This window comes from Centroberyx affinis, unplaced genomic scaffold, assembly GCF_046629955.1.
Source record: "Centroberyx affinis isolate AG114_WGS23_722 - 3 ecotype Tasmania unplaced genomic scaffold, CSIRO-AGI_Caff_v1 ptg001029l_1, whole genome shotgun sequence".
NCBI classification, from domain to species: domain Eukaryota; kingdom Metazoa; phylum Chordata; class Actinopteri; order Beryciformes; family Berycidae; genus Centroberyx; species Centroberyx affinis.
The window spans coordinates 180,385-324,563 of NW_027279589.1; the positions used below are offsets into that span (position 1 = coordinate 180,385).

Below are 144,179 nucleotides of genomic sequence, written 5' to 3' on the forward strand. Positions count from 1 at the left end.
TTAACATGGAGTGCCGGAGCCAATGATCTACCGGGGACACATGAATGATTTTGGTGTCTATGTTCTCATCACAAATCAAGTAAGTTGACCAAATGGGAAAACTTCCCTAAAGCTTGTGTAGCCTGTTCCTTTAAGTTTCAAACTGTTCGTAAGCTCTACTTAAATGTCTAAATAGCCCATGGGCTTTCTGATGTGCAGTTGTGAACTTGTAGCCCTGGTCACCTTTCAGACAGAAGGCCAAGCACGATCACAAGGCTGGAAGTGAGAAGTCTGCTACAAACTGACAAATCATATTCATTAGGTTACCTGAGACAGTGACAGAGAGGGCCTCGCTCTCAGAGGAGAAGTTACGGTTAAAAACATAGTTGTGATAAACACAGCTGTAGTTCCCTTGGTGGGCGTCGTCTGCAGCGGGAAAGAGGAAGTGGGCAGAGTGATTGACAGCCTGCTGGGTCTGAGTGACGGTTTGGTTGAACATCAGGCTGAATTGACCTCCTGGGTATTGAGGCTGGACGGAGCAGCTGATGGTGAAGTTGTGGCCCCTGAAAAGCTGCTGATCCTGCTGCTGGCCCGCAGAGAGCCCGGTCACGAGGTACGAGATGGTGATATTAGGTTGAAACAACAGATCTGAAAACAAAGATAAGAACGAGAAAAATGATGACGCTATCAGCAAATATATGCAAAATATATAAATATAAGCAAATTTACAATATAAAAGGCCAAAGGGGCGTAATCAGAAAGGAAGCATTCATAAAGGAAGCTCTTTCACATTAGAAGTATATATGTCTACTAACCTGGTGGTTCACTGTCTTGAGCCTGGAGAACTGAGGAGAAAATAATAAATTGTAAAGCATTACATATTTATGGTTTTATTAGAATACCAGAAAATGTCTCTTTAAACTTAACTCCACTTCAAGCATGGCAGTTACTTGTAATTCACTCACCTAATTTGCTTATATTTTCTTTACAGATGCTCATGAAGAACACGCATCATGCATGCATATGTTCCAGTAGTTTGAAATATTTAGAACAAAATCTCCATGCATTTTTTGTGTCAATTACAGAGGAATTATTTACACAAATGCCAATCATATATTTATATACTCATATATCATGAAGGCACTAGCAAAAACCTACTTCTTCTAACATCAAAGTTAAAAATAATGTTTATTTTACACTGTAAAAAACATAGTTAGTTCACTTCTTGTAAGTATACTTTAAAAAATACACTTCAAGTTTACTACGTTTTTGCAAGGGGAAGTGTCCACATAGGTGCTCTAATGCGCTCCCAAAATAGCACAAGGGTTAGTTACTTAAGATTAAACATTTAACGTCTCTAAAAACATGACTAACGTTATTTTTTCAGCTTGATACTTGACTTTTACTTATTTCATGGGGGAAAAAAAAGAAAAATCAGAAATGACATTATCCTACCTGTGCTCCAGTGCAGGATCAGCATCATTATTGCTGCTGTTGGAACCATATCCATCTCTTGCTGCGGAGGCCCACTGTCGCATCTGACTGACACATGACTTAAAACCTCCATATCAGCCTCATCTTGCTTGACGTGTTTTAACGCATTTTGCATCTTTATCTTTTATCGCAGGATGCGTCTCTCTTATGATGCTGTAAAAGTCTTTACTTCTTTCTTTTTTTTAAACAGAATTTGATTGGTTTTCAACAGAAACAAGAGAAATACATTCCGCCATCATAAAAATAAAAATAAAAATAAAATAGTGCCATCCATCCACCCTAAACAGAGAAATCTCCCAGCTGACCACCCCCCCTCCCCCACCCCGGCACCACACACAAAAGGCCCCCCCCCCCCACACCGTCCTGCACACAGACACACCACCGATCAGTGCAGCCATACACAACAGTCACATCAACTCCAACATTTCACAGCAGTACACAGTGATACAAGAAGTACAATCAAGTTGAGCCAAAACTCCAAAACACAGCAGTACCCAAGCAACGAGAAGAGAAAGACACTTATGAGTCCACCCTGGATGGGTGTGAAGTCTTTACTTCTGCATTGTGGAGATGTTTAATCCTGCTCATTTTATGCAAATTGTAGCCATGTGAACTGTCCTGGAATTAAAATTTGACTCGACTGATTTATTTGATGTACACTGAATGTACAAAATGTTAGGGGCATCTTCCTGATATTGAGTTGCAGCCCCTTTTCACAAATTCACATCTCAACTGTCTCAAATCTTAGAAATCCTTCTGTAACTCGTCTGCTTCTCTTCCTCTACATCTCCTCCTTTGTGACTGGTATAGATTTAATAAGGGAAATCAATAAGGGATAATGGCTTTTACCTGAATTCACCTCATCAGTCTATTTCATGAAAATGAAAAATGTTGTCCATTCAGTGTATATTTACATGTGAAATCTACATGTAAAGTGAAATCTAGTCAGTTTTCCAGACAAATGTGATGAAATCTCATTAGAAAGTAGAGTCAATAAAGGCTGATGATATTTAGAGCCTACAAGAAATGTAAAGTGTTAATTATATTTTTTTCCCAGGCTTGCTTTTTCTTCCCACCTTATGCCTTGCTGCTCTATAAAATGTTTTATTGTGTAAATCATTTGATTATTTTGCATGGTTAGGCAATTTTCTGGGACTTTTCTTGACTCTTTCTTGTTGTTTGGTGTCATCTTTTGTGAATTGAAATCCCAGTGCAGATAGAACAAGCATTTGGATCATGCCTAACCTGAATGAATGCACAAATGTAAATTCAGTGAAGGGTTGAAGATTGATTTTCTGGAAAACTTCCAGTGTGATACTGTAAACAGTCAGTCATTCTCCCTCAATAGCATGTCATGGATGGAACCCACCAAATGAATGTGCAATACACACTTAGTGTGTATGTATGTGTGTGTGTGTGTGTGTGTGTGTTTGTGCTTTCTGTGCACTTTATGCATTTGTGGTTACATTTCCCACCTGGTGGTGTAACCCTGTAATGTTTTTCTTCCAACACACATTGTTGAGAGGAAGGCCTCAGGTAGCATGCAAATGTATGTAACTACAATGAACTTTGGGCAATTGGTTAAAATATAGGCTAGTTGTTGCTTTTCTTGCACTGTTTTTCATCATTGTAATTAACAACTACAAATTCTGGTGCTCCACGCTAAAACTTTAGCATACAGTACACTATGTTGAGTGATAGTAGACTCCATGCTAACACATTAGTGTACACCATGTTGAGTGACAGTAGACTCCATGCTAACACTTTAGCATACAATGTTGGGTGTGTTATAGTTATCTTCAACTCAATTTACCCACTTTTTTATTTGCGGGACATAGTTTAAAATCTTTTCTTTATTTCTTTGGGAATCCTTGTAATGTTTTGGCATGAAAATGGTCAAATTTAACTATCAGTGACTGCAGTATCAGTATGGGTACTTTCAAAAACTCATGGAGCCCTAATTGAGATTGTATAAGCAATAACATATCCTATTTCCTAATTGGATAGGTGAATTGTGCATGTGTCATTTTCCTGAGTCTCAAACTCTCGGGTACTTACGGTAATATTTCCACAACCGGAAATGAGGCTAAATGTTTGCGGAGCCGAGCTGGACAGAGAAGAAGGCAGCTACCTGGCTACCTAGCTAGCATTGCCGATGTCTCTGTAGCTCGTCAACTTTCCCACCAATTACAGCCGCTAAATTCCCACTGTTGCTGTAATGGTTTGACCAAATTCCTCCAATACTCACTGAGCCTGCACGAGAAGATAAACTGTATCTATCAAAACGACGGACCAGCTAGTACCGAGCTAACTAGGCGAGTACAGTTAAGATGTCCAACCGTCTGGCCTTCCAGACCCAGCTGGCCTCCATTATGGAGGTCTTGGCTAACGCAGCGGTGGCAGAGATTTGTAAACTGGTGGACGACGATTATGCGGTGGTGAGCTTACACATGTCTCAGTGCCAGAGGGAGAATAAAGCCCTGAAGAGGAAGCTACATTTGCTGGAATTGAAGATGGCCCGTGGATACGCCGAGAGGAGACTCCGGGAGAGCGCCCTGAACAACAGACCCAGGGTGCAGATAAGGACTAACGACAGACTCCGAGAGTCCTCGCCTTCCACTGGTAAGATAATAATATTTCAGGGGAGTCAATTCACTAAACCATAAGCCATGGCAAATCCTCGCATCTAACATAATTTGTCAGCAAAACTTCCAAATTCGCCAATATCCACTAAATTCGTCATGACCCACAAGATATGTATTAACGTTAGGTCACCAAACTATCAGCTTAGAGGTTAACATTGGTCCGAGATGCTTCATCTTTGTTATCCATTACAATGAGTTAAACTTTAACATCAAGTTTGGGCTCACTTAAGCCCACTATATTCTCTTCAGTGGAAAGACTGCCACTGTACGCCAATTGTGTTTAGAATTATATTTAAAAAAGAAAGGACTGTTTTGCTGATCGCGAAACGTACAAACCGGTAAAACCTGACGGCAGACCTTAAATATCTAGGGGCTAATGCTAAATTCGGCATACATATGATCCACCAAACAACACCCGTTACAGTTTTAACTCTTAAAACGATTCACACTGTGTTGATACAACACACCACGGTGTAAGTGCTGTCTAATTTGGTGGAAGACGATGGCGTGAATAACAGGCGAACCAGCTCTAAAAGTTGAAATTTGATTGAAATAAAGAGCTGCTTTTATGCCGAATTGAAGAGTGTATCATCCCGAATCGTAAAAACTCGAGTCATATTTTATGAAGTATATCTAGGCTACATTTGCCGAAAAGGGAAATGGCCACGTTAAATTGCCAGTTTTTTGAACGGACTTTGGCCAGACTCTGTCCCTATACAAAAGATAACAACATACCTGTATTTGGCTAACTGATTCCCATGTAATAACAAAGCAACTTTTAAAAAAAGAGTAAAACCAAAATGGCACAGATTTAGCAAGCCTTAGATCCACACAGAACCCAGAATATAAAACAAAAACAATGTATCACCCATCTTCATCACAAATCATGGATTATGCCCAGGGTGTCTACAGGTCAAATATATGAAACTGAGTTAGCTCATTTCAAAGTCTTCAGTTCATTGTGGCCGTTCAGTCTTAAATACAGTTCCAGAAGTTTTAGAAGTGTCTGTGTTCTCAGAGTGTCGCTTCTTTAGTGAGATATAGGGCTGGGCGATATGGACCAAAAATCATATCTCGGTATTTTTAGGCTGAATGGCGATACACGATATATATCTCGGTATTTTCTACGAAGTGGGCTAAATGTTCAGTTGTAAGTCAAAGCCACATGTGAGATGTCTCAAGCACTTTTATTAAAACAAGACTGATCAAAATAGACAAAGACAGGGTTTCCTTCCCTGTGTTAGAACAGTCTGGTAAGTTCAGAAAATTACATCACTTTATTGTAATGCAGCCTTTAAAACCAGGAAAAGACAACACTTATGCCATATCACCATATTACGATATCCAAAATCTAAGACGATATCTAGTCTCATATCACGATATCGATATAATATTGATATATCGCCCAGACCTAGTGAGATATGAAGGTTTTAATTTCAAAACACTAACACATCCATTTTGCAAACAATGTTGCTACCTGAACATGTGTCTGCCAATGCCTCAAAAAGTCACACTGAATCATATTTTCATAGGTCTACTTGTCTTTTCCACATTTCATGTTTAATTTGTGTGGCAACAGAGATCTTAAATTGATTCTAACTTACATCGGAAAGGGTTTAAAAAGCCTTAAGTTTAACTTGCTAAAGCATGTATGTGTTGTAGCTTGTGCTTCAGTACACTGGTGCAATGCTAGGAATTTACAACCCAGTTACAGCCACACCCAGGTACACCTACAGTATACAAAAATGGTAGCGGGTATTAGAAATCCATGGGGTTACTGGTTTTGGGATTGGGAATTTCTGTATTGTTGATATTTGTCTATTGGAAATTACCTGGTCCATTTGTAATGGGAAATCAGTAGGTCCTATTGGTATCTTTTGGAAACCATTAGCAAAGCTGATGGTTCATAATGGTATCTGTGGTGGAAGTCATTAGCATCCCTCCCTCTAATGGTTCCTGTGATTAATATTTGAAGCAGAGACAGCCTTGCCTCTGATGGTAGGATAATCATTCATAATTTGAAGGTGTGGACAAATTTGGATCTCCATTATGCATCTACTCCTTGAGTCTCTCCAATACATTTATTTGAAATAGACACATGGTAACTGTTGGGTATTTTGTAACTTTTATTTTGCAAAAGAAAATAAACAAACAAAACACATCTGAGAACAGTGTTTTTGTATTCCACAACTCAAAAATGTTTTTAAGAGAAAAATACTAGGGATGGGACGATATGCTTATCTAACCATACAAGATTCTATACACGATATGGGGTTCACGATTCACTACAACCAAGATATGATGTAATAAATAAAAGTTCAATGACAAAGCAGGACTGTGCAGAATTGTGTTTATTTCTGAGACACAAATCTTTAATGGCATTGGCTTGCTAGAATGTAAACAACAATTTAACAATGTCATTACAAAGTAACAGTAATATAATTTGGATGGAGACCGTGTGAAATTGTGACATATTGTGGGATCCCACGGTCACAGCAAACCTGGAAAAGTCAGGAAATTTGGTTTTCAACTGCTGGATAAGTTCATGAAAATCATCTATATGCAACAAGTATTGTAAATGTTATGGAAATTTGTTAAACCTTATTTGCAACTTGTCAGGTGTGTTAATGTCAGCCATAGCTGTTAGTAGGTGTAGTTGTCTTTGTAGGAATAATAACCCAAATAATTCCCACACTGGATCATTCCCAATTGGTAGTTGCAGCGAGCCAAAACAATACATGTGACATTTGAATCCGCCACTCAACATAAAAAAATGTAACATTTGAACAGGTACATGGGAGATTGGCCATGGAAAGTTAAAAAATGAAAAATTAGGTTAAATAGCATTTCCCCTACAAATGGATACAAACCCCTAATTGGCCTACTTACCATGGCTTCTTTTTTGTTAATCGCTTTTTTTTTTTATTTGCATGAAACTATGAGTAGGATTGTTTTTTGTTCGTGGTTTTTAGAAATCACTGTTTCAAAGTTGTTTCAAAGAGAACTGCAATTTGATTGAATGCACTCCTTTCCAACAATATTGTTTTATTTTTCTTATGTTGATACTGTTTTTGGAAGACAACTATTTGTGGTTTGTAACAATATCAATTTGGTGTATATTTTCCCATCTCTGCTTCCACTGTATTGACATTGAAAATGCCTGTCCTTTGTAAGTGCTGACCTTGGAAATGTGCAGTGTCAATGTTTATACATAGTCGGTTGTATTTGTTTCTATAGGTGGCGTGTTTGCAAGAGAGATGGATGTGGGTTTGTGGCCTGGCGGAGCTGCCACAGGGACCAGCGAGCCAATCCATTCTGACACCATCCAGGATAAGGTAAGTCTACAACAAAAGAGTCGGGGCAGTAGTTGAGGGTTGGGCCGGTGGTTGGCTGAAGACGGGATGGGATGAAACTTGCCAAGCATCCTCCTGCATGTGGAGCTTGTCAGCATAGGAGCCCAAATCCAAATCTTTTGGTGCGCATTTACACCAGGGCTGAACAATTAACCGAAATTTTATCGAAATCGCAATATGGCCTACTGCAATTTTCAAATCACAGGAGGCGCAATATTTGTTAAAGGTGAAATGTGTGTGAAAATAGCATTTTAAATGAAATATTGTGGTGCTGCAGAGATGTCCTGGCCTACACATCATATTCTACAGACTTAAGAAAACATCTTTGTTTGGTACAGATCCCCGCAAAAATCACACCATAATCATTTTAATACGTTTTTCAGTGAAAATGAGAATAATGATGTAAAAAAGATCATTCCCTCTAATATCGCAAATCATATCGCAATTGCAATATCAGTCAAAATAATCGCAATTAGATATTTTTTCAAAATCGCTCAGCCCTAATTTACACTAGCGTTGAGTAGTGTTGATGTTACCATATCCCAAGATATTTTAAAATTGTCACGGTATATAGTTTTCACTTTTCAGTACCATTCTAACATTTAAAGAGTAACCAAACCCCAGACCCAAATCTGTGTAAAGCCTGTCATCTAATGGTAAAAAGCCTGCTACTGAAATTGCCATCTGCTATTGGCTGATCTTTGGTGCCTGTCAGGTTTGGGGTTTAGTTACTCTTTAAGTTTCATTCATCTGTTGAAATATCACATCATGTAGCCACTTCAGACAGACTTTAAGTAGAAACCCCTGGCTTGACTGTAAAACCCTAAAAGAATCCAAAACGGCATTATCTATGCGTCTGTTTTCATTGAGGCCAAAGCCATGTTGAGCACAGGGTTTAACCAGGACACCTGCTAGCCAAAGGCCACATTACGACCAGCGAGGAACACATTCTTTTGAGAGCGTCACATCATTTGAGTAAAGTTAATAGTTCCAACTTTAGCTTACATTAAAGCCATAATATCTGCACACCCTGTACTGCATTCATTCTCGATTCATCCTGATTATCTACAGTACGCGACTCCATACATGGATTCTAAATTGCCATTTTGAAATGTTTGCCCACTTGACTACAGTAGACAATGGAATACATCCAGATAAAAAAATACATATTACATGTTATAAAAAAAAAATCAAACCTTGAGTATACTGAATTTACTTAATAATAAATAATAATATCAACATATACCAGCAAAGCAGTTCATAGCACCACTTAAATCGACATTGAGGCCAATATATATGGAAGCGTATCGCATGCATAATTCAAATGGAAATGTAATATGTAAAATAGCCATGTAATCCTACATTTGAATTTAAATTTGCCACTTGTAGGCTATGTGCAGTTTTTGGCTCAAAATGAAAATTCAATAATGTCACTTGCATTTGTCATTTCCTATACTAGTATTGACATTTCATTTAAACAGAGGTTTGCATGCTTTATTTTTTAGCTTTATTCAAATGATGATGCAAATTGGAAAATTGAAACGTATTTCCCGAACTGCATAGATATGTTTCATGTGATTATGCAATAATGGTGTCAAAAATATAATTGATATGTCATTTACCTTATATGGTTTTGCACTCTCTAATAGGGCGTTTTACATTTCATTATCAAAGACAATATTATGCTGTAAAGGTGGCAAAATGTAAATGGTAGGCTACTATCTTGGGAAAATGAAATTTGCACGTTCACCTTGCAGATTATGATTATGTGACTAAAAATGTAACAGGCTATCACAGGAATAGGTAAATATGAGGCTGGTGGTGCCATGTCAGACAGGAAGAATGCATAGTGCAGATGTAAACATGAACACAATGACATTCCTGTAGCAATTTAACAAATCACATTATTGATATTCATTCAGTGCAAATAAGTGGTTACACATACACCGTTGCAGTTCAGCAGGCCTGCTGCTTGTACCGTTGGATAGAGTAAGAGATGAACATGACACCGTCTGCTTGTTTTTTTTTTTTTTCCCCAGTGCGCTCCTCCTCGGCCTCAATAAAGAGCGGTATTTAACAGTGGACCCGATGTTAAAGGAAATGCTTGCGATACTATAACTGTTATTGTTTTTAATGACGGTACACCTCAAAACTGGTACATTGTTGCATCTCTAATAGGGCTGGGCGATAATTCAATATTATCGTTTATCGTCTTTCAGTGGAATCATATCGTGATGATATGAAGATATTTTAATATCGTGACACACATTTCTGCTGTCTGAATTGATGACGACAAGCAAATTTTACTTAAAAACTCTCATAAAATGAGGTATGGTAGGAATATTATTTGAATATTTCTGTTTTGTTTGACATCACACCTAACATTACCATTAGGTTCAATGAGATGAACATTCATTTGATTATTTAACGTGATTTTGCATACATGAACCATATCGTGATATATATTGATATCGAGAAAAATCCTTATTATTATCATGATATTGATTTCAACCATATCGCCCAGCCCTAATCTCTAATGTGATGAATTATCCTTTTAAATGCAGGTGATTTCTCTTGACTCTGATAACCATATACTGAGACTTGCTCGTCTCTCCTGCATGTTCCACTGAATCTGTCAGTGTGTGTGACATTGACCAGTTGTTTTCTCGGACCGCAGCTCTGTATGCAAACCTGCTGACTTGTAAAACAACTTTATGGACAGTGCCTTTTACTTTTCGTCTCTCTGAAGCTAGGAGAACGCCAGAAGACCTGATTTGACCAAACGAAAATGAAAACAAAACATATCCTGCGTTTTTGTGTTGTTCTTGAACCGTTCCAGGATCTGAGAAGCAAGCTTTGGAGAGTTAGAAGCTTTGGTTAGTTGGGTTTCTTTCCTCTCTAAATGTCCCATCTCCGTGCAACTCTGAGATCCAGCTGGTGCCAAATGAAACTCTTATCTTTTACCCTTGTGAAGGAACTTAACCCCCAAACGCTCCAGTGCGGCGAACAGCAGAAGGTTGTATTTGTAGCAGGGCATTGCTGACTAAGCAAAAAAAAAAAAAAAAAAAAAAACCTGCCTTGTTTTCCTGCAGTCGCCAGATGTGCAGCTGGTGGAGCCGGAGCCGATGCTGGTGAAGGAAGAGAAGATGGAGGGAGACATGCCACGAGACGAAGATATAGAGGAAGACGTGCCGCTCATAGGAGAGGATGGTGAGTGAGATACTGCTTTGAGACGCACATGGGCCGATTCCCGTTTGGTGTGTGTGAATCTAACCCCACACGCAAACAAGACCACTAGTTCCATGTGTGAATGCACTGTATGCGAAGCCGAGAGGCATTAAAGGGATAGTTCACCCAAAAGTTAAAATTCGTCATTATCTACTCATCCCCATGCCAGTACAAAATCGGATGAGTGTTTTTTTCTTCATACGTCTTACCAGGAGTTCGCCAAGCTCACTGCCGGAGAAGCTGTCTTCCAAATGATTGCAGCAAATGGGGGCCAGTCTTTTAGGCTTCAAAAAGGGCAAAAAATGTCCATAAAGTTAATCCATACAGCTCATGCAGCTTAATCCAAGTCTTCTGAGAGTGGAAAAAATTGAAATTTTACCATTTATGGCAATTGTTTGGAGGACAGCTTCACCGGCAGTGAGCCCGGCGAACTCCTGGTAAGTTGTATGAAGAAAAAAAACACTCGTCCGATTTTGACTTGGCATGATAAATGATGACTGAATTAAAATTTTTGGGTGAACTATCCCTTTAACATATCATGTCAATGTGAATTTTACTTCATGTCATTGTGTATAAGTGAGAGACTCAGATTATATCGGTGTCAAGTTGTGCATTTATTCACCAACCCTACCCCATGTCCCCTCTCTGCAGGAGTGGTAGAGTGCGGCCCTCGTGGAGGCGGAGGACCGAGACCCAGCCTCCAGCAGCAGGTCACCCAGTCGGCTTCGGCCCCCCTCCCCCAGCCCCAGGCCACCAGGACCCGGCATCCCGGCGGCGGCGGCGGCGGCAGCAACAGAGGAGCGGAGGTCAGTGGCTCCTCTCCTCTCCTTAAGTCTGAGCTCAGTGCCTCTGTCGAGGGCAGAGACTCCCTGCTTCACACCCCCCCTCCTCTAGAACAACAGGAAACGATCGACCTTATCGGCGGCGGCGGCGGCGGCGGCGGCTCGCAGTTCGACGTGTTTTGCGACGACGACGAAAGCGCGAACTCGTTGGTCGAGGAGTTCTTCGAAGAGGCCCTGGGGGACGAGGCCGAAGGGAAGAGGCCGTCTTGCTCGTACTCGATGGCGGCGGCCGATTTCCCGTCGACCTCCTCCAGCGTCAACGGGTGGACCCCCGCCGGCCTAAGTGACAGCTTCCCCTCGTCCCAGCCGGCCGGCAGAGGCGGCCACCGGAGCAGCCCCAAGGAGAGGCTGTTCGTCTGCAGCTACTGCGGCAAAGCTTTCAACCGGCCCAAGAAGGTGGAGATCCACCAACGCATCCACACGGGGGAGAGGCCTTTCCGCTGCTCCACGTGCGGGAAGATGTTCTCGGAGGCCGGGAACCTGAAGAAGCACCAGAGGGTTCACACCGGGGAGAAACCGTACAGCTGCGAGCTGTGCGGGAAGGGATTCGCCTGGATAAGGAACCTCAAAATGCACCAGCAGAAAAGCCACCCGGACATTTATATGGAAGAGGAGACCTGGGCACAGAACTGAACTGTGTTGTTGTTAATTTAGGGCGTAGTAATCGAGTTGTGTCATGATTTGTGGACGCTAAAAACTCTCTTTACTGTCACTGTCTAGACCCAAGTACTTCATAGACTTGCATTCACTCTAAAGGTAACGACAAATGAGAAACTTTTGAAGCAGCGGATAGGGATGCACTCATACTTGTATCGGATATCAGGCTGATGTCAGGGCAAAACAAGGTATCAGTATCTGAGAATTTCCCCAATACTAAATTCAAATACTAACTGACTTTCTGCCTTTTTCATGCATAGTATTTCATATCTATCTGAACCATGATTGAAACTGACGGTTGAAGCCTACGTTCAGTAAAATGGGTCATATTGCTCCTTTGGGATTGGCCAAAGTTTGATACTTTTGCCTCGGTATCAGCAGTGGAAAAATGGCTTTCTGCTGAACAGAAATATTAGGAAAAAACACTGTTGGTCTTAATTAATAAAAATGAATTTCCCCATTTACATTACTTTTATAAAGTCGCTCATATATTCAGTATTTAAATGGAGAAACTGTTGTAGCTGTTTGGAGGCAAGTACTGGTAATACACTGCAGTGACTTAAGCTGTCTTTCATTCTGAATACTTCTGAGCATGCACCTTGTTGTGGTTGCTTGCCATGGCACCCTAATGTGTTCTTTTATTTTACTCTCTGTCTGCAATCTCTTATATGGATTTTCAGTTCTGTTGCAACTTTTGGTTAAATTCTGAAGTTGAACCACTTCTTTACCACCACTTTTTACGGTATTACAAGTCACAGAATTTACAACCTAATCATCTAAAGTGACCCCAGAGACTGCAGGTTTTTCATTTCAACCAACCACTACAGGAGCTGCTTTCACTGATTAGCACACCTTCAACCTAATGAGTGAAATTAGCTTTTGCAGTGTGTTGTTGGAACAAAAACCTGCATATTCTTGGTGAGAATAGTCTAGTAGAGATACAAGCACAGTTAATGTTAAAGTACAGTGACCTGCGGTACTTTATTGGGGCAGTGTGACTGTAACCTGACAAACAGGCCTCTTACCCAAGTCTTATTTGTTTAGAAAGCATGCTACATAGCCCTACTAACTTGTTTTTGAGGCAACTGTATTCAGTAGTCCTGCAGAAATTGAAGCACAAAGAGCAAGTTCAGTTTTTAAGGCCATCTGATTCATCATGTCCTGAGAGTCCTTCCTGTTAAGTTGCCCATGAAAGTTGCTAGCTTTTATAAGCGGTTTGCAATTTTACTCCATGTAAGGGCTAAAAACCACTTCTCAGAAAAATTAAGTTCAAGTCACATATCAAGAGCCAGAAGTCTTCTCAGACATGCTAAAAAAGCATATTGCTCCAGTATTTTGGTCACTGAGAGATTGTTGTTCATATTTATTAGCATTTTGTTAGTAGTTGGTCAGTCAACTAGTCAAGTGGTCAGTCAAGTGGGACTGAAAGCAAGCTCTTTGGAAAATTACCAACAAGGCCTTCCAAACAGGTTTCTAAATGTTTCGCACTACAGTTCACTATGCAGAGGGATTTAAACATGATTTTTCAAATAAATGGTTTTGAGGCACTTTGACATGGCAAGAATTTATGCCTCCAGTACCCAAACAACCAAAATGCTGAGGTGAAGTGGCTCTTTGAAGGATTATATGGACTGGGTTGATGATAAGACTTCTTACAAACTTAAACTTTCCCCTTAGTGTGACAAGATCTACATAGGGTTAGGGTCAAGTGAAGGTTTCAGAGGAACAGCTTGAGGAATGGGGGCTTAGGAAAAACATAATTGAACAATATTTTTAGATCACAAAAGGGCTATTCCAGCATTACGGATGTGACATTTGGACATGAATTGACAAACAAAATGCATCAGAGAATGTATTATTTGAGGAGAAATTAATCAATTTCTGTATGTTTTCACAGAACCACACAGGGATAGTGCAGACAGTACCTTAAAATTCAGAACTATATTTACATGTTGCTGAGACATAGGAAATTATTTGCGTTATGGATGTGACATGAAATGGACAGGTTTCTTTGGGAGACGGCATATTATTTGCAAACTTCAAGTTCAACACTGATTGGTATTGACAATATGAAGGAGGCTTGCATGAATATGAAATATTTTTGCAAATATTTGCAACCATTTATTGTGGAAAAGCTACCCTTAAGGATGTGACGCGTCCGAAATAGTCATCTACAAACTATAGCCTACAACTCCCATAACAGACACTTGTTAATGTGTAATTGTCATTAAGTAATCGAAAATTGAGTCAGAAGTACTTGACTAACAACCACTCCCCCACCCCAACCACCTCAGCCTTTACCCCCGTAGCAACAAAGTTGTTATTGTGAAACTTATGCCACAAGTATGGAAGCATCCATATTTTGTAGCCTCTGTAATGTAACATCCATAATGTCAATCAGGCGACCTTTAAAAGCAGCAAAGAGAGACCATAGTAGATCACATAAGGCTTTCATTCAAGTTAGCTTTGAGCAGCAAAGTTGGACTCGCAGTTAGTATGTTAGAGTATCATTAGCCTAACTTTTCTGTAAAAACGGTTGTGAAATGCAGTGACTTGTTTTTTGTCACGGTTATAAATTATACTTGTACTATGCACATGAAAAAATTGATTTACAGTATAGGCCTTTCCTTCAAGACAGTGCTTAAGAATAACGCTAAGTATGAGGAAAAAGGGTCCATGAGCCAATGAACAATGGAACACAGCTGTTTGAAAAGCAAGTTTTGTACTTGGTGCAGTCTTTATTGCTTAAGGTTAAAATATACAGTATCTTATAAACTAAAATGCATGCATCACAATACTGGCTTCAATGGTCATTTTTAAATTTGACCTTGTCTTTGTAATTTCATTTGAGTATTGTGGTATATGAGCATGTTCATTATTGATTACGGATTAGGGTTCAAATTGAGGCTAATATTAATATTCCCATTACCATTCCTCTTTATTGGGCAAATTAAATGTAAACACTGCACACTTATGTATGTTGTAGTACACTAAAATTACACAACTCTTTGAATTGAACATAACCACACACACTAGTAAGCAGGCTCAGTTCGATCAGACTTCACTACGGAAAACATCTGCCTTGACATTTGCTGGCACAGCTTAATTGTGCATGCCATTACTGTTGAATAGATGCAGTTTGGTCAAGTGGGACCTCCGTACTTCTCAAAGTTGCAGTCAGATGATGGCTAGAGCGCCACTTACAGAAGCAGAGTCTTTTAGAAAAGTTAAAAACAAAACTTGATCTCCTGTAGAATAACGGAAGTTACAAGTATCAATATCAGGATTTGCAGAATAAAAACAAATTGCGATGTATAAGTGTATCTTTTTTCCCCTGGCCTTCTTCTACAAGCCACAAAAGTAAAAATGGCTGTTGAATGTTGGAATTGTATTACCATAGGAAGAAATTATCCCATTATTTTATGGTAAAAAAATGTAAGGACATTTTTTAAGAGTGCATTGTGATACGTAACTTAAGCATTTAGTTGATGACCTTTCCCCTTGAGTGTGTACTGGGTTATTTAATATTATGCTCAAATGTTTCACATTTTATGTGCACAATGTTTTCATTTATGGGAATAAAATATGTTCCTTAAACCATTAAAAAGTCTTATTTCATGACCATCTTCTGAATTGAAGGTTTTGTTATTTTGAAACTCAAATTGATTTAATTCCAGTCTCATTGCTGCTGTACGGAAGAGGATTAGGGCCACGTGTGAAACTTTTTTGAGTTCAAAGTCAGAATTCTGAGAATAAAATCAGAAGTCTGCAAAAAGTCTGAGTTCTGACATTTTTCTTAGTATTCTGACTTTAATCTCAGAATTCTGACTTTGAACTCAGAACTCAAACTTTTCACGTGGCCCTAATCCTCTTCCGTACTGCCATGAGGGAAGATTGATCATATTCAGATTAAAGAGCAGTAAGGAGAGCAGAGTAGACACAACAACAAGAAATACTTATTTTCAAACTAAAGGCATCCAAAAGTCATGGGCCTGAATCTCCCCCAGACCGAAGAGTGTCGACCACCAACATGACAAGCAATCACCCATTTGAGTCCTTGTCTAAAAAGGAAGTACCATTCTACAGAATGAAATCTACACTCAGTGTCTGTTTACTCACTCTTCTAGACAGTGAGTCACGTATAAATAAAGCATAATAGTGTTATAACTCATGCAGACAGGATCAAGAGGGTCAGTTGCTGTTGACTAGATGTAAAATAGGCAAGATGTATGATACATACAATGTCCCAGATGTGCCGGTTCCAGCATCTCAGACACTGCCGACCTCCCAGGATTTTCTACATTGTATTGTCTAGAGTTTACAGAGAATGGTGTAATACACAAAACACATCCAGGCAGCTGCAGTCCTGAGGGGGGGAAGTATGCAATTAACGGCTCAGTACAACAGTGATGTGCAGAAGGACATCTCAGAACCCAACGTTGGAAGCGGACGGGCTACAACGGCAGAAAACCACGGCTTCCACTCCTGTCCCCTAGGAACAAGATGATGAGGCTACAAGTGGGCACATGATCGCCAAAGCTGGATGATTGAATAGTGGAAGAACAGCTGCTGGCTCAACGAATCCTGGTTTCTGTTGTGACATGCTGATGGCCGGGACAGAATTTGGTGTAAACACCATGAAGCCATGGGTCCATCCTGCCTGGTGTCAACAGTACAGGCTGCTGGTGGTGGTGTAATGGGCTGGGGAATGGTTTCTTGGCTCGCATTAGGTCAAGTTGTACCAAATTGTTGGAACACCACAGCGTACCTAGACATCGTTGCCGACCTCGTGCATCCCTCATGGCCACGGTCCACCTTTTTTGAAATGGATACGTCCCAGCGAGGTAATGCTCCATGTCACGAAGACGACATCGTCTCAAGATGGTTCCAGAAACATGACAGTGACTTTAGTTTACTCCAGTGGCTTTCGCAGTTTCCGGATCTTCCTCCCAACAGAGACTTTTGGATGAGGTGGAATGTGTAAAAATATAAAAATGCTGGAAGAAGAGAAAAAAAATTGCAGATCTTTTGAGTTGAGATGTTTTTAAATTCAAGTCAACAAGGAGCCAATCTCGGAACCCATCGCCTATCGGTCTGACGACGATTAGACTCTGGGGGCGATGGCCAATATTTCGGGGTTTCCGGTGTAGCCAGCGGACATCCGGTCCAAGACTTCCTCTTCCGTGCGCCGGTCATTGTTTACAGTCTGATTAGCAACTTGAGATGCGAGAATGGAACATTTCTCCACACAATACACAAACATACTTTTTGTAGGTGTTTTAGGTCCAGACGACATCTCGGCTAATCTCTATAAACAGATATCTGCATATGATACGTCGTCTATCAACTCCAACTCCATTCTCGTGTCTCAAGTTGCTAAACGATGACCAGCGCACGGAAGAGGAAGTCTTGGCCTGGATGTCCACTGGCTCCACCGGAAACCTCAAAATATTGGTCATCGCCCCCAGAGTCTAATCGTCGCCAGACCGATAGACGATGGGTTCCAAAATTGACAAGGAGCAAATGGTACAACAAAAACAGTGAGGACAAGTGGCCCGGAAGGCAAATCTGATTATAGATCAGCTCTTCTACTTAAAACCAAATGTTTCTCTCTGACAAAAAGTACAAGTTACAAATTTTTTTTAAAAACACAAAATTACAGCAGTGTTTCCCCTACAATTTAATGGACAGGATGGGATACACCACTCAAAAGCAGCTTACCATTCGCCTTGAATTGTATGTGCATTGGTATCAGTGGATCCGTTCAGAGGGCTTCACACCCCGACAAGAAATATTTCTTCTTCTTTCTTACATTTTCCCTCGCAGCTTTTCCTCAACCGCACTCAGTGACTTTTGGAGTCAGTGAAAAGTCAATGAGTGACTTTGTACATTCTGCGTTGTCATATCCCGTTGCGTGTGTCTGCGGTGCAGTAACATCCACCGTCTTGTCTGGTCTGTTTGTGTCTGCAGTGTGCAGCCGTGCATAAGGAGGAGGAGCCAGATGTGGTGCTGGTGAAGGTGGAAGAGGTGGAGTCAGTGACAGGAACCCGGAGCCAGACAGGCCTAAGCATACAGGAGGGTGAGTGAGCGGCAGGAAACCGCTATTTTTATGCACCTGCTTAATTACAGTATTCTTCTACTACCACTGACTTTTCTATCACTACTTTCTCCAGTTTCATTGTGGTGTTTGTTCTTAAACTGTCAGCTTCCCATGTAAGATAAGATGAAACTTAAAAGATCCCTGTGGGGGAAATTGGGATGTTTAAATTTCATCGTATCTTACACCGTACCGTGAAACTCAACTGTAGAGCGCACTCTGCCTAAAGAATTGAGCCAAAAGAAGCGAGGCAGTGAGTTTTCCAAAGCCGCCATCTTCCATTTACTTTCATGCCAAAACAGCACTGACAGTTTGATAAAATCAGCAGCGTCAACACGGCCATGCTCGGCTGTTAGAATAACGTCAACACATTCCGTTGGCTGTGTTTCAGTTAGTGATCCACAAATATTGGAATATGTAAAAAATGAGATGTCCCTGTGCTGTACGTGTGTGCAAATATACGTATGTGTGCGCACATGTATGTATGTTTTAACATTGTGTTTTGGTGAATTTGTGCGTGTATTCTTGCCATGGATTTTACGTAAACGGACTAAATAGAGCAGTTATATGACCACAATGAGCTAAAACTGTAAAGATGTAGTAGACTAGGGCTGCAACTGACGATTATTTTCATTGTCGATTAATCTGTCGATTATTTTCTCGATTAATCGATTAGTTGTTTGGTCTATAAAATGTCAGAAAATGGTGAACAATGTGGATCAGTGTTTCCCAAAGCCCAAGATGACGTCCTCAAATGTCTTGTTTTGTCCACAACCCAAAGATATTCAGTTTACTGTCATAGAGGAGGAAAGAAACCAGAAAATATTCACATTTAAGAAGCTGGAATCAGAGAATTTTGACTTATTTTTTAATTACTCAAACTGATTAATCGATTATCAAAATAGTTGGCGATTAATTTAATAGTTGACAACTAATCGATTAATCATTGCAGCTCTATAGTAGACATCAGTGTATAAGAATAACTAGAAAACTTATGTGACTTTGAAAGTACATGTAAATAGGCAAAATGAGAGAATGACTCAGTTGCTTTATGTCCTCTTGCAGGATTAGTGGAGTCCAGCACAGACGACTACAGAGGAGTGCTGCCATTTGATGAAACCACGCAAAACTCGACCCACCAGCTCTCGGACCTGCAGGAGTCCGGGCGGGGCTTCTCAGAGGTCAGCTATGGCCGTTCTTCGCTGTGGACTAACGGGGGGGATAGTTATTGTCACGACGACAGCCTCCCGGGGCCGTCCTCGCACTGCGCCCCCCTCTCGTGGGGCGAAACCGGCAGCTCCGGGAGGGGATTGACCGTCGAGAATTCAGTGTCGTTCGAACAGGCTCCAGTTATCGATCTGTCAGACGAGCCTCGTCCCATTCAGGTCCCGGGTCGCATGCAGCTTTCTGGTCAGAGGCCCGAACAGGTGCCGGGTCACAGTCAGGGTCAGGGGAGCTATGCTGGCGTTAGTAAGCTGAAAAATCCCAGGAAGAAGGTTTGCATCTGTTGGTTCTGCGGGAAAGGGTTCAGCTCCCCGGCGAATTTAGAATCCCACCTCAGGACTCACACGGGCGAGAGGCCCTACGGCTGTAATATCTGCGGGAAGAAATTCTCCCAGTTCTGGAACCTGAAGATCCATCGGAACATCCACACCGGGGAGAGGCCGTACCAGTGCTCGCTTTGCCCCGAGAGGTTCTCCGATCCCAGCAACCTGAAGAAACACCAAAACAGACATCACCCTCAAACGTAGAGATGTAGTCAGTAGAGTTGGCACAGTGAGATAAACTTGGTCTGTTTTGCTGTCGTCATTTATTGTCATGGTTTGACACAGAGGCAAATAAGCACCCATAATCAAAATCTGATAATCTGATTTATCAGCTTTTGCCTAATCTTTTAATGTTAAATCCTTATTAAAATGTTCAAGAGGCAACAGCAAAAAATGACTAACTCCAGCTCACTGACACGTGATGTGAAGAACAGTGGCCAATTTCTTTGGTATAGTGGCCAAAATGTGACATGGGCAGTAGGCTGCAGCCTACAGGACATGTATTAGAAGATAATACGTTCATATCTTCTTGGGTTTTAAATCATCAAAGTGATTGTTAACATGCCATCTAATGAACTAGCTCAAAGTAATAGTTCACCCCAAAATGAAAATTCAGTCATTATCCACTCACTCCTGGGGCAGTTGAAACTCCATTGAAGTTGGTTGGACCACCAAACACACAGCAAGCTAGCCCCGTAGTTCTATCCCAGACATTTTTTTTTTACTATTGAAGTTCTTTCTACAGCTCCAAAAAAACCTAAAATGTCAAACATCAAATTTCACCAAACAGCTCATGCCAAGTGTTTTGTAGCGTAACGTTTGCACTGTGTCCCCAAAAGTCCAATATTTACCTCATTATCTCCTAGATTTTCCTCACTGACAATGCTCTGGTAGCATGCCCACCCTGCAGTCGGAAGCAAAGTTCTCCACCAGAACACAATTTTTTGGCTACAAAACATTTGGATTATGTAGCTGTGGGGAGAAATTTGATGGACATTTAGTTCTTTTTTTTGGAGCTATAAAAAGATGGCTCTATTAACTTCAATAGTGTGAGAGAAGGCTGAGATGGAACTACGGGGGCAAACTCGCTGTGTGTTTGGTGGTCCAACCACCTTCAATGGAATTTCTGCTGACATGGGGGTGAGTGGATAACGACTGAATTTTCATTTTGGAGTGAACTATTCCTTTAACTCATAATTATTTCTCAGAAGGTAACTAAATTGCACCAAAATACAACAAATTCAGAATATCTTGGTACTTTCTAAAAGCATTTGAGATCCCAAAATATTGTTCTTGTAATTTTTGCAATTTTAGTGATGAGAAATTGGACAGGTGAAATGGAATCAGGTTTCAGTACCCAACCAAGCCCTAGATTAGAATTAAATATATATATACATATATATAATTAATATGAAATTATTTAAAAATGGTTTCACATATGGGAACCAGCAGATTATTTATTCTACCAGCTATTTGAATCGCCTGAAAAGTGTAAACATGCATTGCAACGGCAGTAAATGAAGAGCTCTTTGGCTCTTTTAAATTATTTGAAGGTTGCCATAGATGGATACAAAGAAAGGAAGACATAGGGACAGATTGATAGACAGTGAGATATTGACATCGGGAGTGAGTAAAAATTGCTCCAACTCTTAAGAAAAATGCGCATGGGAACCAGCGCTGGGAACGGAAGGGGAACTGTTCAAATCCTAAAGGGAACACTATATGATAGCCTTTCACTTTCACTTAGGCACAGTTCGGGGAAATTTCCGGTCAATAATATTGTGTGCATTTTAAAATTTGTAATCATGTGCTTCCAGTGAGGATTAGAACTAAAATGCAATGAGTTTGTTTTAACGGTACAGGACCTATTTCACATATTTATCCTTTATGGACAAGAATAATTCTCTTTTAGAATAAAGTGTATTTTTAAAGTGTGAACTGATGTGAAATGTAAGCCACTGTGGTATTTGCGATTGACAGGACCAGACATATGTAACACTAGATGAGCTTTTTCTATTGTGTCACAATTTTGTAAAATTTTGCTTGATGTCCAAGGGTTGCATTGTCAATAATTAAAATGGTGTCTTTTAAAAAACTGAATTTGTGAATTTGTGTTTTTTTTTTTAGTAGAGGTCATATATTACTAAAGTATAGAGGACAGTGAAATGACAAAATTGTGACACAATATTATCATTGAATCTGTAATGCACATATAGGCCTAATTCATTCCTTTATTTAACCAGGAATTCCCTTGAGATTGAAATCTCTTATCCGAGGGAGACCTGGCCAAGACAGCACACCACTTACAGTTTAAAAAGAAATAAAACACAACAGACAGGGAATACAAACATCATATTGTATTTAAAATAGGCCAATTCAATTCAACATGCTTTATTGGCAGAGTAAATAGTGAATACATTACTAAATAAAACAAAATCAATTCAAGCAGGAGCATTCAGATAATCAAATAAACAGATGAATATTACAAATTGGGGGGAAAAAAGAATACTGGCCAAGCAGGAGCAGTATTGAAATAAAATAATACAACCATAAACATTAACAATTGTAATTGATGGTTAGATTAGGTAGATTAGATTAGACAAACAGCATACTTCTCCAGATAATGAGATGATAAAGCGAAAGTATAAAGATACACCATCTCAGAAATGGCCGCCCTCCTGGGATTTTCATGCACCGCAGTATCTATAGATCTGTCTGCAGGACATCTGTATTATACCCTTCAACATCCAACTAATCAATGCATAGCAACTGACTAATCAATGCCATATATTCCATTTGAGTGCAGTCCTTTAAAATGAAAGATCCAAAAGTCCTCTCATTTGTATGTCATTGAATATATGTATTGTTGACTATGAATACAACACTGCAACCCTGACGAAGGCTTTTGCAGCCGAAAGTTACGGCAATCGTTCTCCAAGAGTAGCAGGACTTCACCAGCTTCTGGTCTTCATCTATCTCTCTCTCAAGCTCCTCTCTGTTCTTCCCCCTCTCTCCCCTCTCTCTTCCCCCTATCCCCCCCCTCGTCTTCCTCTTTACAGTCTGCAGCGCCACAGTCCGCCCCGTTGATAACAGAAGACCCCTGCAGTATTGTGTCGGTCCAGTTGAGGGTACCGGACACCAACACGCCGGCCAACCCCAGCTCACATCAACAACAACAGAGATCCAGCAACGGCAACCCGCTCAGCTCTGAGTACTCGCTGTTCGAACTCGAGACCTTTTTCACTCGCTGGGCCCCCGATAGCGACTCGGTGTCGCCCCCCGGTGGCCCTTCGTGTTCCTTCGCCGCCGACGACTCGGCAGAGCGCGAGCAGGACGGAGTCATTATTGTAGAGGCCGAGCCGCAGCCTCCGCTCATTCTTCAACCCCCGCAAGGGTCCACTTCTACAACAGCCAGGATGAGTGGAGGAGAGAGCAGCCAGAGTTTCTCCTCTCTGCCTGGGCGGCCCAGAGTTCACACTCAGCCAACTGTTTCACAAGGTAATTCATCGGAAAGTAACTGGAACTGTAAAGTAACTCAATAATTGCTATGTATCCCACACATCTTTGTATTTAAATGAACTTGAACTTGTTTTCATCTCCTAGTATTATGATACAGTTTGACCTCTCCTTGTTTTTAACTCCTAGTATTATGACACGGTTGGACCCTCCTTGTTTTTAACTCCTAGTATTATGACACAGTTTGACCCCTCCTTGTTTTTAACTCCTAGTATTATGACAGTTTGACCCCTCCTTGTTTTTAACTCCTAGTATTATGACACAGTTTGACCCCTCCTTGTTTTTAACTCCTTGTATTATGACATAGTTTGACCCCTCCTTGTTTTCCTCTCCTAGTATTATGACACAGTTTGACCCCTCCTTGTTTTTAACTCCAAGTATTATGACACAGTTTGACCCCTCCTTGTTTTCCTCTCCTAATATTATGATACAGTTTGACCCCTCCTTTTTTAACTCTTAGTATTATGGCACAGTTTGACCCCTCCTTGTTTTTAACTCCTAGTATTATGACATAGTTTGACCCCTCCTTGTTTTCCTCTCCTAGTATTATGACGCAGTTTGACCCCTCCTTGTTTTCCTCTCCTAGTATTATGATACAGTATGACCCCTTCTTTTTTTTAACTTCTATGATACAGCTTGACCCCTCCTTGTTTTAACTCCTAGTATTATGAGAGTTTGACCCCTCCTTGTTTTCAACTCCTTGTATTATGACACAGTTTGACCCCTCCTTGTTTTCCTCTCCTATTTTTTTGACATAACTTGACCCCTCCTTGTTTTCTGCTCCCAGTATTATTACATGCCTTGACCCCTCCTTGTTTTCTCCTCCTAGCCTTGTCACCAGGCACATCCACCTCTGTACCTTTGCGGATGCAGGCTCCGTCTTCTCAGATTCCCTGGAGCAGAACGTCAGCCATGATGAGAACTGTGCAGACTCAGTCGCTGCTACAGCAACGTCGTTACGGCAACAGGACATCCCAGCAACATGGCATTCATTCCCCACAAAACACACAATCCACTACTACAGCTGGTGTTAGTAATACTAATAGTGTTGACAGGACTAGTATTTCTAGTATCAGTTCAACCTGTAGGACGATGGGCTCCACTGTGGTTCCCCAGTTGGCTTTGCCGGTGAGGGGAACGACGACGGCGGTTAAGGGCTTGGCCAGCATCGAAGTGGCCATCGCCGCCCAGCAGCGAGCCAGCCTATTGGCTCACCACAACAAAAACCAAGCCGCCGGCCTCGTGTCCGGCGAGCGCCGCAGGAAGAGCTACGTGTGCCGAGCCTGCGGCAAAGCTTTCTCCGGACTGTCCAACCTGGAGGCCCATCAGCGCGTCCACACGGGGGAGAAGCCCTTCCGCTGCGCCACCTGTGGGAAGCGCTTCTCAGAGGCCGGCAACCTGAAGAAGCACCAGAGGGTTCACACCGGGGAGAAGCCGTACAGCTGCGACCACTGCGGCAAGCGCTTCGCCTGGATCTGCAACCTGAGGACGCACCAGCAGTCCGCCACGGGCTGCGGTCTGCAGCCGAGGGGAGGGCTGGGGGTGTCGGGGCTGGATCAATGAATTTGGCATTCAGTTGGGGGCGGACAGAGCTGTTAATGCAGTTCCATTTTGTTGAAGCAAACTATTGCATACACATATGGATTTGCTCTCACTCTGTACCCATTTAGCTTACCATGCTAGACCATCAAGAGTGCTAGGTGGGGGGTGGAGGAGGAGGGGCAGAGGAAAGAAAATGAGAAGGGCTGGAGTGAATTCATTGGGTAAAGGTTGATTTATCGGTCTATGGAGGTGCAAGCATATATAGTTCTGCGTTGGTGTTTCTGCGCACACTTCAAGAGTAACTAAACCCCACTCAGATTTGTGGTGAAGCCTACTGGTGAAAAGTAGGGTACTGAACTGGCAATCTGCTATTTGCTGGTCTTTGGTGCCACGGGATATCACCTTCTATATAGTACAACAGGTGACAATGTCGGAACCCATCATGTATCCATCTGACGACGATTAGACTCTGGGAGCGACGGCCAATATTTCGGGGTTTCCGGTGGAGCCAGCGGACATCTGGGCCAAGACTTCCTCTTCCATGCACCGGTCATTGTTTACAGTCCGATTAGCAACTTGAGACGCGAGAGTCGAATGTTTCTCCACACAATACAGACATCGTCTCTCAACTCCAACTCCATTCTCACGTCTCAAGTTGCTAAACGGACTGTAAACAATGACCGGCACACGGAAGAGGAAGTCTTGTCCCGGATGTCCACTGGCTACACCGGAAACCCTGAAATATTGGCCGTCGCCCCCAGAGTCTAATCGTCCGACGGATAGACGATGGGTTCCGAGATTGAACAGGTGGTGACATCACCTGGCACAAAGACCAGCCAATAGCAGATTGCCAGTGCAGTACCCTACTTCTCACCATTAGATGTCAGGCTTCACTGGAGATTTGGGTTTGGGGTTTAGTTCTGACCATGAATTCAGTGACATCTGGCAATCTTAATAATTTGGGGATGAGGCGTGATACAAATGAACATATTTGCGAACCTGCTCTTCGATCTGCTCCATGTTGTCTTCACTATCGGCGGACATCAACTGGGTACAGGTAGGAGGACATACGAAGCGGGCCAATCACAGTTCTTGTGGTCTTGCGTCGCCCTACGCACAGTTCCGTAAGTTCGACGCAGAACCATAAATCAGCCTTAAGGTCTCAGGTGTGAAGGGAAGAGGAGAGGGCAAACCATGACTTAATTTTAATAGTATTTAATTGGAAGGAAAACACCTCAGAGACAAATGTTATTTCTCAAATAATGTTACGGCAGCAATACCAGGTATAAAGCAGTGTTTGACCATTCATGACTTTCCTCCAGAGGTATGAGTGAGAGTGATAAAAAGTCCAAATGCTCTACTTATATTGCCAATTCATAGAGATTATAAATTTAGCGTGATGTAGAGTTTTAGATGCACATTCTACATGGAACCAAAGTATCAGATTGAGAACATATAACATCTATGTTGAGCTTGTTGCAAGCTTAGCGTCTTTGATCAGTCCTTGTATCAAAATCCCTGTGATTAATTTGAGAACAAAAAGAAAATGTCTCCACTATCTGTCTTGTCTTGTCAGGTTCACAGTTTGATGACGGTTGAGGCCTTTAAATGCTTTTATTTTTTTACACAGTAACAATATAACACTATCAGTATGTGTTGACTACATTAGGCCTTAGTCTTATGATGTAGACCTTAATGTTTTTCCTCAGGACACCCTTAAATCACCCTTGATGAACCCTTGTAACAGCATCCACTTTCTGACGGGAAGCAACAGGGCTTATGGGAAATGTGGTCTTAATTTGGAGAAACTAATACCACTGATGTGTGATAGAGGCTACCAATCGCTTCTACCATGATCTCAATTGTTTACAGTGAATATACCAAGGTATCAATTAATTTGACAATGATATATTGATGTTTAAAAATGCTACACATGGCACCTTTAAGCTACTTTTTTTTGGGGTGAAATGATCTGAGGCCCTCCCACCCATTTGGGGCCCTAAGAAGGAGCGGCCCAGTTTGGGAACCACTGGTGTAGATGACTCTGTACTGTGAACCCGAAAAATCAATGATCTTTGTTTTTTTTTTATATATATATACTTATGACTGTACAGTAAATGTATTTTACTAAGAGCAATAAAAACATTTCAATCCTCATCATTGTTCATCAGTTTAGACAAATGACTGAGATGAAGAGCTGCTGTTGTCATGAAGGGACACAGCAATGTGGATGATGTGTGATGAAAATTGACACCTGGTCACATCATGAATGATGAAAGTATTATACATATTATTGCATTCAATAATGCTGATTTTTTTTTTATTGAAGGATTCAGATACAGCAAGGTCTTCAATCACTTCGGAATAAAGCATAACAATTAGAAATTCCATTGCAAACTCAAAGTGAAAGAAATAAGTTTGCAAAAAAGAAATGAACAAATGAAAAAGTGAAAAGGCAGATCAGTGAGCATTAAAAGGTTATAATGGTTTACAATAGACAGACATTGAAAGAAAATGTCTCCACTATCTGTCTTGTCTTGTCAGGTTCACAGTTTGATGACGGTTGAGGCCTTTAAATGCTTTTATTTTTTTACATAGCAACAATATAACACCGTCAGTATGTGTTGACTACATTAGGCCTTAGTCTTATGATGTAGACCTTAATGTTTTTCCTCAGGACACCCTTAAATCACCCTTGATGAACCCTTGTAACAGCATTCACATTCTGACGGGAAGCAACGGGGCTTATGGGAAATGTGGTCTTAATTTGGAGAAACTAATACCACTGATGTGTGATAGAGGCTACCAATCGCTTCTACCATGATCTCAATTGTTTACAGTGATTATACCAAGTGTTGAAGAAAAGTTCTGGAGTCAGAGGTTTGTCTTACTTGAATATATATTTTATTAAAGGGGAAGTCTTGCAAGAGGAAGAGATGCGCACAGCATGACACTACATACACTTCTTCAAAGGAGAATAGATTTGAACTGGTCTTTATCTTCCAAGGACGTTACAGAATGTGCTGACATCGGACGAACCTGTAGCCAAAGAGGCGTCCTCACTACTGTCAGTAGAGGTGCACTGAACATTTTGAACAACAAATTGACAAGCTGGTTTCTGCATTAGAGACAACAGGAGAGAGATACTACATTTGATAACCACCACCAGACTGACCAGGACCACAAAACCTATGATCAGGGGCTGAAATATCAACCACAATTTGGGGCCGAGAGTCAGTTTAAGCCAATCAATGAGATCCCAGCCCGTTGCACTGGGAGAATCATGCACCTTCATGTCTTTCAACAGAGAATTTAGGTGATGGACCACATGGGTAACATTATCAGAGGGATCTGGTATGTAAGTACAACACTCTTGACCTATTAAGTGACATACTCCGCCAGTGGAAGCCAGAACATAATCAAGGGCCATTCTATTTTGTAATGACACTAGTCTGTTAGCTTTTTGTTTCTCATTCAGAGATTCAAAACCCGCCTTGGCCTGTGCCATGAGGTTCTCCAAATCTGCTGCCAGTCTATTTCATGAGCATTACTTACAGCACCGTACCATGGTAGTAGCCCTGTCATGAACCTTCTGCCCCCACTAATCCTATCCTCTTGCCTCACACGATGGGGATAGTATGAGTGCCTGTGGGTCAGAGTTTCGTTAACATATTAGATATGCTACATAACAGGAACCTGTCCAATTGGTTGGGAGAAAGGCATACGCTTTATTACCACATACAAATACTGTAGCCGTTAGAGTATTTGCTCCATCACTACTTGGGCCACCACAGAAAGGAAGTATTGAACATTGCAGGCTTAGAGGGATCAGATTTTAAGGTCGACTTTATATCAATACTCTGTAGGTATGGCACTCGCATTTGAGGACACCACTTAGGGATACTCTCATATGCCCCACAACTAGATGGGATGTAATAGTCACATGTACTCTTACCTAGGAAAACTTGGGATGTTTCTCCTTGCCTATACCGAGAAATACAGTACTGCCCAGTTGGCACATAAGAAGAGTTTAAAGTTAACACCGGCGATTGTAATGAATGGAAACTATATCTCCGGAGGGCTAATTCGGTGAAATTAACCTGTCGCACATTATGGCCACAATAGTCAGTAGCGGTCACTTCAGTAAGTGTCTGACACTGTTTGAATTCTGCACAGTCAACCTGACCTCCGAAATAAGGACTCTTTTGCATTGCCAACAACCAACCTAGCATGTCTGGTCCTGACAGTGGACTGGGAATCAAAGGCATCCCCTCTCCTGAAGTATGTGGAATATGAGCACAAACATAACAGTTAGACCTTTTGAGGGTATAAGCAAAATCATGCATCAATTTCATGTACAGATTAGTATACGGAACCCCATTAGCATTTGTTTGAGATGAGATTGTGTTCTCTGGAGCTGGACGACAGGACCTTTCCCGTTTGTTCAGCCTGTAGTTGGAGTCCTGAGTGTTTTCAGGAAATGCCGTCGAGTTTGTCGTTGGATGTTGGTTTGGAGAACTTTTTTCCCCTAAGTTCCTCCTCGAATATGATGAGTACCACTCCTGTGCTGAAGATCCCAAAGAGGATGCAACAGGTGATTGCGCTGCAGTCCCCTCTGCTGGCCCCGAACCGGTGCATGGTGTTCTGCGGCAACGCGTGGCGTGAATCCACTCAGCTTCGCCTTCCACCTTTACTGCCATCCTGGTGGTCAACAGCACCTGGTATGGTCCTTTCCACTTAGGGGAGAGAGTGACTTAGTGATTTAGTGTTTTTACAAGAACAAAGTCTCCTGGCTGGAAGGGATGTGTTGGTTCTTCCCCGGGTGCCAGTAACCTAGAGGAAACCTGCAAGTGATGTTTTCTCAAAAGGTTAGTCAGAGAGAGTATGTAGTCCCTCATGACCTCTTCCATCCATATCAGGGTAGCTCTGTGGGGTGTTAACGGCAGGCTTGCCCCTGTAGTCATTGGCCGCCCCATCAGAACTTCATGTGGAAATCATCAACAATGGCATATCCAGCAATGTGGTTGCTGTCTGAGGGTCTGGAGGACCCGTCAGTAGAGAGAATCAAATCACAATTGTCAATTGGGGTCTGTAACAAATCAGGACGCGGTGAAGTGCAGGTATCAACAACGTGAGCGCAATCGTGTGTCAGCATATCATCAAAAACGTCAACCGCTGGGGTTAGGGGTGGAGCCCGCTTGACTGTGATGTTGGGGCTGGCCAGTATCATGGCTTCATAACCTGAGCAGCGCGTGACAGACCTATGTTGAGTGGCAGATGTGGTTACAAGGTGGACTACTGCGTGTGGAGCATATACAATGCAATCGTGAGCCAATCACTGAGGACTTTTCAATCATCAAAGTTACTGCTGCAATAGACCTAAGACAAGACGGCAACCCAGCAGCCACAGGACAGAGTTTAACTGAGTAGTATGCTACCGGTCTGTAGTTTGTACCATGTTTCTGAGTGAGAATCCCTGTAGCAAACCCTTCTCGTTCATGAACATGAAGATGGAAAGGCAGTTTGTCGTCTGGCAGTCCCAGAGCTGGAGCAGCGATGAGTGTCTGTTTCATAACATTAAAGGCATCATTCATCTCAGGGGACCACTGGATCCTGTCTGGCTGGTCTTTGTGCATTGATGCGTGAAGAATGGAGTCGAAACGATTGTAATCATGAATCCAATGTCTGCAGTAATTTGTCATTCCCAGAAATGACAGCATACTTGTCTTTGTGTCAGGGGGCGGGAGTGAACATAGCACCTTCACCCTATCAGGAGACAGCAGCCTCTGTCCCTGGCTCGACACATGTCCCAGGTATGAAACAGTGGGAAAGCAGAGCATAGGTCCACTACAGTGGACCTATGGTACACTATACCTATGGTAAAAAATATATTTAAAAAAATGAAACATGTAATATTTCTGTGTAATCTCATCTCATGTTATTTTGTTGTATTTATATATTTTTTTTCATTATTTTCAATTTGTTTCACCTGTCATGTTATTATCTGGGTCATGTGACTGCCTCCCATTGGCTGCTGCTATTATATAGGTGAGGCCACACCCGTGTTGTCTGTGTTTAAAGCCCTGAAGAAGACCTACAGTGGTCGAAACATGTTGGTTTTTTTAATGATTTAGCCACTACAATAAAGGCTTTTAAAATATGTCCTTCCTTGTGGTTATATTTTTATATTTGGAGTGCCTGGATTGTCCTTTTGTTTGTAGCACTCTTTTTTTCCCGTTTTCCAAGAGCACCTGACACATTTTTGATCCTAGTTTGAAAATATAGTTCAACCACTCATTTCCTTTTTTTCTAGATTGACAGGTGAATTGGATGAAATCAAAAATTCCTGTTGATGATGAGCTGTTCTCACACTAGCCACAGTGGATTGCGACAAGGGTTCAACTAAAGGTACACCAGATACCCCTACAGTCGCCATGTGTCCTCTCCCCGGAATACACACATTCTCTTTCTGTTTTACTGTAGAAATTGTAGCTCCACTATCTACCAGCATACTAACTCTTTTCCCTGGACGGCTTTCCATTCTAGTTTGTTAGCCAAGGACAACAGTTGACATCAGGGATCAGGGCATTATAGAGTACATGCCGCACCTCCACTGGAGTCCATGGTCTTAGAATTGGAGTGTCTCCTACCATTCATTTAAGAGCTTGCATTACAGGAGCTTCCTCGTGTTTTTGTTGTGTGTGGTGCCGTGCATGTTGATTCTGCAAGCGATTCTGAAATTGCTTCGGTCATTTTCTGAGAAAGGTTCAGAGAAAGGAGTGGTGTAGGTGTTTTACCCTTACGCCCTTTGATGTCTTTTGAGTTTAATGCCTTTGGGAGGGATGCCTCTGAATTTACGGGGCTGACTTTCGTTGTCAGACTTACTTCGTCTCTATGTAGTTGCTCTTCTATGTCAATCATTTCAGTCAATTCTGGCCCAATAGTCTAACTATCTTCCTTTTCCTTCTTGACCTCTACTGTTTGTCTCCCTGTTTCCACATCAGAAACTTTCAGATTTGTGTTAGGCTTAGGAGATGGGATGCTTCTTTGCTATTTTCCTCCATCCTTCAAGACATGCTTAGACATAATCATAGTCCCACAACCCATCTGTTCTGTCCGAGTTATCACAGTTCTAGCTTTTCCGGGGCAAAAGATCCTCCGAGTGGCCACCAGCCTTGTGTGCAGTTGGTCAGATCATATGTGAATGGGGTCACGTAATTCTGTCCCAATTCTTTCCAGACAATATCGGCTGGCGACCCCGGTGGGATAATACATTTTTTTGCTTTTGTGTGGCTCCTCACAATATCTTTTGCCCTCCGTTTCTCAGCCTTTGGCAATTCCAACTGCAAATCCTGCTTTATCTTTGACTGTCCCTTTCCCATTTTGAGACTATACCGACATACCAACTATTATGTCAATCAAAAAATTCTATCGACTGGCCTCAAGAACTCAGCAGTAGAACACAGTTTAAAATCCCTTATTAAACCTTATTTTAAATCTAGTTTTGAAAACTATACGCTAAACCCCCAGCATAAATCATAGCTTGGAACTCAGCGACACAACACAGCATTAAAAGCAAGCATTAAATACAGCATTTAACATTGCATTGAACACAGTATTAAAACATTGCGTCTTTCAGAAAAATGAGATGATTATTGCATCAAGACATCATTAAAACTCACTCGTCAGTCCTCGGAATTATTCAACAAGATGAACACCGCACATGTATCAAGTATATTCTCACATGCGAACTCCTGTGCACTATGAAATGCCTTCTCAGAAAGTTTTGTCTTTATCTTTAAGAAATGTCAAGGTAACTCTCACTCCCTGCCAGGCGCCGTTCCAGCCCAGGGCAGTGAGAGAATGGTCTTATTGTTCTTATTCCAATTAAAAACAATCAAAAGTGAGACAATACAATTCACAGCTGTGGTTGTTCACTTACTGATAACCCACTCTCCTCTTCTTCTTTTCAATCTGAAAGGTTTAAAGGCTAATAACAGAAAATGTTAACAGTACTTGTTCACATAGGATAAGTTATGTCATCTTTTCATGCAAAATGTTAATGCATTCTTTACATGCAAAGGGAGGGTGTATACATGCAATGCGAAACCTCCTCCAATCGCATTTTGTGAGTGAACCCATATGTTTATTTCCTTAATAATTTTATCCTCTTGCCTAGATCGACTCTTCCCATAATCCTGATTGCTCTTGATCAGATATTTATATCAGATCTCACTGCCACTTGCAGATGCAGTCTAGGATTTTTGGTCAAAGCTTCTTCCATCCGTTGATGGACAGATTTGACATACATGCACTAACAGCTGAACTGGGGTCCGTTGAGGTCTCGTTGTCACAGTGGCTCCTGTATGTCCCAGACTATCTGTTGAATCTCTAAACTAAGACATAACATGTGTTGCCTTAACTCTGCTTCTGTGACCTGTCCCCATGTCAGCACATTCTGTAACATCCTTGGAAGATACTTAAAGACCAGTTCAAATCTATTCTCCTTTGAAGAAGTGTATGTAGCGTCATGCTGTGTGCATCTCTTCCTCTTGCAAGACTTCCCCTTTAGTAAAATATATATTCAAGTAAGACGAACCTCTGACTCCAGAACTTTTCTTCAACAAATTGACATTGTTGGCAGGATCCCAATACAGCAAACACGGGTAAGTACGAATTTTATTTGTCTGTATAGCATGTATAGCGTCTATATATGTATAGCGTTATAGCACTATACATATTTTTGTCCAGTGAGGCCAACAAAAGGTCTTTTAAGTTGTGATTATCTTTGGAGAGGTAAGGCACACTTAATCGTATACTGGTTGACAGTGTCACCAGTGTGAGAGTGACTACTCAAAACCAAGAAGTAACACCGCTTGATTCTGTGTTTCCTTTAGGGGGGTAAAAATATCTTTCTGTTTTACTTGATTTGATTCTTTTAATGCAATGCATTTTGCTTGTTCTTTTATATGAATTTTATCTTTTTCACTTTGTCTCAATGCTTTTAATGTTTTATGAAAACCACTTTGAATTGCCTTGTTGCTGAAATGTGCTATATAAATAAACTTGCTTTGCCTTGCCTTGCCTTGCCTTGCCTTGCCTTGCCTTGCCTTGCCTTGCCTTGCCTTGTCTTGTCTTGTCTTGTCTTGTCCGGGTAATGCTTGACGGGATCCAAAAAGAACTGGCACTAGAGTGAGCACTTATGTTGGGGCGCCCCTCTGTATACTAGGAAAACTCGACCGATGAGTTTCATATAGGAAATTTAACAGGACTAGATGGAAAAGCTAAACCTAGTAACTCGGTGGGCTAGAATGATGCAGCTTAACCTTGTCTGATATCTGTCCATCAACGGATGGAAGAAGCTTTGACCAAAAATCCTAGACTGCATCTGCAAGTGGCAGTGAGATCTGATAGAAATATCTGATCAAGAGCAATCAGGATTATGGGAAGAGTCGATATAGGCAGGAGGATAAAATTATTAAGGAAATAAACATATGGGTTCACTCACAAAGTGCGATTGGAAATAAGAAAATAAGAATCAAGAAGAGGTTTTGCATTGAATGTATACATGTAAAGGATGCATGAACTTTTTGCATGAAAAGATGACGCCAATTTGTTGAAGAAAAGTTGTGGAGTCAGAGGTTCCTCTTACTTGAATATATATTTTACTAAAGGGGAAGTCTTGCAAGAGGAAGAGATGCACACAGCATGACGCTACATACACTTCTTCAAAGGAGAATAGATTTGAACTGGTCTTTAAGTATCTTCCAAGGATGTTACAGAATGTGCTGACATGGGGACAGGTCACAGAAGCAGAGTTAAGGCAACACATGTTATGTCTTAGTTTAGAGATTCAACAGATAGTCTGGGACATACAGGAGCCACTGTGACAACGAGACCTCTGGCCTAGTCAATTATGGCTCAAAGGTTACAGTGAGGTGACCATTCATCATGAAACAGTACATTCCCAGAGGGGGACCCAAGTTCAGCTGTTAGTAGATGTATGTTAAATTTTCTTCCACAGAGATGATAAAGTGAAAGTATAAAGATACACCATCTCAGAAATGGCCGCCCTCCTGGGATTTTCATGCACCGCAGTATCTATAGATCTGTCTGCAGGACATCTGTATTATACCCTTCAACATCCAACTAATCAGTGCATAGCAACTGTCTAATCAATGCCATATATTCCATTTGAGTGCAGTCCTTTAAAATGAAAGATCCAAAAGTCCTCTCTTTTGTATGTCATTGAATATATGTATTGTTGACTATGAATACAACACTGTAACCCTGACGAAGGCTTTTACAGCCGAAAGTTACGGCAATCGTTCTCCAAGAGTAGCAGGAGTTTTGCAAGTCACCAGCTTCTGGTCTTCATCTATCTCTCTCTCAAGCTCCTCTCTGTTCTTCCCCCTCTCTCCCCTCTCTCTTCCCCCTATTCCCCCCCTCGTCTTCCTCTTTACAGTCAGCAGCGCCACAGTCAGCCCCGTTGATAACAGAAGACCCCTGCAGTATTGTGTCGGTCCAGTTGAGAGTACCTGACACCAACACGGCGGATCCACTTCTACAACAGCCAGGATGAGTGGAGGAGAGAGCAGCCAGAGTTTCTCCTCTCTGCCTGGGCGGCCCAGAGTTCACACTCAGCCAACTGTTTCACAAGGTAATTCATCGGAAAGTAACTGGAACTGTAAAGTAACTCAATAATTGCTATGTATCCCACACATCTTTGTATTTAAATGAACTTGAACTTGTTTTATTATCCTATTATTCTATCATTATGATACAGTTTGACCTCTCCTTCATTTTAACTCCTAGTACTGTGACACGGTTGGACCCCTCCTTGTTTTTAACTCTTAGTATTATGACATAGTTTGACCCCCCCTTATTTTTAACTCCTAGTATTGTGACACAGTTTGACCCCCCCTTGTTTTTAACTCCTAGTATTGTGACACGGTTTGACCCCTCCTTGTTTTTAACTCCTAGTATTATGACACGGTTTGACCCCTCCTTGTTTTTAACTCCTAGTATTGTGACACAGCTTGACCCCTCCTTGTTTTAACTCCTAGTATTATGAGAGTTTGACCCCTCCTTGTTTTCAACTCCTAGTATTATGACACAGTTTGACCCCTCCTTGTTTTTAACTCCTAGTATTATGACACAGTTTGACCCCTCCTTGTTTTCCTCTCCTACTATTATAACACAGCTTGACCCCTCCTTGTTTTAACTCCTAGCATTATGAGAGTTTGACCCCTCCTTGTTTTCAACTCCTTGTATTATGACACAGTTTGACCCCTCCTTGTTTTCAACTCCTAGTATTATGACACAGTTTGACCCCTCCTTGTTTTTAACTCCTAGTATTATGACACAGTTTGACCCCTCCTTGTTTTCCTCTCCTACTATTATAACACAGCTTGACCCCTCCTTGTTTTAACTCCTAGTATTATGAGAGTTTGACCCCTCCTTGTTTTCAACTCCTTGTATTGTGACACGGTTTGACCCCTCCTTGTTTTTAACTCCTAGTATTATGACACGGTTTGACCACTCCTTGTTTTTAACTCCTAGTATTATGACACGGTTTGATACCTCCTTGTTTTTAACTCCTAGTATTATACACGGTTTGACCACTCCTTGTTTGTAACTCCTAGTATTATGACACAGTTTGACCCCTCCTTGTTTTCTTCTCCTACTATTATAACACAGCTTGACCCCTTCTTGTTTTAACTCCTAGTAGTATGAGAGTTTGACCCCTACTTGTTTTCAACTCCTTGTATTATGACATAGTTTGACCCCTCCTTGTTTTTAACTCCTAGTATTATGACACGGTTGGACCCCTCCTTGTTTTTAACTCCTAGTATTATGACAGTTTGACCCCTCTTTGTTTTCCTCTCCTATTTTTTTGACATAACTTGACCCCTCCTTGTTTTTTGCTCCTAGCCTTGTCACCAGGCATATCCGCCTCTGTACCTTTGCGGATGCAGGCTCCGTCTTCTCAGATTCCCTGGAGCAGAACGGCAGCCATGATGAAAACTGTGCAGACTCAGTCGCTGCTACAGCAACATCGTTATGGCAACAGGACATCCCAGCAACATGGCATTCATTCCCCACAGAACACACAATCCACTACTACAGCTGGTGTTAGTAATACTAATAGCATTGACAGGACGACAATTTCTAGTATCAGTTCAACCTGTAGGACGATGGGCTCCACAGTAGTTCCCCAGTTGGCTTTGCCGGTGAGGGGAATGACGACGGCGGTTATGGTTTTGGCCAGCATTGAAGTGGCCATTGCCGCCCAGCAGCTAGCCAGGCTATTGGCTCGCCACAACAAAAACCAAGCCGCCGGCCTCGCGCCCGGCGAGCGCCGCAGGAAGGGCTTCATGTGCCGAGCCTGCGGCAAAGTTTTCCCCGCACTGTCCAACCTGGAGTCCCATGAGCGTGTCCACACGGGGGAGAAGCCCTTCCGCTGCGCCACCTGCGGGAAGCGCTTCTCAGAGGCCGGCAACCTGAAGAAGCACCAGAGGGTGCACACCGGGGAGAAGCCGTATAGCTGCGACCACTGCGGCAAGCGCTTCGCCTGGTTCTGCAACATTAGGACACACCAGCAGTCCGCCACAGGCTGTGTTCCGCAGCCGAGGGGAGGGCTGGGGGTGTCGGGGCTGGATCAATGAACATGGCGTTCAGTTGGGGGCAGACAGAGCTGTTAATGCAGTTCCATTTTGTTGAAGCAAACTATTGCATACACATATGGATTTGTGCTCACTGTGTACCCATTTAGCTTACCATGCTAGACCATCAAGAGTGCTAGGTGGGGGGTGGAGGAGGAGGGGCAGAGGAAAGAAAATGAGCAGGGCTGGAGTGAATTAATTGGGTAAAGGTTGATTTATAGTTTGGCGTTTAAGTGTCGGTCTATGGAGGTGTAAGCATTTATAGTTATGAGTTGTTGTTTCTGCGCACAATTCAAGAGTAACTAAACCCCACTCAAATTTGTGGTGAAGCCTGACATCTACTGGTGAAAAGTAGGGTACTGAACTGGCAATCAGCTATTTGCTGATCTTTGGTGCCAGGTGATATCACCTTCTATAGAGTACAACAGGTGGTGACATCACCTGGCACAAAGACTAGCCAATAGCAGATTGCCAGTGCAGTACCCTACTTTTCACCATTAGATGTCAGGCTTCATCAGAGATTTGGGTTTGGGGTTTGGTTCTGACCATGAATTCAGTGACATCTGGCAATCTTAATAATTTGGGCATGAGGCGTGATACGAATGAACATGTTTGCGAACCTGCTCTTTGATCTGCTCCATGTTGTCTTCAATATTGGCGGACATCAACTGGGTACAGGTAGGAGGACATACGAAGCGGGCCAATCACAGTTCTTGCAGTCTTGCGTCGCCCACGCACAGTTCCGTAAGTTCAAAGTTCTTAAAGGGTAACTTCTGTATTTTTCAGCCTGGACCCTATTTTCCCAACTGTGTAAGTAAGTAACTAAAGGGGACAACAACTTTTGAAATTGGTCCAGTATTGAGCGAGATCGCTTCAGCCGGCAGCCGCAAAACGGGCTGCAATGTAATCCGACGGGGCAAATGCAAACCGTCAATGTACGTCCACTGAAAGTGCTTGTTTTTGCCACTGACCAATTTCAAAAATTGTTGTCCCCATTAGTTACTTCGACACACACAGAAAAAAATAGGGTTGGGTCCAGGTTGAAAAATACCAAAGTTACCCTTTAAGGTGAGGGTCTCAAGTGTGAAGGGAACAGGAGAGGGCAAACCATGACTTCATTTTAATAGTATTGAATTGGAAGGAAAACACCTCAGAGACAAATGTTATTTCTCGAATAATGTTACGGCAGCAATACCAGGTATAAAGCAGTGTTTGACCATTCATGACTTTCCTCCAGAGGTATGAGTGATAAAAAGTCCAAATGCCTTATATTGTCAATTCATAGAGATTATAAATTTAGCGTGATGTAGAGTTTTAGATGCACATTCTACATGGAACCAAAGTATCAGATTGAGAACATATAACATCTATGTTGAGCTTGTTTCAAGTTTAGCATCTTTGATCAGTCCTTGTATCAAAATCGCTGTGATTAATTTGAGAACAAAAAGAAAATGTCTCCACTATCTGTCTTGTCTTGTCAGGTTCACAGTTTGATTACAGTTGAGGCCTTTAAATGCTTTTATTTTTTTTACACAGCAACAATATAACTCTGTCAGTATGTGTTGACTACATTAGGCCTTAGTCTTATGATGCAGACCTTAATGTTTTTCCTCAGGACACCCTTAAATCATCCTTGATGAACCCTTGTAACAGCATCCACTTTCTGACGGGAAGCAACGGGGCTTATGGGAAATGTGGTCTTAATTTGGAGAAACTAATACCACTGATGTGTGATAGAGGCTACCAATCGCTTCTACCATGATCTCAATTGTTTACAGTGAATATACCAAGGTATGACAATTAATTTGACAATGATATATTGATGTTTAAAAATGCTACACATGGCACCTTTAAGCTACTTTTTTTGGGTGAAATGATCTGAGGCCCTCCCACCCATTTGGGGCCCCTAAGAAGGAGCGGCCCAGTTTGGGAACCACTGGTGTAGATGACTCTGTACTGTGAACCCGAAAAATCAATGATCTTTGATATATATTTTCTTATGACTATATATATATATATATATATATATATATATATATATATATATGTATACTTATGACTGTACAGTAAATGTATTTTACTAAGCACAATAAAAACATTTCAGCCCTCATCATTGTTGACAAATGACTGAGATGAAGAGCTGCTGTTGCCGTGAAGGTATACAACAATGATGTGTGATGAAAATTTACACCTGGAATCAGTTTGCAAAAAAGAAATGAACGAATGAAAAAGTGAAAAGGCAGATCATTGAGAATTAAACGGTTATAATGGTTTACAATAGACAGACATTGATGTTATTGCAGTTGAATCCATGAAACGTGAATTTCAGTTGAACTATGATTTATTTGCATACTAAGGAAATATTATGAAAATGAGACATGGAATGTGAATTACAGCGTTACCAGCCCGGCTAGCTCAGTCGGTAGAGCATGAGACTCTTAATCTCAGGGTCGTGGGTTCGAGCCCCACGTTGGGCGCACACCTTTTCAGTGAAAGACACTCTAAATCACGTGTAGACGCACAGCTAAATCCGACCTGTAGGTAAACAGCCATGGTTCCACTTTGCAGGAGAAAATGGGGCAGCGACACCCGCTGGCCAGAAACGCCATTACAGCTTTGACGGTAGTCATGCTGCATTCAAGTGCTCCTCGTAAACTGCTACTTCCGAGTGCTCTTGGTCGGAATGAAGAGGAGACAAATGTGCATCGTGCATTTGATGTTTTAATTCATTTATTAGACAAAAATTGTTTGATATATGCAGGCCTTGGTAACATCTTTGGTAATATTAATAAATTCTAGTCTGAATAGCATTTGCAGCGGTTGTATCTTCTTAACCAAGAGGACAGCTTATAATTATACACATAAATGCGTGACAACTAAAAGGTAAACAAACAGTGAAAATAGAAATATACAACAATACTAGAATACTAATTATCTACGCAGAATGGCAAAGCCCCTAAAAATTTCATTTTAGCAACTGGTATCATAGGAAATTCCTACTTTTGTATAGAGATGTCCTAGTTTGTTCTAAGCATGATGTAACTATGTAAACATTCTCCGTCTACTTGGTACATATATTCGCATATGCAAATATATGAAATCCTGAAATGTATTAACAATAAGAAAAGCGTCTTTGAGTATTTAGAAAAGCGCCATACAAATAAAATGTATTGTTACTATTATTATTATCATTATTATTATTATTAAAAGTGAGTCTGCTGAAAAATATAAATCCCACTCAAATTTACCATTTACACTTTAGAATTTCTGTTCGTATGTATTTTTTGTACATTTTGCCTTTTTCAATAAAAACAAAATCCCACAACTCTCGGGATATCTCCAAGAGCACGTGAAGGCAACACTCTGTCAGTGGGATCGGTGTTAAATTCTCGCGCATAAACATCGATTTACACATACGTTGCACCAAAAATACAGTTTTTCTAAGCGCTTATTTGCAGTAACGGAGCTTTTGTCATAAGTCATTTTTTTTTTAAAAAGCAGAAAAACTAGCAGAGGATGGTTTCGATCCATCGACCTCTGGGTTATGGGCCCAGCACGCTTCCGCTGCGCCACTCTGCTGCCTGGAAACTCAACGCTGAAAACGTCATATTTCAACTGTCCATCATTACTATTTTTGTTGTTAGATATGATTTAGAATATGCTTACATAATTTTAATGACGAATGTAACTGTAATGTATAATTACACTATACGTTCCCTCACTGTGTTAACTTCTAATGAGTAAAATAATAGTGAAATTAACGCCCACTGGGTTAGGTTATGTACAGGTCAAAGGGGCAATAACCCAGCAAGCAATAGACGTCATTTCAACGTCTCGGCTAGATATAGCCCCGATTTAGTCCGGCTACGTGTAACCCACTTCTAGCCAAAATGATCTTGAAATTGGTTAGGTTTAGTTTTTGCCAACGCAGCTTGTGAGATGTATGATATTCCATCATGTAAGCAAAGTCAGCAGTGATTACAAGGTGTTTAGTTTCATTTCTTTGACATGGTCTATGTGTAGCCACAATTTAGCTCTGAAATGGACCGGCAACGTGTATTCTGCTTTTAGCCCACCCGGCGAAATCGAGCTTCAACGGCTTGGCTATAGCCCTGATCACTGGCTATGTGTATCCCACTTCTAGCCAAAATAGTGTTAAAATTGGTAGTTTTCGTCCACGCAACTTGTGAGGTGCATGGCATCAGATCATGTTAGCAAGCACTATGAAAACAAACTGAGATTAGTATCATTTCATTGAAATGGTCTATATGTAGCCACGATTTAGCTCTGAATTGGACCGGCTATATAGCCTGCTTAAGCCCATCCGGCGAAGTTAGTATTAACCTTTGAATTAGCATTATGTTTTGCTGTTACACATTCATATACACCATTCTCCGTATTTGACTTTCTTTCATTTTACAAGTAAATACAAAATGCAATTACGATTCTCAACCGCTAGAGGGCAGCTGCACTGCTTGAGAGACATGACGATTGGCAACGCGAGACTCAACAGTTAGGAGGCATAATGCTCCGCCCGATGGAAGAAGCAGTCAGAGGCAGAGCAGAACTGAGCAGTTCACGCCACGTTTACGGCTTATTTGGTTTATCTTGTAAGTCGCTGTGTTTTTGTCTTGTCATGTGTTCATTATGTATCTACATTATTTGTTATCATGTGCAGGAACCGTGCCATTTTTAGTGGTTAGCAGTGAGTAAGCCATAGTGCGGTTAGCTTAACATGTTACCTAGAAAGCACATGTGCTGGCACAATATTCATGCACATTTCACAGCAGCAGGCGATGTGTTCAAGTTGCAATTGTTTTTATTTCTGTATTTCCTAAAACTAGTGCAGTGCCCGTTCAAAACGTGCCTGTTAGCGTTAGCATTCGCCTTAGCGGTTAGCCGCGCCTAGCAGTTGTGTTGTTGTTTAAATGATTGTAGTTTTTGTAATAAATTACTTATATATTTATCATGTTTTAATATGTTAAGTTGTTTAAAATGTTCCTGTATGTAATTTTTGTAATAAATTCTTTATATATGTATCTTGTTTGTTGTTGTTTGTTGGATGGATTGACATTTATTATCAGAACATGTTATATTTGAGTAAAAATAATCCTTTAGCCATTATTTTGTTGTCTATTAGACTTATATATGTAGTTGTTCAATAGCCGTCTAATTGATGGCGACATACTTGGGCTATGGTTGGATGTCTACTAAACTTTCACTGACAGCCCATATTTAAGGGGGGCAGCACTGACATTGAATGGGGACTCAGTGGTAAAGCAATACAGTTAAAGTTATCATAGGTAACATAATAGTCTACACACGCAACACACTTGGAGACATCAGACTGGGTTGATGTGTTGAAGTGAGAGTCAATGGAGAATTTTTGGGCAAACCTCCCCAGCAAGCAATAGACGTAATTTCAACGTCTCGGCTATATATAGCCCCGATTTAGTCCGGCTATGTGTAACCCACTTCTAGCCAAAATGATCTTGAAATTGGTTAGATTTAGTTTTTGCCAATGCAGCTTGCGAGATGTATGATATTCCATCATGCAAGCAAAGTCAGCAGTGATTACAAGGTGTTTCATTTCTTTGACATGGTCTATGCTAGCCACGATTTAGCTCCCAACTGGCCGGCTATTTGTAGCCCATTTGTAGCCCACTTCTAGCCAAAACTGTTTAATTGTAGTTTTTGCATATATATATATATACTAGGCAGCTTGTGAGATGGATAATATCCCATCATGTTTGCAATGTCAATAATAAATACAAGGTGTTAGTATCATTTCATTGACATGGTCTATGTGTAGCCACGATTTAGCTCTGAAATGGACCGGCAACGTGTAGTCTGCTTTTAGCCCATCCGGCGAAATCGAGGCAATCAATTGCCGTCATTTCAACGGCTTGGCTGTTGCCCTGAACACCTGCTATGTGTATCCCACTTCTAGCCAAAATAGTGTTAAAACTGGTAGTTTTCGCCCACACAACTTATGAGGTGCATGGCATCAGATCATGTTACCAAGTCAACTATGAAAACAAACTGAGATTAGTATCATTTCATTGAAATGGTCTATGTGTAGCGATTTAGCTCTGAATTGGACTGGCTACTGTATAGCCTGCTTAAGCCCATCCGGCGAAGTTAGCATTAACCTTTGAATTAGCATTATTTTTTGCGGTTACACATTCATATACACCATTCTCTGTATTTGACTTTCTTTCATTTTACAAGTAGGCCTAAATACAAAATGCAATTATGATTCTCAACCGCTAGAGGGCAGCTGCACTGCTTGAGAGACATGACGACTGGCAACGCCAGACTCGACAGTTAGGAGGCATAATGCTCCGCCCGGTGGAAGAAGCAGTCAGAGGCAGAGCAGAACTGAGCAGAACTGAGCAGTTCACGCCACGTTTACGGCTTATTTGGTTTATCTTGTAAGTCGCTGTGTTTTTGTCTTGTCATGTGTTCATTATGTATCTACATTATTTGTTATCATGTGCAGGAACCGTGCCATTTTAGCGGTTAGCAGTGAGTAAGCCATAGTGTGGTTAGCTTAACATGCTACCTAGAAAGCACATGTGCTGGCACAATATTCATACACATTTCACAGCAGCAGATGATGTGTGTTCAAGTTGCATCTGTTTCTGTATTTCCTAAAACTAGTGCAGTGCCCGTTCAAAACGTGCCTGTTAGCGTTAGCATTCGCCTTAGCGAACAACAACAAACAAGATAAATATATAAAGCATTTATTACAAAAATTACATACAGGAACATTTTAAACAACTTAACATATTAAAACATGATAAATATATAAGTAATTCATTACAAAAACTACAATCATGGAACATTTTAAACAACAACACAACTGCTAGGCAGGCTAACCGCTAAGGCGAATGCTAACGCTAACAGGCACGTTTTGAACGGGCACTGCACTAGTTTTAGGAAATACAGAAACAGATGCAACTTGAACTCACATGTCTGCTGCTGTGAAATGTGCATGAATATTGTGCCAGCACATGTGCTTTCTAGGTAGCATGTTAAGCTAACCACACTATGGCTTACTCACTGCTAACTGCTAAAAATGGCACGGTTCCTGCACATGATAACAAATAATGTAGATACATAATGAACACATGACAAGACAAAAACACAGCGACTTACAACATAAACCAAATAAGCCGTAAACGTGGCGTGAACTGCTCAGTTCTGCTCTGCCTCTGACTGCTTCTTCAACCAGGCGGAGCATTATGCCTCCTAACTGTCAAGTCTCGCGTTGCCAGTCGTCATGTCTCTCAAGCAGTGCAGCTGCCCTCTAGCGGTTGAGAATCGTAATTGCATTTTGAATTTACTTGTAAAATGAAAGAAAGTCAAATACAGAGAATGGTGTATATGAATGTGTAACCGCAAAAAATAATGTTAATTCAAAGGTTAATACTAACTTCGCCGGATGGGCTAAAAGCAGACTACACGTTGCCGGTCCAATTCAGAGCTGAATCGTGGCTACACATAGACCATGTCAATGAAATGATACTAACACCTTGTATTTATTATTGACATTGCAAACATGATGGGATATTATCCATCTCACAAGCTGCCTACCCAGCAAGCAATTTTGCGTTTAAAAGACGTCTAAAAGCCGTCTATACGTAGACCTGACGTCTAGGCTAAAACTCGGCTACATTTGGGCTGTCAGTGAAAGTTTAGTAGACGTCTAACCATAGCCCAGGTATAGCCTAGCCATCAATTAGACAGCTATTAAATGACTATATATATACGTCTCATAGACAAAATAGCAAGCCAATCTCGCGTTTAAAAAACGTCTAATATGCGTCTATACGTAGACCTGAAGTCTAGGCTAAAACACAGTTAAATATGGGCTGTCAGTGAAAGTTTAGTAGACGTCCAACCATAGCCCAAGTATATAGCCATCAATTAGACGGCTATTGAACAACTACATATATGTCTAATAGACAACAAAATAATGGCTAAAGGATTATTTTTACTCAAATATAACATGTTCTGATAATAAATGTCAATCCATCCAACAAACAACAACAAACAAGATAAATATATAAAGCATTTATTACAAAAATTACATACATGAACATTTTAAACAACTTAACATATTAAAACATGATAAATATATAAGTAATTCATTACAAAAACTACAATCATGGAACATTTTAAACAACAACACAACTGCTAGGCGCAGCTAACCGCTAAGGCGAATGCTAACGCTAACAGGCACGTTTTGAACGGGCACTGCAGTAGTTTTAGGAAATACAGAAACAGATGCAACTTGAACACATCGCCTGCTGCTGTGAAATGTGCATGAATATTGTGCCAGCACATGTGCTTTCTAGGTAGCATGTTAAGCTAACCGCACTATGGCTTACTCACTGCTAACTGCTAAAAATGGCACGGTTCCTGCACATGATAACAAATAATGTAGATACATAATGAACACATGACAAGACAAAAACACAGCGACTTACAAGATAAACCAAATAAGCCGTAAACGTGGCGTGAACTGCTCAGTTCTGCTCTGCCTCTGACTGCTTCTTCCATCGGGCGGAGCATTATGCCTCCTAACTGTTGAGTCTCGCGTTGCCAGTCGTCATGTCTCTCAAGCAGTGCAGCTGCCCTCTAGCGGTTGAGAATCGTAATTGCATTTTGAATTTACTTGTAAAATGAAAGAAAGTCAAATACGGAGAATGGTGTATATGAATGTGTAACAGCAAAACATAATGCTAATTCAAAGGTTAATACTAACTTCGCCGGATGGGCTAAAAGCAGACTACACGTTGCCGGTCCAATTCAGAGCTAAATCGTGGCTACACATAGACCATGTCAATGAAATGATACTAACACCTCCTATTTATTATTGACATTGCAAACATGATGGGATATTATCCATTTCACAAGCTGCCTAGGCAAAAACTACAATTAAACAGTTTTGGCTAGAAGTGGGCTACAAATAGCCGGCCAATTGGGGGCTAAATCGTGGCTACGCATAGACCATGTCAAAGAAATGAAACTAAACACCTTGTAATCACTGTTGACTTTGCTTACATGATGGAATATCATACATCTCGCAAGCTGCGTTGGCAAAAACTAAATCTAACCAATTTCAAGATCACTTTGGCTACTTTGGTACTAAACTTTCACTGACAGCCCATATTTAAGTGTTTTAGCCTGGACGTCTATGTATAGACGCCTATTAGACGTCTTTTAAACGTGAGATTGGCTTGCTATTTTGTCTATCAGACCTATATATGTAGTCGTTCAATAACTGTCTAATTGATGGCTAGGCTATACTTGGGCTATGGTTAGACGTCTACTAAACTTTCACTGACAGCCCAAATGGTGGTTCAAGTGGTTTTGATATAATACAGGTCCTTGATCAGGCTGTTCAGGTTGTATTGTAGTTGTCATCAAGGAGTGAGAAATGAAAGAGTGTTGATTTGAATGCAATGCTGATCTCCCGGGACCACCATGGGTCCTGCTCTGTCAAGCCACGCATAGGCTACTATGTGGTGTTGGCATTTTGATCATGTAAGCTGTATTTGACACTGTATTAATACAGATAGTAAAAATATCTTAACGGCTGTTAGAAGTAGACTTATGGTTCAGTTAGCTTCTGTAGACACCTGGTCTTCTACCTTCTGTGCAGCGCCTTGTTCATTGTTCTGATGGCAGCTAGTTATGTCTTTGCAGATAAATGCTGAGTTCATGCGGATCACTACGGTTCCACTGCAGTCAACGTTCTTTGGGAAACTGGACCAGCAGCCTGATAAGCTGGTGAAGATCTTCCACAGCCCAGAGGAGGAGTTGGAAGAAAGATCCAGAACATCTTGGCTGCCTTAGAAGAGGTATGTTTCGTCTTGGAAATGCAGAAATGGTTTGGTCACACTGAACACTGAATATCCAATGTATATGTATTTTTCTCTTTTGTTTGTGGTGGTATTACTTATTGAATGCATTTATCTGACAGTGTAAAGTACTTGATGTGATTGCGAGCTGGGTCGGGTCCGGTTTAACCGGTTTGATACGGTCTAAAAGCTTCCACCAGTTCCATTTTCTACACATTGGCTGTACCGGCATTTGCCATTATGAAATCGTCTTGGACCTTAAAAAGTAGCCTATGCCTACATCAGCTAACTGCGTGAACCCTGATTATTTTAACTTGTATTGCATTAATGAGATAACATGATTAATACAATATGTTAGTTATAAACAGAGATAATGCTGGCTTGTACCCTTTCACACACAAATCACTACTGCTTTTGTTGCTAAGCAATGCAGGACACACACTACATTTGTACACGGTTCAGCTGTTAAAGATGGCGGCGACTATAGAAGAAGTTTTGTTTCCTTTTTTAATATCATTTTTGTTTGAGACCGCACTAAGGCAGTGGCTAAGTCCGGCTGTTGTAGCCTTTACATGTCTAAGAGACAACAACTAAGCCACCAGCAGCATCTTGCAGACAAATCACTTGCTTAGTTGTCTGTTAGACAAGTGAAGCCTACAACAGCTGGACCTAGTGACTGCTTATGCACTCCAAGACATACTGGGTCAAAATGTCTGCAAGACAAACAGTATTCATTTACTGAATAAGAGCTGTTTGCTATAGATTTGTCTGTAAGACGCGCTCAAATTTGAAACTGGGGAGGAGCTTGGTGAAACATGGGTCCCGCCAAGTTTCATCATGGGATATTGTATATAATGGCTTGTGATGGCCGCATCTACCGCCACGCATTGACGGTGAACACTCCTACACTCCACTCACTGTGGTAAATTTACTTTTGTTTCATTTAGTCATTACATTTTGCACTTTTTACAGTCACAATGCACATTAGGGCTGGGCGATATGGACCAAAAATCATATCTCGGTATTTTTAGGCTGAATGGCGATACACGATATATATCTCGGTATTTTCTACGAAGTAGGCTAAATGTTCAGTTGTAAGTCAAAGCCACATGTGAGATGTCACAAGCACTTTCATTAAAACAAGACTGTGATCAAAATAAAATGCAAAGACAGGGTTTCCTTCCCTGTTTTAGAACAGTCTGGTAAGTTCAGAAAATTACATTACTTTATTGTAATGCAGCCTTTAAAACCAGGAAAAGACACTTATGCCATATCACGATATTACGATATCCAAAATCTAAGACGATATCTAGTCTCATATCACGATATCGATATAATATTGATATATCGCCCAGCCCTAATGCACATACACACAAGCAAACAAATAAATGACTCCACACATGGCTTTTTGTTTCATATAGCATACTCAACTTTATTAGCAAATAGACAGTACATGCTTTCTGATTTGTAGTGCGCACATTTTAGTGAACATGGTATGGTTTATATTGCTACTCTGTTTCAGTTCAGTTGGTTTCATCGTTCTAATTTCTTTGAGTTACCGGTGCTGTTGGAGTGGTGTCTGGTCCATGGCTGAGCAAAAGATGCGTTAACTGTAGTGCTGGTCAAAAATGAACGAACAAATCATTTGTACCGGATCATTCTCGGGCTGGATACATACCGAGTCTGTAGTGGTACGTACCGGTTCCTCCCACTTCGAGTCTCCAAAGCTCATGAAACGATTGAATGATTGCCATGTACCTTAAATTGAGACATCGCACATTCCAACCCGCTCTTTGTGGAAGTGGTATATATTATTGTTGAGCGTGCCGTTCTTTCAGGATTTCTAGTTTCGCTGTCAAATCACTGTCCAAGCTGTCCGAGACAAGCAGCATCGATACTTCCATGTCGAGTCGTTCCTTGAGTCGTTTGAGTATTCCGTATATGGGTTACGTACGTACTGAAACTCGAGAACCCGAATGAACGGCTCGCTCAGCAATGTAGTACTACTTCCTCATTGAGCCAGCCGTTCATTCGGTTTCTCGAGTTTCAGTACGTACGTAACCCACATATGGAATACTGGAACTCGACTCGACACGGCAGCGATACTGAATGCCGGAGTTGCTGTTCGTTGCCGACAGCCTGCAAATCACTGTGCCTGCGGTACTTTACCACAAAACTGTTTTCTTGGAGGGACGATAAGTTGACATGGTTTCACTGAACAAACAAATAATAATCTTTGTGTATTAGAGTTGTCACGGTGGTGCCATTTTGACACCGGTGTCGTTTCCCTCCTCAACACCGGCCATACCGGTTATACCGCCTATCGCCACTAGAGGGTCTAAGCGCTATCAAAGTCAGCGTCACTGCAATGAAAGTGAAGCTTAAAATTCCTCTCCAAACTGTGTTAACGGCATTTATAAACGGTAACACTTTTTAATCAGAGATTTATAACACAGCTCAACAGTCAGGGAGTTAACGTGAGTGTAGGTCAGATTCTGGCATATTGCCCGTCTTTGGGCTACCATTGGATTGTACTGGACACATTACTGTCACTAGGTAAGGACAAATAATTCATCCTATTCATCCTAATCTGTCATATTAGTGATCAGTATGTTGTTAGTATGTCCGGGTTGATATCAGATAGATAAATTATGACATTTACTTGTAAGCCCACTTCCCTCTACCGATAACATCATGTGACTTCCAAACGAGGTAGGGGGATTGGGGGGGAGACAGACAAGTGTATACCATTTCATACCACTGGCACAGCTTGTAATGCGTCATCTTGTGTGTATAGAGCATCTTTGACGTATATGTTCCCCCAGTGTGTCATTTTGTTAGGTCAGTTTGTTCTGTTCAGTTGTTTAATTTGGAATTGTTTGAGTTAGATTCTGTTCAGTTGACCTCTTTTATGGGCCCAGAAAGATATTTGCTCAACTTGAGTGTTTTTGTGCTGTGTTCTGTGTCTTTCAGGACTGTGACCTGGTGGAGAGAGAGAAGGAGGAGATGGTCCTGGGGATCCTCGAGTTGTGGGAGCAGTGGTTGAGGGAGTGATGGTGCTCAGCGGCCTTCCAAGTGTTGGCTGCACCTGTACCAGGCTTCTTGGTTTGATTTATGCTCTGGATCTGAGCTACCCAACCGGTCTGCAATACACTTGAGGTGTTTCAAAAACTTCTTTTGAACTTGGATCAGACAGAGTCTCACACTCAGACATGTGCTCATGTGCAGGCAGTTTACCTTGTTACTCTTGTTTGGGTGTTTTAGCTGTTGTTAACCGTTTGTCAACTTATCATTTGTTACTGTTGCTATTGTTTTCTTTGTCAGAGAAATGAATTATGGGAGGAAATGTTTGTGGAATTTATCCTTCAGTCACTCTCAGAATGGCTAGCATTAAAGCATTTATCATTGAAATGTTACAACACCTGACAGGTGACTTAACTGATGGGCAGAATATGCATGTTTTTTCATTTTTCTTTTTAGGCTTGATGGAACAAGTGCCTAAAGGTTTGGTAGTCATGTAGTTGTTGTACTCTTAGGGAGCTTAACTGGAGCAATTAGGGGTTACATGCTTTGCTATTTCCCTTCCACAAGCATGCTTCTAAAGGATTCTGCATCATTTTTATAGAACTCTACATCATGTTCTTTAAAGGCCAGTTTAGACCAAAGATTCGCGACGAGACGAGTTGAAACTTGCAACTACTTGCAATGCGCCGGGTCTGCAACGTTCTGAAACCTGCCAGTTTACACCAATGCGACTAGACGAGACAGTGCATCGTTTCCATAGCAACGACTCTCTGTACTTCTGTTCTTACTTGGCCGGCTTGAGTCGAGCTGAGACGGGCCAGTTTACACCGCTGCAACTTTTCCCTCCAACGTTCCAAAACGGTTTCGTCCTGTCGTGAATCTTTAGTCTAAACCGGCCTTAAAAGTACCTTTTTAACAGGAGCAGATTTGGACTCCTCTTTGTCTCCATCGCTCCCTCTTTCTCTTTTCCCCCTCTCGCTCTCTCTCTCTTTATCCTGGTTGTTGAAATTTGTCAGTTGCACTTAAAATAAACACCTTAAAATGCCATTTGAGTTGTCATTTTATGAACATGATAGTTTTTGGTTTAGGTAATGTTAAAACCTGAAAGAAATGAATCCTTGCCCACATATTTAACTGTGGGATTTATAGGTCCGCACTCCAAATAATTTCTGTTTCGCAGTCATCTATGCAAATTTGAATTTAGATGTTATTGTCCCAGCAGAGACCTAATACACACAAGAAAAATCATGCTTACCTTATATAAAAGGAAAGCAAATTCAACTTTTAGCCTGTCTGAAGTTTACCATGACACACTCTGCAGAGCAGCTCACTCATGTGTGACATGATTGCTATGCGCTTGTTGCTACTTTTTGATATAGTAAACACCTGTCGTCATATGGAAATAAAGACTTTGCTTAACAACACCTAACCAGAGAGAGGCTAATTTTTTCAGTAGTGGATGTACAGAATAGCGATGTGATTGCAGCTTAGCGGTTGACATCAGACCCACTGCAACAACTAACAGAGAACTGACCATTAGTTACTTGGTCAGACAGAGTTTTCTGTCAAATATGTAGGAACAATACCATCCTCTGTCTAAATCAAGTATGTGTTTCTGAATTTCTAAATTGGGTAGTAAGGCAAAATACAAGCTGCTGGTCACAGAAATCTCTCTAGTTTTAGTAGAGTTGATCTCCCAAATGGTCCTTGCTACAATAAAAGGATGTGATACCAACATCTTTTCAGCTGGAACCCTTGGAAATGTAAACTCTTGGAAATGTAAACTCCCATCTGTGTTCAGAGTACTTATGAAATATTAAGCTTTTAGTTTCTAACATTCCTTATCTACATGTAAATTCAGCAACATGTTAAGACATGTTTTAGAGCTGCATTATATAAATAACTTATTTTTGACTAAAATGTCAGATGGGACCTTATTATTCCAAGGTCCTGATGTGACATCAGGATGAGGTAAATGTACCACAGCAGTTCCACATTCATTTCTCAGTTTGACAACAGCATTTAAATTGCAAAACCACACAAACAGTTGATAAGATAAAAACGACTATACATCCAAGGCAGCTTTGATATTTTGATACATTGTACTGTATGTCCATATGTCTTAAATCCTCTGCATACAGTGTTGGCTGTAGAGCCACTTACAGAATGAAAACAATACAGGCAGTGCATTATTTTTAAGATATCAAAGGTGATATCTTTTATTAAGGGAAAATAGAAGGTAAAGGGGGGAGGAGGTGTCAGGAGGTGGGGTGGTGGAGGTGGGTTGGAAGAGGGTGTAGGGTAAGGGTGTGTGAGGAGAAGGAGTGAGCACAGGTGTCAGTGTGCTGAGGTTCTTGGCTTGAAGCAACTCAAGTGGACTCCATCCTCTCCTCCTCCTTTTTTTTCTCCTTGCCCTGATGGGTAAAGAGCTTGATGAATCTTCTCATTATGGAAGCCTTAGTCCGCTTGAAGCAACTCAGACGGACTCCATCCTCAACTTCTCCTTTTTTTTTCTCCTTCCTCTGACGGGTAAAGAGCTTGATGAATCTTCTCATCATGGAAGCCTTCTTGGGTTTTTTTCCATCTTCCATCTCATCGGCCTTCAGCTTGTTGGCCTGCTCCTCCATCTTCTCCTCTGCCTTGAGATCGATGGAGAGGTTCTGGTTGGTCAGGGCCTCCTCTGCATGGAGCGTTTTCAGCTCTTCATTTTCCTTCTGGAGTGCCTTCACCAGACTCTCCACCTCCTGGAGCCTCATCGTCTGCTCCCGGTGGCTCAAAGCCTTCTCTTTCTCAAGGTTGTGATTGAGATCATTTTTTTCTTGGAGGGCTTTCTTATCCTCAATCTGTTCTTTAAGCTTAACAGTCAGCTTTTCAGTGATCAAGGCAAGCTCCTTCTGGAGCGTTTTCATCTGCTCCATTTCCTGCCGATGAGTCTTCTCCCGCTCATGGACACTCTGGAGCTTCTCTTTCTACTCCTTCATTTCCCGATGGAGCGCCGCGTTCTCTCGGCAGAGGATCTCCTGAAGGTGAGTGGCCTGCTCTCTGAGCCCCTCCTTGTCTTTCTGGAGGGACGTAATCTCCTTCCCGCAGGCCTCCAGTTTCACAGCCTGCTCCTAGCGGAGCTACTGGCTCTCTCTGCAGAGGATCTCCTCTTTCTCTGCCTGCAGGTTGTTGGCCCGTTCCTGTTCTTTCTTGAGAGCCATAACGTCCTCCTCACAGGCCTTGAGTTTCATGGCCTGCTGCTGTACTTCTTTCCTGGTTCTCTCGGCGGAGGATCTCCTCCTCTGCTTGAAGGTTATTGGCCCGCTCCCATTCTTTCTGGAGGGCCGCATTCTCCTTCTCGCACGCCTCAAGTTTCATGGCCTGCTCCTTAACTTTCCCACGGAGGTCCCACACGTTCTCCATGCCTGCCATGGACTGCTCACGTCTGCCAAAGGCCTTCTCTTTCTGGGGAAGGCTGGGCCACTCCTTGTCATCCTGGAGGGCCACATCCTCCTTCCCGCAGGCCTTGGGTTTGATGGCTTGGTCCTTGAGTTTCCTACGGAGCTCCTCGTTTTCTCGGCGGAGGAACTCGTAGTCCTTGTCAGCCTTTGGCTGCTCGCGTCTGCATTTGGCCATCTCTTTCCTGAGAGCCTTCAGCTGATGCTGCAGACCCATATTTTCATGGATTTGGTCCTCATGTTCGGAGGCCAGTTCTTTGTAGTTTCGGCGGAGGCCCGCCTTCTCTGCCTCACACGCCTTCAACTTCCTGGCTAGCTCGATGGGATCCATGGTCTCCTCATCGTGGAGCTGTTGTTTCTTCTCCATGTCTTCAAGATAACCTTCTCTTTCAGAAGGCCTCCAATAGTTGGAGTGTATCTAGTAGTGTATACACTACTAGATAGTAGTGTATCTAATAGTATATCTAATGGTCTCCTGTCTCTATCCTATGGCTGCTCTCTCTTCACGTGTTACCCGTTCACCGTCTTTGCCCACATAGAGCTTCTGTGGCTGTAGCAGCCTGTTTTATAGGATTACTGGAGTTCCATTTGCGTCATAAAGAAGAACGTGCATCCGCAGGCAGGTGAAAGCCAATTGGTTGAGAAAAGTTGGCAAAATTCCAAAGATGCACACGCTCAAAAAACATGCTTATAAAACTGCTGGCTTTATTTAAAAATAACATGTTTCTATTCATACATATTAGATAAATGTAAATTTAACAGGTTGGACATGTAATGAGAGTAAAAAAAAATTGGATTAATGAGAGATTTTAGTTGGCCACCAGAGACCACCCACTGCGCATGTCAGAAACCTGGGCGGCGTGCGAGGGCTGGTGAGGTTTTTACAAAGTGTAGGCCTAACTTATCTGGTATCATGAACTAGGAGTCCTTTAAAGCAGGGGTCTCAACCTTTTCTACTTCAAGACCCACCTATTCATACTTGTAACGGGCCAGGGACCATTAAAAAAAAGAACCCAAATTATTTTGGCTAATCTATTCTATTCTAATAATCTATTCTACGTGTATTAATGAACTACAACAACACCACTCCCTGTTATACAGGTGGGAGCCCTCGAATTAAATAAATACAATAAAAACAAATAGGTTCTTTAAAATTGTATGGGTGTGCCAGAAGCCAACATAAAACCATAAAAGCAGGGCATTCTCAGTCAAAAGGGATTTATTATACAAAAGTGGAGTCTGGCCTATTAACACAACAAGAACGAATGATTCAATAATTGCCACAGCAAACAAGGAAGTAACCTGTCTTTAGGCCTACTCAACAAGTTACTCAACCAAGCATAATTCAAGAGTCGGGACCCCCGACAACGGACGTCAGTGTTTCCCACAGGCTGAACATGTTTTCTTTAGGGTTCATTACTTTAAATTGTCTTTACATTGTGTCCAACGGAACCCAACTGGTGGAATATGCAGTGAAGTCTCTGCACTGCACTCATGTTAACTTTCTGAGAGAGAATTGTCCGATTGAAAAGTATCAAGTTACTCTTTACCGTTAAAACACATGCAAGTTCGGAGAAATTGTGGAATTTTATTTTTTTTTCGAACGTTTTCAGAACGGGAGACGGACTGTCAGGTTGAGTACAGAGCTACTGCATCACCAAATGACAGACATGACGTGATGTGCACATTAGACGTTTTCATTTCTATACATTAAGTGTTTATGTTGTGCCGGCCGTGCCGATATTGTGGCGCTGCCACAGTTTATGTATTGGAAACAATGGCACGACAATCTACTGGTTTATTTAAGAATAAGAGCGTATCTACGTGGTCAGGGATGAGTCCAGTGGAGCCTGGTGACAGTCAGTCCGTCCGCTGAAACACACGCAAAAAGTGAGCTTCAACTTGAAAACATTTCGCGGCCCACTAGACGGCGCTCACGGCCCGCACATGGGCCACGGCCCAGTGGTTGAGAAACACCGCTTTAAAGCAACATTCCACTTAGTTTTAACATGGGGGTTATTTGCTCTTGACTGCCATGAAAACCAGAATATAAACTAATCACCAAGATCAGATGCAGCTGGATGAGTTTGTAGCGTTCAGATTTTTACTTCTCATTCATTTGAATGAGGCCACGAAAATAGACTGAAAACTGACATTTATCACGTTTGTGAACAGATTCAGATTCAGATTCATTTTGCATTTCTGTTCTTGGTTTACACTAAAATTTGTATTTAAAAAAAAAAAGTTGATCCGGTCTCCCAAACAGGAACTATCTTTCCTAAATGGTATCCCTCCGCTATGTTCTCTTCTATTAATAAAAATGCTATTTGGCGAAATTTATGTTCTAAAACGTTGGACCCAGTCAGTTGAAAATCACAGCAGCAGGATCTGTTGTTGAATCTGTTCACAAATGTGTTAAATGTCAGTTTTCAGTCTATTTTCGTGGCCTCATTCAAATGAATGGGAAGTAAAAATCTGAACGCTACAAACTCTGACAAACATCTGATCTTGGTGATTAGTTTATATTCTGGTTTTCTGGTTCCCATGTTAAAACTAAGTGGAATATTGCTTTAAGTCCATCAAAGAGCATACTACAGGCATATTTTCAATCAATGAGGCTGCAAACTATTTCTCTGAAAAATCATTGCAATTTCCCAACTGCTATGTTCTAATTTACTAAATAGAAGGAATTCAATGGAATTTTCACTGGAATATTTTCAGTCCCATTGACTTGCTCCACTGTTGCTAACAAATCCTTCACACAAGTGCCTTGTGGATGGACTATATAACTCCCAATTCATGAAAAATCAGATGCTATACAAAGAGACAGGTGAGAGAGCAAATCCCTCCATCAAACTGAAATGCTTCAGGCAGACATTGTCAAAGCCAGACAGTAGATTGGATTTCCTCAGGAGCAGAAACACCTGATTTTTTAACCCCGTGTGGCACAAGTCCTAACACTGAATAATCAGATTCCACGTGGATTCTCCCAGTCAGATCTGTGCTACAAGGGGTTAAAAATGCGATCTTTTGTACCCGTGTAAATCCGTCCATAAACAGAGACAGGTGACGGAACAAATAAAACATCTATCAAACTCAAAGCCTGAGACAAACACCCCGTCTACATTGCCAAAGACACACAGTCACAAACAAAGGACAGACAAGAACATAGGCTGAATTTGATTATTGTTTCTGAAGCTATGGTTCAGGACCCAAAACTGGCCAGATGGGTTTGTTTCGGGAGCGTGTCTATGTCCCCAGGGGCCTATGTTCCCAGGGGCCTATGTTCCCAGGGTCCTATGTTCCTCAGTTCAATATTCTGTTAACACACATTAACCCTCCTATTGTGTTCAGGTCAAATTTGACCCATCTCAAGTTAAAATATTTCATAACCCTAACCCCCAAACCCTAAGGCGTTAAGCGCAGTGATCCTAACCCTAAACCTAGAACTGGGGAACATAGGACCCTGGGAACATAGGACCCTGGGAGAGCACATATGTAGAACTGGGGAACATAGGACCCTGGGAACATACGACCTTGGGAACTTAGGACCCTGGGAACATAGGACCTTGGGAACTTAGGACCCTGGGAACATAGGACCCTGGGAACATAGGACCTTGGGAACTTAGGACCCTGGGAACATAGGACCTTGGGAACATAGGACCCTGGGAACATAGGAATGACTCCTTTGTTTCTGGTGATCAGTGTTTCTTAAATTATGGTACCCAAAATATAGGTCACAAACATTTTTCTGGTGGTTCCAAGGATATGATAGTACATTTCTCAGATTTTTGTCCTGGGATAAAAGAATTTAAAACCCCCTTCTCATAAAAAAAACATATTTACATCTACTGAGGGATTTGTTCATATTTAAGGAGGATGTTATGTCGGTAAACTGTCATTTCCCCTCAGCTTTTCCTTAAAATCATGCATCTCTTTCTTCACTTCTAACAAAGTGAATCCCATCCACTTTCATCCCCTTCAACTTGCATGTATCAGCAAATAATCTCTACTTCCTTAACATCCTCCCTTTTCTCCTCCCCCTCCTCCTCCTGCTCTTCCGCCTCTCCCTTTTCCCCAACTTCTGCCTTCTTCTTCTTCCACTCCTCCTCCCCCTCCTCCCTCTCCCTTTCCTCTGCCTCTTTCTTCTCCCACCCCTCTCTCTCCCTCTCCTCCTCTGCGTCTCCCTCCGTCTCTCCTTCCTCCTCCTCCTCCTCGGCTATCGTTTTGCCCCTCCTCCTCCTCCTCTCTCTCAGGGCGCAGGGAAGACAGTTCGCCAGGAAGAGGATGGCGGAGAGGCAGAGGAGGGAGAGGACGGCGCCCACCCCGACTTCTAACTCTCGATCTCCGTGCCTCTCCTCCTCCTCCTCCTCCTCCTCCTCTTCTTCCTCTCTCCCCTCTCTCCACCTGCCTTCCTTCTCCTGGCTCGGGGAGAAGTACACGGCGCTCTCCTCGTGGCTCGGCATCAGCACGGCTCTCTCCAGATTGTTCCGACTCACCATCCCCCCCTTCCCGACGTCGTTCCAGTTTCCGTTAACCACCTTCCCGCCGATTTTGTCGTAATCCGTCGCGTTCCCGCTCTCCGCGTCTTCGTCAAAGTTCGCCGCGTAGACGTCGCCGTCCGACTCCACCAGCGTGTCGGAGATGTCGAAGTCGAACTCCCCCCCGCCCTCCCCGTCCTCGTTCCCTATCGGCTCGAACAGGTCCGAGTCCAGGTTGACCCTTATCCAACCGGATCCCCTCGCCAGCCTCCTCGTCCCGGCCCCTCCTCTGGGTTCCTTCCCTTCCCCTTCGGCGATCGAGTTCGAGGCGATCGGTCGGTCGAGGCAGGTCGACACCAGGAGCTCCGCCCGCAGCAAGGGCCCGCCGCCGTCCCCGCGGGCGACGATGCGCTGGGCGGGGCCGGGGGTCACCGCGACCACGCTCTCGGCCAACGAGGAGAGACGCAGGAAGAAGGGGACGCCGCTGAAGGAGGACAGGAGGGAGGCGGTGTCGTCGCTGAACTGGAGCCATACGCTGATGGACGCCTCCTGGAGTGGGGGGGGTTAAAAAATTAAAAAAAGGTTATTTCAGTTGTGGGGGTCTGGGCTTCATGTTGCTGTCAAGTCGTTGTTGCGGAAATAACCGTTGGAACAACTTGAAGTTAAAAAAATGAAGACTTGGAAGCCTTCAAGATGCAAGTTTTCTTTGGTTGCTTCTGATCAATTTTCTCACACTTAACACACTGAATTTAGGAGTGCGTGTTTACAGCAAGACAAACATTGCAATGTCAATCATAATCTGAAAATCCTGCAAGTAGCTGTATCCTGGCATTAGCCTATGTCAGAGGTTCTCAGTTGTTTTTCAGCCAAGGACCCCTTACAAGATAGAGAATATACCGGGGACCCCCTCATTCTGATTTGTGATTTTGGGCTATACAAATAAAAATTGACTTGACTTGACATGTATGTCCCTTGGAATAATCTGACGTAGCCTATTTTTTATACTTCTATAGTCTTAGTTATGTGAAAGAACAACACAAGAGAAATGTATTAGAAAGATATTAGATATGTATTAAAAATATTTGCACCATCTCAACACTGAATACCCACAAAACAACCAATCAATTAGCTGCAAGTAACACTGTACCTAAACAAAATATCAAAGGGAAATCAGGAGAAAAGTGCTAATTTGAAGTGCATTTCAAAAAAACTTTTTTTTTTAAATCATGATAATTTAAATGAATGAATCTGAAAACTTTTCACGGACCCCCTGGCAGAGTGCCACAGACCCCTGGGGGTCCCCGGATCCCACTTTGAGAACCACTGGCCTATGTGATCAAAATCGTTAATGTTGGTTTTATTTTGAAGGAATGCATTTTCTTGTTGGTGACATCAGAATTCGGGAAGTCCAAGAAATCTGGATCCATCACCAAAGCTGAGGAGAATGGTATTTTCAAGTAGGAAGCTCGTATCTACCAGCTTTTCCAAAGGACATGAATGCAGCATTATTTCCAGCCCTATTCCCATCATCAGTTCTGCCTCACTGTTGCACTGTTGCAAAGTCTCTTATTTGGATGTTTATGGAACAATGTGATGTGCTTTGTCATCACCTGCTGGTGGTTGTACAGGATGTTGTAGGCTGTCACTGTCGTCGTGACGATGGAGGGGTGGGCGGGGCTGGCCGTGATCGACATGCCGAGGCCGCTGACCACCTGCGCCGAGAGGTCCCCGGGGGTGACGGGGTCCGAGGTCACAGTGACGTCACAGCTGCCCAGCACCCCGTCCCACTGCCCAGAGATGACCTGAGAGAGAGAGAGAGAGGGAGAGAGAGAGAGAGAGAGAGAGAGAGAGAGAGAGAGAGATTGTTACTACATAAACATTTATATCTTCCATGTAGACAACTGATACCCACACACGACACAGCATTCAACTAAGTGCTTTTACGAGGTTATGATGAATTATCACCTACGTGCAGCGATGTCTTTCCGGGCCGTAAGCCAATCAGGTTGTTCTGTGTGCCGAGGGACGCCACTCGAGGGTCCTCCACTCTCAGCCAATTGCGGACCAGCTCTGTCACGTCCACGAACCAATCGGACGAGCCCAGGAGGTGAGTGGTCCTGCTCCGGAGGTCCTGAGCCGTGAACTGAGTCAGAACCTGGACCGAAGAGCGCTGAAACACCGGCGAACACCTGAGGGGAGAGAGAGAGAGTAAAAATTGAAGACATTTAAGTTACAACATACACACATTTCTGATAGAAAGAAATAGAAATAATTGGGCACACTGTGGCTCTCCTATACCCGTGCTCGGTGAAGTGGTTCCAGCCGTCTATGGCATTGAGAACGGGGTCTGCCAGGGACACTCGCAGGGGCACCGAGGGAGCCCACACCGCCAGGCACACGGAGCCACTGAGCGTGCCCAATAGAAACTCCACCCCCACACAGGTGCTGCCCACTCCTGATTCGCTGCCGTCCACGAAGAGGGCGGAGCAATCGCTGGACACCTGTTGTCATGGAACAAAGAGGGAAAACCAGACATAATTACTGTAGGTAAATCATGTCAGGAAAAAGATTAGACAACTCAGATAGTAGTTATGTGTTATAGAAAGACTGGGAGCAGCCAGCAAAAACTTTTTTGGACTTTTCTGGCCCATGCGAAATGAGCATGCACATCATAACATAATATAATATAACTAACAAGCTGTAGACATGATATATCATAATATAACATTTAATGTAATATTGTTACTGTAATTCAGTAGCTTTTTTTCTGTATTTGTACTTGTACTTTTTGTAATTAATTTTAATTTGTGTCCATGAGACATTTTGTATACTCTATAAGCATTGCACCAAAAACTGGCCGATCGCAAACTAAAATGTGGAGATAATATTCAGTTAACTGTAATATTAATGCTCATATTTCTCCATGATAGCCTAGTAGCAGAGTATACATTAGCCAAAAACCAATACATTTAGCTACAGTATTGTTGAGTTTGCGTTTGTCTGTTTGTGGTCTAGTTCATCAGCCTTGCTAGCTATTTGGCTAATGGTACATTAGCGAAAGGAACATCAATATAGTAACATTATTGAGTAGGCTAATTGGGATGGAATTTTTCATTTTTTTAAATCGCATACTGAATAATGACATGAATTTCAAAATCGTATTTTTACAATGACCATTGTAGTCTATAACATGTACAATATCACATATTCAACTCTGTCCTCTTGTTCTTTTTGTGTTACATGGAAAATGCCCATGCTGAAGTCAGAGTCATCGTCGACGATGAGATGTTGCATGTATTTCTTATGAATGAACAGTTACTCTCTCGTAGTACGCAGCGACAAGCGGTGAGAATGTGCCGAAAGTTTTTTTATGTGCTAAACAACGGCAAAAACAAATGTACAGCAAAACGGACAAAATGACCCCAGGCGCTACTGAGTATATTTTCAATGAGCTACTTTCTACTCTTACTCCAGTAGATTTTTACACCGGTAATTTTACTTCTACTTCAGTACAATTTCAGTAAAGTAACAGTAATTCTATGGAAATTAGTCGTCAAGACGCAGGTTGCAGGTGCAGGTTGGTCGCAGGAATAAGACAGTCCATATAAAGGAATTATCCAACCGCACAGTTAGACTTTGTTGTTAACTTACATCTTTATTTTCTTGGGATTAGGCTTGAGAAGCGAACAACACGTTTCGCCAGTTGGAAGTCTAACAGTGTGCGGTTGGATAATTCCTTAACAGTAGAGTAGGATACCTTGACAATGTTCTCGTTGGTCGACTGACACCTGACAGCAGCGGTGACGTCTGACACCTTCCCATCATGCCCTATGGCCAGCACAATCACAGGAAGTGACACAGGCTCGTTGGTCAGTATGGCTGTGTTGATGATGGTGTCACTCTGGAGACAACGACAGAAACAGCAAATACATGGTTGTTACACACCGAATGGGGTTTCTGAGTATGGAGTACCATCTAATGGTATAAAGCATGCTACTGAAATTGCCATCTGCTATTGGCTGCTCTTTGGTGCTAGGTGATGTCACCTTCTATGGAGTACAACAGGTGATGTCACCAGGTAATGTCAACTTCTATAGACTACAGCAGGTGTTGACATCACCTGGCGCCAAAGATCAGCCAATAGCAGATGGCCAGTTAAGTAGCATGCTTTTCACCATTAGATGTCAGGCTTTACACAGATTTGGGTTTGGGGTTTAGCTCCTCTTTAAATAGGGTTTGACCAATATTGTTTTTTGAAGTCCAATACAGATTTTTTGGATTGAAAAAAATATATACTGTATATACTGTATATGCACTATGAAAAATGATAAATGCATGAAGAAATCTGCAATATATAACACATAAGAAAAGAAGAAGAAGAAAGAAAATATGCAGACATATTAATAAGATGACAAATATGTGAATTTACACCACAGGATCTGCAAAATGTGCATGGTATTCACATTAACAGCTCTACAGAGGGCCATACAGAAGGTCTTTGTAAAATCTATCAACCCTATCAGTACGTTCACCGAATAAACAAAAGAATGAACAACTTGGTAAAGACCTAATTGTTTGAATGAAAGAATAGAATGAAGAGGAAAGTGAATCAACAAATGAACGAACTACCTCTGTGATGGGAGCGATGCCGACGATGTATCGATCGGCGAATGAGAAGGTGCTCACTGCTGCCCCGTATGGCGATGGAGGGTTATTACGCCCCGAGTACTCCACCCACCAATTAGCCGACACTGTCATGGCAACGCCGAAACTCCGCCTCAGACCGTCGACTGACAGACACACCACCTGGTGGAGGAGAGAGGGACTGCAGCGGGAGTGATGAGAGATCGATTGACTGATTAGGTGCATTCGTTTGATTCATATTTGATTCTGGTGTGACTTGTGTATGAAGCTCTTGACCTACTTGTGTATGTGCTTGAGTGGAGTGTGTTTGTGGCAGATGATGGAGATGACATCATGTTTTGAGCCCTGGGTTCTCTCCAGGGTCACTGCCCACAGGTCAGAGGTCAAAGTTCGCTGGGCCACCATCGACACCAGGCCCTTCTTCACCTTTAACCTAGGGGACAATGCACACACACAGATTTTAAATGCAAGAGCGGTGAAGACAGTTGGACTTCTGCCACAGCTGCATCTGTATTATTCATATCAAGTTTTCGTATTTCTACCATTTTTCCGTTTACCTTATAACAACAAACTCCGCACTGAAATTGGCCCTCAGATTGACAGAAACCCCGATTGGCTGTCCTATCCGGATCGGCCCTCGGTGATAGCGAATCAGGACGTGGGAATCCAAGTTCAGCTCCTCCACTTCCTGCCCGTTCAAACAGGCTTCCTCTTCTTTGGTGCTGTTCCTCTCTTTTTTCTTCTCCTCCTCCTCCTCCTCTTCCTCCTCCTCCTCCTCCTCTCTCAGTGTCACTGCTTTGATATAGAAGAGCTGCCTCTGGGACTGAGGCAATTTGTCCTCCACGCATCTGGATGGATGGATGGATGGAGAGAAAGAATGAGAGATGTTGGAGAGAGAGAGAGGGAGATTGAATGACATACAGAACGATTGAAATAAATCCAACAAACCCCCCCATGCTGATACGCTTAAGCAATAACATATCAAAGGTCGTGCTATATGATGGTAATTGGCAATAACCACAATATAGCCCAAACTCCCTTATGTTATTGCATTTGTACAACATTTACAACATTTTTACAATAGTATCAAATATTAAACAAAAGCCCTAAGTCAAGGTTGAAAAATCATGAAGACGAAATCATCTGCAAAAACAAATTATGTTTAAAATTAGCATTTGATTTGCACAGGGAACGGAAGGTATTTGGTGCTGAAATTTTTTATATTTTTATTTTTTAATTACAGACATGGCACATTCACATGGGACTACAATCACTAGACGATGCCAGATGATACTAAATTTATTGAATGTTCATATGAATTTAACTCAATTTTATATAATAATTTCTTGATTTCTTTTTGATTTTCAAATTTCTTGATTTGCTTCATTGTACTATTACTCATCTTATATGTTTCTTCAATGAAATTGTGAAATACTGTGTTGAGATATTTTGTACAATGCAGCTTTTCCTTTTTTCCCCAACAATATTTTTATATTTTTAGCACATTCATTATTTATGTAGTGTTGCATGTTAAAAATGTCATTCAGTGTCGGTCTGCTATTCATTCTCCTTTGAGGACAATAAAGAACCCACTGACCTGAAGAGAAGTGAACACACCTCTCCACATGTTACCATTTTCTCTTCTGCATACCTTGGCGGTGTCAGCTTCAGGTTGGCCACTGTGCCGAAGGAGGAGTAGTAGAGTTGGATTCGGTCTCCGACGGGGCCCCGCTGGTATCTGAGGGCCCCTGGCACAGTGGTGTCCCCTTCAACACCGGGACGGTATCTGAACAATGGCATAAATTAAACTGTTAAAGATGCTGTTGACATCAACTAAAACTCAGCCACCTAGAGGAAAGATTGGATCTGTGGAAACTGCCGCAAACATGAAACATGAAACCCGTAAAATTGCCGTTTTAATTTTTTCCGGTAAAAGTAGCAGTTTTGTTCACACAAGACATGCCTTTCCGCTTTTTTAACGTAATGCTACCTTTCACATAATACTGGCAATACTGTTAAATTCTACTGTTGTCTACTGTTGTCATTTCCCTTCTTTCTTCAGAGATCTAACTATCCAACTATTTCTGTGGGTATTTATATTTAGTGATATTTTGTTTCTAGCATTCTTTCGAGAATGCTAGAAAGCACCCGTCTAGTCCAGTTTTTACCTAGAAAACTGAATGCTGAATGAAGGGAATGGATGGTAGAATGAACCTATGAATGGATGGATGGATAGATGAATGAATGAATGAATGAAACAAATAAATAATTAACCCATGAATGAATGGATGAACGAGTGAATGTTGTGTCCAAACTATACAAGTCACCTCAGTAAGGGAGAAGATGCTCTTCCTCCACCGGTTCCACCGTTGTCACCGGCGTTGCCATGCCAACGGTTGCCAATAAAGCTCGCGTGACGACGGCGGCGGCTCCCCCGCTGCCGCTCCCGGTTCTGCGCCCAGCGGCGGTGGTGGATGTGTCTGTACCGCTTGTCCAAACCTTGATACGATTGGTCAAGGCGCTCCTCCTCGAACCAATCGTTGGGCAGCGTCAGAGTCACCACGCAAAGTCCTAGAGGAGGCTGGGACACAGGAAAGAGAAAGAGGAAAGGATGGCGAGAGAGAGAGAGAGAGAGAGAGATCACAACTTTTAAATCCTAATTCTAACCTTAACTCTAAAACAGACCTTTTCCCTGCTGAGGACCAACAAAAATGACTTTACAAGGAACTCTAGCTAGACTACTTTCCAAGTACATTAAAAGGATACTGATGCTGATTTTGTTATTTTCATAGGATTTGTTGATGGTAAGCAATGCATTAAAAAACACCGGCCTTATCCTTTAATCTTAGTACACACACACACACACACACTTCCTTCCCCTGCTGTACCAGTGTGATGCAGGAGGCCTTGTGCTCCTCTGTCTCCTTGAAGGCGTGCAGGGTGATGCAGGTCATTCGGGTGCTGCCGTCGCCCCGCATGTGGAACAGCGCCCTCACCCTGAACCTCTCCTTCCCCCCCTCGTCCCTCTCTCTCTCCACATGCTCTGAGAGGAGGGACGCCGACAGGGGAAGGGAGAGAGGGAGGACGGGGTCCGATATGAGCTGCGGAGAGAGAGAGAGAGACAGAGAGAGAGAGAAAGTTGTCTCTTGCAGTCAACTGGCAGTGGCAGAGTAAGTGCATTTTACCATGCCAAGAAAGCACCTTTGGAATTGAACTGAATAACGAGAGAGAAAGAAAGATAAGAGTGAGGGTAAGTGGGAGAGAAAGAAAGAAAAATAGAGAGGAAAAGTGATGGGGAAAAGGGAGTAAGTAAGTATTAGGGCCTTTCAGATGATGTAACACACCCTCTGGTGGCCATTTTGGAGGTCCTCAGCACTTGGGTAACAGTGGCTGTGAACGGCTGATTGCATTTCTAAACTGAGGCCCAATCCCAAACCAGCCCCTAACCCCTCGCCCTATCCACTCCCCCTCCGTTTGTGCGTTCACGTGGAGGGTTCGCCATATTAAGGCCCGTCCCAAACCAATTAGCGGGAGTGTAAGTGGACTGTTAAACCCTCCGATAGCGAGTCTACATTGATGCCGACTCAAACGTCGACATCGATGATGCCGAAGCCATGATAAACGTCTATGTAAGCGCTGAAAACAAGTATAATACTATTATTATTATTTTAATTGTGGTGAAAACCGGGACAATTTGGTAGTGAATGTTGAAAACCGGGACATTTTAGTGTTTTACAGATATTTGTCAGGACTCGGGACACCCATCTTGAAATCGGGACAATCCCGGACAAACCGGGACGTCTGGTCACCGTACATCCGAAGGCACCTCCACAGCTGCGAGTGTAACTTAATTTGGAGTGACATTTGGTAGTGAAGTGGTAGTGGGAGGGGCTGGTTTGAGATTGGGCCTGACTTGGCTGCCTAAACAGCATAAAAATGGTTTTAATTTCTACGTTGTTTTAGCTGGGGACTGATGATTTGAGTCGATGCATCTGATTGATTTGTGTTTAGCTAACCATAGCATGTGGTCAATGTACTGACACTGTCTAATTGTTAACACATCCCATTTGTGCACTAATGTTAGCTAATAGCTAGCATTAGCAGGGGCTAATTGTGTGGTAACATTAACAAAAGTTAGGCTACCATGCTAAATTAGCTTGCTGGCTAGTTAGCTAACAAATCCAAAAACCAACAGTTTGTTCAGGCTGAACTGACTGTTCTCAAGAGTGTTTTGGAGTAGAGACTAGGCTAAAGATAAGACTTAATTTGGAAACAAATCTACCTTAATCAGACTATTCATTTTAAATTATAATGCTACTGAATTAATCTACACCCACATGACAACAACCTCCTCTTTCTAGCCTGGTTGTTAGCCACTGCTTGTGCAAAGCCTGCTTGGCGCCAGAAAGAGAGAGAGAAAGACAGATGAGGGGGAACAAATGAAAATTACATATTTCAGGCTTCATGAACTTGCCAAATTATGAAACCTCTGAATCATTTTTTGTTTGGGGAAAAACAAGAGTGCATCTCCTGCCATAATGCAAGGCAAACTAAGCAGAAAGACGTCTTTTTAACTAATAGGTACTTTAATGTTAGTTATGGGCACTGTACATGTGTACGAACATACTACATATACAGTACTGTATTGCATGGCACATAATGTACTTGTGCACTTGTGTAGTTCAATTATTTGCTTTTATATGCTTCATGTATTCATTATTATTTTCCCCCTCTATTTGCCTTGGCGAGATGGATTTACACGTCACACCAGCGAAGCAAGTTGAAATTGAAAATGAAAGAAAGCGGCGAGCCTCACAAGAAAGATCAGAGAGAAAGCGAGACAATCAGAGACGGAGGGAGAGAGAAACGGATAAGAGGAGAAACAGAAAGACAGATGATAAGAGAATCAAACGGATATGATAAAGGAGAGGAGCGAAAGAGAGAAAGTGGGGGAGAAAAGGGTCAAAAGACTTAGACAGTAGGTCAACGTTTCTGATTTCCAGAGAGGAGATTAGGCCTTTAGTCTTGGCTGGAGAGTGCCTGTCTGTCTTGGAGGACTGCCATCCATAGAGAATGGTTATTAATCTAGGATTATGCTTAATCTAAATCGGAGAAAATCAGACGATGTTTGTAACATAACCTTCTACTGCGATAACGTAAGCGCAGCTACATTTGCTTTTCATTGATAGTGTTAGAATATTACTATAGATTGTAAAATGTAAAATTGGCCTTATTGAATCAAGGTTTATTAAAGCTGTACAGGCACAGGTTTGAGCTGGGAGAGCTGAGATGAACCCGAGAATCTCAACTTCAGAGTTTTCCCCCTTCATGGCACTGTATGCAGGGATGTAGCGGAGGGCAAACCCATCTTAACCCAGTTTACCCACTTTTTTAGAAACGTAATACAGTTTATCCACCTTTTCAGGCTCGTACAAAAAATTTTTGTTGAAGATTCACAGTATATATCATAGTAAGTAGTATCAAACTGATGCAAGTTATGAGGATAGGGTCTTTCAAGTGGAAAAAGTATAAATTAAGGCTTTTTAATGACAGAGTTTCAATTAGATCGTTAACACTAACCAAGGAGAAAAGCTTTGGCAAACCCATTAACACAAAATATATATTTTCATGTATTTTAACAGCATATGTTGTGTATTAATGTATGTATGGATTTACAGACATGGTGCAGAGATACATTTACCATGGAATGTATCTATATGAATGTATTCCAGGATATATTATCCAAGAATATATTTTGAAATGTAAGCTTATCCAAGGATACATTATTCATGAATATGTTTAGAATATGTTTTGAATAATAATAATATTAATAATGGGATATATTATTCATTAATATACAGTATTTACTTATATATATTTTGAACATGTATATACACACCAAGTGTTTAAAAAATTGGTATACATTTTTATATACATTAATATCCACTGTATTATTGAATATTTTTTTCCTGTTTCCAGGTACATCTATTATTTAAGAACTAAAATACTATATATTATAGTATATATTATTATTATAATATTTTGTTAAAATGACTAAATAAATCAAAGACGTCAAATTATCCATTCACCCAATCAACCCACCCACATATAAAATCCATCCATCCATCTATCCATCCTTCCATCCATCTCGCCCCCCTTCTTACCTGTGTGACTGAATAAGGCCCAAATGAGGCCTGGAGGCCCGGTCTGGAGGCCTGGCTGGGTGGGGGCAGCATGAGGAGGCTCTGGGAGAAGGAGAAGGGGCTGGAGTTGGAGAAGAGCGGGCCCAGCTCGCCCTGGGACAGGGGCAGGAACTGCCAAGGAGGAGGAACAGCCGACATCTGGACAGGCAGGGAGAGAGGGAGAGGAGGCTGGGTTTGGGATGGTGGGACTGGAGGAAAACAAGAGGTGTACACGAAAGGATTAGAGATTGAGCTTTATTAGAAAGCCGCTCTCGAGCAATAGCAATTTTTTAAGAATAAATAGAAGAAGAAGTGGGTAGTTAGCAAGAGCAGTGATAGCCACCATAACTGAACAGACAAAGAACAGAGCGCTACCTACAGAACCTCAAACTGCATCAACAGAAAATCCAAGAAAAAGACGTCACAGTACTGGACACAGTATATGCCAGTTCCACATGTTGGATTTTTATCAAAACCTCATTACCGACTTGTTTCACATCAGGAGATGCACATATTTACATGACTGGACCTGAAATGGGACATGGATCCGTTCAAATTCTACACATTTGAAGCAACACCACCTGGCCAATCAGCACTATATCTGTTCAGTGGCCATTAGGGCTGCTCTTCTACCACTGGAGCAAGTTTTGAAAAAATTGGCAGGAGGGTTATGTCTAAACCAGAACTTAGCTCTCCAGTGCCTCCATGTTGTTTGATTGCACCAATAATGGAGGGTTTGTCTCTTTTTCTGTCTGCTGATTGGCCACACAAAGTTTGATGGTGTTTGACGTGAATCCATTTGGAAGTTATATGCCTTTTTATAAGAAGCCAAGGCCACTATCACGCCCCCCTTTGGCCAATCAATGTGAAAAGTTAATCAGTGATTCTTTGCCTCATGACCAACATTTCTAGAACGTTTCATGGTGTGTGAATCCATTCGGAAGTTAAGTGCCTTTTTATGAGAAGCCATGCCCAGTGTCATACCCCCCTTTGTCCAATCAGTGTGAAAAGTTAATCAGTTCTTTCTTGCCCCATGACCAAGCCTTCCACAAAGTTCCATGCAAATCCATTCATAACTGTTGGAGTTATCCTGCTAACAGACAGACAGACAGACATAACCCCCCAAAAATAACGAGGATGGATTACCACTTAAAAGAAAGTGAAATGCATGTGAACTGTTGACCTCTGCAAAACTCAACACTTACTTTGACTCACTAATGTATTAGAGACAAAAAGTCCAATTGCCATAGTAGACACTCACCTGCTATGAAAATCCAAAACAGCAGCAGCATCCTAACTCCTCTTCTGCCCCACCACACATTGCGGCAGCTTACATCTCCCATCACTACAGCCCTGTGGGGGAAGAAAATAGGCCATCAGAGAAACCATAATTGTCATCACACCCCTATGGGATAACACAATACAATGCATGTATTCACTGGCTTTGCAGTTGCGTCACAGATCTCCACCAACCACCACGTCTGGATCCATTGTCCAGAGGAGAACTGGCTCTATGCAAATAATGTCTAAATATATGCCAAGCACGCTAGAAAAAGAGAGATAGCTGAAAAGATTGTTGTAGCCTGGCTGTAGATCCATTCAGTAATGTTATAAATAAAAATGAATAGTGTGATAAGGTAGATGTGTTTCCAAATGTAGGTTACTGTGACACAGTAAACTGTCTTGTCTTTAGCCCTAGTCTCTACTCGAAAACACTCTGAGTTGTAGCTTGAGAAGAGTCAGCTCAGTTAACCTGAACAGACTGTTAGCTAACTAGCCAGCAGGCTCATTTAGCAAAGACACTGATGCATGTTAACATGCGACTAATAGCCACTAGTTTCTATTAGATATGTGCAAATAAGATGTGTTTACAACAAGACAGTGATGGTTAGCTGCTAGCTACCTGACATTATCTTAACCACTGGTGTTCAATGTGCCATAGAGGGCCGAGATTTGCGTTTTTCATTCCAACCAAGCGCTATACCAGGTGATTTCACTGATTAGTTCCTCGGTTGAAGGTGTGTTAATCAGTGAAATCACCTGCTGTAGTGTTTGGTTCAAATACCTGACTCTCGGCTGTCTATGGCACATGGTTGGACACAACTGATCCAAACTCAAAATCAATCAGTGTGGTGGAGTGTACCAAAACTGTTTTTTGGCAGAGAATATTTTAGTTACAACTGATTGAGTTAGCAAGCCTTTTTTTTGTGTATCAGGTTTGAAATGTATTAGGTTTGCGCAATTAATGCTAACATTGAGCAATTGTGTGTTTGTGACTGCAGTAGCATGTGCAACAAAAGCTATTTTTGCTGGTGAATATTTTAATTACAACTATTGAGCTAGCAAAGCAGTTTTGCCTTACAGTTGTGGAATTTATTATGTTTGGGCAATGCTAACGAAATATTTTGGCTAACAAGCTATTATGACACTGAAAGACAGCTAGCGTAGTGTAGCTGTATAGTAGAGTGGGTCTTCTTCTTGACAACACATTGGATTAATGATGTGGTTATGCTGATTATTCCAGGACTGTGGGAACTTCAACTACAACAACAGTTGATGCTGCACACCTAGCTAGGCGCTGTGGGACTGGACAGCATCTGTATTGTTACTTCCATGCTACAAACTTTAATAGGAGTAATTAGCTGATTATCTATTCCAAGAAGTCGATACTTGTGTCTTTGTTGAGAAATTTCTTCCCAAGTTGTCTTGGAGAGAACAACCTTCTCGTGAAAGTAAGTAGAAGCTTCCTTACAGTCTGAGATGAACTGAATGATTCATTAAGACACACACCTGTTCATTTTCCCACCTGTTACAACTGGCTCTACTGTAGACTATAGTGATACTTGGATGTTTCATTCTCGCAATGAATCTTGGGGCTTATATGTTCTCATTGGTCAAGTCACCATCTGACGCATCCTCGGTTGCATGGGTGTAATTTTAGGTAGGACTTTTGACGGCCTGTTTAATTGTCCCTACCAGTAATTCTGATCAATGATCATACGTTTTCTGTGAAAACATTTTACTGGCCCCACAAAGGGATTTATGAACCCGTTTTGCTCCCTTCACAAGCGCTACATTGGGCACGTTCAGTTGCCCCAAAACGTAAGAGTAGAGCCAATCAAAACGTAAAAGAGTAAAAGAGTAAAAGAGTAGAGCCTTGTGATGTGAGCTTGTGGTCAAGCGTCCTGTCAGTGTGTGGCTGTATGTTTTGATATTAGAACTAATAACTGTGTTTTACTCTAGGATGGCAGCCAAAAAAAGGAAAGGGGAAGAGTAAACATGTAAGGAGGCCTAATGGTACTGTTTAAGTGATAGATAAACACTAATCTTATTCTAATGAGTTTTCTATTCATACTGGATTCATATGTTATCAGATGAGTGATGCAAGGAGTTGGGTTGATGTGTATATTAGTGATGATGATAATAATAGTTGAAGTACATTAGAAATTAACTGTAGGCTAATGATGCATGTCCAGCAAAGACATGTAAGCATGATTGCTTGTAGTCACTCAGATAAATCAATGTAAGCCCCCCCTTTTATGTTTTATTATTGTTATTACTATTGTTTAATTTTTTTTTTTAATGTATTCTCTGAAGTGTACAGTATTTCTTGCAAGTATATTTATTATTAGTACTTATTCATGTATCAACCTTTGCTAACATTATCGTTAAGTTTAAATTGTGTTCCTTTATGTGTATCCTATAAAATATTTTTTTTATTTATATATATTTTCCTTCAGGCACCCTACTGATTTGTCCCTACCACTTTCCAAAGTAAGTTGTTTTGTTTTGGAATCGTGCTTCGGCGGTTACATATTATGTTTAACACATTATGGAGGACACAAGAACACATATTGTGTCCTTTGAACACACACACACACACACACACACACACACACACACACCTCAGCTGGGTGTAGATGAAACACAATATAGCAGAACACTGAGCTAAATATATAAAATGTGTGTGTGTTTATGTTCAGTGTTCTATATATTCTGTACATGATCCCACCTGACAGCATGACCCAGAAAATACCATGAAGCCCCCCCACACACACACCTTTGTCCTCTCTCTCTCTCTCTCACACACACACACACACACAAAGCACACACTTCTCATCTCACCCTTGTCCTCTTTCTCTCTTGATTTCTCTCTCTCTCTCTATCACACACACACACACAAACACACATCCCATTCAGCACCCCTCTCTTTCTCTTTTGTTTTCTTGCTCTCTCTCTCTCTCTCTCTCTCACACACACACACACACACACACAAGGTAATGCACACACATTTTGTCTTTCTCAGTCTCTCTTGCTCACACACACAAACATGCACACACACTTCACGTCTCGTTCCCTTTGCCTCTCTCTCCCTCTCTCTCTCTCACACACACACACATCCCATCTCATTCCCTTTGCCTCTTTCTAACTCACTCTCTCACACACACACACTCTCTTTCTTTCGTCTCTCTCTTCTACTCTTACACACACAAAACACAACACACACTTTCCATCTCATTCCCTCACGCCCCCTTTCCCCTCTCTCTCTCTCTCTCTCTGACTCTCTCTCTCTCACACACACACACACACACACACTTTTGTCCTTTTACCCACCTGTATCTGTCTACTTCAGTTCCACATCACATCTTCACCTCTGGAGGTCATTTTTTTTTTTTTAAGCTTTTTATTCGCTTGCTTCCAAGTTGATGCTTCCGTCCTCGCTCAGAGCGGTGTGTGTGTGTGTGTGTGTGTGTGTGTGTGTGTGTGTGTGTCGTGGGCTTCAACAGAGATTTTTAAAACGCCGCTCTGCAAAAACACAAAATCTGATCCCAAAACCAAAAACCCTAATAAAACCAATAACAAAATCAGTTCTATGCTTCTTATTTTGCCCTTTTTTTTGGTCAGTTTTCCCGTCTTCTTGCCGTTCTTCACCGGTCTGCTGCTGCTGTACACCTCCGCTCTCTCTTTCCCTTCCCTTCCCGCTCTCCCTCTCTCTCTCTCTCCCTCTCTGTGCCAGATTCACACAATACGGATTTATTCGTTTAAAACGGTAAATAATCCTCTCTCTCTCTCTCTCTCTCTCTCTTGCTCTCTCTGTGTCCCTCCCCCCCCTCCTCTTTACAATCTCTTTTTTCTCCTTCTGGGTCTTTCTTCTGCTTCTTCTTCTTCTTCTTTTTTCCCCTCCTCTTCCTCCTTTCCTCCTCTCTGTCTCCCTTTTTTTTTTTGTCCGTCCCTGTTTTTTTTGTCCCACCCCCCCCCCCCCCCTCCAACCCCTCTCTGTGTCAAGTGCTTCACTGACACTAAACTATAAAGAACAGTATTGCCAGAGCATGAACCTTTTTAAGTTAAATGAAAGCTTCAGTGTGTGTGTGTGTGTGTGTGTGTCACAGTCTGTATGGTGGAGGCACTGAGTATCAGTCATCTACATGGAAGATATCAATGTTTATATAGAGACAATCTCTCTCCCTCTCTCTCTCTCTCACTCTCTCTCCAAGCCTCCTATATTGTATGGGTGGGTGTGCATTAAGCTGATAATGTGTAATTTCAGGCTTAGCAGTGAAAGCCAAGCACTTGTCAGACCAGTCTAATGTAAACGCTCTAGACTGCAAATCCCATATTTAACATTGTCAGCTGGACTCAGACGGGCATGACGGCTCCGCATTTGTGTTTTATTTCAGTGCCTGTCACGTGTTAACATGCATGCAATTATGATGTGTGTGTGTTAGGGTGTGTGTGTGTCTGTCATATAAAAAAAAAAAAAAAAAGACTTTTCAAACTGCTTCATTTCCATCTATGACAACAATCGTCCCTCTCCATCCTTTAAGCCATGCAGGGTGGTCTAGTGGTTAAAGAGGCTGTCCTTCAACAGGACGTCCCGGTTCAAACCCCCGTGTCTGCTCTGCTGAAGTGGCCTTGAGCAAGATATTGAGTCCCTACCAGCTGCAGGGGTGCTGTTCTGTAGCTGATCCTGACCTTTGACCTCCCTGTGAAGGAGCAAGAGAAAAGAGGATTTCCCTACAGGAATAGAATATCTTATTACTGTTATTATAAAACACCTTCAATTGATTTACCAAAGATTGGGTGCAATATCCTTATTTCTATGGTGGTGATATGTTATGATGATCTCTTTCCTACCTCATGAGCATGGCAAAACAACTGATTGAAGTTTGAAGATCAAGCTTAAAGTTTTGCCAAGTTTTTGGTAGATTATAGAACATAGACAACAAAATCATCCACATGTCCCCGGTAGATCATTGGCTCCAAGGCTCCATGCTAACACTTTAGCATACACTATGTTGAGTGATAGTAGTTCCATGCTAACACTTTAACATACACTGTCGAGTGATAGTAGGCTCCATGCTAACACTGTAGCATAAACTATGTTGAGTAATAGTAGTTCCATGCTAACTCTTTAGCATAAACTATGTTGAGTGATAGTAGGCTCCATGCTAACACTTTAGCATAAACTATGTTGAGTGATAGTAGGCTCCATGCTAACACTTTAGCATAAACTATGTTGAGTGATAGTAACTCCATTCTAACACTTTAGCATACGCTATGTCGAGTGATAGTAGGCTCCATGCTAACACTTTAGCATACACTATGTCGAGTGATAGTAGGCTCCATGCTAACACTTTAGCATACACTATGTCGAGTGATAGTAGGCTCCATGCTAACACTTTAGCATACACTATGTTGAGTGATAGTAGGCTCCATGCTAACACTTCAGCATTAATTATGTCGAGTGATAGTAGCTCCGTGCTAACACTTTAGCATACACTATGTTGAGTGATAGGCTCCATGCTAACACTTTAGCATAAACTATGTTGAGTGATAGTAGCTCCATGTTAAAACTTAGGCGTAAAAGCATAAAATGTTGTAAAAAAAAGATACATTTTTCATGTGAAAACCATGATTTGGATAATGCTGTAAATCAAAACGCATCTGTCTATTCACTCATCTGCTTTTTTTTCATTTTTCGACCCCGGTATTAGTTGTCATGCGCTGTGCAAATATTTTCCTCCTGATTTTGCTTCATAATAAAAGCACAGCCCTTTCTACCCTTGTGCATGGTCATAAGATAAAGACCTAGAAAGAAAATGACGGAGAGAAAAAGAGAGAGAAAAGCAAGAAAACAGGAAGCGAGTACGATTGAAGGAATTAGGCTACATATTTGATTGTGGGAGACGTCATATTCATTTAATTGGTATTATCCTCTTTTCCTCTTCTCCCTCTCATACCCGTCTCAATATTCCCTCTATCCCATCAATCCCCCTTCTCTCTCACATGCTCTCTCTTTCTCTTTTATTTTATTCTATCCCTCCCTCCCATCCCCTCTCTCTCTCTCACTGGCAGGAGTGTGTGTGTGTGTGTGTGTGTGTGTGTGTGTGGTGAGAGTGGTAATAGAGCAGCAGAAGGGGCTTAGAGGACAATGGAGCCGACACTGAGAGAGGAGCTTAACAGAGGAGGAAAAAAAACCCAATAGCATTAAAATATGACTAAACAGACCTGTACCTACCTACACTGGCACTCCACACTTTCAGATTACAGGCCTCATTCATTCAGCAGTGTTGCCTCTATCATTAGATTAGATTACATTAGATTACATGGAACTTGAATGAGCCCTGTGGGCAAATTAGGTTGTTGTAGCAGCAAATAATAGGATACAATGCAATTAAAAACAGAATATAAATAAGAATCAAGCAAAATGGTTTGGTATTAAATATAACACAACAAGCAATTACAGTATGTGAACATGTTAAGTAGAACTATATGAATGAAAAATATGATATGTAAGACAGTGATTCTCAACCTTTTTCATACCAAGGACCGCAAATCCTACACATTAGGGCCACGGACCCCCATCTGATGAGATTTTGTCTCTCGGACCCAAATCTGAGACTATTTTTTATTGTTAGATATGATTTTGTCCAGAATTCCATGACTATCTGTATTGTAGGTAGAGAGATAACACTGAAACTATGATCAAAACAGTCATTCTTCTACATTCTATAAGTGTGTTAACTTCTTGTAAATTAAATAATAATGAAGTTTAACAATTCATCCATTTTCTGGGGACCCCCTGGAACCTCCTCAAGGACCCCTGGTGGTCCCCGGACCCCACGTTGAGAACCACTGACTTAAACAATAACCCACATAACTTTTTGTTGTGTCTAATAACGCCTCTAAAATCACTGAACACAAACTGAGAAAAAAACAAACAAAAAAAACACAAAGGTAGTTATTGCCTGAAAGCTACAATACTCTACCAAGCATCACTGCTCTTCGAGGGTGTTATTGCTGTATTATTCACCTGAATGTGATGCATGTAATCCAGTGAGATTATACGTGTGCGTGCATTGATACACGTGTTTCCGCGTCAGAGTGAGAACTGGTGTTTACATGCTGGTGAGTTTGCGTGCTTTGTTCATTTATATAATCAATGCTCCTATGCAGTCAGAGTAAAATAATATCCTTTTCTCCATCCCTCTGTTTCTCATGTCATGTTCCCATTTGGTTTAAATACATTTATGTGCTACAGCTCTGTTTTTGTTTTCATCATCTCACTCTCTTTCACACTCTTTTTCCTCCCTCACTCTCTTATACTATCACTATATGTATTACTCAGTCTTTTTCAGTGAGTACATACACCATAGGTGAATGGGGAAAAAAATCCTTTCGCCCTATCAGAATCAAATGTTATATATTGAATATGGACAGAAATACAAAAACTTTTTGTACTACGACTTTGATTTATTTAGTTAAACATACTGTACGAAGTCAGTGATTTTCCATTTTTATTTTGATTAATTATTTACTATAAATACTATGAATATGGTCAAAATGTCATCTTTGTTGCCATTTTTTCCATTAAGTAATAATCCCCATCAACCCCCTTGTAATCTTTTTGTATTTTAGTCTCCATCTTTGTTGCTTAGCGCTCATCGCTGTGGTGTTTCTGCACTGCTCTTCCCAGAGACCACCTGTCAATCAAACAGTGTGGGCGGAGCTTGGAGTTTCTGTCGATGCAGTTTGAGTTTCTTTTTTCTTTGTCTGTTGAGCCACGGTGGCTATCGCTGCTCATGCTAACTACCCAGTTCTTCTTCTTCTGTTTATTCCAAACACGCCGGAAACGTAAAACGCATCACTTCCTGTGCAGCAGAGGATTTTTTCCCAGGAGAAACCTACCAGACACCGGCTGTTTAGAACAGCAAATGGAAAAGCTTTAGGAAATGGATATAGGCTGAATCACTATTATGTTATATAATCAAGTATATATAATATGATGATATATATGATGATTATTACTTTAAAGTGTTATTTTTAGCCAATTTGGTGTACTTGACGCAACTGATATTAAGAAGTATAAATTGTCTATCTATAGCTGATTTACAGTACTTATAAAAGCAAAATATTATAATATCTCAGAATTGTCCAATCCTGCCAAAATTGCCTCCTCCTCTCCCTAATCTTTCTTTCTCTCTTCTTGTCTCTTCCCTCTTCCACAACTCCCCCCTTCTCTGTCTATATGTCACTTTCTCTCCCCCTATCCCCCCCCCCCCCCTTTATTTTTCGCTCCCTCCATTTATTTTCCTCTCTGTCAATCCCTGGTAGATAATCTGCCGCTGTAATCTCCAGTCATCTGTCATTGTTTCGCTGGATGGGACATTTGCAATGAGGCCAGATTATCATCATCTAACTGTGACCTGACCAGGAGAGGACAAGGCAAAATACACCCACTCATACACAGACGGACACACACACACACACACACACACACACGATCACCGACAGGATACACACTCTCACACAGTACACATAAGCGCAGATAGACCACAGAGAGGAGAGGATGAAGTACGAGCATTCGCGATGGAACGGCAGATTCACACACACACACACACACACACACACACACACACACAGATATAGACACACACAGAAGCAGAGAACAGGTAGTACAATACAGGAACACATCCACTTATGCTGACAGATACACACACACACACACACACACACAGAAGCACATACATATCTGCTTCAGATGAATGCTCAATAAGAGAAATGACAGTCTATACACACTCATATGTTAACACTGTACACCAGTACATTTCTATGACGGGACTCTCATTGTCAATAATTATTCCTCATGACCCTGAACTGAGTTTACAGGGTATCGGGTTGTGTAATCTGACGGATTTCAGCCTGATTTTAGGCCATAATAACAATAACCTACTAGCCTTTAATACTTTCCTCAGCCTACCTTACACTCCGATGACTCATGAACGCTTGAGGGTGCCGTGTTACATTTTAACGTCAATAAATCAATATTCATTTTGAGACATTAGTGTAATTGCTGTAAATAAATGTCAGCTTCTAGCGGCCTCTACAATGTATTTTACATTGCGTGACACCCGGTCGGATCTGGCGGGGAAATCGGCTGGATCGCTTTACGGCACAAAACAGGAAGAGGGCGCTGTTCTTCCAGAGCAAACGGAGGCGAAAGCTTTCAGAGTGTGTGAAAAATAGCAGATGGTGGAAGGAGGGAAAGACCGGAATCATTTCCAACATGTTGAACCTGTTCAGTAAAGACAAAGACAAGAGATAAGAGGCTACCAATGGCCTTCACCATCGTCTCAGTTATTTACGGTAAGTATACCAAGGTACCACAATTAATTTGACACACATATTTATGTTTAAATATTATACAAGTTTGGGATTACTACCAGACTATGTTGAAATGTCAAAACGCCAGAAATCATGGTGCCGCTTAGCTATGATAACAGGATGTAGGATAACTCTACGCCACTGGAAATCTTCCACCTTATCCACTTTTAAAGAATGGATAGAGGTATTAAGTACAATGGCAAGTTATGAGTGGGTTACTTATAGAGTGGCTGGGAGGGAAGAGCTATTTAATGAAGTATGGGGCCGATTCCTTGCCCAATTGTTGGATATAAACATTTCATGCTACCTACCTTAGCATAATTTGTATTTGGACCAGGTACATGCTGTTTATGTTATGTAGATTTCCTAGGGTGTTGTGTGTTTTTTTTTTTTGTTTCTTGTGTCTTCATTTTGATGCTCTGTGTTTTGTGTTGGTTGTCTGGCTAGATTTGAATGTTATTGCTGTTACTGCACACTTTTTTCTTTTAGTTGTTTTAAAAAAAAAAAGACTGGACAGACTCTGAAAGAAGACATATTACATGTCATTCATGTAATTGTAATAATGTAACTGTTGTATCAATAAATGTCTGACCAAAAACATTAATAAAAAATGTAATAGTTTTGACATTTCACCTTGGTTACTCATTTGATCCCCATACATTTGAATCTTACTGAGATTTGGTGGAGAGCGCATCAATAAGAAAGTACCTTGCCTATATGTAGCAAAAGCATGTTGCAGTTCCCCTTAACCCTCATCCTACCTCTGGGGTACCCACAGACCCCAGAGCTATACTTTTTGTCATATCTCACAGGTGCTTTATTCTATCATTCCGATTTTTCATGACTTTGTCAATCAATTTGTTCCTAATGACTTCATATCATTGTTTTCTGTTTCTGTTTTAATTAGTGCTTTTTTAAAAATACCAATGTATCGGAGTCCTGGGGGGACCCCAGTCAAAAGCACCCAATTCCGCCTATGCAGTTTTAATAGATGGAACTATTTACTGAGTTCATGTTTGCCATGGGTCCTAATTTAAAGTATCACACACTATCGGGGGGGGGGGATACTCTGTCAGTCATTTTGAAGGAGACAGACACAGATGCAGCAGACACAGATTTCCTCATGTGCTCTGTGACCCTAAATACTGCTCTTCCTAAGGTCAGATGAGGTTCAAAGTCACAAATACAATACATCATTTAATTAACTGTAACTTTCCTAAAATAATAATAATCTGTTTTTTTTTTTCCAGATGACATTAATTACATAACTAATAATGTCTTGAGAAGAAATAAGTTAACATTTTGCTATGATGGTTGTTTCTTACAGTAGTTTATTCTCGGGGTCCCCAGGGACCCCAGTCGGTAGTCCTTGTGTGTTAAATATGTTGGGAGGATGAGGGTTAAATGCTTCCAGTGCCGGTATTGTGTTCTCTCTATCTCTCTCTCTCTTTCTCTCTCTCTCACACACACATAGAAACAGAACCAGTGTTTTACACCAATAGACCGCTGGCAGCAATATACTGTACATTTCCAGCACAAATCATCCTTTATCCTCCATCCTCTATATAATCTGCTTCTATTCAACTCCCACTATACTCACTCTATTCACCTCCCAGCAGGATGACAGTACACTCTCTCTATTCAACTCCACAGCCAGAATACACTCCGCTATTCAGCCACCAAGGCCGGGGAAAGCACAACAGTGTGAACTCAACAATAAGCGTCTACACACCCAATAAATGAGAAAAATGTTTACAAGGAACGGAGTCACCGGCCAGAGGAAGGCAAATGGAGAATGGAGGGATTAGAGAGATAGAGAAAGAGAAAGAATGCGAGAGAGAGAGAGAGAGAGGGAGAGAGTACAATAGGTTGGAGGTGAATGTGGTTACGATAGGACAGGAGGTGACGGAGGAATGTAAATATGGAGCAAGAGAGAGGGGAGGAATGGAGGTACGATGTGGAACAAGAGAGGGAGGAAAGAGAAAGAGGGATGAAGAGAAGAGGGGGAAAGAGAAAGACAGAATGGAAGAGGACAAGAGAAGGGAGGTGAGATATTGAGAAGAGAGAGAGAGAAGGCGGCAGCAGTGCAAAGATACAATGTGCAAGAAGGAGCAATGGAGCGAGAGAAAGAGGGGAGGAGGAGAAAAAGGGTTGAGGAAAAGACAGGTTTGCCTCTGGGCCAATCATTAACAGGAAGGCAACTATAAATGTGAAAAAAGACAAACTTTCAAGTCTGTTAGGGAACAATAGGGGCATTTGTATTGTCTACTAGTTTTTTCTTTTTGGCGTCAAAAAATCCAATATGGTGTACATCAGTGGTCCAATGTGGCAATGACCGTTGTAGAGCGTAAGCTGGATATGTGCACCAAATTTCGTGTCATTCCAACTTTCTTTGTGGGAGATGTAACTGGTTACCTCAACCAAGGAGGTTATGTTTTTGGTGCCGTTTGTTTGTTTGTTTGTTTGACTGATAGCAGGATTATGGAAAAACTACTGGCCCGATTTTCATGAAACATCGTGGAAGGGTGTAGCATGGGCCAAGGAAGAACCCATTCAATTTTGGAGCGGATCCGGATCACGAACAAGCACTAATAGCACGAACCTTGGCGGAGACCTGCGCTCTCTGAGTGCCCTTCTAGTTATAAATGCTTTACAGTTGCATTACAAATCTAGCAAAGCATCATGGAGGAAAAAGAGAGCTACCTGAAAAAGACCGTTGTAGTGCATGTGTAGATCTAGTCAGTAATGATCTAAGTAAGAGTGAATAGTCTGATATGGTAGATTTTGTTTGGTTTGTGTTGTTTTTTGTCTTTGTTAGCTAGCTAACTAGCCGGCAGACTAATTTAACAATGTAACTAACTAATGTTAACATTCAACTACTAGCCACTATAGCTTCTAGCTACATAATAGCTACTGGGTAAGTCGGATGTGTTAAAAACAAGACAGTGATGGTTAGCTAGCTAGCTAACAAGCTGACAGTATCTAAACACACAACAGAGATGATGTAATGATCAGTTAAAACAGCAAGGAAATTAACTATAGATAAGAATGGCGTGATGCTTCACATGGGCCACGCCCACAAAGTGTGGTACAAGTGATCTGCCCCGCTCTATAGAGAGCCTAAGTCCCTCCCCTTCAGCTGTCCCCCATGGGACCTTATTTCGGAAAAAATATGTACAGTAGTCAACGGCAAGAGACAAATAATTGTTTGATCCCGTTTGAATTGTGCCATGAATTACACATATGATGTTTTGTCAATTTAAAAGATCATTTGGCAAGTGAAGAAAGTGTCAGTTTGTGGTAAAACAGTAGAGTAACATTTAGTTTTGTGTGAAAGCGCTCAGTGAACTACATCTCTCGTCTCGCACAATATACTCAGGTTAGACTTAGGCTCTCTATTTCTATGGGCAAAACAAAAAATCTACATTTTCTGTGATTGCTTTTTCTTTGTTCTGATAATTGATGTGAAATGTGTGTGGTGTGAATAATTTGTCGTTACCTTTTCACAGTTATCAAAGAACTGCATTAGGCTATCATTAAAATGCTCATTTTCTGAAAGTCACAAAATGCTAACTAAGCTAGCAAACTTCTGTGAAAACTTCCATGCAAGAGAGGAGTCATGTTTTTGCTGCGTCATCACTATTCTTATCTCTGTCTTCCGTACTGTTGAGAGACAATACGGAAGTTGTAAGTGATTTCAGTTATTTTTTTAAAAAGCTGAGGGCCTCCAATATGGCCGCCACAAGGTGCGTTACATCACCTGAATCTGAACACGCTGCAACACTTGCTGAGATGCATCATCCCCCAAGTTTTGTTCAAATCCAATCAGCGGCGTTTGCGATGCCGCGTGTGGACGGACAGATGAATGAAAGAATGACGGAGACGGATGCGTCGTCTCCCCCGACCCCCCCCGCCAGATGAAAGAAGGGAGGAGACAAAAGAAGAGATTAAAAAAAAAAAGTCTGAAAAAGAAAAGAGATCGAGGTATCTAGGCAGAGAGCGAGAGAGACTGTGAGAAGAGAGAGAGAGAGAGAGAGAGAGAGGGAGCGATAGAAAGACAGAAATAACACAAACAGGAAGCTGGTGTCAACGGCAGAGGAAACCACATGGCTGCGCTGAGTAACCACCTTCGTCTCTCACTCTCTCCCCCTCTCAACTCTGCGTCTTTCTCTCTCCTCCAGAAACTTTCCAAAACTTTCCGTTCACCTACTTCAAAAGCCGACAATCCAGGTCAAACACAGAACTTTATTTATAGCATGAAAAAAAAAAAAAAAAAAAAAAAAAAAAAGGATTCAAAATATTAAACATAATTCACAGCATAGCGGACAATAATAGTCAACGAAAGAAAGATTACAGTAAGGTAACACTTTACGATAAGGGTACATTAATTAAGCTTATTAAGCATTAACTAACCCTTAATTAACAGTTAACTAATGTGTCTGGTAATCATTTACTAATGGGGTTCATGTTAACTAAGGTATTGATTTATACATCTTTATAAACTATTAAATAATATATAAATTAATACCTTAGTTAACATGAACACCATTAGTAAATTACACATTAGTTAACTGTTAATTAAGGGTTAGTTAATGCTTATTAAGCATTAATTAACCCTTAATGTACCCTTATTGTAAAGTGTTACCCAATAAATGTCATGTAAAAGCGTATTGTTACAAAGTCATTGAATCAGATGTTGTTGAATCCATATGCTGTGGAAATCTTCGCATCAGTGTGGTTGCAGAATGCGGGGATGATGATGATGGTGATGATGATGGTGATGATGATGATGATGCCACTTATGAAGGTGGGGGTGCACAATCTACTATTAGGTAGTGGTTTAGTGGTAAATAAAAACGAGGGCAAACCTGGACAAATATGAACAAAAATCACAGAAAAATAATAATTTGTTTTTTTCCCCTTAAAAGACCCTATCCTCATATAACTTACATCAGTTTGATGCTACTTACTGTGATGCATATTATGAATTAATGTTATAAAGATTCACATCAGGCCAAAAAAGTGGGTCAATTCTATTGAATATGAGTAAACTGAGTTAAATGGGTTTATACTCCACTACATGCATGGTTGTAGGTATCAGCTATTGAGCACTGGGTCAATGGATTTTGTATGTCACACCACTAATGCAAGTAGATACGCCAGAAAATTTATTATTCATAGTTATTCTCAGTATTGTCAGATATTATCAGTTTCTGATGATCCTTAATGATTGGTTGATGATGATGATGAAGGAGGCGTGTCAGTAGTTGAAGTCGCTGTTCCTGTTGGATGAAGGCTCTCTGCTGGCACTGACCGTCAGTCGCTCCAGAGCTAATTCAACAGCAGACACAAAGTCAGTTTTTCACCAATAGAACGACTGCTGGAGAAATGGTGAGCTGCCTAGATGTTTTCGGCGTGTGTGTGTGTGTGTGTGTGTGTGTGTGTGTGTGTGTGTGTGCGTGTGTGCATTACCAGGGTAAGATAGTCTCTTTTCTCCTTCGTCGTTTTGAAGTGCTTTCCCTCGGTGGTAAGATACTGAGCGAGAGAGAGAGAGAGAGAGAGAGAGAGAGAGAGAGAGAGAGAGAGATGTAAACGTTACGGAACTAAGATTTAAAATTGTGTGTCTTCAGTCGTGGTTGTATATATGCATGGGTTTATAAAATGGTGTGTGTGTGTGTGTGTGTTTACATGCATGTCGGTATGAGTGTTAGTTAACCTTTATTCTATCTAAGTGATTCTATGTACAGACCCAAAAAATCAAATAATGTGTCCAGTGCTGTCCAAATAATTGTGTGTGTGTGTGTGTGTGTGTGACTCACCACTCTGACTCTGTGTAGGTCCGATCCAGCGGCTCTGCCTCCTGTCTGACACTGCATTGAAATCAATTTAACAAAGAAACCAAACCATTACAACATGTTATTATAAAAATCAAACATTACAAAAAGATGAAAATGAAAATATTCATGGACAGTAAACAGGAAAATCAGCCAGTTTTTCTTCCAATCTGAAAGTTGACTTTTTGCAGATATTAGCGATAGACAGTAAACATTCTATTCTAACTGGCAGCTTGACAAACAGAAGCCTTGACTGGATTTAAGACAATATTCAGCAGAGATTCATTCTTCAGCATAATCTTTAATCTGGCACTAGTCTTAATCTGAATATGAAGCAGTTTTCAGGTCAGTAAGTACTGCAGACTGCGTGCAAATGTGTGAGCATATGCACATATGTGCACTGGAATGTGTTTATGCGTGTGTATATATGTGTGTGTGTGTGTGTGTGTGTGTGTGTGTGTGAACAAGTGTGGGCGGGAGCAATGTGTGCGCTCGTGAATATGCGTGTGTTCATGCGGGATTTGCACTCATACAGGCGTGTGTGCATGTTTGCAATGCAAGCGAGTGTTTTTTGTATGTACCCGCCTGTATTTTACTGTGTTTGCATGCAAGTGTGTGTGAAGAACTGGAGCAGCAGTGCAACCTTCTGTGTGTGTGTGTGTGTGTGTGTGTGTGTGTGTGTGTGTACACTCACATCTCTTCTGGAGGGCTTTGACTGTGGGTTTGGTGAATCGAAGCAGTACCAGGAGCAGCAGCACAAAACACAGCAGACCCATCGCCACTTTGTAGCTGTTCAGCTCCGCTCGTACATCTGGGATCACTGGCTCCTGCACCACTGGATACACACACACACACACACACACACACACACACACACACACACATTTCAATCTTTTATTTACTGTATGTCCACATGGAAACAATAACCTGCCAAGGATATAATGGTGGGGACAAAGAACAACGCCCGGACCTCAACATGGACACCTTGCAATATCACACATCAAGAAGACAAATGGCATTAAAGGGACAAAAATCTGCACATTCTCCATATATGGCGACTGTCAATAATTGCTGACAGAGAACAACTTGCCAACTGCTTTGCCCTGCTGTTTGGCCCCGTATATTGCCCAGCCTACCAAATATGAACATTAGTAGCCGACAACTATAGCCAAGCTGTGAGAAAGAGGCCAGTTCAGTTGGAAAATATGTCAGACCATTGCATAGATCAAGCACCTTAGACTTGACACAGGAATGTCCGTACATTCTCACAGAACATGGTAAATGGATTGGTGTGTCCTACAGTTCAACTATTCCTTGTATGCATACCAGCTATTCAGAATGTGAGACGTTCATGAGCAGGATGCAGACAATGAGGAACTCAGGTGTCGGGGGAACCGTATAGAACAGGGCTTCTCAAACTTCGGACCGAGGTCCGGATCCGGACCGAACTACAATTCAATCCGGATCGTTTCTGCCACCGCCGATTGCGTTACTGCAGCAAATGTTCCCCACCTTCAGAAGGCGGCCATTCATGTGCTCACCATGCTTGGTTCCACATATCGGTGTGAATCTGGATTTTCCACGATTGAACATTGGTAAAAACTCCTACAGCAGCAGTTTGACCAGTGAACAATTGGGTCAGTGCCCAAGTGCCCAGGTTCAAGGCATTGGTTACAGGCAAACAGCCATTTCTCCACTGATTCAGGCCACCGTACTGTACTGAAAGTGTGTACTTAAAGGTATCTTTAAGTTATGTTATGGACGAGTTATGGACGTTGATTTATGTCGGTGTGTTTTACTGGCATTGTTCCAGACCTTTGAACTTGTGTAAAATTCATAAGTGGACCTTCAATAAAAAAGTTTGAGTACCCCTGGTATAGAAACTCTGGTGGGAAGGAATTGTAATCTTGCTTTAACAGTAAAAATGACAATGTCCTCGTCAAGTGAGGTACTCGTCAGTACAGAGCGTGACACAGAATGATCAGTCGAGGGAATGCATGCTAGTTTTCCTCGAAATCTCAAACCATATCCTCAATCAGTGAGGAGCCTCTGGGCGTTTGCGGATGTTCGCGGTTGCTCCGAATCGCCATAGGTGACAGAAACACATGGATCCTTCCCGTCTGGGCAGTCCGGAACGACGGACCCCAAATCCAGCAGAGAGTGTGTCCAGTTTGCCGTTATGTTTTCCTCCTGAAAGCCAGGAAGCTCCAAGAAACTCTCACTGTTGAGCATATTCAACAGATGGCTAAAGTCTTGTAGTGGCGTACACCCGCTACAATGGCAATGGTCCCATGTGGTGTGAGTATTCAAGCCAAGCCGCTTTCTCACTGAGCTAACTGTTTTATCATTCAGGTTGCTTTGTACCTTAGGTGGAACATGGACATTGGAGAGAAGATTCTTAATCAATGGTAGTGGGTTGACTGACATGTCAATCTAATCCATCCTAGCTGTGAATTTATGTCCAAGGTAGATACGTCTCATTTCGAGAGCATATCTGATTTGTTTCAAGTGTATGGTTCACACAGGATATTTGTCAGATTTTGAAAGATAGCGACGATTTCCTCCGCTCTGCCTCTCGTGGAAAACGACACATTTAAACCCCTAACCCCTAACCTTTACCCTCACCTTAACCTAAACCTAATCCTAATTCTAATCGTAACCCTAAACCCAAGTCTGAACCGTAAACTAACCACTTGAAGAACTGACGACCGGCCAAACCTCCTCACTTTGCATAATTTTCCTTATCTTCCTATCCTTGTGAGGACATTTGGTCTTTATAAATCTAGAAATGCAAGAGCACAAACACACACAGAAGGGAACACACACACATGCACACACACAAGAGTATGCACAGGTACATGCCCATAGACATACACAGATTTATGCATGCATACACAAGCATATGAGCATTTGTATTTTCATATAAAATAAATGTTTGTTTTGCGCCTCTTTTATCTGATTGATAAAGTTCACGAAAGCTTTTACATTTGCTGTTCTAAACAGGCGGTTGTCTGGTAGCTCTTTCCTGGGAAAAATCCTCTGCCGCATAGGAAGTGATGCGTTTTTATATTGTTTTGGTTTGTTTGGAATAAACAGAAGAAGAAGAACTGGGTAGTTAGCATGAGCAGTGATAGCCACCATGGCTGAACAGACAAAGAGAAGAGAAACTCAAACTGCATCAACAGAAAATCCAAGGAAAAAAGACGTCACAGTGCTGGACACACTGTTTGATTGACAGGTGATCTGTGGGAAGTGCAGTGCAGAAACACCACAATGAGCGCTGAGCACCAAAGACAGAGACTAAATATAAAAACACCTCAACAAGGAATACTTATAGCACCAAAGATGGAGACAAAATTTTAACAAACAAGGATCTCCAGGATTACCACTTTAAAGTTCTCATTTAAATAAAAAATGATACGAATCGGATGACTTTTATTATTATTATTATTATAGATTATTTTGACAAAAAACAGGGTATAAAATCAACTTTCCACATTCCTACACAAACAGAGACACATACACAGTAAACCAACCTTTGCAATGGACCTTCAGTGTTGTACAGCTGGCATCCTTCTCTCCGACCTTAAACCCCTTTGACGTTCGATTCCCGCCACTCCACGTCGGTTTGTCCGTACATCCCTTCATCCTCTTGCACACCTCCGACAGAAGACCTTGGATGTCTCTAGAAGTATCGTAGCAGTGAGGCGAGGACGATTCGGACGATTCGGACGAGGCCAGGAAGGACAGGTGGACCTCTCCCACGCAGGATTTACCCTCCCATTTGACTGTTAAGATGCCCAGGGCAGGAGGTTTGGGCGTAGGGGGGTAGACAGGGGTACTGGGGCAGGGACAGAGACTCTTGTCGGCGCTGTTGGATTGGGTGCTGTTCTGGGTGGCGGGCGGGGTGTCAGTGGCGTTTGATTTGGATTCTGGGCGAGAGGTAAATTAAATTTAGCATGGAATGTACAGAGGAACATCACCGTGTATGGAGCTACAGAACACCTGTACCTGGAATAGCACTCTAAAACAGATTTCTTTTCCTAATCCACATCAATGAAACTTGATGTGTTACTCTCCACCCAACCCTGTTATGAGAATTAAAAGTTAGGGTTGAGTTGAACAGAAGCTGCTGATAGCTAATATGTTGTGCTGATATACAATGTCGCTAAATTTGAATTTCAATGTCATAAAAAAAAAAAAGATTTCTAGTATTCAGTGCTTCCCCTGGAATTGTATTCTTGTCAGGGTGGAAAAGCCTCTGAAACAGCATTAACAGAATATTTTTATTTATTAATTTTTTTTTCATACAGTAATTGCACTATTGTACATATATACCACTGTACATACTGCATATCCATATTTATTTTCACCTTGCGCTTTATAGTAGCCTACTGTTTTGCACTTTCTGGTTCTGTCAAACTGCATTTCACTGTCTCAGTACTTGTACTCAATAAAGTTGAATCTAATCGAATAAAAAAAAAAAAAAAAAAAAAACACTACGAAATGAATACTAATACTAATATATTCATGCATACTCTATGGAATCCAATCAAAATTAGAATCAATTCAGGTTAAATTCTTCCCATAGACAACTACTGTGGTACTGATCAATTCTACAACAAATATGTAATCAATCAAACTGCATCATATCCATCATATCAGAGGTGGACCGCACTGACTGGATCAGATCAGATTTTTAATAAAAGCACAATATCCGCAAACCCATATATTGGTCTTACCCTATAAATAACACCTTCAAATAAACATAAAGTCTTTTCCCCTGCATGCCAAGACAGAATTCTCCAGTTCCAGTTGAGCTAGGAAAATCCCTTCATGCACTGGTGATACACTTCGGAATATGGTTCTTTAATACAAAAAGCGTCCATGTGATGCATTTTTAATTGTTTATTTCTAGCCATAAGTCAAGAATCATCTTGCCATGAAAATAATCATCCCAAGTCTATTTAAACTATTCTTGAATTACGATTTTGGCTTCCAAAAAGTGGTTACGATATATGTGTGTGTGTGTAGTGTGTGTAGGTTGATTTCCTACAGTGTCCGGCACTTGGTAATGTGCTGTACGCATTAGAGAACATACAAAAATATACACTGCAAAAAAAATCTCCATCTTAACCGGTCGTTTAGTTTATTATTGAGTCCTAAAATCGTAATTTTCTTAAAACGAGTGAAAAAATCCGCTAATGACGTTAGATAATTTCACTTGTTCCCAACGCAAATCAACTTGTTTCAAGGATTTTCTAGAATGAACTTTTCATTTTCTTGATAGCAGTGCAGTGATCTGCCTTTTTCTGACTCCTTTCAACATACTGACACTCATTTCTAGAAGATTCCTGAAACAAGTGAAGCCGCATTGGAAACCAGCGGAGTGATCTCTCCTCACCGGCAGAATGTTTCTCTTGGTTTAAGACAAATAAGATTTGAAGTTTGAATATGAGACTAAATGACATGTTAAGATGGAGGGTTTTTTTTTGCATGGGACGGTCGACAATGCTGGGACAGGACTAGGATTAGAAGATGAATCCAACCAGCGAGTCTGTAGTCAAACAGACTCCCACTCGTAGATTCGTAGACGTAAGACTCAATAACAGCACCGCATCAGGCTCGAAGGCCCGTGTACGCAAGTGGGTGTTTTTCAACTTTCACCCTCAACTCAAACTAACCTAAATGGAACTTTCACAAAGGGACCCACAAGTTCAGAAGAAATTGTGTAATTGTGTAATTTTAAGAAGTACCATTATTTCAGTATTTCGTTTCTACCTAATAATATTTCTTTCAGCCTATCTGAATTTTCAAGGCCATAAATCCAACAAACCAATAATTTTCTGGTCAAAATCCAGCAGATTTGGACCTATTTTTAAAAGATTTTCATTTTACTTGAAGTGTGTTGTATGCACTAGAAGCAGATTAGAAGTAGGAATAAATCTATTTTACATAATCATCAGAGAAACGTCACATTCATTATCATGCAGTTGCCCCATAAAGTCGTCATTTTTTGTACATTATGTTTAGTAGATTATAGTAATTATCATGCACTCACAATGTGCCTATAACGCACTTACGATGCCTTGTAATGCCTTATGAGTTCCGAGTTCCACTTCAGGTTCAAGTGTGTGTGTGTGTGTGTGTGGTGGACGGCTAGAAATATTATTTTTAGCGATGGAATGAAAGAACGAATGGGAGGAAGAAAGGTGTTTATTAGCATACATTATGTGCAATAATCTTGAAAACGTGAAACCGTTTCTTTTTTTCCGCTTGAAATTTGAGAAACGATTAAAACTGTAATCCATTCGCTAAAGAAGAAACGTTCGTTCTCGTATCTTTGTTAATAGCTTGTGCAATATATGACAAGCTGCTCGTGCTCAAAGTGTCGGTGAACGTACTTCCTGAACTGAGTGCGTCAAACTCTGCTCTGATTACCTCAGAAACGACACCTCCGCCCCAAAACCCTTTGACATTTTTTAGATCCAAACAAGATTGGTCTCTAGTCTTGGGATCCACACATTAAAACATCTTCATAGATTGTCATGTGATATGGGGATCCAGCAGAAGTAGGCCTGGCCTCCATTTTGGTGACTATGGCTATTAGAGGCCAGATTGTATGTAGTTCTGATGGAAAAGAGGTTTTATTTTTAGAAATGAATCACATAATTTGTAGAAAAATGGTTCTCTATAGCACCGGAAAATGGTTCTTTAGGCTTTTACCATAGCAGATCCCTTTATGGTGCTGTTAAGAACCCTTTAAGAATGCATGAAATGTCCCAAACCAGCAGTATGAAAAGAACGTTCTAAGAACCTATGAAATAATCTTTATTTTGATCTACCAGATTTTCATTTTGAGTCATGATTCATTCAAAAATATCATTAAAACGCACGAAACGGTCAAAAGAACCCTTGTTTTCAGTGTGTATGACCATCACAAAATATGTATATGCAGCTTATATACATAGTTTGTATGTGATCTGCAAATCTCCAAGACAAATTACCTCTTTTACATTACATCACACAGTATTTTATGCTTAGATATCAATGAGATCTTTCTCCCACACTGAAAGCTATTCTCTGAATGGAAATTGCTCTCAGCCAGCTTTGCAGCACTTTGCAACACTTTCAGTCCTGAGTATGTGCTGTAGAATACCACAACAATCGTACCATCCCACCACAGTAGAGGCACTGAGCATGTGCTAACAATGTGATAACATTACATTACTGTCATGGCTAAAGTCACGTTATAGCTAAAGTCACTCTTTGTTTTTCTCCTCATCAGTCACTTTAACATGGTTTATCATGGACGCCAAAATAAAAGCCCTGTAGCAAAAATGGAAACTGTTCCTCATGTGAATATGACACACATTTATATATATATATATGTACATACACACACACATGTATATATTCAGACTTACTGTCATTTACTGTATATATACTGTAATTTCACATATTGTTTTTCTAGTGTATGTGAGAGAGTATTCTTCTCACTTGTTATGTAGGCTATTGCACATATATGAAGATTTTTTGTATAATTTTGCACTTATTTTACACTGCATCTCTTTTACATTTTTGGTATATTTCCAGATTGTACATATTTTTTTAATTCATTTTATCTTTGTCTCATTGTGTTGCTACTGCTGCTGTTTTGCACACCTTCATAATACTGAAATCCATAGTTTTTTCAAACATATTTCTCTACTGACACACTCTAGTGTTGTAATTGTCAGTTGCATTACGTTTAATGCCAACCATTTTGCGATAGTCTTATTCATATTCTACTTTTCATTGCTTTATCCTATTACCACTTGCAGCTGCGATGACCCAATTTCTCCACGGGGATCAACGAAGTTTCATCTAACCTTTTAATTATAAAAATGTATATTAGAAGTGAAGTGGGTGAAGAGCAAAAATACTAGGAATGATAAATTGCTGCCGACTATAGAGGCCTTAGAGTGTCCCAGTGTGTCAGTACTGGTGAGGTTGGAGTCCCAGTCAACTTCTTTGACCTCTTTCACGTCATCGTCTTCCCTTTCTCTTCTAAGGAAGCTTATCTGCCTGGTCTCTCTACTGCTCTCTGCCAAATAAAGCCGAAAAAAGAATCTGCACTTACCAACTGTCATCAGTAAGAGAGCTGAGAGGGCCGCAACAATCCTGAGATCCATCACAGAAAGAAAACCAAATGAAAAACTGGAGGAACGAGAGAGAGAGAGAGAGAGGGTGAGGAGGAGAGAAGACGACACAAATCTGACGCCAACAACAGGAAAACTGACGAGAGAGGAAACGTGCAGAGGTGTAAAAACTTCTCGCCAACCTCTCCCTTTTCTCTCTCTCTCTCTCTCTGTCTCTGTCTCTCTCTCTCTCCATACAGTGAATCACTTCATCCCCGGCCTACTGGTGCTGCTTGTGCAAAAGTGCAGATTTCCTCCCTTCAAAGCAAGCGAGAGAAAAAAAACACAAAAAAAAAAACACAAAAAAAAAAGGGGGAGGGGGAAGAGAAAAAAAAGAGAGAGACGATGAGAAGGGAGGAAGGAGGAAGAGGTAGGAGGAAGAGGTGAAGAGAAACGATTATGTGACTTTAGAGTAAAATAAAGGAACTTTTTCAGTAGGCTTGTGAGTCACGGTAGTAAAAATGGACAATGGACACCGATGGAAAAAACCCAGCAGCCTGAAAAGAAAATGTAAATCGGGTCCACGCGTCATCAAAATATACATGTGAAAATATCGTTTTGTTTTGAAATAACCAGGTATTTGAAAATCCCACTTCACATATGAATCCACACTGTACGGCATTTCCTTTGCTGGGTCCAAAAATGTTATAAAGGGCCACATTAAGCTGCTCGAAATAGCCCAAAGAATATCATTTTTTCAATATAGAACCTGTATTGAACATTTTTTTGTATCAAATCTAATCAAATTGTAGTTGTGTAGCACATTTCATACAAAAAGCAACGGAGTAAAAACAATATAATGAAGTAAAATAAGAACATATATTTCATCATATGCAAAAAAACATACATACATGCACATGCACGCACGCAGAGGACATAGACAATTTAAAATGCATATAGATTCAAGTAAAACAGCAACAGACATTTACTCTAAAAACTCAACATTAGTATATTAAGTGAAAAGACAGCGGTAAAAAGCAATGTTATAAGTCTACTTTTATCAGAGTGTTAGGGAAGCTCTAATGTCACTTGTCAGGGTTAAAGATTAAGGTTTCGGTATAACAGTGTTTCTCAAACTATAAACCGAGACCCAAAATGGGTCATTCCCTAAGGGCCCAACATGACAAGAGCACTGGTCTGTTAGTGAGTCTGGATCCCTGGGATGAGTGAATACATGTAAAAAGTGGTTATTCTATAATAATGACCAAATGCAATGGTTCAAAGGACTATTTAGTGCTTCTTGACTTAGATTGTGGGGTCTGAAGGTGATGATGTAACATTTTGTGGTGATGGGAAGAGGTCACAGGAATAGAAATCGGTAAAGTCCAAACAATGCGGTTAACATAAATGGTTTTGTATTGTTGGTTTTACAGTATACTAATGCAAAGCATTACGGTCCCAGTTCTCGGCAGAATTTCCCGTCTGTTCTGCCCCACACACACACACACACACACACACACACACACACACACACAACTCAACTGTAATTGTAACATAAGTCGCTTAAATTGATGATCTAAAAATATGTCTGGACTACAGTCTTTCCCGTCGTGATTTCTCTGAACTCATAAATGCCGAAAAGGAAAGTCCCCATCTGGCACAACATATAGTTTCTTACAAAATTTTTAAATGTTAATAACTACTTTTTTTGGTAGATGTTGGATTCTTTACATATGACCTTGTACCATCGATATTGATTTGTTCCAAGCTTGGTCATGCATTACTTCACTATGGAAGCCAGTGGGTTAACTAGATGGTTTTTTAATTTATTTTTTATTACTATGCATTTTTTTTCTCATTTTGAGTTGGGGTAATTTGTTCTGTTATTCAATTCAGTTGAGATTTTTGTCATCTTACTTTTTTCCTTCATCTCTTTTGAGGTAAGATGTGTTTTCATATTTTTTGAATCTGAAAAATAAGTAAACATCAAACTGCATTCAAAGAGAAATTTGCGGAAAGTGCATCTTCTGTAATGACACATAGGATGTAGGAAGGTGTTTTGTTTTTTATTCAGACACTGGACGTGAATGTCATCAATAACTAAACCACCTATTACAAATGACAACACACAAACACTCTAAAATCCCACGGAGAAGGAAGCCGCTTGAAATCAGATGTATTAACAAAGGCACCGTTAGATTAAATTTGGGGGAAATTAGGAAGCAATTAGAAAAAATTAAGAACAGAAATGTTCAAAACCCTTAAGTAGGCTAAAACCAAATTATGACATCTGATAACATATGAAATGTTGAAGAATTTTTGCTAGTAAGGAAATGTAGCCCAGAGGCAAAACTTTTTAAAACATTTATTTAATTAATGAATTTATTTGTTTGTTTAGTTGTTTGTGTATTTTTAATCACTACGTTTTTATTTTCAAATATATATGTAAAAAGATGGTTTCTGATATTTTCAAACATACTTCATATAATTTTTTTTTAAAAATCCTTCCCAGTGAGATCTCACACAAAAAAAACTAAAGAAATGCACTCTGAATCTGAAATCAATTTAGCACAACATAATGCACAAAAATATGTGCCTTCAAAAAGTTGTACATTAAAAAAAAACTGCAATTCTTTTCTACATAACAAAATGGCACAGTATATTTTTGCAAGGCACTGTACATTTTGTGTTGAAGCAAGCTCCCATTGTATGTAAAGTCCTGTTGTCCTGTGCCAAGAGCATCAGTATTTAGGCTACTACTACTATTAGATTTCAGAACGTCTCTGCACCAATGGAGGCTTTGCATCTCCTATCAAGCACGTCTGGCGCCATCATGGATGTTTACTGAAGAATTAGCTGTTAGCTGCTAATGTCTAAATATACAACAACCAGGCTAGAAAAAGAGAGGTAGCTGAAAAGCTTGTTGTGGTGTCTCCATTCAGTAATGTTCTAAGTGAAAATGATTAGTGTGATAAGGTCCATTAGTTTGCAAATGTAGGTTACAGTGACCAGTGTTGGGAGTAACGCGTTACTGTTATTCCATTACTTTTGGCGGTAACTAGTAATGTAACTACTTATTTTTCAAATTAAATAACGCAATTACAATTACTGAAATTTAAATGGGCTCGTTACTCGTTACTTTACGTTAAAATAGCGGACAATTTAAGAGGATTATCCAGTTTATGATCATCCGACTTTACGGTGGCGCAAGTGAATCGAAAGACTACCGGTCCGGTAACTTAGCCACACAATGGCCGACAGTTCAGGCGCGAGCTTACTGTCCTGGAAATACGGACATTTTCTTTCCCTCGTTGAGATAAAGGTCTAAGTCTATGTGCAGGTGACTTTATCCACGTAGCAATTCTAATCTGCTGAAGCACCTAGCAAAACAACACGACAAATGTCTGAGAAACAGCATTTAATTTTACACTGCCAAAAGAGTGTACTAATGCTTGATTTGAAGGCCTGTCGAGGCTACAATAAATACGCCTATCAAAACATATCTATTGTGTTTTATTGTTCCAGTACTTACTTTTCATCATAGTGATAACACATACAATGATAGATTAAAATTTGACAGTTGTCTTGTCCCACACTGTGCCACAGCAACATTAAAATAATATAGCTGTGTGCATTAATAAGAGAATTGAAGCAGACATTTAAAAGTAACACAAAAGTTACTTTCCCTAGTAACTTATTACTTTTATTATGCAGTAATTGGTAAAGTAATTCAATTACTTTTTGAGAGAAGTAACTAGTAACTGTAGTTAATTACTAATTTTCAGTAACTTGCCCAACACTGCAGTGACACAGTAAACTGTCTTGTCTGACTCTACTCCAAAACACTCGAGTTGTAGCTTTGGAAGTGTCAGCTCAGTTAACCTGAACAAACTGTTAGCTAGCTAGCTAGCCAGCAGGCTCATTCACTAGATACGTTATAGTGTGCTAATCAGATGTACAGAACAGTGACACTTAGCTGACCAGATACTATGGTTAGCTAGCTAACAAGCTGACATTACCTAAACACTAAATCAACCAGATGTATCAGTGATGAAATGAGTCAAAACCAGCACAGAAATGAACCATGTCTATTCAGTTCTGTGAGAGAAGATACGGCCAAGCTGAACATTTAGAAATACGTAGCAGCCACTGGGGGAGCTCCAATATGGCTGCCAGAAGGTAACATACTTGTACTCTGTTCATCATCTCCTGGTTTCAGTTACTAGTCTCCCTCTGCGGAGGTAAATTTCTTCTCATTTGCCCTGCCGTACCTTGACTCATCTCTTCTACCCCTTCGCCTCCCTCATTCTTGTTTTCTGTCATCTGCCGCCTCTGGTTTACGGGGCCGTAGACATGTAAAAAAAAAAAAAAACCCGTAGACTTTCACCTCCTCCTCTTCGCTTTGTGAGCCACTTCTCTCCATTGTTTTGTCATGAGGAGTAAATATTCAAGTCAAGAGCGTCGCCGGCAGATTTGCATTTGCATGATTTGGAAAAGTGATGGGGTGTGCAGTGAATTCTGAATTTCCCCCCAAAATGAAGTAATCTTCTACTCTGCGTCACACGGTAACAGACTTGAAACAGCTAATATGTCTATAAGTGTTAACTGAAAAATATTCTTTTGACCAGTAATATGAGAATACTGTCTGTCTCACTGCTGATATTGTCCTCAGAATGGAAAATTTGTCAACCTTTTGAGATGTTGATAGCTTAGTTGAAGTAATTAAATCTTAATAAAATAAAATCAAAATTGCTAACAATCTGTTATAAAAGAAAAATATCACATTTGTAGGCATCAATATGTCAACTGTCCTTTAAATCAGTGGTTCTCAACGTGGGGTCCGGGGACCACCAGTGGTCCTTGAGGGGATTCCAGGGGGGTCGCCAGCAAATTGATGAATTGTTAAACTTCACCATTATTTCATTTACAAGTTAACACAATTAGAGAATGTAGAAGAATGGCTGTTTTGATCATAGTTTCACTGTTATCTCTCTACCTACAATACAGATAGTCATGGAATTCTGGACAAAATCATGTACTAACGGTAAAAATATTCTCAGATTTGTGTCCAAGACAAAATCTCATCAAATGGGGGTCCGTGGCTCTAATGTGGACTAATTTAGGGTCCTTGATATGAAAAAGGTTGAGATTCACTGCTTTAAATGACATCTACAAACCTTACACAAATGGATATCATAGATTTTAGTGGTAACTAACAGCTAATAAATTCTTGGTAAGAAGATAAATGTTTTTTAAACAGTAAATAGAAAGTAAGTACAAATAATTTATAAATTGTTTATGGTTTATTAAGTCATATTTCTCCTACAGTCTAAGCTAAAACCCTCCAATGAAGCAAATCATTTAAGTATGGCAGACGATTCAATGACATGAAACACCTAGCATAGTAGAATGTGATCATAAAACGCAATCTACAGTAAGAGGTTCAACAAGGCTGCTGGTAGGCCAGTAAGTCGTCATGTTCCTCTAAAAACTACTGTGAGCAGAGTACATTTATTGGCATTGGAAGAATGCAAATATGTGGAAAACAAGCATTAAAATAGCATGAAATGTAGAAATCGAGGGCGAGCATCTTTGCGAAGGAAAATGAACGATCCACAATCAACAATGATCAATAAATGTCGTCTATTGGCGAAAAGGCACATCTATGGTTTTTTCAGGTGCTCTTCTGCAATTTCTTTCTCTTTTAGAAGATGTGGCACATGTTGATCTTGTGATTCTTCATTGAATTTGTTCATTTTGTTAAGCAGAAGCTCTTAGTCTGCCCCGCTCGAAACACCTCCCGCCTACGGTTACGCTAGGATGTAACTTCAGAGGATATCTGACTCTTTTGCATGCCATGTGATGAGGCACTGCGGTGGTTTTTTCAGCGACCGGCTGCGACCCAAAGGTAGGCAGCGGCAGCTCCACCAGATGACAGAAAACAAAAGTAAGGGAGGATGGTGTGAACGATGAGAAGAGATGAGTAATAGCGTAGAGTAACACAGTTGTGCGATCAAGCAAATCACGGGAAATGCACCTCCACAGAGGGAGGTGGTGCGTCACAGAAAGATTAAAATGATCCCAGAGGAATCCTCCAAAGCTACTGGCTATATTAGCATGTTGCCAAAGCCTCTCCGAGTCCCCACAGTGTATGTTAGGCTGAATAAAGTGTGGTAGGACAGTAGGTTAGCAGCCATGAAGCGGTAAATATTGTGAGCTTGACCCGCTCTTTAACAGCCAAGGTGTCCATCTCTATGAAAGGCTCCATTCACACTGCAGTATTTCATGTTCATTTCCAAATTGCAGCTCCTATCTGATTTTTTTTTGGATGACTCTTCATATCTATTTTAGGATTCAAGTCATGTCTGTTACTAATCTGAACTGACAGATTTGTAAAACAGAAATGCAGAGTAACATCGACAAAAGATGTCACATTGGTCTTTGCACCAGTGGTGGAAAGTAACTAAGTACATTTACTCAAGTACTGTACTTAAGTACAATTTTGAGGTACTTGTACTTTACTTGAGTATTTCCATTTTATGCTACTTTATACTTCTACTCCACTACATTTTAGAGGGAAATATTGTACTTTTTACTCCATTACATTTATTTCACAGCTATAGTTACTAGCTACTTTTCAGATCAATATTTTATATTTAAAACATTTGATCATCTTTATAAAATAACTATAAAATAGCATTGTTATAGATTAGACTACCCAAAAGTATAGCTAAATTGTTAAGATTAGCTTCACGTTGACAACTTTAAAATGCTGCTTACATGTACATGTATGTCAATAAATCAGTATTAATATTCCAATAATTTATGAAAAATATAACTCTAAATGGGGACAGTTTGCATAATGAGTACGTTTACTTTGATACTCTAAGTACATTTTGCTGCCAATACTTATGTACTTTTACTTAAGTAAGATTTTGAATGTAGGACTTTTACTTGTAATGGAGTATCTTTACATTGTTGTATTGCTACTTTTACTTAAGTAAAAGCAGTGGTGGAAGAAGTACTGACTAAACACTTCTGCCAATTGTTTCAACACATTTTGGTTACACTATGTGCCTTTGAGTTTTGACTCAATTGATGCGTCTTCCCAAATACCAATCAAGTCGACTTCTTTGCTTTCTGTCCATTGTTGTGTCTCGTTGTCCTCCATGCTAGGGCGCTAAAATTATGGCAGTTGCCTCCGGTGAATGGCGTAAAATGTACTTCTGACTTGAGTATTCAAATGCAAGGTTTCATTCCTCAGGATCTGATTTTGTACCACGTATCCCTATGTGGTCCAGATGGGAATTGAAAAACGACGACTCCGTGCAGCTTTTCACTGTTTTACACTGATTAGAAAGCATCGGATCTGTGTCACACGTGAGGGAAAAATCTGAATGGGGACACTTAGCTGACCCTGAGCTCTGACCCTTCTTTTACATGAATGTGGCATATAAGACGCACCTAATCATAAAGCTTGCAAAATGACTTGCATGCTAATAAACCTTTATCTTTTATCTGCAATACCGTGCTTCACACAGAGGTTGGAAAAAATTGTGTGAGATGCTGTGGGCTAAGCGTGGGTGCAGTGTCAGTACAGGATAACTGTAGTGTAGGTAGGTCTGATCAGTATCATTGTTTTGGCAATGCTAGAATGTGTAGGGTGTCATGACCCCAACTCAACCTAGTTTAATGGTATAAAGGATAGTTGCGTCAGATTCTATAGCTATGTTTCCATCCAATGGTCAAGTTAGTTTCTTTACAAATTCTTCATCTTGTAACCATTTGTGCTGAAAGTGCCATCTAGACGGGTCTTTTGTCAATTCTATATCCTGAACGACATGGCGCATGATGCGAGACCACAATAGTATCATAGAAGCAGATATGAAATTTGGACCGTAATTCTGAGGAAATTAAAAAAGAATCAATTCGAGAATGTGTCTGGAATACGTTAGAGTAACAAGACTAGGCTTTAGCATGTGGATTCAATTCTCTCCATATATCCAACAACCTTAATTCTTTCATAAAACGATGAATAACTGTTCTACACCTGTTATGTGATTGATCTATTCCTGTGGATCTATCCATACTGGGGTTTAGTGTGCAGTTAAAATCCCCTGCTATTATGTATTGTCCTGCAAATGTTGAGAGAGTAAGGAACAGATCTACAAAAAAATTAGGATCATCTATGTTGGGGCCATTCAAGTTTACTAAATTTAAATTTTCTAATAATAGAGAACCTTGGACTTAAATATCTTCCCATTCTGTCTTTGATTACATTTTTCACCTGAAACGGGACTGTTTTATGAATAAGAGTCATAACTCCTCTGGGCCGGGATGAGTATGATGCTGTGAATACACTACCCTGCCACCTCCTCCTAATCTTTTTATTGTCCTCATCTAAAAGATGAGTTTCTTGTAGGAATACATTTTTGGAGTCTATATCCTTTATTTTATTAATGACTTGTTTAACTTTTCTAAGCTGTTGCAGACCTCTGCGGTTCCAAGAAACAAAATTAAAATTTACTCCTTGAGACATCTCCAACAAAGAACATTAGATTACCTTGCAATATGGAAATAAACTTGTAGAGAAGCATGACAAACCTGGATGTTAGAACCCACATCCAACACACTGAACATGAACAACTCAAGTTAGTTAGTCAAGTTAGTTTCTATGCAAACTTTTGAAAAGTCTCAAAAAATAAAATGTAAAGTAGATGAGTTTCCATCAGCTGGGTTGAAATTAATGAATCAGGTAAAAACACCTTAAGAAAAAAGGAAACAGCCTTTCAAGCTTTCATCTGAAGATAAACAGTAATATTTTAATGCACTAACTAATGATCACACAACCATGATGGAGATTCATACAATGGGCAAAACAACCAAATATACATCACTATTAATTTGACAAAATGTGTTTCCATCGCTACTTATCGTATAATTTCTTTATCGACTAAAAAAAAATATATATATATAAATGCTTCAAGTGAGCTTAACTTTTTTTGCGATTTTGAGGAAATTTCACAGAATTTTCCTATTTCCATTCAGCTTTTCTAATTCAGCACATCATATATTGATATAAAAGCGATAAAAGATACGTTTTTAAAAAAAGAAAAAGATATGGATGTAAAAAAAAAAAAAGAAAAACATGGATGTAAACCCATCATGCATAGACACAGTAAATGCATATAAACAACATAATAAATTCAAAATACATATGCATATTCTGAATACTATCCATGCTGCGAAATGAATGAGCGTCTCTATTTGTAAATGAAGACTCGGAAGATCACCGTTTAGATCAACTTCAGTGTTTAATTATTCACAACCCAAAAACAAAAAAAAAAGAAAGAAAAAAAAGGCTCTTTAACAATCTACAGTCATCATTATCATCATATAATTCATCACCATCAGAAGAACAGATAAATCCATCTTTATGTTATTTCCCTCTGGATAATATTAATGCTAGACTATATTAGAACATCTCCCTTGTGCTTCTTCTAAAACACTGTAATACTACTAATATTACCGTCTTGACTTCCCGTCTCTGCGATAGGGAAAGTCAAGTCCTCAATGGCTTGCAACCAGGGTGAAGTTCAATTCACTCTCAATTCAATATGTAAATAGAAACAGCAATTTGCTAAACGACAGAGTATTCATCCACATTTGTTTGGGATATGACAAGCTCCTCATGCTCAAAAAGTATTTAAATATTTTAATTTGAAGAAAAATCCCCTTGTTGGATTGACTGAGGGGGAATTGAAACCAGCCCTGCTAGCAGCACTGTTGTATGTGTGTGTGTGTGTGTGTGTGTGTGTGTGTGTGTGTGTTTGGGGGACAGAAGGCAAGGTTCCCATAATGAATCGATATGCAGTTAATGCAATAGTAAAGCAAACTATCTCAGCACCGTAACCATTGATCGAGGGCATGAAGGGGCAGCAAAGGGACGTTAACGGATCATTCTGACAATTCTGGTTTTCCTTATGACTCTTTTTTTTCCCCGTCCTCGGCCTTTAAGGTTTCATGCACATATAGTCCTCTGAGTCTGAATCAAGTCCTGATAAATGCTCACTGAAGGGGCAAACAGAAAATACACACCATTTACAGAATTGTAAGGACTAGTTGGAAAAAAAAGGTGGATTCTTGTTAATGAAGAAAACCAATGGAACAAAGATGTTCTTAGTGCAAAGACGCTCCACTTGAACCAAAAGCGGTCTTACTGCGTGTTCGTGGTCAAAGAACAACTCTGTTACTTCAGTGCAGTGCATTTTGCAGTGGATGTATTGTAAATGGAACCATCTTGTGTTTTCTTGTTGGTTCTTGACAGCGTTGCACCTTTAGAATATAGTAGTTTACTTTGGTTTTGAGTTTTCACAGATGGAGATTTTTTTCTGACTTGCACAAGCAGCATTTTTTTTAAGCAAATGTTTGAATGAACCATTAAAGCCGTTATACACAAGCAAAAAATTTGAGGCAAAGTAGATGGCCAAAATTTCCAAGCAATATGTTTTGGTTTCCCCCCCCAAACAATTCGTTATACACACTGATTTTATCCCGTTTACCAATTCCCGTCCAAGCTGAGGGCAATACATTGCATCAAAATGTTGCCCATGTATCACAGCCTTTAATGCTATAACATTTTTGGGAAAACCAGACCAGGCCAGCAGTTTGGAGCATCTGGTGTGTTTTCTCGCTGCTTAAAGTAGTAATCCACAACATTTTCCAATAAACAAAAATATTAGCTACATTTGCTGTTCGTCTGGTAGCTCTTTCCTGGGAAAAAAAAATCCTCCGGTGTTAAATTGGAACTAAACTGGAGAAAGACGTCACAGTACTGGCTGCACCGTTTGACCGACAGGTGATCTCTGGGAAGTGCAGTGCAAAAAGACCGCGGCAATGAGCGCTTAGCACCAAAGATGGAGACAAAGTTTAAAAAAAAAAAAAAAGAGAAGAGGAATTCGAGAATTACCACTTTAACGCAGCCAAACCAGCAAAGGGAACTCAAACTGCAACAACGCTGGCCCGCTTGGATTTCAGGAAGTCACGATAGCAGTTAGGGCAGAGCATGAGCTTGGCATGAGATCACTGATCGGCCACTGGTCTGCATAGAGTTAGCACGTACTGCAGAGACGCTCCACTGCAGGGCTACTGAGTAATACACCAGTTGTTACAGGTAGGTGTCTTAGCAATAATGCACGATTTAACTAGACTCGATTCTAACTCACTTCAACCAATTCAGTAGGTACCAAACGGATTATTACATAGGTCTATTTAAAAAGACAAATAAAAAAATCATAATTAAGAAACAAACAATTCAACATTTAAATTTTGAGCGTCAGATTTTATGACATATAATTGTATTGTGGAATTCACCCCTCATTAAAAAACTGGTGTAAAACTTCCCTTCCCTCCAACCACACAACCCTAATGGCTACAGCACGCACTTCATTTAAATCCTTCCCTTTCGTCTCGCTGCAGTTTTGTAACTGCGATTGAACGACTGAAGATTTGAGCGTTCATTCAAAATTTGTTTTCAGGTTATTTGATTTTGATGCAGAATATATTTTTCTTCAATGAAACAGAAAGGAAGTTACCTCAATCTGAGTTACTTTCCGTGATTCCCTTGTTGGAAAAAAAAAAAAATAATAAAAAATATCGCTGTTAATAGTAGTACAGTATTTTTGAGGCTGTGATCAATTTAGATTCAATTCAATCGTTTCAAGATATAGCATCTTACTGATTAAACGGATACCATGACATTTTGTCACACTTTGTTTTTTTTTGCCACAGTGCAGAGAAAAGTGTTTGGACATTGGCGCTTCAGTTAACTGATAAAACTGCTTGTTAGCTTTATTAGCATTCAATGAGAATTGCCAATGATGCTAGCAAACCATTTTAAAGTAGCTGAGGGTAAAATATACAAAGTGGCAAAGAAATATAACATGATTGATGAAATTCAAAATGTCAAGGTAACCGTTTACAGTGATATTTCACTTTGGTGGGGCACTTTAACAGTCGGCCTCCAACATTAGCTACGCTGGAGATTCCCTGTCAGCAACAACATTCGGGCTCATTTCCCCAGCTCTCAATATCTATAACTGCAAACAGGCAAAATTGCTTCTTGAAAAATATGAACTGGGACACAGAATCAAATAATAGTATCTGACTCCAATTTTCTTTGTAAATGTTGGAAATGTAGGGATGGGACGATATATCGTAATTGAATATATCGGATACAAAAATGTGACAATACGTATCGTGGGGCAGAAAAATGAATGGTGATAATTAGCTCCATTATATTCTGCTGTAGTAATCACAAATGAGACGCTTGACCATCACAATTTCACAAGCTCTCCATCCAAATTATATTATTTGCACTTTGTAATGACATTTTAAATTGTAGTTTAAATTCTTACAAGCCATTACCATTGCTAGAAAGATTTTGTCTCAGAAATAAACATAATTCTGCAGTCTGACTTTGTTGTCACTGAATTTTTATTTATTACATCATATCGTGTATCGAATCGTATCGTGAGAGAAACATATCGTCCCATCCCGATAGAAATGTGATCTTCATACTATGGTTTCAAAATGAAAACAGTGCTGACTACTACAGGACCCCAGAGTGGCCAATTTAGCTGGTTGACCATTTACGAACTTCGCTAGACATACTGTGTGTGCAGAATAAAATGAAAATGTATTACCAAAGTGTAATATCATTTTAAAGAGATGGTATCCTCTACCAAAACATTCAATAATTGAGAATGAATGGTCTTCGATCAATTATCTACACTGCAATTTCAATTGAATTGATTGATTGACACAAACTGATCGCCAACCTTTATATTTTCACTCCTCAACTATACAAGCCGCATGTATTCTCAAAGATAGTGTGAACTTATAGAAATAAAACTATTTTTCATCTGGTAATCATTGTCAAGCATCAGTTCGTGTTCAACGAGCAAACGTGGAGAGAGAGTGAAAGAGTGACGGCGGAAGAGGGGGAGGCAGAGTTTGAGGAAATAAGAGAGGAAGTGATGGGGTTTAGGGGAAAGGTAGAGTCAGAGAGAGGCAGGACAGAGGAGTGTTGGTGGGGAGAAAACGAAGAAAAAGAAGACGCAAAACCAATGCTCAGTTCCGTTTTGATTCAAATCGGTCTTTGAAAAACAGACAGAGACTCCAACGGGTATCATTGTCTCAAGTCAGGATGTTACTATGTGACTACAGCACTCCTATCTCTCTCTCATTCTCCACTGGTCAATCTCCATTTCAAGGTCTTCATCTCTCAATGCATTCTCCAGGCTTAGGTTTCCTCAGAAAATCTACTTGGCAAGGCTGGGAACGCCTCTGCGACAGCATTTAGACTTTTTTTTTTTTATATATGTGAATAGGATTATCTGGTTAAATAATATAAGGACAATGTGACACTACAGCTCTCCCAATGCTTCTGAAATTGTTTTAGGCAAGGGTTCAAAGCGGCAACTCCTCTATGGGTGCGTAGAGGAGTGTTTCCTCTTTTAGTTCGGTTTGTTTGAGCAGCGAGGACGATGCAATTTAAACTCGGGTGGCACCAAATAACCCCATCAAGATGCCTGAAAATACAAATCTCAGTCCTCTAACAAGAGAACTGTTAGGACTCAGAACGGAATCCAAACCATCAACAGGAAACAACCCTAAAACACAAGGGTTTATGGGTATAAGGAGACGGATGTTGACATCTGATAGCTAGCAGTTCCTCATGCTTGGAAAGTCTAGCATAACAAAATGAAGTCTGGACTGATGCTCATATTCAGCTATTTCTTCATGTTTTCTTAACTGGTATGAACAGCAGAGAAGGGAAAATACAAAAAAAAGAGTGCAGAAAAGTCCATCATGCATAGTTTAAGTTACAGGGACTGGAATCAGATTTGTTTTGGCTCGGGATGACAGGTTACCAAAACCCTGTCCAATAAAGGAGCTACTTCTGAGTCCGTGTGACTTTTGTTTACAAGTCCTACTTCGCTTGTCATTGGGCAGTGTGAACCTAACCAAACCAAATACAAAGATGCAACAAAGTACACTTTACCAATATGGTTCAGACCAAAGAAAACAAAGTCTGTGATCGCACCCTAAGAAATAGTAATATTGCACCCGAAGAGTTGTGGCCCACCCTGACTATCGTATTGGTAGAGAAAACAATACTTTAGAATATGGTTTCATTAACTCTAGCCAGGACAAATTCGTGGGTCATGGCATTTCCTCTGGTGGCCACCCACATGGAAAGAGTAGCACTAGGTTTAGACTGACCTGGGTCCCAGAATGAGGAAAGAACATTTATGAAATAATCCTAGAACCCAAGTTTTGGGGTTTTTGATGTCAGTCTATCAAAAGAAATACCTCACAAGAGAATTCTTGTTATATATTCCTATGATTACATATGCATATTATCTGAACTCTTTGTCCTGAATGAGGAGAATCATAAATGACTGTGACCGAGTTTGAACCACTACACCAAATTACTGTCCTTAAATATTTTCTTATAAGGGGAAAGCAAAACCAGTGCACTTTGCTAAAGTCGCAACATGAACCACCTATGTAAAACTGACTTAGGAGCGCACGGTGGAAAGCACATGGAGGCTATGAAACTGTGGAGTCGGGTCATTTCCCCATACTGTTGCTGGGGCAGCTCAGTAGAGCTCTCCAATGGTTTTACTGTGCAATAGCTGTGTTGCGCCAGTGCAAGGGTGACCCATTTACCCCCATGTGAGTCAGTGCTGAATACAGTACAGTAGTGTGTTCACTCTGCTGTACAAAACTGTGGAATTGAACCAAGCTGTGCTGGCCTAGGACTGAAAACTGTTCACACTGCTAGCAACCACACTGCTGTGCTTTTGTCGAACAGCCGATTTGAGCTACGTGACAGCAAACTGTAACGCCAACGCGTGACAGCAATGGACAGGACATATAGCGAGGCTAGCACGGTTGCTGACAAGTGACGTTGCCCAGAAGTTCAGTTGCAGCCAACTTTTTTTCCCCCCTGCACCAACAAAACAAAAGAAATCGAAGCAACCACTGTCATTACTGTCACACTTTTCTTTGGTTGTAGAAAATAAATGGTGACTTACAGGTGGTGTCATTTTTTTTTTTTTTTACCCAGTCTCCATAGTGGATTATGCATTCTAAAATTCACCGGCCACATTTGCCATTTTATTTTTGGAATAGTTATGCGTCTGGCAGAGCAGATAAACCAAGCAGCCACAGCTGAAAATCCACCAGTATTTGTTCGCTGATGACATCCATGAAAACCTTGCATCTCCAAACAGTGAACTTTGCAAGAACTGACAAAAACAGACACATTTTTTTTATCATATTATGAGAGCTACCCATGACTTTTCAAATTTAGAAAATTTGCTCAGGACGTAAAGGAAATTATAAACCTTCAATTAAGGGAAAAAAAATAAATACATGCCAAATGTTGGTATTATGGGGTTTTGTCAAGACAGCAGTGGTATAGGAGACTGACAGTGCCTGTGCTCATGAATAACAATGTGAATCAGACAGATTCTGGCCAGGACAGGTACTGGACAGTGCTGTAGAGTGAAAAGGATATATATATACTTTTTTTTTTTCATTTTTAATCTGACTGACTACTTGTCATAAGGGGGAGTGCACTTGTGTGTTAGGACTTTCTGATTGCCAAATAGCATCACACACACACTAGAGATGGAAGGGAGGGAAGTAGGGAGTGATGGAGAGAGGGAGAGGAGTGAATGTGTGAAGGGACAAATACAGGGAGGAGTGTTTTAACACTCAAACACAACGCAACAACCTGAGACTAGTGTGGGTAGTTGGGACAGCGGTAAGGAGAGAGCGGGAAAGAGGGGTAAAGGAAAGGGGGGTGAGGGAAAGGGCAATGAAGAGAGAGAGAGGGGGGAGAACGATGACAGAGATCAACAGAGACTGATATTGAGAGAGAGAGAGAAATAGTGCAACGAAGAGATAAGTAAAGCAAGAGACCCTCTTGAATCAGACAAAGTGGGAGCGGGGGAGGAAGAAAGGAAGGCGGGTGGGTGGGGCAGAAGGTAAAAAGACGAGTAGGAGGAGGAGGAGGAGGAGGAAGGGGTTCGATGGAGAGTCGAGACGAGGGAACGAGGGAGGAGAGAAAGGGGGCGAGACAGACGAAGAGAAGGGGGGGGGGGGGGATTAAGAAGATTTTCGATAAGAGGAGCAGTAGTGCTTTCAGGAATATGGCTGTGGAACTCCATATCCTGGTCTGTAGATGGGCCTCCCCGTTGGCGACTGGGAGTTGGGGTAGGAGGGCCCGCTCGGATAGCTGTAGCCGCCGTAGGAGTAGGTGGCCGGGTAGGGCGCCGGGCCGCTCTGGGGGTGGCTGGGGGTGTACTGCCCGAACGCGGAGCCCGGGTGCGGGGTGGGGAAGGAGGGCTGGGCCGGGTAAGGGCAGGCGGTCGCGGCCGGCGGCCCGAAGGCGGGCCTGGGGCCGGAGTAGCCCGCCGCCGGGCTGAAGGGGGAGCCGGCGCCGGGGTAAGGAGGGAACTGGGACGGGGGGTTGGCCGGGACGGGCCCTGCTGCGGCGGCGGGGTTGGGAGGGGAGACGGGGTAGGGGGCGTAGGGGAGGCCGGAGGAGCCCCCCGCGGACGAGGAGGCGGGCTGGGAGGCGTTCTGGTAGCCGGCGGACTGACTCGGCGGCTTGGAGCTCGGCTGCGGCTGCTGATGGCTCGCCGGCGGCGTCGGCGTCTGCTGTCTCCATGGCGACGGGGCGGCGGCGGCGGGGTCCTGGCCCGCGCACGCCGACGACGTCATGCCGGAGGCGTCGGCGCCCTCGCTCCGCTGCCGCAGGACCTCCTGGAGTTTCTCTATTCGCACTCGTCTTTTGTGGGCGAGGGAGCGCAGGGAGAGGAAGCGCTCGAGGAAGGAGTCCAGAGGCAGGGAGCCCTCCAGGAACTCATCAGCTAGTGCCTACAGACAGAGAGACACGCAAACCCACAGACTGAGAGACAACACGGATACTTTCTGTCATTATTATAATTAATACAACTACAACTACTGCAACTCCCCTCCTACACCTCCACCACAGTCCAGTCCTACACCCCCATACCTCCAGACAATGGTCCAGTCCTACACCACCATACCTCCAGACAATGGTCCGGTCCTACACCACCATACCTCCAGACCACAGTCCAGTCCTACACCCCCATACCTCCAGACAATGGTCCAGTCCTACACCACCATACCTCGAGACAATGGTCCGGTCCTACACCCCCATACCTCCAGACCACAGTCCAGTTCTACACCTCCATACCTCCGGACCACAGTCCAGTTCTACACCTCCAGACCACGGTCCAGTTCTACACCTCCAGACCACAGTTCAGTTCTACACCTCCATACCTCCGGACCACAGTCCAGTTCTACACCTCCAGACCACGGCCCAGTTCTATACCTCCATACTACGGTCTAGTTCTACACCTCCAGACCACGGTCCAGTTCTACACCTCCAGACCACAGTCCAGTTCTACACCCTCATACCTCCAGACCACGGTCCAGTTCCACACCTCCATACCATGGTCTAGTTCTACACCTCCAGATCACGGTCCAGTTCTACACCTCCAGACCACGGTCCAGTTCGACACCGCCATACCTCCAGACCACAGTCCAGTTCTGCACCTCCATACCTCCAGACCACTGTCCAGTTCGACATCTCCATGCCTCCAGACCACGGTCCAGTTCGACACCTCCATACCTCCAGACCACAGTCCAGTTCTACACCCCCATACCTACAGATCAAGATCCATTCCAATATCCCCATGCCTCCAGACCACGGTCCAGTTCGACACCTCCATACCTCCAGACCACAGTCCAGTTCTACACCCCCATACCTGCAAATCAAAATCCATTCCTACACCCCCATACCTCCAGACATCCATCTTCTGCCATAATCTGGAAACTCATGTCTTCAAGAAGTACTTCAGGTCTCCTCCTCCCCACTCAATCATATCCCCTTACTCTTACTCTGAAAAACTGCTATAAAAATCCCTTCTATCTCCTTCTATCCTTTGCTCTTATGCCATTTCTTTTTCTAGCACTCACTCTTACATGATCGCTCTAGGGTCACAAGAATATTATCTGGGCACTGTTGCTCTGACCTCCTTAGTATTGGTTGCTTGTAATGCTGATGGTATAGGAATTGAAACACATGCTGCAGAGAGCGTCAGCTAGAAGTCTACAATGTAAAATGTAAATACACTAATAAAAATCTGTGCTCAAAACCAAACGGGCCCCATTTTCATTCATACATTGTGACAATAGTTAAAGCACTGATGCCCACACTACAAACACCAACCTCTGCATACATAAGCATACATACCACTGTGTGTGTGTGTGTGTGTTTGGCAAGTACTGACCTCCGACTCTGCCTCTGTTTTGCCGCCCTCTGTCTGTAGCCTGGAGAACAACGCCTCTGGAGACACCTGACCCACCATCCCATCTGCAGAGGAGGTGGACAGAAGACAGAAGAGAGCATCGGTGTGAGCACAAATGAACACCTCCCACTCTTGTCAGAGTCACACCAACTAAACAAGTCCCGTCATCTAGCATTTAGTCTGCAAACTTTATTGTTCTTAAAACAAGTGACAAAAGCAAATCAACTTGTTTCAAGAGTGTTTTGAATCGTGTGTTTTCTTGATACTAGCAGAGGGATCTGCCTTGCTTCCAGATATTGACATGAATTTCTAAAAAAAAAAAAAAAATCCCTAGAACAAGTGAGACTACATAGGAAATAAGTGGAATTATTACCCCATTTGTATGGTTTTTCACTTGTTTTGAGAAAAATAAGCTTGAAAGACTGAAGATGACACTAAATGACTTAGTAAGACGGACTTTTTAGCAGTGCGTACTATATAACAAAAGTGAATAAATATCCATCCTCGATCTATGATAATGATCAGAATTAAATGCCCATCCTTACTTTGAGTCTGAAGTTGAATATGTGTTTTTTATTCATATGATATTATTTATAGATTTTCTCCCTGGTCTGAATTTATTCGTAGGCGCTCATCCAACAAGAATGCCACTTTAACAACTTCTGGAAGTGGAGAACATGATGTTACACACACACACACACACACACACACACACAACACAGGAAAATCTGGTTTGGTACACCTCCAAATAGCTCTGGGTGACTTGTTGAGAAGACAATAATGCCTGTGTGTGTGCTGAGTGGACTGGAGAGTATGGAGACAAAGGAGCATGCAACCCGCTGTCATTGTCTACACCAGGTCCAGGTGACATCATAGCTTGGGACGCTGGCTTGCAATGTTGCATGTGATGTGATGAAGGGTTTGACTCATATCTTCCCATATTCAGTAGCTTTAAATTTGACTATTTCATGCCAAAATAAAATCCCAAATTCTAAAAGTATTCAGTGTTTCCCCCTGAATTTTATTCTTGTCAGGGTGGAAAAGTCTCTGAAACATTTACACCATGAGACACCAAAACTCAACTTTTAAACCTAGGATAACAATAATAATAATAATAATAAACATATTCCTGTAAACTGGTTCCCACAGAGAACCAGTGTGGTATTGATCAGTTCTACAATAAATATGTAATCAATCAAACTGCATCATATCCATTATATCAGAGGTGGACGACTGGCCATTATGTGATTACAGGGATAATTATAATGTTCACTCATGTGTACACACACACACACACACACACACACATACACAGAGCAATGTCATTATTGTCCATCCGCTGCCATTATCATTGCTTTCTACATCCTGTATCTGTCTCTTCCATCTTTCTGTCGCTCATCCTCTCCCCGCTGCGTTTCTCCTCCTCTCCAAACAAACTGAATCATCTTGACCTTCTCTCTCATCCCGTCCCTGTCACTCCTACCACGTTCATCTGTTCATCCATCCATCCATCCTTACAGCGCCGCGTGCATCGGTGTTGTCACGACGCCACAACTTCCACTTCGACGCCGATCCTAGATTTTGTGTCTACAAACCGGAGACGGCAACGATACCAGAGACCAACTGTCACCGTATGGAAAGAGAGCACACGTTCTATTTGAATTGCATAAATTTGTCATATAGTTAACAATTAATTACATTCATTTTCAAATCGTGCGTAAATGCTGAACTGTGTCACATGTTAAATTTATTGATCCGACAAATTCATGCTTTTAAAATTCAACGGTTCAATATGAGCATGACAAATTCAAATATGTGCAATTCAAATACAATCTCTGCTGGTACTAATCTCTTTCCATACAACTGGTTGCTAAGTTCTTTGAGTAGTTTGTTCTTCCCTCCACTTAACACTACGGTTTTACTGGGCGACACTAGTATTTCTATGCAAATGACGATGTTTTCAATTAGGAACGCGGAATGGAAACAGCAAAATACAATACAATTTCCCCAGTCTCACAAAAACGATTTTAAACCCAATTGAGTCTTTGTTTTGGTCTTCGGGTGAAAGCGTGAAATACGGCCGGCATTGGCTGACACTGAAGAATAACATCAATTTCCCTAACACTGATCAATCAGCATGTAGGACTCTTTCCATTTTTCTGACCTTCAAGAAGTCTCTTTATTTTCTTTGTGATGGACACTAGAGCTGCAACGATTAATCGATTAGTTGTCAACTATGAAATTAATCCCCAACTATTTTGATAATCAATGAATGAATGAATTTTTTAAGAAAAATAAGTCAAAACTCTCTGATTCCAGCTTCTTAAATGTGAATATCTTCTGGTTTCTTTCCTCCTCTATGACAGTAAACTGAATATCTTTGGGTTGTGGACAAAACAAGACATTTGAGGACGTCATCTTGGGCTTTGGGAAACACTGATCCACATTTTTCACCATTTTCTGACATTTTATAGACCAAACAACTAATCGATTAATCGAGAAAATAATCGACAGATTAATTGACAATGAAAATAATCGTTGGTCGTATTTTATTGTTTGCAACTTTTAAAAGTTTGCTCAAAATTTGCTTGACAGTCGCATAGAAAGATAGCTTATGTAGGAGTGTCTGGTTGGAAATCTCCCCACCCCTCCATCCCTCACTCCATTTGTTCATCCACCCCATCGTTTTTTACCCTCCCTCCCTCCTACCTCTCAGGGCACAGTGTTGTCTGTAGGCATCTCTGACGCTCTCTAGTTGGGAGTATCTCTCCACCAGGGTCTCCTTCTGTCTCTCCAGGCGAGGTTTCATGTCCAGGTTTTGCTCGGCCAGGCTGCGATTCGACGCCAACGCCATCTCTCTCTCCAGCTGGATGTTCTGGATCTTGGGAGAGGGCGGGAGAGGCGTTTTTACATTTGAATACAATACAGTAGAAGAAGCTTCCTAATAATTCCTAGATCTCCAAAAATGACAAGCAACCAAAAATAAGGAGTGTGGCGATGGAACGATCATGTTAAAACTGAGTGCAGAGAGACAGCAGGGATTTGTATTTTCTGTAGAACAATTAGAGAGAGTTATAATTCCGTGGGGAGAGGACGATGGTGAGGTGCTTCTTGAAATCGATAAATATTATAGAAAACAAGAAATAATGCATGGATCATGGAGAAAGGCCGGATGTGACAGGGAACACAAAGAAGCACGAACAGAGCAGGGACCACACAGTGATATCCCGTTAGAAATTAACGTGAGAAAACCTGGAATCCCAGTTAAAACAAATAAATAAATTTAAAAAAAACTTAAAATCACATCCCTTGGAGATGAAGATAGAGGTGGATGATGAAGAGGAGGATGGAGAAAGGATAGATAGATAGATAGATAGATAGATAGATAGATAGATAGATAGAATCATTAGATCTAGGAATTAAGAGACAAGGAAAGAAAGCGAGAGGGAGTTTGTCCCTTACTTGAATATTCAGCAGTTAGATATCGATTGTATTCTATAACAAGGCATTTACAGGTTTTAGAAAGCCAAATGTAAGACTTTTTAAGACCTTTTTTTTAAACGCTACCTTGAATTGAATGTAAGACCAATTTAACAGCCACAATAACCAAGCAGAAACCTGTCCAAATGCAGCCTATTTCAGGCTAATGAAACTTCTGAAACTAACTGGGTATAATAAGAAACAGACACTTGGAACTGAATGGTTTAGGGACACGATGCCCGACTGTGTTTAGTAAAGCAGATGCCATGTAACCAAGACCTGGGGCCGGATTCACAAAACCCTCTTAAGAAAAAAAAATCTTCTCAAGCGCCCTTTTTTGTCTTAACTTTAGTCTTAAGAAAAAAAGCTATTCTCAAAAACAGTTCTTATATATTTTCTTAACTTTCTTCTTATGTTTCTTCCTACGAAAAAAATGGTATTCTTGAAATGAAAGTTCTCAAATTTGTTCTTGATTTTTTTTCTTAACTTTAAGACGGCCCTTCACCTGTCTTAAAACTCCTACAGTGAAAAGGTAAGCCTCTAATATCATATATTTAAACACATTTTAGACAAGTAGGTTATAATTCAAAGTCTTCATAGGTTCCCCTACACCTAACATTAAGATTTATTTTTTTTTACCCAATTGTTTTGTAGATGGAAGCACTTTGGGTTGCCTCCTAGCCTTGTCTCCTAGCCTCCTAGCCTTGTCTCCTAGCCTCCTAGCCTCAATGGCAGTAAGCCTAAAGTGTATTAACCAGAATTAATTCAGGCCCTATTTTGAGAAGTTCTTAAGTAGGAAAATGAAAGACATTCGTAAGAAATGAGACTGTTCCTAAGAAAATATTGAGGAATTGCACTTCTTTTGCCTTCTTAAGAACTTCCTACATTTTCCTCTTATGTCATTTCTTAAGATCTATCATAAGAACACACTGGTGAATCCGGCCCCTGTTTGGTCGTATTGTATTCTGTAGCAGACAGGCATGTGCTTCAAAGTCACTGTGACCAACTGGAAGTGCAAGTAAGGGAATACAACACCGGACAATAAAACCTGCACCACTGCGGGTCCCGTTCACGTCTTTTGTCATTTGCCTTAAGTATAATAATAACTGTATTTAAGACAGAATCATTTCAGACTTTACGGACCTTTTCAGGACGCGCAGATATGTGTGTGTGATATACTGTATGTGTCACACAGGTCACACATGGAGCACACACACACACACACAGAGAGAGAGAGAGAGTGATTTTTAGAGCTGTGGGTCTGAAATTCCAATAACAGAAAAATCGAGTTCACTCACTTGGGCCAAATTGTCTCGCTGGCTAAAACAATTTCCTTTAGCTTTATTTTCTTAAGCTTTAGGTAATAGTAAGACATTTTGAATATACTGTGCTAGAAAATCGTATACTAGGTCCCCGAGAGCTACACTGCTTTCTTGGATCATGCCCGAATAATTTGCAGTTGTACCTTGATTGCAACACCACATAATGTACTGCGTTCTTTCCCTGTCATAGAAAAAGACTCTTCCACAGCCTACAGTAGCCACCTAGTCAACAATGAGGTTACAGATGAGCTCTATGTAAATGTAGTGTTTGCTTACAGCATCATGTGAGAGGATGCTTTACAAAACAAAATCGAGCCCGCATGCCGAGTTAAAGAATAACACAGGCTACAGTATAAAGGGCTTCTATACCTCAGACAGGCGCCCTATTCCAAACTTAAATTCAAATGTTCAATTTTTAAGCAATTAACGCTTTACTCGATGCATTACAAGCAGATTATAATTCAAATTTTTACAAAATAATTGGACAAACAGGAGAAAATGACATTCAATTTAAAGCTATGTTAAGCACACAGCTGCCCAATGAAGTATTCAACCCTCTAATAGTTTGCATATTGTGTGTATTATATCATGCACTCACAATGTGTTTCTAATGTGCTTGTGCTGCTTCATAATGTCTTCAAGTAAAGCGTTACCAACTGTGGTATTCCTCGTAAGTCTAGCTAATTTTAGACTGTTTTTAATAAACCCTTTTACTGGGGGGAACCATATTTTATAAATTAATTTTCTCACGTTGTCAGCTAGGTCTCAGCCAAGCACCTTTAACCTTGTTTTAAGCTACAGGCCTGCCATAATTTACACCTGGGAAGGCAGTATCCTCACAATGGCCTAGCAGCCGATCCACAATGCTAAAGCTGAGAGAGACTCCTGGGGTGTGGTGACTTCTTTTTAGCAGGCGGTTTGACTGAGAAGCCATTCTTCTCTTACAGTAAAGGGCCATGGGGAGTAGTTGAGGGGAGAGGACGGGTTTTACACACACACACACTTAAACACATGGAAGCTGCCCAGTACAATCAGAGTTCTGTACTGTTGGCCACTGTGTGTTGCTTCAGGGCACCTCAATGGTTGTTGAGTTAGAGGGAGAGCATTACTCATTCACTCCCCCTCCACCCAGATATTTCCTGTCAGTTTGGGGATTCAAATCAGCGCCAGCACCCTTCAGGTCACTAGCTGGCTTCTCTAACCATTAGGATATTGCTGCAAACTGACAGTTTGGCCGGTTCCATGTGATGTCGTTTCACCTAGACTGAGAGGCTCAAACAAATCTTTGTATGAATTTTTTCAGAGTTCTCAAATCCCGAACTTCTCACAAAGCCATTCCACTGGGGGTCATTAACACCAAAAGCCTCTCTAAAAGCCAGGGAACGATGTGAAACGGAAAGCATTGGCCTGCTCAGGGGGGGCAGAAAATGGAAACTCATGCATAGACTTTACCTCATCAGATTCCAGAGCCATGGACTCCACCCTCTCTGTGTTGTCCAGGAGCTCCTGCAGCTCTGATTGGCTCAGGTCCTGGAGCTTCTCCATTTGATTTGCCAGGATGGCTGCCCATCACGGAGGAACCAGGAAATGAAAGTTAAAAACAATGTTCGGAGAGGGAAAGTGGATTGACTACCTTGGGAGGCCTAAACCTACCCACTGTATTAAAATGTCACCGGACCTTGAGTAGATAATTATTAGTCATTAACTTATCAGGCCATTGTTGACAACACAGTACAGCAACTAAGCCATGACAACTATGTTCCCCTACATGGTTATTTTTTAAAGGAAATAGCTAGTTCCTTTAAAAAATAACAACAATCTAGGGACCATACTACAAAAATGTGGGTCTATTTCATTACTAACTAGGCGTGAGAATAGTAAATACAGAACTGAATAGCTAATAGCTAGCTAGCATCTTGAATGCATACTGTTCGTCAGTGATCATTGTAAGTAGCGTTAGGCCACAAAACAGAACAAGTTGTCACGCCAAATTCTAATAACAGTGAAGCAAGAAAACAGGTGGAAGTCCGCTGGTACTTACACGATGCTAGCAAACCAAATTCAGCCTGACACTGACTAGTGGTGGCATCCAACACCACCTATTTATTTCCAGTGACAGCTGACGTGACACGTCCACAGGAGCCCTGACCTGCCCCGATGTAATCCGGTTGAATGAAAATTAGCTGGCAAGCCGTTCTCGACGTACTTTGACCGGCAAGCTAGCTAGCTAGTCGGCTGACTTGTGTCACACCTGGTAGTTCCGTGTTGTGTCGATGTGATGACAACAACAGTCGGTATGATCGCAATGTCAGGCACTTAGCTGCCGTCAACTTCGAGGGAAGCCCAGCGATTTGGCGAGCAAAAACGGAGCACAAAACGACGCCACTCGGTCCTGACGGTCGTTGTCAGACGTAGCAGTGCTCCGAAAATGCTTACTTTGATATGCAGGCGATTGTAGCCTACAGAATATGTTCAAAAAATGCAAATTTTTCGCTAAAAATAGGAAAGTTTCCCTTCACACTGGCAGGAACCGCCGCCATTTTAGGAACGAGCCACATTCCTTGAGTTGCGAGGGGTGTTCGGGCAAAACTAAAATATTTCATATGGCATCGTACACTGTAATGAACCTCTACCTTGTCGTTATAAGCGTTTTGAATGCTCACTCTAATTAGAATTCGCTGATATATTTAACAGGAATTCATATTGTGGGTATGCTTTTCCCGCAGTGTCCCCTATTTTGACGGGTAGTGGTGGGGTCCTGCGCTCAGCTGATATAAGGGAAACCCCTACGTGACGGTAATGTTCCATCTACTGCTGCCAGTCTGCTTCCAACACTTGTGTCAATGGCAAATGTCTGTCATTCGAGTCTGGTGGAATAGCTGGAAATCAGTGTTTTCCTCACAAATTGGAACCCCATACTGAAAAACCGGAGATTAAAAACGTGTTTTTGTATAGAGACAAAGCAAGCTTCTCTTGGAAATAGAAAACCCATTGCACATATACAGCAGACATCCCACAGTCATGTCTATATTTGATTATGAAGGATCTGGATCCAGTCAGGTCCACCTCTGTTATGATAGATATGATGCAGTTTGACTGATTACATATTTATTGTAGAATAGATCAATACTACACTGGTTGTCTATGAGAAGCCCTTAATCTGAGCTGATTCTGATGAGACATTTTGAGTCCACAGAGTATGCATGAATATGTTGTTGTTGCAGATGCTGCATCATCATCATCATCATCATCATCCTGGGGTTCAATGGAGAGTTTTAGTGTCTTATAATCTATGCTGTTTCAGATACTTATCCAAGAATAAAATTCTGGGTGACACACAATGAATATATATATATATACAGTATTTTTTTTTTTTTTGTGAAAATGTAAAGGGTTGGAATATTGGCACAAAATATAACTATCATCAGCTTCAATCCAAAAATATAGGCATTGGTATCGGCCTTCAAAAGCCCATATTGGTCGAACCCTAATGGAGATATTTTCATATTCAGCAGTTTCCCACAGTGTCTTGTGTTTTTATTACAATAAATACATTTCAGAAACAGCATTGTGATTGATATCAAAATGCTACTGCCTTTTAAATCCAGTGATTATGGAACCATCTCACAACACACTTTGACATAGGATTTCCTTGTCCCCCTCAATGATTTTTAAGCAAGTATATATCACATTTTCTATGATGTTTGTGACTGATGTCCCTGTATATTCCTGACTGTTTGACCGACTTGTATTGGGCAATTTTCTCTGTAATTTACCTCATGCAATTAAGGATGACTGGAAAAACGAGCACAGATCACAGTATGGAAAATCACCACCAGAGTCTCAGAAACAGGTTCATTGCATTGTAGTACTTCACACCATCTGAATAAGACATATATTGCAGCTAGGCCATATTTATTACTGACCTGATTTTATTTGCTATACAAATGATAAAACGTACAAAATATTACAAAAACATACATGTGACTACAAAAATAAAGAGGTGTGTGCACAGGTGTGTATTCCATTTGTTAAATCCCTCCTTTTTTTTCTTCTTTTTTTTGTTAGTATATCAGTTATGGGTAAACAGGATATATATAAAAATTGTGATGGTCAAGCCGTCTCATTTGCGATTACTACAGCAGAATAAAACGGCGCTAACATCCCGATTCATTTTTCCGCCCCACGATACGTATCGTCCCATTTCTGTATCGCGATATATCGAATTCCGATATATATATCGTCCCATCCCTAACGCAAAGCGATCTCTGCAGCTTCCAGATTCCTCTGTGAATCGGCTCCGTTTTGTTTCCGAAACAAATCAAAACACACTCGGAAGTCGTGTTCGGCTTTCACACATTGTCGGTCCTCGCATGAAAAGCTCAGCGAATCATTTTGAGAGCGATGATATCCGTGCAATGAGACGGCACGTAAAAAAAAAAAAAAAAAAAGCCCTTTGGATTTGGATCGTCTTGGAACCGCTCCAATCCCGGATCGAGAGGGTTTAATGTTAGATTAAAAAAAAAAAAAAAAAAAAAAAAGTGAAAACAGCCATATGAGTGACTCTGTGTCACTCCTCTGTGTGTGTGTGTGTGTGTGTGTGTGTGTCAGTTGGTTTTGAGTGCTTTGAAAGCGGAGACGGACAGGAGGCAGTGCAGCACCACCGCCCCCAGGTCATAGAGCAGCAGCAGCACCGTGACACACCAGCAGAGGTCCTGCAGGAGACAGGAGGCCATGTTACACACTGACATCACTGCCCCCCCCCCCCCCTACACACACACACACACACACTCATCAGTTTATCACTCCATCCTAATGTCTTTCTTAATCTTTCCCCGTTTCTCTCGCTATGTTCCTCTCTTTGTCTTCAATCAGGAATATAGTAGAATAGAGTAAAATAAAAAAGAATAGAATAGAACAGAATAGAACAAAAAAGAGTAGAATAGAAAAGAATATAGTAAAAAAAATTGAATATACTAGAATAGAGTAAAACAAAAAAGAATAGAATCAAAGAAAATAGAATGGAATGGAACAGAACATAATACAATGCAATACAGAACAGAGTAGAATACAATACAATACAATAGAACACAGTAGAATGGAATAGAATAGAATAGAACGGAACATATCAAAACAGAATAGAGTTGAATAAAACAATAGAATAGAATAGAATAGAACACAGCACAATGCAATAGAACAGAACAGAACAGAATAGAACACAATGCTATACAATACCATAGAACAGAGTAGAGTAGAATAGAATAGAGCAGAATACATAAGAACAGGTCAGAATAGAAGAGAATAGAATAAAGTAGAAAATAGAATAAAACAGAAAAGAACAGAACTGAATAGAACACAATAAAATTAATTTAATAGAATAAATAAAGCAGAATAGAGTAAAACAAAAAATAGAATAGAATAAAATAAAAAAGAATAGAATAGAAAATAATATAGTAAAACGAAAAAGAATAGAATCAATGAAAATACAGAGTATATAGAGCACATAGAGTAGAGTACAATACAATATAATAGAGCACAGTAGACTGGAATAGAATAGAAGAGAACATATTAAAACAGAGGTTTATCAGCGGATGAAAGCCACACACACACACACACACACACACACACACACACACACACTGACCTTCAGGTATTCCCCAGGACATTTGTAACGGAAGCGGGAGTAGTGGTAGTCGTGCACGTCTTGCTCTGGGGAACAGTCCACCTTCGTCCCTTCATGGCTGAGGGAGACGCAGTAGAGGCAGACGGCCAGCAGCGCCCCCACCAGGCCGGCCACATTACTGTAGGCACAGCTTCGAAGCTTGGGGGGGGGGGGGGGGGGGGGGGGGTAATCCAGAGAGAGAAGCCGGTCACGTTTTCAAAGTTTTTAAAAGTTTGCCATTTCCAACTACTACGGTTATGCTAGGAGGGGCAGAAAAATGAATCGCGATATCAGCTCCATGTTATTCTTGACCATCACAGTTTGACAAGCTCTCCATCCAAATTAGATTATTTACACTTTGTAATGACTTTTTTATATTGTTGTTTACATCCTAGCAAGACGACGCCATCGCTAGAAAGATTTGTGGCTCAGAAATAAACAAACATATCGCGTATTGGATCGTATCGTGAGAGAAGCATATCGTCTCATCCCTAACTAGTCAGCGTAATTTACGTCGAAAAAAGTCACTACTGCGAACACACAAGTTGTGGTTGTATCCATATCCTAACCCATGACAATTATCCTCCTGTACAGCTAGCTATGGCTATTGCTTTATAGAGAATTGATTGAATGAATTGCATTACATTTCCCCCAGGGATATTTGAGAGAATAGCCAGTATGAAAAGAAGCAGAGACATAGAGTTTCTTCATGAAAAACAAAAGAAAAGACAGAGTATTTGTCTATGTATCAAGATGCCATATACTTATTTTGGTGAAATTTGAACAAACAATGTCATGTAAGTAGAAAGAGTTGATTAGTTTTAGAGTTTACAAAAAAATCACAGTAATAGACTTACTAATTTCCACTAGGCAGCACGGTTTCCTCTTACTTGGTCTTACTTGGTCCTCAGAAAATTATACAGCTGTAGCATGTACGGCTGATTTTTGGCAAATTTCTGAAGTTTCAAACTTTGTACAGTTGCTATAGGGCCACCATTAGGGCAATTGGTCCCAAACTGACATGTACGTAGACCATTCTGCAAAGTTTCATGAATTTCCGTTCATGGGAAGAAAGAAAGAAAGAAAGAAAGAAAGAAAGAAAGAAAGAAAGAAAGAAGAAGAGGAAAAAAAAAACTACAATAACAATAGTCAGGCCATAGGCCCCGCTGTCTAAAGCAGTGGTTCTCAACCTTTTTCATATCAAGGACCCCTAATTGTCCCCCATTTGATGAGATTTTGTCTCTCAAACCCAAATCTGAGAATATTGTTATTGCTAGATATGATTTTGTCCAGAATTCTATGACTATCTGTATTGTAGGTAGAGAGATAACAGAAACTCTGATCAAAACAGTCATTCTTCTACATTCTCTAATTGTGTTAACTTCTTGTAAATGAAATAATGCTGAAGTTTAACAATTCATCAATTTGCTGGGGACCCCCTGGAACCCCCTCAAGGACCCCTGGTGGTCCCCGGACCCCACGTTGAGAACCACTGGTCTAAAGATTTCCAGCATTAAATAGTATTCCAGCACAACGTGCTTGGACCCCTAAATAAGTAAATAAGAGTGTATAAGGACTAGAAGATGATAATGGACATTTTGAGGAAAACAGCTCCTCCAGCAGAATAGCAGCCTAAAAGTCAATTTCATTCTGGTTTAACTGAATCTAAGCAGATCGATCCCAGACCAAGGGCTACGGATTTTCCGGCCATCTCAGTGTTTTACCCCCAAGAGACTTTCACTGTCTTTTTGTTCTTCACTGCCTGATCTCTGTGTTTTGGTGACAAGAGTACAGCACACCGAATGACTCAGATCGAGAGACCATGACCAGATCTGCACAAATAATGTGTGCGGCTGTCCGGGTCCACGGGCCTGGTGGTCCGTCCAGGCTGCTGGTCTCCATGGTTCCACTGGGCTGCGAGAGCCAAGGCCAGAAAAACAACAAAGACGCCATTCTCCTCTCTCCTTATGCTTCAGTTCACCCCTGGATTACCATGGGAGATATTCTGCAATTAGCTGAGAATCTCATTAAAGAGTATTTGGTCTCACTGTTTGACAAGATGAGCTGCTGTATGGAGGGATGTTTGCCTCTTGATTTGCTTAGAGAAAGTTGCAGGGTGAGATAGAGTGCTTAACAGACCTTGGTCAAATACTATTGAACATTTCTTTGCAAATTTCTTTTGTTGTTATTATTTCCTTATTAGTGAGCTAGCCTACAGCTATCACTACTGGGGTTAGGGTTAGTTAGGCTTAGGGTTACTACCGCATACTAGTGGTATCCAGGGGTTAAAGTGGGAATTCTGAGGTAGGGGGATTCTGGTCTATGGGGGTTAGAGGGCATGCAGATGCACATGTGTGTTGAATGCTTATGAATGAGATCATTTTAAACGTTATTGATGAAATTGGGTTATTGCAGCAGAGAGTAGTTAAAGGATACAGCAAAGAAAAATGGAATATAAACATGAATAAGAAAGAGTTATGTAAACATACTCAACTGACAACTCCATTTCACATTATATTGAGTAGTAAAATGTAGAAATGTATGGTTGAGAGTAGGGAAAAAGCATGGATTACAGGATTAAGTGGGTGTGGAAAAACAGCAGCAGTAGTAGAACTTACTTAAGGGGCGGGACTAAAGCTGAAATTCAATTAACTTTATGCAAATGCACAGGTGCCAATGCATGGATTTTGATGAAACTTTGGGGCATGATGCGTGTCATTGCTCCATTCCGGCATTTTCAGAATGACAGCGATTGGCCTTAGGGGGGCGCTACAACCTTTGGTAAATTGTTACTGATGTTTTGCGATATTTCCAAGTTTGCATAAAATTCGTGGTGACACTTTACAACGGCCTTATTCCAGCGCATTAACCTGTGTACTAACCTATGGAAAAGTACACAATATTACTGTGTAGGTACTTGATGAAAGTCACCCTAATGCATAATGTACTTACTAATGGTGTAACAGCACAATGTAACTTCAAAGTGTACACACATAATGTACTAAACTAAGTACTCGCAAAGGTGTTCCAGCACCTGATATAAGTGATGTGCTGTTTCCCACTCTTTTCTGTAGTTCATGTTACTGTGTCATGCCTCACTGAGCGCTAAGGTGATAGCTTATAATATATCACGTGAATGTGATGTTTGATTATTAAGAAAGCCGGACCATGTGTTGTTTCCCCACGTTATTCTGGTATGTTGAAGTTGTGATAAAACTTTGGGCAGTGGCCAACTAGCTGCCAAAAGTTATTAATGGTTACATCACCAGATATCTGTTTTTGAAAGCAAGGTTATCCTTGAGTTTCAGTGGTGGAAGCTTACATCCTGCGCAACATCTTCATGGTCCTGTCTTTACAGTGTTAAAGTGGGTTGTTGGTACATTGGTCTTGAAAAAGGTTGTTCAAAATATCCAGCGCTCAACTTTATTATATAACTATACTGCACATATATAAGACAAATTCAATATGTCAATATGTTCACAGCACTGCAGCACTGGTTGTAGGATAATGAAACTTAATAGAACATTGGCAAATTTATCACAAAATAACACAAAAAAAGGGAATGGAAATATTTGATATTTTTAAGTAGTGTGTTTGTAGACTGAATTTACATTGTGTTGTTACACCATTGTACAAGTACAATATGTATTAGGGTGATTTTCATCAAGTACCTAGACAGTAATATTGTGTACTTCCTTTCTGTAAGTTAGTACATCGGTTGATACACTGGAATAAGGCCATTGTAAAGTAAAATGTTATGGGAGAAAAACATTTGGACAATCTACCCTAAATGACTTGTTAGACATTAGTTAGAGAGAGTTAGATAAGTCACAGCCTTACCAGCTGTCTGCTGGGGAACCGCTCACTGGCCATGGTGAATGATCCTGCTGCCACAATCTGGAAGACACAATCAACACATAGTACTGGACTCTTACTGGGAGACTGACGTGACGAGTCCTACAGAAACCTTGCATCCCCAGTTTTGCCTTTTGGATTTTTCATTTTAATGGCTCTTGGAATGTACTGTAAAATGTCAAAAGGACATGGATGGCAAATGGAAGATCAGCTAGCTTTTCTCTATTCCTTTTTGGAGATAGGCTTCCGCAGGTATTAAACACATAATTTGAGGCATGTTTTAAATATTCTTTGCAAAGTCCTGGATCAGTTTATTACCGTTGGAGCCCTTATGCAATACCAATGATTATGCCTTAGAGAGCATTCATGAACATTCACTAAAAGAGATGGCATTATGGGACCCTGAGCATTTGGCCAATTATTACCACTACTACCATCTACTAATACTGCTACTACTATTGCTACTACTACTGCTACTACTACCACTAATAATAATAACAATAATAATAATAATAATAATAATAAGGTGCATACTAGAGCTCCTATGATGAGTGGCAGCAGGAAGAGTTTTGGCAGGTTGACATCTGTGTAATAGAGGGGGACAGCCAGCAGCACCTGGACCAGCCCCAACAGGATGGACACCACCTAGATCGATAGATAGATAGATAGATAGATAGATAGATAGATAGATAGATAGATAGATATCTGTAAGGCCATTGAAAATGTCCAGTTTTATGGTTATGCACAGGCCCTGACCACATGCTACTGTGAACATACTGATCAGTTCAATACCTGATAGACAGAATGACTAATCAATTGGTTTAATGACTGAATGACTGGCTTGTTGGTCTCACCGCAGCAGCCTCAATGTTAAACTGAGTGAAGAGGCGATGTAACCTGGGTGAGTGTGCCCCCTCTGAAGACATGCTGCTGCAATACAGGAGACTGAAGTCAATCACAAGAACACATGTAACACAATACAAGACACAACAAGATAACACAATACAATACAACTGGAATAGAACTGAACTGAACTGAACTGAACTGAACTGAATTGAATTGAATTGAATTGAACTGAACTGAATTGATGAACTGAATTGACCTGACCTGAACTGAATTGAACTGAATTGAACTGAAGTGAACTGACCTGAACTGAATTGAATTGAATTGAACTGAACTGACCTGACTTGAACTGAACTGACCTGACTTGAACTTAACTGACCTTAAGTGAATTGAACTGAATTGAAGTGAACTGAACTGAACTGAAATTAACTATATTGAACTGAAATTAACTGAACTGAATAGAACTGATGAAGTGAACTGAACTGAAATGAACTGAATTGAACTGAAGTGAACTGACCGGAACTGAATTGAAATGAACTGAACTAATAAACTGAATTCAATTGAACTCAGTTGAACTGACAAACTGAACTGAACTGAATTGAATTGAATTGAATTGAATTGAATTGAATTGAATTGAATTGAATTGAATTGAATTGAACTGAACTGAACTAAACTGAATTGAATTGTATTTGATTATTGAACTGAATTGTATATGCAGTGTATGAGTTTAAAAGAATATATATATATATATATATATATATATAACTACACACAGTATTTCTTCCAATCAGAGAATGGACAAGGCAACACCACCAATGCAACAGGACCAATGCTGGGTCGCAGCGAGATTAAAATGGGTCCCAAGTTGTTTACTGCCTACACTATGTAACCATTGCCTTCTCAAGATCCTGGCTGAATAAAATATGGTGTTTTTAGTAAATTAACAGCCCAAATAAACAGTGTGTATGTGGTTACGCTGATGAAACATAATAGCTCACAGAATGCGTTTGGATTGCAAGAAAACCTTTTAAACTATTTTTCCTAGGAAAAAGTGTTTGCAAACCAGTAAATGATATTCATTAGTAGATAATGTTTGAAAAGCACAAACCATGATCAGAGAGACAGAGAGACAGATGGGCTGGAAGACAAGAAAAGGACAGACACGAATAGACAGAAAGAACAACAAGGAGGCAGACCACATGATGCTGAAGCACAAGACTTCAGAGGGCAAAGAACAGTGGGAAGCCACATTAAACTAAGTGCTGTGCGCGTGTAGTATTTGCTTAAGTGTGTTCATGTGTGTGTTTTCATTGTGTGTGTCTGTGTGTGAGAGTGAGTGAATGAGCGAGTGAGTGGGAGAAAGATTGAGAAATAGAGCACAGAATGAGAAAGCGAGAGAGAGAGAGAAATAAACCAAACAGAGACAGTGTGTGTGTGTGTGTGTGTGTGTGTGTGTCAGTTCATGAAAACCACATGTCAGAATCCCCCCAGGAAAGACAGGAATGCTGCTGGATGAGAAGCAGATGTGGTGGGAGGAGGACGAGAAGAGAAAGAGGAAGGAGGGGAGAGGACGCGGAGGGTGGAGGGTGGGGAATGGGGAATGGGGGGGGGGGTCAGGTTGATGATGAAATGAACTGACAAGGGCCGGAGGACGTGAAGGGAACATTTAGTCCCACGGTGTTCTGAGGAACAATCAGTGTCACCGATTTTTCACCAAGTGCGTTACATCAGTGCACCGTTGTTTTCCAGCTGAGCCAGGATTGGTCGTGGCACCGGTGTTTTCCGTCACATTTTCACAACAATCTGCTGTTATCAAGGAGGATGAATCGCGCTACATATTTGGCACGTACAAGCGGAATGCCATTTCCCCTTAGTGTTGCAATTAAAAGCGCTGCGCATAGCATTTTAACATCAATAAATCACTGCCACATTCATTTTGAAACGTTAGTATAACCACTGTAAACAACCCAGATTAGCAGATTAGAAGATCAGCAGCCTCTACCGGCCTCTCTACACTGTATATTACATTTGTGTGCTACCGGGTCGACAGGAAAATCTGCTGAATTGCTTTATGGCACAACGGTATTGCTTTTACGGCACAGAGCAGGAAGAGGGCGCTGTTCCTGCAGCATAAACGGAGCTAAGATTTCAGAGGGGTTTTTTTTTACAGTGGCAAATGAAGGCAGGAAGGAAGGAAAGGCCGATGGAAAAATCACTTCCGACATGTTCATCCTCCTCAGTAAAGACAAAGACGCCAGCGAGGAGGAGGAGGGAAAGCAACAGGAAGCAATGAGGTTTATGAGAAATGCGATATTCATTTCGAGAAACACTAGCACAACGTAGCCTGATATTCAGTAGGGATGGGTCATGATTTTCGAATTTTCGAATAGTCATTAAATTTTAAAAAAATCGAAGTAGCTATATTTTCATAGCTTGCTAGTAGTAAATAGCTATGGCTTGATTAGCCCTGAACCGGTCCTTCTCTTGTTTTAACGTTAAAACGAGAGAAGGACTGGTTCATAGCTATTTAGCCGGACTAGGTGGCTAGCTAGCTCTATGCTAACGTCCGCCTAGCTTGCTAGTTAGCCTGGCTAGCTAATGTCAACATGGCTAGCCACCATCCGTGCAGGGGGGTGATCTTCGAAGAATGGTCGAATAGTTCCCAGTGAATATCGAATAGTATTTTTGCTTGAAATGCCCATCCCTAATATTCAGACTCAATAGCCATTTTGTTTCCACTCCATTACTCAGTCTGACATTGCCTCCATCATGTTAGCCGTTTTCTTTGTGGGGGGGGGGGGGGGGGTGATTTTCCCAAAACCAATCACTGATGTTTCCGGCCGCTCTGATGTTATTTTCAGTTCCACTGATGCTGGGCGTATTTACTAACTTTACCAAAAATGTTGGTCATTTTAGACAAAAATATCGTCTTTGCAAAGACAATGTATTGGTTAAGGAATGATTTCAACAAATATTATTATGCTGAAACGCCAATGAAAAACCGCTGCACGAACGGTTCAAACATTAGTCCCGCCCACAAAGGCGCCGATTGGCCCGATCGTTTTTCCGATCGAGAAATCGCCTTTGAATAGAGCAACACCAGACTCTCTGATTCGCTCGACCAAATCTGAAGAGTGGGCGGGACGCGATTCAGGAGTCTGGAATAGGGCTGAACAATGAATCGAAATTTTATCGAAATCGCAATATGGCCTACTGCAATTTTCAAATTGCAGGAGGCGCAATATTTGTTAAAGGCGAAATATGTGTCGAAATACCATTTTAAATTAAATATTGTGGTGCTGCAGAGATGTCCTGGCCTACACATCATATTCTACAGACTTAAGAAAACATCTTTGTTTGGTACAGATCCCCGCAAAAATCACACCATAATCATTTCAATATGTTTTTCAATGAAAATGAGAATAATGATGTAAAAATTATCATTCACTCTAATATCACAAATCATATCGCAATTGCAATATCAGTCAAAATAATCGCAACCAGGCTAGCACTAACAATACCACTGGTGTGAGATAGAGGCTACCAAACGTCTCCACCATGGTCACATTTGTTTACGAATTATACCATGGTTACGAATTATACCATGGTTACGAATTATACCAACGTATTGCAATTAACTTGACAATGCTATATTGACAGTGCTTTAAAAGTGCTATGGATGTGCCTACAGTAATGTGGCTGGCCTGCTGGGGGTGCTGTTGGCCTTCTGCCTGACGTATAAAATGCCTGCCTGATGTTTCAAATGAATACACGCAGCACTTTTATGTTACACTTTGCTCAATCACGCACATGCTAGCCTAAAAAACACATACAAGACTTCACATTCCTAGTGCAAGAAGAACACAGGGTGCACACAGAAACAATAAAAGACAGGGTGCATACAGACTAGGCCTGAGCTGATATGAAAATGTCATAGTACAATTACCTTGACCAGAATTATCTCGATATACGATATTATCTTGATAATTATAAAAAAGATGAAAACTTTAAAAACGGTACTGTAATATGCCCCAATCACTTCAAAAGTAATTAATCGTATAAAATGCTGGTTTAGCTTCTAGAAACTGTAAGGATAGTTTTAAACAACACAAATAAAATAGAAATAACAGTAAATGCAGTCTTAAATAGTCACCGTTAACTCAGTTAGCAACATCAGTATAACAATTAGAGGGCTCCCTCTTTTGGGGAAAATAAATCCTCAATGACGACAGATGAGGGTCACAGTTGTGGTCATCATGGTAACAAATAGCCACAAGTTATTGTTTTTTACCGCAATATACCTATAGTTATACTGGTTATGGTAACACTTTACAATAAGGGTACATTAATTAACTAACCCTTAATTAACAGCTAGCTAATGTGTCTGGTAATAGTCATCTTTATAAACTATTAAATAATGTATAAATTAATACCCTAGTTAACATGAACACCATCAGTAAATTACACATTAGTTAACTGTTAATTAAGGGTTAGTTAATGCTTATTAAGCATTAACTAACCCTTAATTAATGTACCCTTATTGTAAAGTGTTACCCCGGTTATTGTCCCATCCCTAATACAGACATGATGCATAACCAGCAGTCTGGAACAAAACAGTCTGAGTGCCTGGTTCTGTCTTGGAGTGTTCACATAAACAGAGCCCTCGTTCATTTTCACTACACTGGGCAAGACTATCAAATATGGGACGCAGTGGCTGAATGAAGAGTTAATTTTTTTCCAGTACACACTCAGGAAACAGGACATCTCTATCCAGAAGTGAAGGAAGTGAGTAGAAGATAACACAGGTTGGGTTGCAATAGGCCAAAAAGAAAAAAAAAAGCAGCTGAAGCCATTGTGCTCCATATAAACACACATTAGGCCACACACCCCCATTTGAGAAGATGTCACTCCATAAGGGATTCTCGGTTGTTGTTGATTTAGTATTGAACTGTCTACACTGTGGATGAGGAGATGATACTGGTGAGAGTGAAACCTGTGATTACAATAGTCAGTCTCATACATTCTATAATTGGGAAATCAAACAATTCCTAATTTTGCTGGGGGGGGGACCATCAACTCAAGGACCCCTGCAGGTCCGTGGACCCCAGTTTGAGAAACCACTGCTAGGCTATAGGCTCCCACTTTCTCACTGAAAATTCCACACTCCTTCTGAAACCTATTCACATAAAAAAAAAAAAAAAAAAAAAAAAAAAAAAACAGGGGCCAATGCATTACGTGCCACTCATTTTTTTTTTCAACTTTTCTCACATCTAAACAGCTTCAAGTTAAAGCACAGCGGTACTTACCTCGACTGAAACTTCTGCAAGTGATGATGCCAACTCGGTGACTGCGTCTGTCCGATAAAACAAGCGTGTTGCTTTGTTTTACTGTTAAAAAAAATCCCAACCAAAAAACGATTCCTGGAAGTCAGAGAAACAAGGGAGGAAGCGAGGGAGGAGCTCTGCGGGGATCAATCGGGGCCAGAAAGCGCACAACGTCCAGAAAACAAACGCACCCTATGCATCATTTCTGGCATCCCAAATTTCATTCTCTCTCTCTCTCTCGCGTTCTCTCTGATGCACACACGCACGCGCGCACACACACACACACACACACACAAAAGGGCAGGCGGTTGCATCAACACTCAGAGGAACAAGGGGCTGGCGGTTGCGAAATTAAATCTACTTTTTCTCCTAAATTCTAAATTTTAAGGAGTGGTCTATAGGAAACAAGCCTATGAACGAGGACTTTCTGCTGTTCATCTTCCAGTGGTTTGGTTCAATTCAATAGACTTGTCTCAAGGAGAAAAAAAGGTAGGATTAAGACTTTTTTTTTTTACATATTTAAACTCGACAACAGCCTAAATGTGTCTCTAAAGGTCACACAATATTACCTCTCTGTTAACTGCCAGGGCATCTATCTGAAAGGGCGTTGGCTAAGGCGTTTAGATCGTGCGTAAAGTCTATTATAGTTAAATGGATTGAACATGGTAACTTAATAGACGACTACCAAGTCCCAAACATAGTGTAAGCCCCTCAGAACCTCGTTTACCCAAACTTCAGGCTTCCATAATTGACCAGTCGCACGAGCAAGAAAAAAGCAGTCAATGCAAAATACGTTATTTTGAATATTTGTGCGTAACTTGCGTCATTTCGCGGAGTTAACATGCAGCTAAGATGGTCAAACTATCCAACTATTACACTGGTCGCAGTAGGCTACTTCAGAAAGTGTGAGTGGCTGCAGGTGTTGTATTCCGAATTTTATCAGAAGTAAGCAACATTTTGGTGTGAACATATTTTATTTTCCCAAAAGGGCCTTCGTTTCCGTCAAAGAGTTTGGATGAACGGGGTTCGGTTGTAGGGGACACGCTGGTTGATGCTCTGTCTGGTTTCATGCCAAGGTGGAATATTGTGCCACCTACAGTATGGAGCCAGTCCTAGTGAGAGGCTGTTCTGTGCTTCTGTCAAAAATGTAAAATGAAGGTTGAAACCTCCTGCCAGTGATCGCCTTTAGATCGCCTTTAGATCCCGTATTGTACTGCACCTTCTATTGGACTGAATTGTATGTAATGTATGGAAGAGTAGTATTAGGGCCATTGTAGGTGATTTTTTTTTTTTTTTACTGCAGCATGGTGGGAGGGGGGTAAGATTCTGAGGAAAAAACCAAAGTCAGACACAGAAATGTATGAGAAAAAAACAATCCTGAAACTAACGTGTGCTATGTGGAGATTTCACTGAGACATAATGATATAAACCAATGTCCACACAGTGGGCCAGATGTGTTTTCACCTCTTTTTTAAAGTTTGTTGTAAAAACCCAGACCGACTCGAAGCTTCTCCTGGTCCATTCAGTAGCTTTTAATTTTTTTTTAAACTATAGCTTGTCTCCTCCTTTGCTGTTTAAAAGCGGCACTCTCCCCCTCCCATTCCTGAAAAAAAAATTGTAATGGCAGAATTGTTGAAGCGAGCGAGTAAACTTGTTCAACTAGTAAACTCACTACCTACCTCTTCACTTGTCATTGTGGGACATGTGATCTTCAGCAGGAGAAAGATCTGGCAAAGCGAGTCTGATAACTGGCGACACTTCACCATAAGTTTAGCCTAGCTATTAGCCTTTATGCATGGTTCGTAGTAGTTTTGCGATGCTTTATTTACAAATGTGTTTTGCGGTGTCTGTCACCCTCTAGTGGTCGGAATATTGCTCAGTGCAGCTTTAAAGCTAAAACTCAGAGATTTGCAAGAAAAAAAACATAGAAATTCTGAGATTAAAGTCAGAAATTTGTGAGAAAAAAACTCAAAAATTTGCAAGAAAAAACATAGAAATTCTGATATTAAAGTCAGAAATTTGTTTAACAAAAAAAAACTCTGACTTTAATAAAAAACTAACTAAAAACTTTATTCTCAGAATTTCTGACTTTTTTCTCGCAAATTTCTGACTTTAATATCAGAATTTCTGACTTTTTTCTCAGAATATTACCCCCCCCTCCCCCTGGCTGCAGTAAAAAAAAAAAGAATTTCACCTAGATTGGCCCTAATACTCTTTCGTAGTAATGTGCCGCCCCATCAGCAACCCATACTAAAAATTGCTCAATGTACAGATATAGAAGAAAGCCATGATATTATGCAAATTGTTTGAGAAGGCAAAATTACATGCAACATTTCAATCAGATCCCGCAAGTATGCACAATGATTATTATGCTTGTTGATGATTGTTGATTATTGTTATTATTATTATTATTATTATTATTATGCTGCAGAGGTCTTGAAACCTTGAATCCTTGTAATTTTTTATAATGGTATGGCATGAAAACGGTCAAATGGAAAGATATAGAAAATCGCCACAAAAACATTGATATCAACCTTCACACCACCATATTGGTCAAACCCTACATTCCATTATGTACCGTGGGACACAAACCCTAGACCAGTGGTTCTCAACGTGGGGTCCGGGGACTACCAGAGGTCCTTTAGGGAGTTCCAGGGGGTCCCCAGCAAATTGATGAATTGTTAAACTTCACCATTATTTAATTGACAAGAAGTTAAAACAATTAGAGAATGTAGAAGAATGATTGTTTTGGTCACTTTTATCTCTCTACCTACAGTACAGATAGTCATGGAATTCTGGACAAATTTTCAGATTTGGGTCTGGGACACAAAATGTCATTAAATGGAGGTCCGTGGCCCCAATGTGGACTAAATTAGGGGTCCTTGATATGAAAAAGGTTGAGAATTACTGCCCTAGTCTAAGACGCATATCATCACAGTGTTGAGTGTTTGAATCCAGCTCATGAGGTGGAAAGGTACTAATCATAACTTCTCTAGTCAGCAGAAGTAACATATGAAAAAGGTTGAGAATCACTGCCCTAGACTAATACGTCACCCTACAACATGTAAACTGACTGGTGCCATTCTCTAAAGGTGATGGCGGTGTCCGTCTCCAGGGATTTGTCGGTGCGCGTGCTGGAGGATGTGAACGCTGGCAAGCTGAACGACAGACACCAGGCTCTGCGCGCCAGTGTCCAGAAAGGACAGCCCAAAAGTCTGGGGGTGAGTGTGTATGTAGGTATATTACTGTGCATATGAGGAGACCGGTCTGAGTTGTGGACTCGACTCAAGTGTGGATGTTTTGGGTGAGGTTAGCCAATATTGGCCTTTTATTAAAAATCTGGGGCCGGATTCACCAATGTGTTCTTAAGATAGATTTTAGGAAGTTCTGAAGAAGGCTCTTAAGTGCAATTCCTCAATATTTTCTTCTTCTCAAAATAGGGCCTGAATTAATTCTGGTTAATAAACTTTAGGCTTACTGCCATTGAGGCTAGGAGACAAGGCTAGGAGGAAATCCAAAGTGCTTCCATCAACAAAACAATCAGGGAAAAACCTATTGAGGGCAACTAGAGCAAAGATTTAAACATTGGTTGCTGTTGGTAACTGTAACTTTACTTGGCCCTACACCAAATACAGCTTTACAATGAATGTTCATCTTAATGTTAGGTGTAGGGGAACCTATGGAGACTTTGAACTATAACCTACTACTAAAATGTGTATATAATGTAAATATATGATATTAGAGGCTTACCTTTTCACTGTAGGAATTTTAAGACAGGTCAAGGGCTGTCTTAAAGTTAAGAAAAGAATTTCAAGAATACCATTTATTCGTAAGTGTTTTCTTAGGAAGAAACATAAGAAAGTTAAGAAAATATATAAGAACTGTTTTTGAGAATAGCATTTTTTCCCATTTTTTTTCTTAAGACTAAAGTTAAGAAAAAAATGGCACTTGAGAAGATTTTTTTTCTTAAGAGGGTTTTGTGAATCCGGCCCCAGATATCTCCAGTCATGTCGTCCACCTCTGATATGATGGAGGTTCCTCCCTGACCACAGCTACATAAAAACAGTCTGAAAAACCTGCAATGAAATGTATTTTCTTTGCCCGTTTTATTCATATCAAGGCAGGAAGTGTATTGTTAGTCCCGCCCTCCTCCCCCTCAACTGGTCAAGTTCCTGCCCCAGTACTTGTTGCTCATCTTGACGTCATCTAGCCTGAGGTAACCGGAACTCATTCACTTTTCCCAGACCATATTTTCCCAGCTAGCGTGGGGAAATCGAACCGCAACCTTCTGGTCATAAAGGTGGTTCTCTAACCTCTGTAATAGAGGTCGACTTCGTGAAAATTATGAAAGTGTTACCCTTCTGAAGTATAGTATACATCAGTGATTCTCAACCTTTTTCATATCAAGGACCCTCATTTAGTCCACATTAGAGCCACGGACCCCCATTTGACACAAATCTGAGAATATTTTTATTGTTAGATATGATTTTGTCCAGAATTCCATGTCTATCTGTATTGTAGGTAGAGAGATAACAGTGAAACTATGATCAAAACAGCCATTCTTCTACATTCTCTGATTGTGTTAACTTCTTGTAAATGAAGTTTAACGATTCATCAATTTGCTGGGGACCCCCTGGAACCCCCTCAAGGACCCCTGGTGGTCCCCGGCCCCCACGTTGAGAACCACTGGTCTAGGGTTTCCTGCTCACCATCATCCTTGCTAAATAGGAACAGATCACCCACCCATGAATTGTCAGGATTGTTCACTGACAGCATGAAAATATTGCATTTTAATAATAATACAGAAGACCTCACTACAGCGAGATGGGAATACCAACATTCCTCTCTTCTCTTGCTATAGGCTGCTGTTATTTGTACGATTTTTGCCCCATAGCATAGAAGGCTGATAGGGTTGCTGATCCATACCAATGACTCAACGATTGGTCAGGTACTGAGGTTTTCTGGTGTTCAGAACTCACTTTCCAGTCTGGATTCTGTTTATCTTCACTAGATATATCTGCTGTTGTTGTTGATGTTGTGTGGCTATTTAGACTATGCGTATATCTCAGTCTAAATACCATTGAAATACATGGGATGGCAAGATCAGTAGTTCTTGATTCTTATTGTGTATGTGTGTGTGTGTGTGCCAGGTCTCTCAGGTGATGCTGGGGCTGATGGTAATGTCATACTCCATTCCTCTCCTCTTCACTGAACTCACTGAGGTGGTCAACCTGGGAGTACCTTGGTGGAGCGGCCTGTCGGTGAGTGTGTGTGTGTGTGTGTGTGTGTGTGAGAGAGAGAGAGAGAGAGAGACAGAGAGAGACAGATAGATATAGATTTGGATTTCTATCAAAATTGTGTCTGCTCTTAAAAAGAATTAAGGTTAAAATGTTAACCAAAGCAATATTAATATTAAGAAATATTGTAATCTAAATGGGTGAACTGCTGCCCCCCCCCCCCCCACACACAAATGTTTTCCCACTGTGTTGACACTGTTGTTTTCCTATCTCTTCTACCTGTGTCCTCAGTTCATCACAGCAGGAGTGGTCGCTATTCTCATAGAGAAACACTGCAGCATGAAGAATGTAAGTCTGAACACACACGCACATACACACACACACAGGCACACACGTCACACAAATTCATGCACATACACAAAAGTATACACACATAGTACTAGTACCACTACTACTACCACTACTACCACTACGGCTCCAATGCTATCTGTACTGCTACTACAACAATGAAATGTTGTGTTCTTATTTCTAGTTGGGGGTGTGTATGGCGGTGAGTGTGGTGTCTATTGCACTGTCAGTTGTGGCTTTAATCGTCTATTCTGTGGACTTGGAGAAGAATCCCGAGTCACCGTGTGTCCCCACCCACAACCCCAACAACTGTGACGAGAAATACTACGCCACGGTACGTATCCATTTCAATTCATTTCAGCAAGCTTTTTTTTTGGCAAGAAGGTTACATAAACAATCTTCACGTTTTTCATACGTGAACTGCGAATTCACAGCTTATGTACATGACTGTGTGCTGCATGCTGTATTCACATTAACTATAACAGTGGTTCTCAACGTGGGGTCCGGGGACCACCGGGGGTCCTTGAGGGCGTCCCAGGGGGTCCCCAGCAAATTGATGAATCGTTAAACTTACTTATTTCATTTACAAGAACAATTAGAGAATGTAGAAGAATGACTATTTTGATCATAGTTTCACTGTTATGTCTCTACCTACAATAAAGATAGTCATGGAGTTCGGGACAAAATCATATCTAACAATAAAAATATTCTCAGATTTGGGTCCGCGAGACAAAATCTCATCAAATGGGGGTCCGTGGCCCTAATGTGGACTACATTAGGGGTCCATGATATGAAAAAGGTTGAAAATCACTGAACCATAACACAATATACCAAAAATATGCATAAACATCAAATAAAAATATCATTCAAAAAACACAAATCTAAAAAATATAAACATGTATACATATTGAAATAGCTGGAACCATTATAAAAGTATCAATATGCAGTATGTAACAATGAGAGGGACATGAGAATCTGAAGAAAGCAGATATGTGAAATGACAGCATAAAACGCATGATATGCGAAATGTGCATCATGTTCACATTAGCAGGGCTAAGGTCATACTGTATGTACACAAAATTGTCCAAGCATGCAGACATACATTGTACAAAACTATTCACGTTATTGAACATATTCAATTTACAGCTGTAGATAAAAGAACATTTGCATATGTGCATTACTGGCTGTGCACATCATCAAAACTCCAGGTAGAGTTTCTGTACTATATCAGAAAAATGACACATGTGCATTGCTGTCTGAGCTCTCTGTCAAATGATATTTATAGATGGAGGTGCAGACGTTGTGTGAGATATCTATTATTAACACATGTGCAGTGTCTCTTTAATGAAGGATGTGGGTTGCGTTTGTGTATAGAAAGTGATCTTTAGCGCTCTCTCCCCACCGACAGAGGCTGAGCAGAGGAGTGAAATCGTCCCTCCTCCTCTTCACCATGGCCCAGACGGTCATCTCCTCCACGCTCTGCTTCCTTCTCTACAAGGAGAGGCGTAACTTCGGACAGTACACTGTAAGACTCAAACGCTGCAAGACTCTTCCTCTCACTTAGCAAAGGATTATGCTTGTTTATACTTCTCAAAGTGCATCCAGCTCCAACAAACTGACCTTTACATCTGACATTTTCATGAGTCTGGCTTTCAGTGGAGAGTTTTAGTGTCCCATGATGGTCTGAATGCTGTTTGAGCGGCTTTTCTTGACAAGAATAAGACTCTGGGGGAAACACTGAATATACAAAATATTAGCTATCCGTAGCTTAAAACCAGAAATGTCAATATTCTGGCATTGGTCTTCAAAAACCCATATTGGTCGAACCCTAGTTGAAAAGTAACACTAAATGCTTGTCTTCCCTAACTGAAGCAGTTTTGTTTTTTTTGCAGTTGCTTTGGCCCAGTTTTCAAAATTTGCATACTTTCAATGTACAGAACTCAGTGCAAAGAGTTGTTGAAATCTTGCTGCTTAGATACAAAGTGCACATCTCAGAATACACCCTCTGCATATAAGAACAATGTTCAAATGCTTATTACTCGACATGCAGTATGTACTGTATGTCTAGCAATAAGTCTATAGTGAACTGCATGTCTGGTAATAAGTCTATAGTGAACTGTATGTCTAGTAATAAGTATGACACATGATTGAAAACACATGTTGAGCTGATTATTCAACATGTGTTTTCAGCCATGTCTCATTACTTCCAATGGCACTGCCAAGGTTAGTAGCACTGCACCATAATAGCTAATTACTTCACCACTTCAAGAAAGCTGTTTGGTTACTACACTGCTTTCTTTACAAATATCTACTGGTTTGGTGTTTGGCGTCTTAAGGATGATGCATAAAGAATAGCACAGTAAATTGACACCATACAGTACAATCACTGAATGCGTTCCATCTCTTTTTGCATCTATTTTGTGTTTTGGACACTTCTTTCTCGTGTCTTTTTCTTGCATCATGATGGACACATTGTATTCATTTTGCCTTGTACAATCTCTCTCTCTCTCCTTGCTAAGATAACCATTATGCATGATGTATTACCTCATTTGAGACAGTTACGTGTATTTTGTATGCTATATGGGATTTTAAGCCCCAAAATTAAGAGTATCGAATTGTGCATTATGCGTTTTGCATTTTCCAACTCTGTTGTGAAAACTGAGTCAAAGCAATCGTAAAAAAAACAACTGTAAAAGTGTGGTAACGCAGTCTAAAACATTACCAGGTTTTCTGGAGTGAGAGCCGGTGTCGTGACTTGCCTCAATATCTTCAGAAGTCTGCAATCCTGAGCCCTTAGTCATAACAATGTCCACATTGCTTTAATAGACAGAAGGATCATTTCCTTTGTTTACCACTTTCTCCCTGCACTGATATTAGCCTGCTGCTGCTAATTTAGCACACCTCTTATGCGAGTGTTTTCAGAGTAAAAATGATTTTCCATGGTATCCTATAGCATCTTTTTGGGTGTCTTGCACCACACCAATATTTATTTCTGTGACAACAGTGTTAAATATTGTGTCAAAGCCAAATGAGCCCTCTAGAATGTTAGGTTTATTTGTGCTCACATGAAACAGCTGCCATATTAAAATACCAACAGCCAGAGGCCCTGAGCAATCTTCCCTCCCACACAACATCTAAACAGGAAAGAGGGGGAAACTCAGACCAAGGGGATTAAAAACAGAAAACAGTGTTGCTTTCTGTAAAGGAAAGTTACAAATCAATTGTACAAAACTCCACCAGATGGAGATGGGAAAAAATATTTCATTTACTAATTGATCCATTTAATTCCCAGACTGTAATCAATCAATCAGTCAAGGGCTTATTTCTAAACCCACCATTCTGCACCGACATTCAACAATCATACAGGGATTGTAGAAGAGGCAGCGATACTATGGCTTGTTATTTATATTCCCATACGTAACAAGTTCACGCCCACTCTCTGGGGGTTGTGGACAGGCATTCTGGGAAACATCAGAAGTCGCTAACTAAAAAGTAGGCAAGGCAGGTTGAGGGAAAGTGGGTACAACAAAAGGTAAGAGTGTCAATGGGTGGATTTTTCTTAAAGTAGGGGTTGGCACCCTGAAGGGCCTCAGGCCAACTTGTGGTAGACTTCCCCCTGAGGAGAGGTTTAGATCCTGGATCCCATGGTCAGATTAACTTTCTCATTCAGGATGGAAAATTGACAAATCCCTGTCGGAAGGCAAGTGTACTAGGGTTTTTCAAGGCCAATACCAATACTGGCCCACTGTTCCAGGACCAGGACAAAATCTGCATTGTCCCTCCTGAATCTGAGGTTCAACAATCGACTGAGCTGTGCGATTCATTGATAGTTGGAACACACCCACCAGTCGCCTTTTTTGAAAATGGCCACCGCTGTCTGTCAATCCAAAGGCACTGTTCCCAAAATCAATGATATTGCAATATTGAAGTGGGTCTTTCGGGTTTAGGAGTTCCTCAAAGTGCTCCCTCCACCTTCCAACAATGTCCCCAGTTGAGGTCAGTGTTTCCCTGCCCCTGTTTATACCAGCCTGGGCAATGTTCTGTCTTCCCCTCCTGATTCACTGAATGGTTTTCTAGTCATTCTCCATGGGCTCTCCAAACTCAGGTCAGCACTCCCAAGTGTCAGGCCATGGCTCTCTCCCAGAAAAAGGGGGCTTGTCCCATCCAGGTCAGGGGTAAGCAGCTGCCCCAAGTGGAGGAGTTTAGGTATCTCCGGGTCTTATTCACAAGTGAGGGTAAGAAGGATCGTGAGATTGACTGCCTGTCTTGTTAGGTGCATCGGCTACAGTAATGTTGTATCAGACTGTGGTGGTGGAGAGAGCTGAGCCACAAAGCAAAGCTCTCGATTTACCCATTGATCTTCGTTCCTATGGTCACATGTTCTGAGTGGTGATTGAAAGAATGAGATTGCGGATGCAAGTGGACGAAATTAGATTTTCTCCACCGGGTGGCTGGCCTTGCTCTGCCACTGCTCCTCCACATGACATGAGGCAATTGAGGTGTTTTGGACACCTGGTAAGGATGCCTCTCTTTGGAGGTGTTTCAGGCATGACCGACTGGGTGGAGACCTTGGGGTAGACCCAGGACACACTGGAGGGACTACATCTCCCAGCTGGCCTGGGAGCGCTTGGGGGTAGGGAGGAGCTGGAAAAAGTTGCTAGGCTATGTGGTGTATGGTGTACTGATGTTTTCCCTGTTGAAACAGGATGTTGAGGTGGGACATAACACAGTGAGAGATCATTCAAAAGTGTAACCCAATGAATATCAGTCAGGGAGAGTTTTATTTGAAGGGAGTGGCGGAGGGGTGGGATTGTTCAAAAATCTGTGATGTTTTATTGGTTGGAATGTATATTTACGCCTACTGGTGCAGCATGATGTCACCATTAAACATACTCTGTTTTCCAGGAAGTAAAAGTAACTTCATGGGGAATAAACTCAGACGCAGAACAGTTCCCAGTCACATTTTAAGGGTGCCAATGACATCCTTTGTTCTTGTTAAATGTTTGAATATTGAAATCTTATGATGTGATGTGTATCACTTCAGTAACTGTCTCTCTGTCTGTCTCTTTCTTTCCCTCTCTCTCATTTGCAGTCTCTCGCTCAAGATGCTCCAGCAACCCCCACATCAGTCGCGCCCCCTGACTTGAACTGATCAGTTATTGGACCAGGCAGTCATCTGTCATTGAGCTGATTGATCACCTATCAGCGATGTGTTGGATCGCCTGTTACTGAGGTGACGATCACCTGTCATCAAGATGATTGATTATCTTTCATTGAGGTGACTGATCACCTGCTGTCAAGTCTTTGTTTGTCTATTTACATGTCTGTCAGTTTCCAGTTTGAACTCTAAATTTCACATTCGATTCTCATGAATGCCTGTCAAATCCCTGAATATTGGATTATGGGTGCAGTTTGGCCAGATGATTGAAAACATCAATGAACAATGGATGTACAATAAAAGGAAGGAAGGAAGGAAAGAAGGAGGAAAGTTAGAAGGGAAGGAATGATAAGAAAGGGAACAAAGCGGAAAAGGGGGAAGGAAGGAAGGAAGGACAGACGGAAGGAAGGAACAACAAAAATATTGAGACAACAAATAAAGAGACAAGTTCTCTCCCTTTGGTAAAGCCATTCCACACCTAAGACACTTTCTTATTTCATGGCCATGAAATAAAAATATTCATGTGTTCCGGATAGCTTCCTTGCACACTGGCAGCAAACTTTCATGCAGTGAAAAAGTTGAGAACCCATGCAGGGAAAAGTTGAGGCATCTTCTGACTGTTCTTCTATCTTTTGATTTGAACATTATTTTATATTTTTTGGGGCATTTATTGCCTTTATTTGACAGTTGAAAGTAGAGACAGACAG

The 144,179-nt window shown here is 41.0% G+C and overlaps 6 protein-coding genes and 1 non-coding gene across 7 annotated transcripts in view; 3 read left to right on the forward strand and 4 right to left on the reverse strand.

The window, feature by feature from the left end:
* LOC139646996 (zinc finger protein 721-like) overlaps positions 1-37,568 on the forward strand; it is an 81,523-nt gene extending 43,955 nt beyond the window's left edge. Inside the window, exons 3-9 of the mRNA XM_071522816.1 lie at positions 11,877-12,171; positions 18,169-18,277; positions 19,361-20,043; positions 22,902-23,340; positions 24,188-24,902; positions 36,835-36,966; positions 37,094-37,568. Of these exons, the coding sequence (XP_071378917.1) occupies positions 11,877-12,171; positions 18,169-18,277; positions 19,361-20,043; positions 22,902-23,340; positions 24,188-24,902; positions 36,835-36,966; positions 37,094-37,568 (2,848 nt within the window). The remainder of the gene's footprint in view (positions 1-11,876; positions 12,172-18,168; positions 18,278-19,360; positions 20,044-22,901; positions 23,341-24,187; positions 24,903-36,834; positions 36,967-37,093) is intronic.
* Positions 37,569-39,969: 2,401 nt separating this feature from the next.
* trnak-cuu (transfer RNA lysine (anticodon CUU)) lies at positions 39,970-40,042 on the forward strand. Its single transcript has one exon. It is a non-coding gene; the product is annotated as a tRNA-Lys (tRNA).
* A 15,679-nt stretch (positions 40,043-55,721) lies between these two features.
* Positions 55,722-70,551, reverse strand: tmem132a (transmembrane protein 132A). The gene is made up of 14 exons (XM_071522817.1): positions 70,470-70,551; positions 69,191-69,417; positions 65,915-66,127; positions 65,445-65,607; positions 64,678-64,792; positions 63,584-63,874; positions 63,307-63,459; positions 63,012-63,207; positions 62,140-62,283; positions 60,681-60,883; positions 60,352-60,571; positions 59,993-60,184; positions 58,057-58,931; positions 55,722-55,773 (listed from the first exon to the last, which is right to left on the reverse strand). Exons 1-14 carry the CDS (start codon positions 70,549-70,551, stop codon positions 55,722-55,724), a joined length of 3,126 nt encoding a protein of 1,041 aa, XP_071378918.1.
* A 13,894-nt stretch (positions 70,552-84,445) lies between these two features.
* Positions 84,446-94,074, reverse strand: LOC139647001 (T-cell surface glycoprotein CD5). The gene is made up of 6 exons (XM_071522820.1): positions 93,830-94,074; positions 89,244-89,639; positions 86,402-86,542; positions 85,693-85,743; positions 85,346-85,408; positions 84,446-85,204 (listed from the first exon to the last, which is right to left on the reverse strand). Exons 1-6 carry the CDS (start codon positions 93,879-93,881, stop codon positions 85,134-85,136), a joined length of 774 nt encoding a protein of 257 aa, XP_071378921.1. The 5' UTR covers positions 93,882-94,074; the 3' UTR covers positions 84,446-85,133.
* Positions 94,075-110,026: 15,952 nt separating this feature from the next.
* vps37c (VPS37C subunit of ESCRT-I) lies at positions 110,027-119,552 on the reverse strand. Its single transcript, XM_071522821.1, has 5 exons — positions 119,087-119,552; positions 118,498-118,607; positions 114,953-115,124; positions 112,226-112,308; positions 110,027-110,783 (listed from the first exon to the last, which is right to left on the reverse strand). Exons 2-5 carry the CDS (start codon positions 118,588-118,590, stop codon positions 110,046-110,048), a joined length of 1,086 nt encoding a protein of 361 aa, XP_071378922.1. The 5' UTR covers positions 118,591-118,607; positions 119,087-119,552; the 3' UTR covers positions 110,027-110,045.
* A 981-nt stretch (positions 119,553-120,533) lies between these two features.
* Positions 120,534-132,852, reverse strand: LOC139647000 (uncharacterized). Its single transcript, XM_071522819.1, has 6 exons — positions 132,712-132,852; positions 127,417-127,492; positions 127,097-127,207; positions 126,548-126,604; positions 122,690-122,866; positions 120,534-121,760 (listed from the first exon to the last, which is right to left on the reverse strand). The coding sequence occupies exons 2-6, from the start codon at positions 127,486-127,488 to the stop codon at positions 121,653-121,655; spliced, it is 525 nt and encodes a 174-aa protein (XP_071378920.1). The 5' UTR covers positions 127,489-127,492; positions 132,712-132,852; the 3' UTR covers positions 120,534-121,652.
* A 189-nt stretch (positions 132,853-133,041) lies between these two features.
* Positions 133,042-144,179, forward strand: part of tmem176 (transmembrane protein 176) — an 11,439-nt gene continuing 301 nt past the window's right edge. The window contains exons 1-7 of the mRNA XM_071522818.1: positions 133,042-133,218; positions 135,822-135,950; positions 137,880-137,990; positions 138,258-138,314; positions 138,499-138,648; positions 139,723-139,839; positions 143,407-144,179. The exon at positions 143,407-144,179 is cut by the window's right edge and continues 301 nt beyond it. Coding sequence (XP_071378919.1) covers positions 135,825-135,950; positions 137,880-137,990; positions 138,258-138,314; positions 138,499-138,648; positions 139,723-139,839; positions 143,407-143,466 — 621 coding nt within the window. The 5' untranslated portion in view covers positions 133,042-133,218; positions 135,822-135,824 and the 3' untranslated portion in view covers positions 143,467-144,179. The remainder of the gene's footprint in view (positions 133,219-135,821; positions 135,951-137,879; positions 137,991-138,257; positions 138,315-138,498; positions 138,649-139,722; positions 139,840-143,406) is intronic.

Bases quoted from the DNA above. Each gene is read 5' to 3' on its own strand.
- LOC139647000 (XM_071522819.1), bottom strand. From the start codon at position 127,488: ATGTCTTCAGAGGGGGCACACTCACCCAGGTTACATCGCCTCTTCACT. The intron at 127,208-127,416 runs GTGAGACCAACA...CTATCGATCTAG, and splicing joins TTAACATTGAGGCTGCTGCG to GTGGTGTCCATCCTGTTGGG. The intron at 122,867-126,547 runs GTAAGGCTGTGA...CCCCCCCCCAAG, and splicing joins GGTTCCCCAGCAGACAGCTG to CTTCGAAGCTGTGCCTACAG.
- vps37c (XM_071522821.1), bottom strand. From the start codon at position 118,590: ATGGAGAAGCTCCAGGACCTGAGCCAATCAGAGCTGCAGGAGCTCCTG. The intron at 115,125-118,497 runs GTAAAGTCTATG...CCCTCTCCCAAG, and splicing joins TGGCTCTGGAATCTGATGAG to ATCCAGAACATCCAGCTGGA. The intron at 110,784-112,225 runs GTCAGTACTTGC...CTCTGTCTGTAG, and splicing joins AAACAGAGGCAGAGTCGGAG to GCACTAGCTGATGAGTTCCT.
- LOC139647001 (XM_071522820.1), bottom strand. From the start codon at position 93,881: ATGGATCTCAGGATTGTTGCGGCCCTCTCAGCTCTCTTACTGATGACA. The intron at 85,409-85,692 runs GTGAGTCACACA...TCTCTCGCTCAG, and splicing joins ACCTACACAGAGTCAGAGTG to TATCTTACCACCGAGGGAAA. The intron at 85,205-85,345 runs GTAATGCACACA...CTGTTGAATTAG, and splicing joins AAAGAGACTATCTTACCCTG to CTCTGGAGCGACTGACGGTC.
- tmem132a (XM_071522817.1), bottom strand. From the start codon at position 70,551: ATGGGAGATGTAAGCTGCCGCAATGTGTGGTGGGGCAGAAGAGGAGTT. The intron at 62,284-63,011 runs GTAGTTCGTTCA...CGTTGTCTCCAG, and splicing joins GCATCGCTCCCATCACAGAG to AGTGACACCATCATCAACAC. The intron at 55,774-58,056 runs GTGGGAGAAGAA...CGTGTGTTTCAG, and splicing joins GAGGAGAGGGAGAGAGAGGG to CGGACGGACTGACTGTCACC.